The sequence below is a fragment of the Emys orbicularis genome, chromosome 3 (genome assembly GCF_028017835.1).
Source record: "Emys orbicularis isolate rEmyOrb1 chromosome 3, rEmyOrb1.hap1, whole genome shotgun sequence".
NCBI lineage: Eukaryota > Metazoa > Chordata > Testudines > Emydidae > Emys > Emys orbicularis.
In genome coordinates this window covers 41,583,879-41,705,268 of record NC_088685.1, presented here as the reverse complement: position 1 = coordinate 41,705,268, position 121,390 = coordinate 41,583,879, and the positions used below count along the sequence as shown (strand labels likewise).

The following is a 121,390-nucleotide window of genomic DNA, read 5'->3' as shown; positions in this document are numbered from 1 at the left end:
AAGATGCAAAGTCACGTCGACTAGGTTTATTGCGACCTTGGACACAATTGCAGTTCCCCGTAGATTACTTAGTCTACCGGGCATACTACTAATAAATGCCTCTTGGCAATGGACCCGGCTCAGTCAGTGGCGGGACTTTCCACTGCCCCCTCGGCCGGACAAAGATATCCACTCAGGGATGCATTCTTATACACAGATACAAACAAGTTACACATCACTCCTGACGTATTGAGGTGCAACCCCTCTACGCACCGAGGTACAACCCCTCTACGTAGTAAGGTGCCGCCTCTCACCTTGTACATGTTGGTTCGAACAAAACAACACTATCCATCATATTCCCCTTTTTGCCTTGTCATTGGGATGGGTCAGCCTGTTCCTTGTTGTGTGTGGAATGTACAAGTATGCGAATGTTCTGATATCTGGTGTCCAGTACCTTTTAGGTATGTCTCTTTTTGCAGCATCAGCCCTTTCCTTGCCAGCTTCTGTGAGCAGGGCCTGCCTCTGGCTCACAGCTTAACTTTGCTTTATGTTAGCAAAGTCTTGACCATTACTTTAGTTCAGGCCTTAGGCCTCATACCAGGCCTCTGATACCAAGGTTTATATCTCAGGGCCTCCTCTTACTACACTGGGAAAGTTACACAGCACCCCTGGGCACCTCTGAGAGACAATACTTCCCGAGTCACAAGCACAGAATCTGAGAGTAGAAAAGAAACTTTTAATGAAAGGAGAGAAGTCACCTGACATTAATTAGGGAAAATGCTACAAGCAGGATTCATAATCATAAATCTGTGATAGGACACCCACCCCAGAGTGCATGGGGCAGTGCGTTCTGCCTCATATTCTTGAGTTCTACAACCAAAAGTTCCTTTTCTGTGCCCTTCTGCTCCCTCACCATATCCGCTCACAGTGGTTATCCTTGGTCACCGAGGACCCAGGGTTCAGAGGCACATCTGTGTGAGTTCACCTCCCACCCAGGGAAGAAAGCACCTTGCTTGCTCTGAGCACTTATTCTGGCTGGCCACCCTGTCAGTCACTCGTTCTGCTCTGCTGGCTCCCTGCCAGCCGCTCACTCTGCTTGCCGCCTCCCTATCCCACTCACTGGTCACCTTCTGCCTCCTGCCTCTCTGCTGTGACCTCTGCAAGTCAGCTCTTAGGCTGGGCAGAAACACTGTCCCAGCACAAGTGATTGTCAGATCTTTGGAGCACCTAAAATAACAAAAGGCTCCTAAAGGAGCTTATTTAGCTCTATCTTTGAAAAGTGGGGAGGAACAGGTTAAACCAAACCGGGGACACTTGGAGAGAACCCACTTCTCCTGGCTCGCTGTCCCCACCCCTCTTACTTTCACAGGGGTCTAGTATTTGAGCCCCTGGCTCAATCACCCTTTCAGCTGAGGACAACCCCCTCATTTGGGACAGGTTAAAGCTCCCCTTTATTTATATATTACAGACAATAACACTGATAAAATTTCACTACCCCTGCATTCAGTACTAAAGTGATTTGTAACCCAACACTAGCCAAACTTGATCACTTGGAGCCACACAGCTCCTGTCTGCTGGACACCTATGCAAAGTAGGTGTGTTCATGTAAATACAGTTTGCTCCTGAAGTCTCTCCTCCTCCCAGATAGCTGTCAGGGGAGAACTAATTTAGAGCTAGCTTACATCTGTTTGCTGCCAAAGTTTTAAAGCAAGCCAAACTAATGAACAGGCTAAGCACATGAAATCTGTTTTTTGTGTGTGTGTGCTGTGTGTTTGTTTGCTTTTAAGTGCTAAACCAGCTTTTGATAACAATATCTTCATTTCACTTATTTAAGTAGTTCAGTTCATTTAAAGTTAAGAAACTGATTGGAAGTTGAAAAAGCAGGAAAGCTTGTTTTCCTCTTCCAGTCTATAAATAAAAGCTAGTTGTGAGGGGATGAGATTTACAAGTTCTAAAGTCTTGAAGGACATGATGACCAGAAATAATCAGCTAGATTCACTACCTACAGGTAATACTTCTTTTGTTTAATAAATAAGTTCGCTTTAAATGCAAACCATTCTTTTGTATCCAGCACATTTAAGATAGTTTAACTAATAAAAGTTTTAAATGCTATTTTTATACATTTTTAATTGAACTCCAATTTCTATCCAAACAGAGCTTGACATAAATCACAAATAAAAAATTAATCTAATAAATAAGAAATGCATCATTTACCATATTTGCAACATAATACAAAATCGTAAAAATTAAGACTCTCAATAAATGTATGTTAAGCTATATAATAGCTTAAATAAATTTGTATACATGGTATGTCCTCCTGGTTAGCAGAAAGTACCAAGTTTAGTGTAAAGTGTGTATGTGTGTGTGTGTGTGTGTGTATATGTATATGTATGTGTATGTGTATATGTATATGTATATGTATGTGGATATGTATATATATATAGTTTCAAATCAACACATTTTGATGGTTACCAACCAACAAGAATCAACCCTTCTTTAGGAAAATTATTCAAATACACATGCAAAAAAAGATTTAAATTATTTACGTAAGAACAACCATATTGGGTCAAACCAATGGTCCATCTAGCCCAGTATCCTGTGTTCCTACAGTGGCCAATGCCAGGTGCTTTGGAGGGAATGAACAGAACAGGTAATCATCAAGTAATCCATCCCCTGTTGCCCATTCACCTCTTCTGGCAAACAGACGCTAGGGACAATTCAGAACATGGTTTTGCATCCCTGCTCATCCTGGCTAATAGCCATTGATGGACTTATCCTGCATGAACTTATCTAGTTCTTTTTTGAACCTTGTTTTAGTCTTGGCCTTCACAACATCCTCGGGCAAAGAGTTCCACAGGTTGTCTTTGCGCTGTGTGAAGAAATACTTCCTTGTGTTTTTTTTAAACCTGCTGCCTATTAATTTCATTTGGTGATCCCTAGTTCTTGTGTTATGAGAAGGAGTAAATAACACTTCCTTATTTACTTTCTCCACACCAGTCATGATTTTATAGACCTTTTCTAAACTGAAAAGTCCCAGTCTTCTTATTAATATATCCTCATAAATCAAAGATTTCCTGCTTGCTGATTTTAAATCAGGATTTAAATCACTTTGATTTAAATCAACCCATTCTGTCTGAGAGTAAAGCATACAGATGAAAATTAACTATTGTAATTTGAATGTGGTTCTGACGGCTTTGTTGGCTTCCTTTAATGGAGGTCTCAGATTTCTCCAATTCTAAGGATACAAACATTCAACATGGTCCACTGCTCTCATTCTGAAAGCATGACTACTGAAGGGTTCCAATGGCACTGTAGCAGTTCCCCACATTGGCTTACCAACAGAGCCGGTACCCAGCTCCTTGGACACAGGCTCAGCAATAGCAGGATCAACTGGGTTTGTCATAAGTATCAGAGGGGTAGCCGTGTTAGTCTGTATCCACAAAAACAATGAGGAGTCTGGTGGCACCTTAAAGACTAACAGATTTATTTGGGCGTAAGCTTTCTTGGGTTGAGGCCATAAACTTAAGTGGGTTTTTTACCCACGAAAGCTTATGCCCAAATAAATGTTAGTCTTTAAGGTGCCACTAGACTCCTCGTTGTTTTTGTGGGTTGGTCATAGTGGAGCTTATGCCTCAGTATTCGCTTTCAGAGTGGTCCTGTTCAATTCGGGAGGACTCCATCATCTTGCCCCCACAACCTTTGTCTGGTAGACATTCAGAAATGGGGTTAGATGATTAGCCCAACTCTGATGGTACCAGCGAATCCAGAGAGACTCCCTTCATTGTCTCCAGATGCTGCCGTGTCACCGACACCTTCCTCTCCACCAGACGACTACTCACAGTTTCAAGAGCTGCTATGGATGATAGCCAGTGCTCCTGAGATCCACTAGAAGAGATGCAAGACAGTCCGCATCAGTCACTAGACATTCTGCATGCATCAGTACTGGCAAGGGTGACTCTGCCAATCAATGAGGCCATTCTTCAATCAGTGCACACTGTGTGGCATACCCCAGCCATGTGCGCGCCAACCTCAAAGGGGGTCAAGAAAGATACTATGTCCCCCCATAAGGGGTCAGAATTTCTATTTTCACATCCTCCACCTAACTCCTTGGTGATACAGGCTGTGTCAGAGCAATCCAAACGCCACCCACACTTTACCTCGGCAGACAGGTAGGATAAGAGACTGCACCTCATGGGTTGAAAGGTCTTCTCCTTGGCAGGACTACAGTTCCAGATCTCTAACTACTTGGCACTGATGGCCAAGTATGACTTTATAAACTATGGCTTGATGGAGGAATTTGCAGATAAGCTATCTCTGCCAGATCGTACTCGATTCCAAACAATTTTACAAGAGGGCAAGTTGGTTGCCAGGTCTATACTTGAGGCTGCAGTTGATTCAGAAGACATGTCCTCGCGTGTATTGGTGAATGGAATTGTCATGAGGAGGGAATCCTGGTTACACTCCTCAGGTTTCCCTAGAGATGTGCAGAACACAACTGAGGACCTTTCCTTTGATGAATCACACCTCTTTGACCAGAAAACTGATGGTTCCTTTCACTCTCTAAAAGACTCCAGAGCCACCTTAGGCATATATATACCAGCACCAAGGAGAAAACTTTATCACCCACCACCAGTCCAATGCTATAGAACTCCTCACTTCTACCACCAATGGGCCTATGAACCTCCTCAGAAGCACCCTCAGGTACACAGAGCCTGTCCGCCTGTTCCGGCAATGCAGACCTCTGCAGAACACACTTAGTCATTGCAAAAATGATGCCTAGAGAGCTGTCAACCACTTTGTACACCAGTGCTTCTACCTGCCACACCTTTTGGGGGTCATCTCAAACTTTCTACCGGCTTGGAGAGCTATAACAATGGACAAGGGGGTCTTGGACGTTGTTCGATGTGGCTACACTAGAGGTTTATGACTAATCCTCCTCCACATATCCCATTCCAACCCTCCTCAGAGATCCCTCTCACAACAGTATTCTTAACCTAGAGGTAGACTCCCTTCTATAGAGAGGAGCAGTAGAGCCAGTCCCTGAAGCCTTTCGGGGCATAGGGTTCTATTCCAACTTTTTCCTGGTACCCAAAAAGAAAGGGGGATGCAGACCAATCTTGGATCTCTGACACCTCAACTGCTCAATTAGCCAGCCGAAATTCTGTATGGTCATGCTTGCAGCCATCGTTCCCTCACTAGAAAAGGGCATGTGGTTTACAGCTCTCAACATGCAAGATGCCTACTTCCATACTGACACACATTCGACCCACAAAAAGTTCCTGAGGTTCAAAGTGGGGCATTGACACCTCCAATACAAGGTTCTCCCATTCGGCCTTACCACTGTCCCACAAGTTTTTACAAAGGTTTTCGCTGTGGTAGCGATGCATCTATGACATCAGGGAATCCTCGTCTTCCCATACCTGGATGACTGGCTGCTGGCAGTCTGGCCCAAATAGGAAGCTCGAGCATCAATCTCCCAGCTTCTTCTACTCCTCTCCTCCATAGGAGTGAGCATCAATGTTGAAAAATCAACTTTGCACCTTACTCAGTCCCTGGAATTCAACCTCCCCCACAAGCTTATCTGTCAAAGAACAGACTACTGGACCAAATAGGCCTGATAACCTCCAACCCTTTTGTCTCAGCCAGGACCTGACTCTCCATCCTAGGTCACGTGGCAGTGTGCACATTCGTCATGCCCTTCGCCCGCATATACCTTTGCTGTCTACAGCTATGATTGCAAAGAGTCTATTCCCTTATGTACCAGTCACTGGACATCATACTCAATATTCACCAGAGGTCATCTCTTCTCTTTGATGGTAGATCAAGTCTGCTCATGTCCTTCCTCTCATCCTTGCTGATCATGACAGTCATCATGAATGTGTCACTCTCAGGCTGGGGTGCTCACATTGGAGATCACATGACACAAGGCACCTGGACTACGCGAGAGGCCAGGATGCACATAAACATTCTTGAACTTTGGGCAGTACGCAAAGCATGCCACGTGTTCTTACCAACTACCCTCTATCACCACGTCCTCGTCATGTCAGCTACCACCACCACAGTATACTACATAAACATACAAGGGGGAATGAGGCCCCCAGTGCTGTAATGGAGATGATTCACCTTTGGGAATGGTGCATCAAACAACATATCCTTTGCCAGCAGCCTACCTGTCAGGCACCAAGAATGTGATTGCAGATTCTTTCAGCAGGAACTTTGCAAGCGACCACAAATGGGAGTTGTACAACACTATAATCATGGACATCTTTGGTCACTGGGGTACACCAATCAGAGATCTCTTTGCATCTCACAGCAACACCAAGTGTACCCAGTATTGCTCCAGGGAAGGACTCGGTGCCCACTCATTGGGTGACGCTCTGGTTGTCGATTTAGTCAGACAGGACAAACTGCACCTTCTCCGCTAGCACCACTCCTACCCCATGCCCTCTACGAACTCCAGCAGGAGAAAATGACAGTCATTCTCATTCTGGTTTTCCCAAATTTGGTTCCCTCTTCTTCTTCACATGTTGAAACAACCTCCGCTCCTGCTGTAGCCATTTCCAGAGTTGCTGACACAACACAACGGCAGACTGTCATCCAGATCCATGGATGCTACACCGGACAGCATGATTTTTGAATGGACACGAGAATGCTCATTGGTGGTGCAAGACATCCTCTCCAGTAGCTGAAAGGACTCCACGAAGTGATCGTATCAGGCCAAATGAACATGGTTCACCTCCTGGGCATCCCCATGCTCTTAGACTATTTCCTCCATCTGAAAACTCTGGGACTTGCTCTCAGCTCTATCAGCACTTTCCATCCGCCAGTGGAAGGGCATTCAATTTTTACCCACCCCTTGACCACTTGGTTCTGGAAGGACCTTTTACATAAATATCCACCCATTCAGCCAAATGGGATCTCAACCTAGTCCTTACCTGTTTAATGAACTCTCCCTTTGAACCCTGGCCTCCTGCCCTCTCTCTCGTCTCCATGAAGGTCCCTTTCTTATTGCCATTACCTCAGCGAGGAAGATTGGTGAGCTGGGAGCCATGGTGACAACCCTCCCCCCCCCCATCCTTTCACCGCGTTCCATATGGACAAGGTCTTTATGACTGAATCCCAAGTTTCTGGTAAAGATGGTTTCCCAATTCCATCTGAACCAACCCATACATCTGCCAACCTTCTTTCCAAAACCACATGCCTTGAATGAGGAATGGTGGCTTCATTCCCTCGATGTGCGTAGGGCCCTGGCCTTTTACCTACAAAGTACAAAGCCATTCTAGAAGTTTCCCAGGCTATTTATCACCATAGTGGAGAGAATTAAAGGACACGCCCTTTGCACCCAGAGAATCTCTAAGTGGGTCTTAGGGTGCATTACACGCTGCTATCAATTGTCAGGGCATTCCCCACCAGATGGGATATGAGCCCATTCCACAAGAGCACAAGCATCAACCATAGCCGTGCTCCACAACATGTCACTTGCGGACATACGCAAGGTGGCCACATGGAGTTTGGCAAAGACCTTTCCCTCTCACTATGCTCTAGTATGTGATTCCCCGACAGATGCCTCGTTCAGCACAATGGTCCTCTGTTCTAAGGTTCCATCATTTTCCTCGCATCCTTCTTGTATCTAGGTACTGCTTGTCAATCACCCTGAGTGGAATTGCAATAAGGACCATCACTTGAAGAAGAAAAAGAAGAAGGAGAAGTTACTTACCTGTAACTGGAGATTCTTCGAGATGTGTGGTCCCTATGTGTATTCGGATCCCATTTTCCTTCCCCTCTGCTGCGGATCTGATAGGTCTGTGATGGAGAAGGAACTGGAGATGCTGGTGGTTTGCCCTGCCCTTTATCGCCTCGAGAAACCATGAAGAAATATAAAAGGCGCATGCATGGACCACCGAATGATACTACTTTCAAAAGCTCTGGCTCTGGGCGCATGGCACATGCGCATAACTCTCAGTGGAATACAGAGAAAGATCACACATCTAGAAGAACCTTTAGTTACAGATAAGTAACCTACCCTTTCTTCAGATGGGCTTACATTCGGGTTGACTCCTGTAAACTGTTTATCTTTTAAACATTCAGACAATAACTTGCATTCCAGCATATGAGAGAGGCAAACAAAGGGAAACAAATCAAGTATCACTTCCCATTAGGAAGTAAACTGTTGTTTCATAGGATGAGGACCTTCATTTCCCTAAATTCTTAAAAGGATTATAAAATTCATACTACAGATCTAGTAAAACTTTACTGCAAAATAAATAGGATTTTTATATAAAACTGCAACATGTATCAAAATAGATGTAATTTGCTTGAAATTTAAGTATAAATTCCTGACTGAGGAGATATGAGCCATTAGCAATTATCTTTGAAATGTCATAGAAGACAGGAGAGGTTATAGAGGACTGGAAAAGGGCAAATATAGTGCTAATCTATAAAAAGGGAAATAAGACAATCTTGAGAATTACAGACCACTCAGTTTCAATTCAGTACCTGGAAAGATAATGGAGCAAATAATTAAGCAATCAGTTTGCAAACACCTAAATATAATAAGGTGATAAGTAACAGTAAACATGGATTTGTCAAGAACAAATCATGTCAAATCAGCCTAATAGGTTTGTTTGACAGAGTAACAAACCTTGTGGATACAGGGGCAGTGATAGATGTGGTATATCTTTTGACTTTTGATACTGTCTCGCATGACTTTCTCATACACAAAGTGGGGAAATACAGTCTGGATTGAGCTACTCTAAGGTGGGTGCATAACTGGTTAGAAAACCATTTCCAGAGAGTAGTTATTAGTGATTCACAGTCAAGCTGGAAGAGCATATCTAGTGGGTTCCTACAGGGATCAGTTCTGGGTCTGGTTCTGTTCAATATCTTCATTAGTGATTTAGATAGTGGCATAAAGAGTACACTTATAAAGTTTGTGGACAATACCAAGAGAGAGGGGTTGGAAGTGCTTTGGAAGATGGGATTAAAATTCAAAATGATCTGGACAAACTGGAGAAATGATATGAAGAAAATAGGATGAAATTCAATAAGGAAAAATGCAAAGTTCTCAACTTAGGAAGAAACAATCAGTTGCACACATACAAAATGAGAAATAACTGCCTAGGATGGAGTACTGTGGAAAGGGATCTGGGAATCACAGTGGATCACAAGCTAAATATGAGTCAACAGTGTAACACTGTTGCAAAAAAAGCGAACATAATTCTGGGATGTATTAGCAGGAGTGTTGTAAGCAATACATGAGAAGTAATTCTTCCACTCTACTCTGTGCTGATTAGGCCTCAACTGGAGTATCATGTACAGTTCTGGGCGCCACATTTCAGGAAAGATGTGGACAAATTGGAGGGAGTCCAGAGAAGAGCAACAAAAATGATTAAAGGTCTAGAAAACATGACCTATGAAGGAAGATTTAGAAAGTTGGATTTGTTTAGTCTGGAGAAGAGAAGATTGAGGGGGGACATAACAGTTTTGAATATGTAAAAGGTTGTTACAGCGAGGAGGGAGGTAAATTGTTCTTGATCATCTCTGAGGATAGGACAAGAAGCAATGGGTTTAAATTGAAAAGGGCAGTTTAGGTTGGACATTAGGAAAAGCTTCCAATCTGTCAAGGTAATCAAGCACTGGAATAAATTGCCCAGGGAGGTTGTGGAATCTCTGTTATTGGAGATTGTTAAGAACATGTTAGACAAATACCTGTCATGCATAGACACTGGCTTCTAATTTTCCCTGGGGTGCTCAACCCCTGCTCAGCCCCAGGCTCCACCTCCACCCCTTCCCCCAAGGCCCCGCCCCACCCCCACCCCGCCTCTTCCCTGCCTCTTTTTCCCCCCTCCCCCAAGCGTGCCTCATCCCTGCTCCTCCCCTTCCCCCCAAGCGCCTCCTGCATACTGTGGAACAGCTGTTCCATGGCGTGCAGGAGGCACTGGGAGGGAGGGGGAGGAGTTGATCGGCAGGGGCCACGGGTGGGAGTGGGGGGAGAAGAGGGGGAGCTTGGCTGCCGGTGGGCACCTGTGATGTCAGGGATGGTCTAGATTAGGGGTTCTTAAACTGGGGGGTCGCAACCCCTCAGGGGGTCATGAGATTATTGCATGGGGGTTGCGAATACATGCACGAAACAGAGCAACTGCTAGCAAGTCTGCTGCGAAGTCTGCACTAGTAAATCTGTTGTGAAAAGTGATATTGACAACGTGTTTGTGGCCCTTGTAGTATTAAACACTAAGTAGTTAAAACTTTTCTGCTTATAACAATAATTGGATAGCAGTGTGTTTTAGTCTTAATTTAATAGTGGTGAGAGAAGGTAAACTCATTTTAAACTATAGGGTTATAAATTTAGTATTTATAATAGCAATAAAAATGTTTTTAATTTATAAGGGGGGTTGCACCCTGCGGCTTGCCATGTGAAAGGAGTCACCAATACAAAAAGTTTGAGAACCACTGGTCTAGATAATACGTAGTCCTGCCTTGAGTGCAGGGGACTGGACTAGAAGACCTTTCAAGGTCCCTTCCAGTCCTACGATTCTATGAAATTGTTAAATCTAACTTACTAGAAGTGCTAACTGAAATGTGCATCTGCAGGATGTAAAAATATTGTTGCTATAACCTGAGAATCTTCCCTCCAATGTTGCACTGTGGGGATGGAGAAGGGAAGAGAGGGGAATGTTGGCGGAGGGAGAGGGATCAGTTCTTTGCTTTAAAACAAACTAAAAACAAAAAAGCAAACCCCACCATTCCTACTGAGCCATCGTTCTTTGCTCGTCTCCTCAGCTCTGATAGTGTTCTCATGTAGGATGTGTTGCCATACTGCACCCAGCACGAATGGCACATTACATAGATTGTGGTGAATAAGGCCCATAGAAAGTGGGTGGCCTGATTTGACAGCTGATTTCAAATATTTGAGACTGAGGTGGAGGCCCTGAACTCATCACCCGTGTAGCACTGTGGGAGCTAGGTGTGGAGGAAAAAAGGAATGTTAAGGACAAGTGATGGAGCAGATGTGCTGGCATAAGGAACGAATGAAGATATGGTGAGGAGTAAGGAAATGGGAGCAAGAGAGAATGTAAAATTGGAGATTGCTCTTTTTATGTTCTATTGATACAATGTCATCTTATATTAATTGTACTCCATTTCTCCATATTTCAGAAAGAGCTGCAATACAGGCTGAAACGCATATCCAAACAGGCTCTCTTACACGCCAAGTGAAATCATTTAACAGGGTAGTTTACCACCTTCTTTGAGTGTTTGCATGTCCATTCCACTGCAGGTGTGTGTGCACCTCATGCACAGTTGTAAGAGATTTTTCCTTCAGCAGTGTGAGCGCCTTCTGATTTCCTCACCCCACTGCACACAGGTATAAAGGGTCATGCTTCCCAGGCCTCCCTCACTTCTTTCCTACCGCCAGTGATGTTTGTTGGACCCATAGTCTTTGCATTTGCAAGTTTTCCCTCCCTTCTTGTGTCTATATAGTACCTGTCATGTTAGTTTAGCCTAGAGTAGTGTTTTTTGTACATGTTTAGTGACTAGAGTAAGTTTAGTTCATTTCTTAACTAAGCTCGGTCTCCAGTGCCTGTTTGGGTACTGGGTCTGGTTCCAGACTAATGCTGCTTTCTCCTGGCTTCCAGGCCTGTCACTCCTGTGGCAAACCTATGCCAGTGAGTGACCCTTACCCCAGCTGCCTTAAATGTCTGGGGGAGGCACATATAGGTGACAAATATCACATTGGTAGAGGGTTGAAACGTTGTTCCAAAAAGGCTAAGGCTGCTAGGCTCAACTACTTCCTCCTGGAGCCTGTGCGCTGCCCTCCATCAGAACATTCCTGCTCAGAACATCTGACTCTGTCAGGCTAGTCTAGCTGAGTCTATAAGCAGGTCACCCTTACTGGTACTGAAGAAAATATTTGGTAAGTCTTCGAAGGACTCCAGGCTGGGGCCTTTGAAATCTTCAGGCAAGGCACCGAGTTGCGGCAAGGATGCTGAAGAGCACTCGAAGAAGAGGCACCCCTAGGTACAGCCTGTTGACTCTGGAGCCCAGGAAGGGTCTGTTGAGTCTGATCCCAGGACTGGCACAGCCCTGGTTACACCAGTCAGTATTGGTAGCTGCTACTGTTAGTGTCTCGGTGGCTTCCATCAAGGGGAAAGCCTGCGATGGTCTCCCTGGCAGGGAGAGAAGATCAGTCCTAATACCATACATTTAACATAGGAAAAACAGCCAAGGTACAAAATGAGAGATATACCTAAACAGCAGCAAGCATCGTATTAAAACAAATTTGTTTTTCTTCTCTTTCCATGCTACTGCCACGATATTACTTTTTCATCTAGCCCACAACGTATTATATTGTTGCAGGGCAGATGTGTAATCCACTTTAGGAAGGGGAGTGTATACAAAAGAGTCTGTGGTGTTAGTGGATCCCAGGAGGAAAAAGTCTGAGAATCACAGCCACTGCCCCATGCTTGTCAGGATAAAGGGTATTAAAGCAAAGTAGAAAAAATGCTTTGTGAATGAGGAATTTTGATCCACAATCTGATCATTGTATGGGAACAGAGAAGTATGACTTTGGCAAATTAATTACATTTCCTCCATTATTACTTAGTTTTAAATAATGTAGAAAAAGTGACCATTCAAGTGGAAAGAGACTATATAAAGCTTAAATACGTCCAACTTTAAGTAAGCTCAGAATTAAGCAGTAACAGTTTGTGCATGCCTCAGGGATTTTTACACAGCTTTAGAGCTGAAAGTTAAAATTACCCATAAAGTGCAATAATCCCTTAGAAATGGATGCCTGAGCAAGTTTTAATCATATTTTAAACAGAACTTATACAGAAACAAAATTGGGGAAAACATTCAAAGCCATTTGTTAGCTAAGTGTTATTAGCAGAATGACTGAAAGACAATTAGACAAGTATATGTGCTTCACAAGAGAAAGGACATGTAGGAGATACAGCATGGCCCAAGAGTTGGACTGCGAGCTGGGAGTTCTAGTTTACTGCCCCACCTCAACTACTAACTGGCTCAGTTTACCCATCTTTAAAATAGGTATCATACCTCCCCCTATGGCTACGCCTACACAGGCACGCATGCTTGGATACTTGATCGTATGCATGCTCACACATGTTCCCTTCCTCCTGCAGTTTGTCCACATATGTTGTGCTAGAAATGGGTATAACACTACATATATATGTATACCTGCGTCCATGCTGTCACTATTATTATGTGACATCAGCACTACCATTTCAGGGATGGTATCCCAGGGTTTAGTGCATCACAGGGAGACACTCTAGGAACTTCTTTGCTTTGTGGTGTTGATACTGTCTCCCCCTCCCTCCCTCGACCTTCACACACTTGCTTATGAGAGTTCCTGCTCATATGTCCCTCCTGCCAAACTGGGTGGAAGACATAGCAATTGGATAATGATCTGGTTTTGCTCCTGCTTCCTGTTGCGAGACAAATGTTTATGCAGCGGAGTAGGTGATCGGCAACATGCTGGCTGGAATTATTGACACATCCAAGGAGGCTGACTTTGAGGGTGAATGACAATTCATCTGGTTCCCAAGGTAGATATGGTGAATGCTGGTATTGCCCAGGGTGGACCGTTGCTTCTGGTGCAGGAGAACCAGCACGGTGTAGTGGGATCACATCATTTTGGAACCCTGCTGTTACAGAGTGGGAATTTTTTTGTAAATATTTTGTATGAATTTTGTGTACCTCAGTTTCCCCTATAATCCTGCATTTTCCACCTGAAGGGGTGGGAAAAGGCTGTTTACTCTCAGGCAGGCGTAACTGATATCTGGGTGTCTTGAGTTTGAGGCCCATGTCATTGGAGAGTCCATGAAGACAGTGGCAAAGCCAACCTCCAGGACATTTGCTACCTAGCAACTAAAGACTATGGGTGGTCCACCCCTCTGCAGGAAGCCTGCCGTGTTTGACCAGCTGGGAACAAAGGACTGAGGCGGGGACTGGCCTGGGAATTTGAATAAAGAGGACAGAGGGGGAGCCAAGGATGGACACCGCTTGGGTGAGACCCTCGGTAACCAGAATGGACCATGCTGTAACTTTTTTCTCTATGCTAACCAAGGACTTTCTAGGCTGTGTTCCAGACATCTAATAAACCCTACTGCTTTTACAACACTGGCTGGGAGTCACTGCAGATGCTGAAGGCTGGGGGCATTGCTGCCTTTGAGTGTAGAAGTATCTCTCAGGTGCCCATCTGAGGTGGACTCACTGACAGGAGCTCACTGTGTGAAGCAGGGGTGATGAAGGTGTGGAGGTTCGGTCCAAGGAGGCGATGAAGCCAAGTGGCTTACCCTAGTGAAAGAGTGAGATCCTAAGAGGGTCTGTCACACTGAAGGAATCCTCCCAGGGACTGTTCCAGAGCTGTTCCAGAGCACCGTCCCTGACCCCTGGAATGACCAGCAGTGGCATCAGAACTTCTGAATGAGGAACCAGACCTTCATGGAGCTGTGTGAGGGGCTTGCACCACGACTCTAGTGCAAACCACTTCAGGGTTGGAAATTTTGTCATCAGGGTCAGGATTGTGCAGGTTTGCAAGACAATTAACACTGATCTACCCATGGGTGGTTGCCATAAGCAGAGTTCCAGAACTAATAGCTCAATTACAGAGGAGCAGGTTTCCAAACTCTGCCATCGATAGTGCCCACATCCCAATACTGTGCCCACCAAAAGGGGCGAGTATGTGAACCTAAATGGTTACCATTCACTCGCTCTGCAAGGGTTAGTGGACCACAGAGGCAGTTTCATCAGTTCCATCGTGGGAAACACTGGAAAGTTTCATGATGCCAGGGTGCTGAGGAGATCGGGATTGTACTTGAAGAAGGAACTTAACGTCTCACAAATGATATTGTTCTCTACAGCATGTCTGTGCCAACTGTTATTTTGGGGGAATCCTGCATACCTGCTCCTAACTTGGCTTGTGAAACCCCAACATAACTGAATCTGGAAAAAGGGAATTTAGTTACAAACTCAATAGCTGCAGAATGATTGTGGAATATGAGTTTTGTAGGCTGAAATCTCAGTGGTGCTGTCCACACACGTCTGGATGCCAGCGTGGCCAATGACATTCATATAACTGTTGCCCCCTGCACTCTTCATAATGTTTGTGAAGGTAAAAGGAAGTACTTGCCTCTTGTGTGGGCACAGGACAAGTTGGGTTTACAAACTCTGTACAGGAAGCTAGATCTCACCCACATGCATGCTGGTCCTGGGTCCCAGAAGTCAAGGGAAATCAGAGATGCCATATGTGCACATATCTTGGCACAGCAGGGAGGCAGAGGATGACCTGTGCTGAGGAACAGTGTCACCCACTACGCAGCTGCTGGAAAAACACATGATGGAACATTGGCACATACTTGTGGGGCTACGTGGTTTTGTTCACTTGTAGCTGGAGATCATTAGCCCTTCGTTCCTGTGATAGTTCACAAATCACAGACTATAACAGGGCATCTCTACTGTGTTATCATCTTAGCGTTGTGTTAGTGCTGTGCAGGGTGGTGGGTGAGTTGTACTGCAGTTATTGTGGAGAGTTTTCATCTTAACTTTTCACACTTGTTTCCAAACCTCTGGTATCGGGAGCACTCAATCTCTCCTAATGACCTTATCAACATTTGCTTTATGGGGATAGTGTGGTGTGGGCACCCAACCCTTTTTTAAACTATTCTTTACAGCAGTGCTACCTGCACTTAGTGGCTGTTATGGAGCACTAATCCCAGAACTGAAACAGCTCAGAGTTTGGAAGGCGGGGGAGAGAAGGGCTGTTTATCACAGGGTAATGGCAGAGGCCTGTATTGTTACTTGGACTGTGCTTTGTTTTCCTGCATGTGAAGCAAGCCATAAAGATATTTCTCTACCTATTTTTAGTACTGTGAGTTCTGTTGATTTAAAACTAGCAGTGCTCTCTGTAAGCACATCACACTAACCACACTTTTCCCATTCCTCCCCTGTATCCTTCAGACTGTGGCTATTTCCTAACCTAGGGGAGGAGCGGGCGGGAGTTGTCGTTGTGGGATGGACAAAATTGTGTTGCACTGTGATGGCACCAGACAGTTACACTATTCCAATTCACGTGCTGTGATTCAAGTGACCCAATCCAGAACCTGAAAACATCTTACATTCATCACAGTGAAGAAGGAGTTAACACAAGTTAAGAAAAGTATAACATCTATTAAAAGTACTATATGGAATGGGTAATTGAAATAGTTTTAAAAGGCAACGTAAACCAGCAAAACATAACAGGACTGACTCCATGAACAACAGCCAAATTTTAATGTCTCTGTACCTGTCTCTTTGCCCTTGCCCGACAAGGGGGGAATGACTGGGATCAAACAGAGACATCTCCTGTCTGGGGTTTGGGGGTTGGGCATTTGGTGGGGTTCAGGAAGTCCTTCTGGCTTATTGTTCTCCTCCTGGTTTAGGGTGCCAGTGGGGGGTGTGGTCCTGGAAATCCTGGAGGCTCCTCCTGGTTGCTCAGGGGTGGACTGGGAGGAGGTGGTGATTCATGGAGAGACGCAGTGGCCGTGGCAGCAAGTGGACCTCAAACGCATTAGGTCCCCAGGTCTATCAGTCTCTCCATTATGGCATGCTCCTGTTTCCTATGGTGTGCAACCTGATCTACGAACTGATGCATCAGTGTGTCTTCCTGCTGAAAAGCCTGAGCCTGGTTTCTCCTGTCCATGCCAATGAACAGGTCCTCCAAGCTTCTCCTCCCTCTGCGGTGCTCCTCCTGCCCACCTGGTGGAATGGTTTCCCTCTTGGGAGCCAGACATCCTGCCAGTCCAAAGACAAGGGTAGTATTATTTTTTGTCCTTTGGAAGAAGCCAAGAAATTCCCCCACGTAAGTTTGCTGTGGAAGGCCACAATCTTGATACTTTTCAGCATTCCAGAGCTGCGGGTGTTAGACTACCCTGGATTTTCAGACTTTTGCAGCCCATGAGGAAGGAGCAGTGGCTATGAAGGGTAAGATACATGTACTAATGTTTTATGAAATTTCCATAGTGTCTCAAGGGGTGGGGTGGGGGTGACAGTTCCCTCCAAGTTACCAGTTTGCGATTTCTTTTTTTAAAGGCTGGGCAACCTTTGGGGAACGTAGCATGTTTTCAAGGTACCCAGGCTGAAAAGAGATGTGGCTTTTCACTTCTGTGGAGGAAACCTATGCCAGAGAGATGTTTCTGCTAAGGGGCAATGTTAGAGGGCTTTCCCTTCACACTCTCCCCTGGTTCTTGTCATGCGGGCAGAAGGCCGAAGTGTAGACAATGCAGTGTTTATTGGGGTTAGTTTCCAGCAAACGTGTTCCATAATTCTGACGCTGCAGAGCCTTGTTTCCCAGTGACTCATCCCTCCTCCTCAGGAGGCATAATTATACCGGAAATGCACGCCCACAGTCCCAGCCCTTACAACTTAGGGTCATGTTCCATTTGGGTCTGGGGTCTTCATCCCACCTCTTTTGTACCCCATGGCAGGGGTAAGGAGGGAGGTTGTGCTCAGGGACAGGCATTTCTTTGGTCTTTTAGTGTTTTATACCTCCCCCCAAGTCCCTTTGCCCCTCCCGACTGGTTTCTTGATTTTGCTTTGAGATAGGGGTTGAGGCAATCTTAAAGTGTGCTCTGAGTAACACTTTAACTGCTCTTATCTATTCCCATTGTACTAACAAATCCATCTAACTAGGCATAAGCAACATTGCTGTGTCTTTGTCCTTTGTTTACACATATTAGTATCGGAGTATCAAAATTCTATTCCAGGCTATATACTAACAGGCAACCCTCTACATATTGCTGAATGGAGGGGTTTGGTCACCTACAAACAATGGACCAAAACGATTTGCACTTCCATTGAAGCTCAAGATGCAGCTGGAGTTTCTGCTACACCAAAAGTTTGCTGGAATATGCTTCTAGAACTTGGAGGCAAGTCAATTGGAAATAGACTATATTCTCAGCTAGCATACAGAGCTTTGATGGAAAGGGTAATATGAACCATGAACAATGCCCACCCCCTCTCATCTACCCTGGCATCACCACAAAATCTTGCCCCTGTGCCTGCCTACCAACGCTGAATTAAACAGAAAAAGACACAGTACAACTTTATTTTTGTTCCCTGACCTTTCAGGTCAGCACCAGGTCACTCTTGCCTCTTCACTGCAAAGGGACACCCTCTTGTGTTTATGCAACTGCCAGTTAGGATCCTGCTCTCAGCCCCATTTCGTGCAGCATGTCTCAGTGTGGGGTAATGACAGAAGACAACAGAATTTTTACCATTCCTGAGTCTAAGTGAGAGGACTATTATGACTAACTTTTCCTCAGACAACCGAAAAGTGTTCCCTTCTCCTTCCTGGGCCTACCTACCATCCATCACCTCAACCTCTGCCTCCATTCTTGTGTGGTTTCTGTTTGTAAGGGGACAGCATGATCGGGTGTGGCTGGGAGAAGAAATGAAACTGTATAATCTTCCAAGGGAAAAAAGACAGCTGTTGCTAACTTTAGACAAACCACTATAAGTTTTCTATAATGACCCATCCCCAACTGGGATTCTTCTAAACCCACTCCCTCTTCCTCTGAATCACACAGAACCAGGACCATCACTGCCTGCATGTTGGCTGAAAAATGAACAGAGATTGTTGATCTGCTTTATTGCTTTTGCAAAATGCATAATAAGGGCTAACTGGCAACCAGTAAAATCATTAATTTATTGCTGGGTTTTGCTCAGGGACTCTGTAAAGATGGAAGTGGAGTGGGGAGTTGGACTTAAAATCAGGACTGTAGCACCAGAGCAAGAGGGGATATTGGCAGGGAGGGTGAGGGAGTCCATTCTAACTCACCAGCCTTAGGTCCTGCTGTGGTTCAGGTTTGTCGGGGGCGGGATGTGTGTGGATTTCGTCAACCAGCTTCTCTGGGTAGAGGGGGCAGAATCACATGCTCAGCGTCCTGTAAGTCTTCAAGGACCTCCTCCACGGTCCCTGTTGCCACCTCATCCTGGTCTCCATTGGCATCCCAGCAATGAGGCTGGCAGGGTTGGGCAGCGGCGGGGGTGGAGGGTTGTGAGCAACTTCAGGCTCTGCACTGGCAGCCCTGGACGGCACCTGGTCCAGCTCATCGTAGAAGGGGTATGAACGAGGAGCCTTCCCAGCGTGACTGTTGGAGTCTTTACTCTCCTGTACAAGAGCCTCACATGCTTGATGTGTTCCCAGCACTGGGCCAGAGTCCGCTGTTTGCCCACATCCACCAGCCTTGCTCCAGGAGAAGTTGTGGAGGATGCTGTACCCCAACCACACTGATTGGGGGCCAGCTGGCTGCTCTCAGAACAGGCTCCATGTTCATGTGTACTGGTAAAAAGAGTGCAGTGGAGAACTGTTCTAGTGGGGTCAGCACAGCTTGCTCCTACTGGTGAAAATGGGGCAACAGGGATCTTTATGGATGGGGTAAGGGACAGACAGAAAAGAGTTCAGTGCATTGTGGGTATTGGAGGACTACTGAAATGCAGAACCAGGTCCATGCCCATTGCCTCTATCCACCCAGCCCACGATGGGTCCTTACATACACCCCTCAGGCATGGTAACTTACTCACGCGTACTTACGTGCAGTTACGTGTTTCCAGGATTTAGCGGTGGAAAGTAGTGGGCTTCTGGCACAACCACATGCATGAACATGTGTACAGGCACTAGTGATGATGTAACCTATGAGTGTGAGATTTATTCAATGTTTGTAACGCATGGGGCACCTCAGCTGACAGCACTAGACAAAGTAACCACCTAGCACGAGCTCAGACAATCTGTGCAGTACTGTAGTAGGTCAAGTACAGTGAAGCATTTAATAAATATTTACTGTGCAATGCTCCAGAGGCCAGAGCACACATTTGTTATAATTTATGCTAATGTGCAAATCCAGGGGTTCCCAAACTTGGTTCGCAGCTTGATCAGGGTAAGCCCCTGGCGGGCCCCGAGACACTTTGTTTACCTGAGCGTCCACAGGTACGGCCGCTCACAGCTCCCAGTGGCCACGGTTCGCCATTCCCGGCCAATGGGAGCTGCGGGAAGTGGCACGGGTGCAGTGGAGTAATCGGAGCCCAAAGGTTATGTATGTATGGTGGTCTGTCCTGTAGAGGAGGTGGCAGCTGCATTTGGCACCAACTGGCGTCTCCGCCCAGTGTCACATTCAGCCCCACGTACAGCAAGTTACAACAATCCATTCTGGAAGCATTGAATGGATTGAGAATTTTAGGCAGATACTGTCCTAGAGGGTGGAAGAAAACATTTATCACCATGCTCCTTGATCCTTAAGCTTTAACAATGAGTCAAGCAGGTCAGAGTTTGCAGCACTCTGGCAAATCGGAGCAGATGTCTTTGATGGAAGGAGAGAGAAGTGAACCTGAGTTCGATGTGTTTCCCTCTGCCAACCAGCATCACTTCAAGGTTGGCAGATGGAGTCTGAGCCAGTTACTGATCTCCTGTAGGTATTGAGGTATTTGTTGAAGAGCACTGGTTATACCACTACAAAATTAAATATGAAAAAGGGTATGATCGGCAGCAGAGGCAGCCATGCCATCATCTGTCCAAGGGGGGACTGTAGATGTTGAAGTGAAGGTAGCTAGACCAACCCCTGATGAAAGAATCATTGGTTAATGGGTATAGCTGGGAGCAAGAGCTAATGCTTTATTACGGACATGTTGTATGTCCTTGGACAAGTCACTTAACCTCTCTCTGCCTACAGTTGACCCAATTGTAAAATGTGGGATAAGCTAACAACTACATCCCCAGGCCTGTGAAGCTTCAATAATGTGAGTAAAGAGCTTTGAGAGCCACTAACTACACTGACAACCCCAAGTGCTCACAAATCATGAGTGAGCCCCTGCCCTCCCCCCCCACTCATGAGACTGGCTTACAAATCATGAGATTTCTTTTTAAAATCTATTTGAGGACTCTTATTTGACCTCTGATGTTGGAACCTTTTTGGTCCCATTTTCAAGCTTTTCTCCACAACTCTAAGGATAGAAACATAATTTTAATGAAAGCTGAGGTTCTAACACAAGTCACCTGACTCCAGAAGCTGGGGCTTAGGAAAACATCACATGTCACAAGACTTGCAATAAAATCAGTTAGCAATCCAGTAAATGCAAAAATAGTAAACCTTGCTTCTTTACCATCAGATTCAGTTTCTTTAACGTTTTACTTGGGATGCTTGGAATGTAGACTCAAAACAAACACCAACACAACCCCAAAACCAACTGCATCAAGGAGGGAGTCTTATGAGCTCAACATCTGATTTTTATTTATTTAAGCTTTAGGGCAAAAAGGTTTGTGACCTTTCACATCTGCATTGATAAGGACATGTCATCGGTATTAAATCCAGGGACCAATAGTTCACTTACTGTGAAGAGCTAACTTTTCTTTTCAAGCACTTAAATATTCTCTCTTTCCTGCACAATCCACTAGTGCTAAAGTTCTGGCTCTGTTAAAATAAATTAAAAATGATATGGGAACAGTAGATATATACATTTTTCTTGTTCAGTTAGCAAATGCTAACCTGTATTGGTGATGGACACAGAAGCCAGTGCTATAAATTCAGACGGACTCATTTCTAAATGCAAAAGAAATTGCTAAAGAATAATAGGTAAAACATGATTTATTACATTGTGTACAAAACTAGATTGAAAACAAGCAGTGATATATATAATATGTTTTGTATTTTGTCTTTACATTACACAGTTGGTAAATGATCTCTCCAAAAAACTTTGTGAACAACTTAATTATTTTTTCCTAACTCTGGACAGCGCCCCCTCCCCTCCTCTGTAATTTACAAGGTATAAGAAGGTAGCTTCTTGTAGAATTCATGTCACTATGGGGTTAGTCAGCAGAAGGTGCTCCAGATCAACAAGCTGCCTTTTAATGCAAAGAATTTCCAACTCAGAGCCTCCGTTACTAGAACAATGTAATACCACCACTGTACTAGAGGCCTAGCAACACACTGTATTCATTTTCTGCATTAAAGCTCAGTAATGTGTCCTTTCTCGAGGATGTCTAAAAGTCCTTCTGCAATAGTTTAACACCTAACTTAAAATAAAAATTAAATAAAAATAAAAGACTGTGGCTACCACTGGAAAAACCCATCATTCTTCAGCAACCACTGAACAGCCTCCCATACTATTTAGGATGTCTTTAAAAACAGGTTTGATGTGGTTAATAAAATACCTTTTAAGAAAAATAAATATTCTGCATAATGTATGTACAGAGGTTGGTTTCCTTCATAACAGGTTCAACAACAGATAATCACAACTCTATATTTTATTCACACACAAACTCACAATGATTAACGCCACCTTGGTAATTGACTTGATATTTATGAAGGAGTCCAAAAAGGAATCAGATGAATATTTATAAATGTGCAAACTGTATGTAAGTACTTGGAAAATGGTGGCATAAAAAGAGTGAAGGATTAAGACAAATTGCTTTTGGTCACTCCAAGAATAGCCCTTCCAACAACTCTCTCCCCCCAAGTCTCAATAGCCTTAATGAAATGTTAAATCAGTACAAAATGGACTTAAAGGCAGGACTAAAAATGTACTCTTTCTTGGATTCAAAAGAGCCTTTCGTAGACATCTCTACAGAATGTGTCTTCTTTGGAGATATTTATCCCTCTTCAGTTCATTTCTGCACACAAATAGCATTTGTAATACACCTCTCCAATTGCCCCCCTCTCTCCTAGACATCCCTTTTTACTATGAAGTACATTTAAAAAGATATTGCACACAAAGCATAATACATACTGCATGATTCTTCACAAAGATGACCAAAAACAAAAACAAGGCTATTGCACCTCTTAAAATTTGAAGAGATCAATGAAGTGCTGCGGAGAAACTGGCATGAAACAGGTGTCTGGATCATTGGCTGTGCAGGGATGCCCTGTATCCTAGTGAAATTAAGAGGAGGGGAAAAGGTTATTTTCTCCTTTAAAAAAAATACCCACAAAAACAAAAAGCTGCTGAGCATTGATTTTAAAAGAAAAGAACTGCAAGAATTCACACCTCAATTTTACATTTTAAAAAGACAAATTAAGTAGCTGGGCAACTGACTACACCAGTTTTTAAGTCACTGGCCTTTTGGGACTCTGGTTCAAAGCCTACAAGGCCCTCACAGAGAAAAAATTGCCAAGAACATACAGTTACTTAGATTGTAAGCTCTTTGGGACAATGACCGTCTCTTGTTATGTGTACACAGTACCTATATAGCAACAAAATGGGGCTCCAAGCCCTGATTGGGGTTCCTAGGCACTACTACGATACAAACAAGAAATCATAGCAGAACAAGCTTTTCCACATTCCCTCTCCCTTTGTCCCAAGGGCTTTTGGCCCTGTATAAAACAGACAGAGACAGGGCCGGCTCTAGGCACCAGCAAAACAAGCTGGTGCTTGGGGCGGCACATTTTTAGGGGCGGCATGGCCGGCGCCAGAATGCCGCCCCTAAAAATGTGCCCCGGCCGCCCTAGCTCACCTCCGCTGCTGCTGCTGCTCGCGCACCGCTACTCACCCTCCTTGAGAGCCTGGGAGGGAGGGGGAGAAGTGGCGCCCGCGCCGTGGCCACTCGGAGTCTCCCCCTCCCTCCCAGGCTCTCAAACAGTTGTTTCGCGCGCCGCTGCTCTCCCTCCCAGGCTTGAGAGCCTGGGGGGAGGAGGCAGGGCTGGGGATTTGGGGAGGGGGCGGAGTTGAGGCGGGGCTGGGGGTGGGGGTAATTAAAAAATGGGGGGGGGGGGCCAAAATTGTTTTTGCTTTGGGCGGCAAAAATCCTAGAGCCGGCCCTGGACAGAGACAGCCTGTACTCCAGCAAGCTTACAACCTAGAAAGCAGAGAAGATGCACTGGGTGGTGCAGAGGAAATAGTTACCTTAGATCTTTACTCTAATCTAATTTTGCCTGGCTTTAGGCCTTAAGGAAAATGTGGGCCTTTATGATGGATATGAATGGGGAAGGTGTGATTGCACACTGGAATAGGGATGACCCACCATGAACAGGTGCAGCATGGAAAGTAGGGGTTTGCAAGGCTGGTGGCACTGGAAGAGAGAATGGGGAATACAGTAAGTGATTAGATCTCTAGGCAGACAGTTGTGCGGGACTCTGAAGGCAAGGTTGAGAGGTTTAATCTTGATATGGGGGCCAAGGCAAAGCCAGTGGTGTGATTCAAAAAGGGAAATGATATGGTCTGATCAACCACCAAGTAACATAATTTTGGCAATGACACTCTGAATGGCTTAGAAGGGAAAGAGAGAAGTGCTAAGGCAGTGGTGGTGATGGTGGGAGTCGCATTAAAGGTCAGAGATGGCATGGGTATGAATTAGTATTTTAGTGATATGCCTTAACTCACTTTTGGGCAGATCATTTATAGAGAGGAGAGAGTACACAAGTAAATGGGAGAAGAATTGTAATTAGAGCTTCAGTTTTGGATACCATACATTACAATATTGGCTTTATACACACACACACACACACACACACACACACACACACACACACAAAAGCATAAACCCACATGCGGTACGGTTAACACTCTTAAGGCAAAGTGACTGGGGAAAGGAAATGGAGAGAAAACTGTAGAGACAGCTAAATAAAAGTAGCAGCATTTACATTTTATCAATCCGAATGACCAATTGTTTATCAAACACGGCTGGTGGATCAATACGTTTTGGAGCAATATCATTCTTGGAGAATTGTACAGTAGCACAACTTGTGTTTCTTTTTTCTTCTTCCTCCCTATATAATTATTTTTCCTGTCTTCTCTCACTTTAGTGCTAGCTATGTGCTCAGCAAGACAATCCCTACAACAAACGTGGTTACACGTGAAGAAACAGAAATACTGGAGACATCTGTTTGTTTTCTTTTTTTTCCAAGCTGTTCCCCTCCTCCTCCACTTTCCCCTTCTAGTATTAACTATGGGGGGGGGGGGGCAGGGTGTAACATTTTTTTTTAAAAGAGTAAGCACAGGAGCAATGTGGAACTTTACAAGTGGAAAATGCTGCAGAATCAGATTCTCCTTCTGCAGTGGGCTCAAGTTCTAAAGAGCTTCAGTGCTACTTCCTTTCCTCTTCTGCAAGGGAGGAAGTGGTCAAGTCATTGAAAGCTACTTCAAATTGTTCCTCAGATCTGTTGGGAATCTACGGCAGGAAACTCAGGGCTCTTCCCCTCTACAAATACCATGGACTGGAAGGAACCAGTAACAACATAGTTCTTGTGTTGGAGCTAGCTGTATTTGTAGTGGGGAAAAGGCCCTTTCTTGTGGATGCCAAGAGGCTTAAAAGGCAGTGGGGATTGCCACATACATCCATTTGGGAGAAACTCTCAAGGAGTACGTATTGTTTGTCATTTATAATTTCAATAGCATTACTTTTTAGTTTTAAAGATTTAACACTCTTAATGCTTAAGTGGTAAACTGTGGACAAAGAGCCTTGTGTGACAGCATAAATTGTAACAGGAGACAGAGGTGAAAGCAGCTACTTTTATTGCTGATCCCCATGCTGCTTCTAAATCATAGCCAACAAGCTATGCTCTGTTAGTTTTTCCATTTCAACATTTCCTTTATCTTCTGAAAAATTACTTTCAGGAGAAGGATGACAGAAAACTGAAAACAAAAATTGTCAAAATGTATTAGTTATATAAACTGGGCCACATCCTAATTTCCATGCTTTGAGCTGTAAGGAGACCAACATGCACACTTCTATGTAGTTTTTAAGAACTCCTTCCCTGCTATGGTTATTTTACTATTTTCTTATATTTCACTGTACCAACATAAAATGCAACAGCAGGGATCGGCAACCTTTGGCACACGGCCCTGGTGGGCTGGGCTGGTTTGTTTGCCTGCCGCGTCCACAGGTTCGGCCGATTGCGGCTCCCACTGGCGGCGGTTCACTGCTCCAGGCCAATGGGGGCGGCGGGAAGTAGCGGCCAGCACATCCCTCGGCCCGCGCCGCTTCCCGCAGTCCCCATTGGCCTGGAGCAGCAAACCGCAGCCAGTGGGAGCCGCGATCGGCCGAACCTGCGGATGCGGCAGGTAAACAACTGGCTCGGCCTGCCAGGGTGCTTACCCTGGCGGGCCGCATGCCAAAGGTTGCCGATCCCTGTGCAACAGCATTCAGAAGGAACGTGAGACAGGGTGTGTTTTAAAGTTATGTGCATTTTGGTTAATATATCTTGCAAATACTCAACCATATACTAAGCATGCCTAAAATGCCAGTCATACCTTCAGTATTTTACCATGCATAATTCTTTTCAGTGATTAAATTCAACAAATCTAAAATATCCTATCAAAGGCTTGCCTAAATTTGGCACTTTAAAATGCAAGCTTTCATAACAGTGGAAAAATCAGAAATTGGATCACTCCCCCTCACCCCCGCCACACACACATTTACTGTACTGTATTTAGTTATTGGGGAAGATACAAGGTTGATGTCTCATTTCCCCCCATGCCCTCCCCCCCCCAAACAAAAAACAAAACAAAACACCCCCCCCCCCCCCCACACACACATATACACAAAAGAAGGACAGCAGCAGAGCAAGCTTCCTTGTTCTAGGTGAGGAGAGTGTAATTCACACCCAATTCTCAGCAGATACAGTCAATTGTGACACTGGAGGAATGGCTGACAGAGCACCAGTTTGTTTTGCATATGGCATTTTCAGTCACTGACTTTTGATCAATACTGGATTGGTCAGGGTTTAAATTGGTGACTTCAAGTTGAAAGGCTCCGTCAATGCTATCCCACTGAGCCATCTGGTCCTGCTTTAAAACTGTTATTGAGAGCCTAGCCTCAGCATGAGGCTCTTGTATTGCTGAAAACTCAGGATTTGAGTTAATGTTATGATTAAATGCTAACATCTCTTTTGTAACCTATAATAACAATTACCAGAAGGAAATGCTATAGCTGCAGTAAGCACAAAGTCCTGAACAAGTCTGGATAGTGAGGTTAGTAAATATCTTAAAAGACAACGTTCATAAAGCTCATAAACACCTGCTTTTTAGTGTACTTGCTATGTATAACCATAAATCCAGTGTGTTCAGCAGGAAAGCTCAAAGAAGGTAAAAACACGTTAAAGAAATCATACAGCCTCTACCATTAATGTTACACACTACTGCTGTCGATGGAAGTATTCCACTGACATGTCAATGAGGAAAAAAAGGAACTGTATTTCATAGAAAGCAAGAACTTAAAATGGGAGCTCTGAATTCAATTCCTTAAAACCTAGGTATGGAAGCACACGTATGTAGGCACAATAGTACAAGCGAAGGATGAAGCCTCCATTTTAAATGGGGGTCTAGATGCCATGGAACTTTTGAAAGTTATAAATAAATACCCTAGTCTGGGTTTAAAGAAAAAAAGTGTTAAATGAGATTTTAAAATTAAGATCTATTTATGTTCCTTCTTTTGCTTACTGCATAAGGACAGAGTCTGAGAGCAGGGTGCTCTTTTAATGACATGGGAAGCAGGGAGAAAGACCGTTAAAAAAGCAAACATCTAACAATAAGGTCCCTAACTGAACTGCCTTCAGAGACAGGGAGAAGAGGAGATGCTGCAGTCAGCAGAGAAAGATGCCAAGGGCTTGGATCAGATGAAAACTGAACTTCACTTATTCTCTTGAGAAGGGCTCTTCTACAAACTGCAATGGCAGAGGAGTCTTTCTCCCTGAAAATCAGATACTGTAACTAGCCAACTAGCACCCGCCTTCTCCCCATTGCCACCAGAACTCATTTCCCACCTTCTCCCCATTGCCACCAGAATTAGATTCTTGGAGAAGAGTTAGTTTTGTTTCCCTCGACAGTCTTTCTAAATGTAATTCTAAGGCATAGCGTGTCAGGTGTTGTCTGTTTTGCTCTTCACAACAGCATGAAAAACACCCTCCCAAGTTCCTCCTTTCATTCAGGAAGAGAAGCTGAAGAACAATCTCAACTAAAATCCATTTTTGTTTTTTAAACCCAGATAGCAATTTTACTATGGAAGAGCCTATGGATTTGAAGAGCTATGTGCATGTTTTTTATCAGAGGTAAGGCATTGCATATCCACTGATGATTCTGAATGCTTTTGCTTCTGAGAGTTATTTTAATTTAAAATCTTGCTCATGCATAATGATTCACTTCCAATCAAATTTCAATAAATCTATCTAACTAGATCAAAATAAATGTAAGTTGTATGAAAATGTGCACTGTCTACAAGGAGCACCAAATGACAAATATAATTGTTTTCTTCCCCAAATTTCAGCTTAATTGCAAATTATGAAGTTCCCATGACAACGATAGGCCTACAGTGCTTTGTGTAATTCTTTTCTGTAAATTTCTCATTCAGAAAGCAATGTCATAATTTCCTTTTCCTCCAATCACAAGAGGTCTTCTTTAAAAAACTACTATTTGTAGAAGGCCTTCGAGTAAAACAGGTTAAAGTGTAATTAAATTATTCAGTGGGGTAAAAGCAATTTCAGTACCTTTGTTTCATACTGCAGAGACAGAATTCTGTGATGTTGCCTTTACTGTTCTTAGATTTCAGTGCGGAACTAAATCCATTAGAATGTGGAAACAGCCATTAATGCCTACTTTGTGCGAAATTCATCCTTAGTGTAAAAGGGCATAACTGTCTGAATTCAGTGACAGCTGCACCTGCTTACATCAGAGGCTGAATTTAGTCCCTTGAGTTGAAACAGTACAGTGAGGAACACTGCAATAAAAATAGCAACAACAACAACAAAAAGTGCAAAACTGAGGTTGGAAGATGACAGTATCTAACATAGTGTCAACAGCTGCAGGAATAGCTTGTTCTTAGCCAGTCATGACAAACCGAAACATAAATTACAACTGAACATCTTGTTCACTTCAACATTACAGAACCAGCACAGATAAAAGCAGGGATGAAACACACATGAAATACCTTGAGTAACAAAGCAAGGTGGTAGTCCTTGGGGATCATGAAGGAAAAGCAGGAAGGAGCGCAATAAAGTAAAAGAGAGGAAACATTAAGATTTATTGGACTGGCTGTCATTTAGAATAAGAAGCTTAGTACATGATTTTGATTATTATTCACCACAGGAATATTCTGCACTAGATTATTTTAATCTGTTGGAAAACAAAGCCCACATACAAACTACCGCTAAAACTCTGAGAGGAGTAAGAACAGGTGTTAGATTGCATCATCTGCTTGAAATAACTTTTAGTCACTGCGTAGTGCTTCAATGATCTGACTACCGTTGAAAAAATTACCATTAAAGAAGGACAAATACTCCATCATTCTTGTCCATCTCTAGACCTGCTGAAATGTATCATCCAGTTAGCAATGGAAGAAATTTACCCACATTGGTGACACCACATAATAACGTGGAAGAGTTATGACAAACAAAAAGCGCTCACAAAAATGCATCACTTAATAGTACTAGATGCCAGCATTTTTACTCCACTGAGTAATTACATATTTAGTCTATATTAAAAATGAACATCAGTCTTTTTTTGAAAAAATCACTTTTCAAAGTGTCATTTGAGGCGATGAGTGTGCGCTATATTCATTTTCCCTTTTAATATTAAAGAGTACAAGATATTCTTTTATCTATTACCACACCTCCTATGAAGTAGGTAGTAATGGTTTCACTGCTGTATTTAAAGTTTCCTATGATCATTTGTTTTAAAGGAATGCCATCAATAAAAAAACCCTATACATTGCTGTCTGAAGGTTTTTTTAAACTATTATTGTTACAAATAACAGCTAAGATTACTAGAATTACTAGAATTGAATGACTGAAAAACTGAAAAGTGAGAGGTCATTGCTTCCATGTATAGTCAGACAGACATTCTCCTTTTTGTGTGTGTTTTTCACATAACAGGAGATAAAACAACTTTTTTTTTTTTTAAGATAGGAAAGCAACTGTAAAACAAAAACAAAAAAAGAGCAAAGTCTCCAAAATTACTTTGAACTTTTTAAAAATTGACCAGCTTTTGAATTATAGGCATTCAATTAAGAAAATATCTTCCTTTGTTTTCTTCATAGTATGTACTGATAATATATAATTTAACAAAGTGTAAATGTCTTATCAGTTCCTCCCCACACACACAAAATGTAAAGTAACTAGCTAGCGTTTTTCCTTTACAAAAAAAAAAAAAAACAAAAAAAACCATGGAAATTTTAAAGTTACAGAATAAATCAAACATTTAGAAAGTGTCCAAAGTATTGTAAAGGATCAAGTTTCAGTTTGGAAAAAATAGGTGTTAATTACAGATACTATAATGATATTAGTCAACCACTGTACTGTGTGCATTTTATTGACACGAAGTTAAAACCATGTACCACACTAAACCCTAACAGAGGGTTTGTCACAACTAGGTTTACTACCATTAATATATTTAAACTGGTATACCTCTTTTTCCAGTTAAGATAGCTGTTTCCAAAGAGCACAAAGGCTCATCAGAGATGACAGGAGCAGAAGTTTCATTTCCCTTGGTTGATTTCTCTTTTTTTGGTTAAACAGCTTGTGAAAGGGTCAGAGCAAGGAGGCAATTCAGGCTCTATGCTGATCAAGCCTTTGGGATCTCTGCCAACAAGGGTGCCAGTTATAGTGTACAAGTATCAGAGGGGTAGCCGTGTTAGTCTGAATCTGTAAAAAGCAACAGGACCCTCTGTTGCTAGTTATAGTGTAGAAATCATCCATTTAGAAATGAAGTAACACCACTAATTATTTCAGCAGTGTCAAACATTTGTTAGATGGTATTGATGTGGTTCACATTCCAATGCTGTAGAGGAGTTAAACCTCCATATCTCATCACTAATTCCAAAACACATCCATGCTTATTCTACACCAGAAGTCATAATCCTATCTGATACCACGATCAGTTGCTATGGCGGTGATTATGGTGTCACAAAGATTACTAAATTTGCATTTGGAGTAATGTATCAGAGGGGTAGCCGTGTTAGTCTGAATCTGCAAAAAGCAACAGAGGGTCCTGTGGCACCTTTAAGACTAACAGAAGTATTGGGAGCATAAGCTTTCGTGGGTAAGAACCTCACTTCTTCAGATGCAAGTAATGGAAATCTCCAGAGGCAGGTATAAATCAGTGTGGAGATAACGAGGTTAGTTCAATCAGGGAGGGTGAGGTGCTCTGCTAGCAGTAGAGGTGTGAACACCAAGGGAGGAGAAACTGCTTCTGTAGTTGGATAGCCATTCACAGTCTTTGTTTAATCCTGATCTGATGGTGTCAAATTTGCAAATGAACTGGAGCTCAGCAGTTTCTCTTTGGAGTCTGGTCCTGAAGTTTTTTTGCTGTAAGATGGCTACCTTAACATCTGCTATTGTGTGGCCAGGGAGGTTAAAGTGTTCTCCTACAGGTTTTTGTATATTGCCATTCCTGATATCTGACTTGTGTCCATTTATCCTCTTGCGTAGTGACTGTCCAGTTTGGCCAATGTACATAGCAGAGGGGCATTGCTGGCACATGATGGCATATATAACATTGGTGGACGTGCAGGTGAATGAGCCGGTGATGTTGTAGCTGATCTGGTTAGGTCCTGTGATAGTGCTGCTGGTGTAGATATGTGGGCAGAGTTGGCATCGAGGTTTGTTGCATGGGTTGGTTCCTGAGTTAGAGTTGTTATGGTGCGGTGCGTGGTTGCTGGTGAGAATATGCTTAAGGTTGGCAGGTTGTCTGTGGGCGAGGACAGGCCTGCCTCCCAAGGTCTGTGAAAGTGAGGGGTCATTGTCCAGGATGGGTTGTAGATCACTGATGATGCGTTGGAGAGGTTTAAGCTGAGGGCTGTAGGTGATGGCCAGTGGAGTTCTGTTGGTTTCTTTTTTGGGCCTGTCTTGTAGCAGGAGGCTTCTGGGTACACGTCTGGCTCTGTTGATTTGTTCCTTTATTTCCTTGTGTGGGTATCGTAGTTTTGAGAATGCTTGGTGAAGATCTTGTAGGTGTTGGTCTCTGTCTGAGGGGTTGGAGCAGATGCGGTTGTACCTCAGTGCTTGGCTGTAGACGATGGATCGTGTGGTGTGTCCGGGGTGGAAGCTGGAGGCATGAAGGTAGGCATAGCGGTCGGTGGGTTTTCGGTATAGGGTGGTGTTAACGTGGCCATTGCTTATTTGTACTGTGGTGTCCAGGAAGTGGACCTCCCGTGTAGATTGGTCCAGGCTGAGGTTGATGGTGGGGTGGAAGCTGTTGAAATCATGGTGGAATTCTTCCAGGGTCTCCTTCCCATGGGTCCAGATGATGAAGATGTCATCAATGTAGCGTAGGTAGAGAAGGGGCGTGAGTGGACGAGAGCTGAGGAAGCGTTGTTCCAGGTCAGCCATAAAGATGTTGGCATATTGTGGGGCCATGCAACTACAAGATCTTCACCAAGCATTCTCAAAACTACGATACCCACACAAGGAAATAAAGGAACAAATCAACAGAGCCAGACGTGTACCCAGAAGCCTCCTGCTACAAGACAATGGTGGCCCGGTGCTCTGCCTCCTGCTCTTGCTCCCCTTGGATTCAAGGTTTTCATCCTCCTCTTCAAATGTCTTGATGTGACTGTCACAAGTTACCAACAGGACCTCTCCATCCTGCTCCATCCTGCACGTGTACCCAGAAGCCTCCTGCTACAAGACAATGGTGGCCCGGTGCTCTGCCTCCTGCTCTTGCTCCCCTTGGATTCAAGGTTTTCATCCTCCTCTTCAAATGTCTTGATGTGACTGTCACAAGTTACCAACAGGACCTCTCCATCCTGCATGATCATGACCTCCCATGAAACTGGAAACATCAAAGTGAAACATGCAGAAGATGCAGGTTTTTTGCCCATAGGCCCATGAATTTTGAACCTGTTCCCTCATGAGATCAGGGTGCCAATGAACTTCGGTACCTTCAGAACCAAATGCACACCTTCTTTGACCTAGCCACCTTAAGCTAACACAACAATAAAAAGTCCCACCAAAACAGAATTAGTAGCACTAAGCTGAGCTGTTAGACCACTTTGCATAGAGAAAGAATGAAGTTCCCCACTAGTGGCAAACTTTAACAATTATTTTAAAAGTTGAAGTTTTTTGTCACATTCCCATATCCGCTTTTTCTGAGAGACTGAAAACTAAAGCCACTCCTTAATTTGAGAACAGTTTAAAAACTGTCTGAAAGAAGTTATGAAAATCCACAGTCAGCCCAATCAAACAACTCACTTCTGTATATGAAGTCTTGTAACAGCAATCACTAGTGCTAGTGCCACCAAGAAATTATTGTTACTCCTACCTGGGAATTGATCTGTAGAGCAGCACTCATAACTCCTATCATAGGAGGAAGGAATCAATAAGTACACTTGCATGGAATACTCCACAATTCCTAGTACACCTCTACCCCCATATAATGCTGTCGTCGGGAGCCAAAAAATCTTACCGCGTTATAGGTGAAACTGCGTTATATTGAACTTGCTTTGATACGCCCGAGCGCACAGCCCCGCCCCCTCGGAGCACTGCTTTACCACGTTATATCCGAATTCGTGTTATATCGGGTCGTGTTATATCGGGGTAGAGGTGTATCTAGCCATTCTATCCATGTACGTGGCATTTCTGCTTCCTCCTATACTCCCCCATGATCCTTCAATTTAAGTTCTAGACTCCTAAGAATACCACGAAACTGGTCATTCCCAGCATTAAATGCATGAAATACACTCTGAAGCACAACAGTTAGCAAACATTTGAATGGAGGCAAAATATCAAATAGTATATGGTTATCCCCTTATACAGGAATACCCCAACAACAAAAGCCTTTAGAAATTAGAAGGGGAACTAGAATACACAAGAACTAAAAAAAACCAACTCTCTCATAACTGCATCGTTATGTCACCAGCGACATTTTATCAAGGGAAAACTGTCTTCTACTGACTAGACAGCAAGTTACAGGACAGAGTCTACTGCAAAGGAAAGCTTTTATTCCCTAGCAAACCTTTATCAGAAGTGCAAGAACTATACATCAATAGGTTGTCTAGACTTTTTTTTAAAGCAGAAGCCTATACTGACTGTATGTTTTTGTACTGCTGATTTAATTATTAGTGTCTGCAGGTACAGACAAGATAACAAGGATATTCAAATTCAGAATGACATGATTCATACATTGCTATTGGCATACATGCTGTTACTCCTCATTGGACAAATTATAAAAAGTCACACAGGACCCATAGTCACACAAGAAGAATTATCTTCTTTGGGAGGAGAGGGAGGAAAGAGCAGAAAAGGAATCTTACACAGTCTTGCTTCCATGTAAATGTCTTTAGAATTTCTGAATAATGGAAAAAGAACAAAATATAATGTATAAAAGCAAAATGATTTCTCAGGAAAAGATTTTTCAAGGTTTCCAAGCAACTCTTGCGTCTTAATTTCCATTTGAAATCATAATCTACTGTAGTCTTTGGGTTGCAAATTGAAGTCAGTCAGAAAAAGGTATCTAATCCACTTTTCCAGCCATCAAATGTTAAAGCAAAATAGGATTATTATGACTTCAGGTGAGAGTTAAGAAGCAGATTACCCTCGAGAAACAAAATCTTCCTTCAAGGCCAAATATACTTACTACCAAAGAGCAAGATAAGGGAAACAAAATGCATGTTTAGAAAGATCATTTCTAACATGTTCTTCAGTGCTTTTCACAAGACACAGCTGGTTACTAAATCATGTAAAATATTACATCACTGCTATGGAAATACTGTGGAAAAATGTTTTTACTATTGATCTTTTTTATTGGCTGCCATAATGTTGAAGTTAGTCCTCTGCCTGCTTCCTCCTCATCCCTGAGCATTTGTGCATTACAGCTGTCTAACGAAAAGGCTGCTGGAAGGTAGGGAGTAACACTCTTCCCTTCTTTCTTTATAAAAGCACAGAATATCAATTTCTGGTACAGATTTTAAAACTAAATGTAGCACAGAATTGAACTTTTGATTTTTCATTTTGTCTGGAATCCTCTTTTGGAACAACACACCAAGCTCTGTAGGTGTGACCACTTTACTTAGTTTGATTTAAGGCCCAATTACTTTCCACCTGAGATGGCACACAATTATGCGACACTATCATTTTCCCTGTCAACTATATTTTTTTCAGTAGCTAACTATCAAAGTATTTTCTAATGTTAATTTATACATTGCCAGTTCTTACCTTCCAAAACAGAATACTACAATGTCGACAAAAATGTAATGTGTCCCCATATTGTTCCTTTATTGGATAACACTTCTGAAGTGCAAAATACATCAGCTTCCAGTCAATGTGACCTTTTTCCGACAGGATCAAATGCCTACAGAACTGGACATAAAATTAATATTTTTCTTTGAATTGTTAGCAGAAAGTAATCAAGTCAATCAAAGGCTGAAGTATAAAAGAATAGTTCAACATAAATTATTTTATAATGGGGGCTCTCTCAGGCTAATATTCTGACTCATATACACAACTTCATGGAGTGTCAACTTGAAACTCTGAAGCACAGTTTTAGAGACCCATCCATATAAAGGTGATTTATGCCATATTCTAGTCCATACCCCTCTAAATATTTGAGATCTTCCCAATGAAACTAAATTAGGTAGAACAATACAAAACAGAAAATACAGATTTGTTAAACTACATTGGGCCATACTCCGAATTGGGGCAACTCCACTGACTTGAAAGGGCCAAGTTAATAATTCTCTTGTTGCATACGAGTACGATTTTAAGAGTTATATAGAAAAAATATTGCACTGAATATTTTTTTCACTTCTAAACTGATGAAAGATGATCATGTATTACAACTGGTGGCTTATTGTGAGGACCGTAGCTGTAAAATACTCCCCTGTAAAGTACAGACAAAGCAACCAAGGCTTTAGACTTTATAAATGTAGCCTTAGTCTACATATTTTTCACAATTAAGGTATTTTACACAACTATTATTAGAAACTTAAATAATGTTTTTCTTTTAATTTTAAATAAATGCATGCTAGTCTTACTTGCACATACTTTGTATATCCTTTTTGGAAGCATGGGACATTGAAGCACATGGACAGATGTACTGCCTAATTTTTCCAAGCAACAGTGCAAGAATCCTTCAAATCAATGTGGTTTCTACTAGCGTATTGAGAAGACAGCAGAAAACATTGGAACATGGTGAAGGTTACGGTCATATTGCTGCTTGTAAAGTGACACATTTTTAACCTGAGGCAAATTACAGTTTAATAGCCCCCCCAAAACCCTATAGATTCAGTTATGTTATTAGTCCACTTACAAGCTGCTTGGAAACTCCATGTTAGAGTTCAGAAAGACTTTTTTTTTTTTTTTTTTTTTTTTTAAAGTATTTTTACACTAGTATGTAGAGATCCTGTATCTGACATGTTACACTGATGTGCTGGAGTGATTTTTATTTCTTATATTATCTTAAGAAAACAGCTTCCTCTCTAGCCATTGTGATCTTTGTTCAGAATCCTTCTCCTCTTCCCCTCTTCAAAATTCCCTGACTTTGTACATCAAATTAAAAATGCTCAACCCCACCCTGCCTACTTCTTAGCTATTGTTCTTCCTACGCCTGCTCCCATAGCCTACATTTACCACAAATCACCCTCCTAAGCTCTCCTTTGGCATACTACTTCTATTCCCCTGCCTTTGCATCTTTTGCCAAGATGCCATGTCAGTTTGGGACTCCTTCCATCCCTCTCCTTGTGAAACAATCACCATTTACTTATTAGTTAAGATCCATTTTGAGCTCAGTGCTATATAGTCAATAAAATAAAACCATTTTGCCCCAAAGAGTTTACAGTCTTAAAGACAGAGGAGACAGGATGGGATATGCTGGGCAACTCAGACGATGAAGTGACATTTAAAATCAACGTTTCATGTGAGCATGTGGAATTAGCAAGTCTTTAGAACCACTGTCTCTATTCAAGCCCCAACTTAGAATGCTTCTATGAAGATATTCACATTAATATCACCTTGCTGGATTACAAACAATCTCAAAACAGTACAGATTTTTTTATCATCAGAGATAATTTGTTGTGGCCAGTTTGTATAATTCACTGAATTTAGTATTTTTTGAGGTGGCATTGATGCCTTCTTTGATGCTTTGAATGGCAGAGAGCACACTGATGGCATTCAAGGAATACAGGAATAATAATGTGGGACTTTATCCTGAAAGAATAAAACATTGGTACAATTGGATTAGCTCAGCCCAATGATTAGAGAACAATTTCTGGTTAGCTCTTCTCCATGATATTTGCAAGAGTGACACCTGGAAAACACCCCTCTCAAATCTTCACAAAACAGTGGCCATGCCTACCTCAGGCTTGCAACTTCTTGAGAATCCCAGAATTTCCTGTAGTGGAATATTTACTATTCATCTGATGAGGCCTTCGTTCTTGCCCTCTGTATCTCTTTATATCTATTTTCAAACAGTGTGCACTGTATTTTGTACATATATTCAACATTAAGTAGTAATTTAGTTTATTACAACATTAAGTAGTAATTTAGCTCAGTGTTTGTATAAAGCCATGAATGGTCAGACATGAAGTTCTACACTATTCTCCTCTTTGACTATTAGGAGTGGAAGGAGGGTTAATTTTTCTAAGTTTGGTCTAAGGCCTTAGAGTTCACCCAATGTAGCAGGAAGAGGCTATTCTGACTCACTTCCAGCCAGTACTGGAATTTCTTTGACAGTTGTTTGGAAAGCAGTTCTTAAACTCTTAGCCTTGTGTGTTAAAGGGCAAGGGTGTGTGTGTAGACACACAAACACACACCACTAGTGGGGGTTTAAAGAATGGGTAGGTTAACATAACAACGGCCATACTGCGTTAGACCAAAGGTCCATCCAGCCCAGTATCCTGTCTGCCGACAGTAGCCAATGCCAGGTGCCCCAGAGGGAGTGAACCTAACAGGTAATGATCAAGTGATCTCTCTCCTGCCGTCCATCACCACCCTTTGACAAACACAGGCTAGGGACACCATTCCTTACCCATCCTGGCTAATAGCCATTAATAGACTTTACCTCCATGAATTTATCTAGTTCTCTTTTAAACCCTGTTATAGTCCTAGCCTTCACAAACTCCTCAGACAAGGAGTTCCACAGGTTGACTGTGTGCTGTGTGAAGAGCTTGCTTTTATTTGTTTTAAACCTGCTGCCCATTAATTTCATTTGGTGGCCCCTAGTTCTTATGGGAACAAGTAAATAACTTTTCCTTATTCACTTTCTCCACACCACTCATGATTTTATATATCTCTATCATATGCCCCCATAGTCTCCTCTTTTCCAAGCTGAAAAGTTCTAGCCTCTTTAATCTCTCCTCATATGGGACCCGTTCCAAACCCCTAATCATTTTAGTTGCCCTTCTCTGAACCTTTTCTAATGCCAGTATATCTTTTTTGAGATGAGGAGACCACATCTGTACGCAGTATTCAAGATGTGGGCGTACCATCAATTTATATAAGGACAATAAGATATTCTCTATCTTATTCTCTATCCCCTTTTTAATGATTCCTAACATCCTGTTTGCTTTTTTGACTGCCGCTGCACACTGCGGGGACGTCTTCAGAGAACTATTCACGATGACTCCAAGATCTCTTTCCTGATTAGTTGTAGCTAAATTAGCCCCCATCAAATTGTATGTATAGTTGGGTTTATTTTTTCCAATGTGCATTACTTTACATTTATCCACATTAAATTTCATTTGCCATTTTGTTGCCCAATCACTTAGTTTTGAGAGATCTTTTTGAAGTTCTTCACAGTCTGCTTTGGTCTTAACTATCTTGAGCAGTTTAGTATCATCTGCAAACTTTGCCACCTCACTGTTTACCCCTTTCTCCAGCTCATTTATGAATAAGTTGAATAGGATTGGTCCTAGGACTGACCCTTGGGGAACTAGTTACCCCTCTCCATTCTGAAAATTTACCATTTATTCCTACTCTTTGTTCCCTGTCTTTTAACCAGTTCTCAATCCATGAAAGGATCTTCCCTCTTATCCCATGACAACTTAATTTACGTAAGAGCCTTTGGTGAGGGACCTTGTCAAAGGCTTTCTGGAAATCTAAGTACACTATATCCACTGGATCCTCCTCCAAATGTTTGCTGAGCCCTTCAAAGAACTCTAACAGATTAATAAGACATGATTTCTCTTTACAGAAACCATCTTGACTTTTGCCCAACAATTTATGTTCTTCTATGTGTCTGACAATTTTATTCTTTACTATTGTTTCAATTAATTTGCCCGGTACTGACGTTAGACTTACCGGTCTGTAATTGTCAGGATCACCTCTAGAGCCCTTTTTAAATATTGGCGTTATATTAGCTATCTTCCGGTCATTGGGTACAGAAGTGGATTTAAAGGACAGATTACAAACCATAGTTAATAGTTACACAATTTCACATTTGATATCTTTCAGAACTCTTAGGTCCCAGTGACTTGTTACTGTTAAGTTTATCAATTAATTCCAAAACCTCCTCTAATAACACTTCAATCTGTGACAATTCCTCAGGATTTGTCACCTACAAAGGACGGCTCAGGTTTGGGAATCTCCCTAACAACCTCAGCCGTGAAGACTGAAGCAAAGTTTATTTAGTTTCTCTGCAATGACTTTATCGTCTTTAAGTGCTCCTTTTGTATCTCAATCGTCCAGGGGCCCCACTGATTGTTTAACAGGCTTCCTGCTTCTGATGTACTTAAAAAACATTTTGTTATTACCTTTTGAGTTTTTGGCTAGCTGTTCTTCAAATTCCTTTTTGACTTTTCTTATTACATTTTTACATTTAATTTGGCAGTGTTTATGCTCCTTTCTATTTACCTCATTAGGATTTGACTTCCACTTTTTAAAAGATGCCTTTTTATCTCTCACTGCTTCTTTTACGTGGTTGTTAAGCCACGGTGGCTCTTTTTTAGTTCTTTTACTGTGTTTTTTAATTTGAGATATACATTTAAGTTGGGCCTCTATTATGGTGTCTTTGAAAAGTGTCCATACAGCTTGCAGGGATTTCACTCTAGTCACTGTAGCTTTTAATTTCTGTTTAAATAACCTCCTCATTTTTGCATAGTTCAACTTTCTGAAATTAAATGCCACGGTGTTGGGCTGCTGAGGTGTTCTTCCCACCACAGGAATGTTAAATGTTATTATATTATGGTCACTATTTCCAAACGGTCCTGTTATAGTTACCTCTTGGACCAGATCCTGTGTTCCACTCAGGACTAAATCGAGAATTGTCTCTCCCCTTGTGAGTTCCTGTACCAGCTGCTCCAAGAAGCAGTCATTTAAAGTATCGAGAAATTTTGTCTCTGCATTTCGTCCTGAGGTGACATGTACCCAGTCAATATGGGGGATAATTGAAATCCCCCACTATTGTTGAGTTCTTTATTTTGATAGCCTCTCTAATCTCTGTTAACATTTCATAGTCACTATCACTGTCCTGGTCAGGTGGTTGATAATAGATCCCTACTGTTATATTCTTACTAGAGCATGGAATTACTATCCATAGAGATTCTATGGAACATGTGGATTCATTTAAGATTTTTACTTCATTTGATTCTACATTTTCTTTCACATAGTGCCACCCCCCACCACACCCCGCACGACCTGTTCTGTCCTTCCGATATATTTTGTATCCTGGAATGATTGTGTCCCATTGATTGTCCTCACTCCACCAGGTTTCTGTGATGCCTATTATATCAATATCCTCCTTTAACACGAGGCACTCTAGTTCACCCATATTATTATTTAGACTTCTAGCATTTGTGTACAAGCATTTTAAAAAAAACTTGTCCCTGTTTATTTGTCTGCCCTTTTCTGATGTGTCAGATTCTTTTTTATGTGAATGTTTCTCATCTGATCTGGCCCTTACATTATCCTCCTCCATCCTCTGCTCCTGACTATAACCTGGAGATTCTCTATCAATAGACTCTCCTGTAAGAGAAGTCTCTGTCCGATCCACGTGCTCCTCTGCAGCAATTGGCTTTCCTCCATCTCTTAGTTTAAAAACTGCTCTGCAACCTTTTTAATGTTAAGATCCAGCAGTCTGCTTCCACTTTGGTTTAGGTGGAGCCCATCCTTCCTGGATAGGCTCCCCCTATCCCCAAAGTTTCCTCAGTTCCTGCTAAATCTAAACCCCTCCTCTCTACACCATCGTCTCATCCACGCATTGAGACTCTGAAGCTCTGCCTGCCTACCTGGCGTGGAACTGGAAGCATTTCTGAGAATGCCACTATAGAGGTCCTGGATTTCAGTCTCTTTCCTAGCAGCCTAAATTTGGCCTCCAGGACGTCTCTCCTACCCTTCCCTAGGTCATTAGTACCTACATGTAGCACTGGCTCCTCCCCAGTACTACACATAAGTCTATCTAGATGCCTCGAGGTTAAAGTCCAGATGGTCATGAATATCAATGTTATTAGGTGAACTCAGACTAATGCATGCATGGTAAAAGTTACTTGTATACAAGAAAATCTACTCATAATAGTCTAGGTAGAGAAATATAATCTAGAAGCTCATGGCTGACTGTTCAGATTTGTATAATTTATGAAAAATCTTAGCTTGAAGCACCTATTACCTTGGCATCTACAATGCATATACTAAAGCTTTAAGAGTCCAATCTGCCACAGTTGGCAGGAATGGTGGGGAAAATGGAGGGAAAAAAAGCTTAGTGTAGTCACTGCCTCCACTGTCCTCCCCACCACTGCACGGGGAACATCCGGATAAAGTCTCTTGGGTTGATGTAGAGAGCACATTTCTCACAGAAATCAATGGGAACTGAGGTTAGACACCACCTCTGAAAAAAACAGATCACTTTCCTGTTACCCACACTGCCATAGTTCAAGGTGAAAGCAAGGGCAAATTCACTGAGGAATTCATACTGAGATCATCTTCATCCAGTATGACAGAAAACAGTATCAGATTTAACACACACACATAACTCTCTCTCTTGTTACCTGTTTTTCTGCAAAATGGTACTGGCAAAGTTTTTTCCACAACTGCCTGTCTTCGCTGAGCATGTACAGTGTTGGGGTCACTTGACCTAGCGTAATAATGTCCCAGCCATCTGAGAACCTGTATAAAATGTTATTCAGCATGTGCAGAGGGAGATCGCTGAGCGTGAGACCATTGTTGACTTGCTGGGGAAAAAAAAAAAAAAAAAAAAAGAGTTAAAAGTTAACTGCATGGAGTTGTTAGTATAACATAAGTAGGGTTTTCAATTTTAGGTTTAAACCAATAAAGCTACCTCCGTTTTTTTTATTTCACCTTTTAAAATTTAATATTTTTTATAATTATATATATATATATATATATATGTATGTGTGTTTCCCTGAAAAAATATGGACCAGGGTGTTTTTTTTTTTTTATATGGACCAGGTTTTTTTTTTTTGATATTTTGATCATTTGGTTTTCAACATTTGTTAGATTATTCTGCAAGTTTGTTATTGAAAATTAAATACCTCAAGGAACAGAAGTTGAAAATGTGGTTTTGCAGTTCTTAGTTTTTCTGGTTTTAAGTGAATGAGAATTCTTAGAACCTAAAGTTTTGCTTTGGATGAAAAAGCTTTTGGAAAGCAGTCTGAAAATTAGTTAAAAGTTGCATACAACACCAACTTTCAGAAAAATGCACACGTTAAAAACGTACCCATAGTTTCCCTGCACTATAGTCAATCCTGAACCTTATTATAGTTAATTGGACAATCAGAAATAAGAGAAACCATTATTAAAAAGCACTGACGTTTATGTCAATTACTCAACAGGATATGCAATAGATATGGAATGTAGGAGTCGGAGGGAAGAGGGTAGGACAAATCCCACCTCTGCAGAGAGCCCCCAACAGATGAAATAGTGATTCTGCCACACTTATAGGAGAGCGAATATAGAGTGGGCGACCCAAAGGAGTATGTATCACTGACCAGAGTCCTCTTCTATGGGGTCTCTGTGTAGCAGCACCTAGGGTGGGTACTAGAGAGGTTCTCTTCCTTGCAGCAGGGGCATGGGAGATGTAAAAAGTGCCTCGTCCTTTTCTCTATTTGAACCTACTGGAAGGGGCTGGGCACAATAAGAGACACTGTTAGGGACTATATAGAGCTAGCACTGCTGTCACTGTTTTGTGCAAGGGATGACAGTGGCCCCACCTAGTGGAACTGACCAGATGCAAAGGGAAGCATATGCATCATTCTCTTCAATCGTATTACAGCAGTTGCACTCCCTAGGGTGGCTGGGTCCAATAGACAGCTCTAGCTTAATGTCACAATTTAGTTCTTTACACTTATTAGTCTTGCTTATAGAATATACTTTCTGTAGTGACATCTTGTGTATAGTTTTTCAGAGATCATCATGCTCAGGCATCTGTGAACATAATGACTCCAATCTTGCATTTGTAATACATAACTAAAGCAAAAGCACTCAGTGGAAGTTACTGATATAAAATAAAGGAAATAACAAGTCAATCAACTATCTGTCAAGCAAGGATGGTGTTTTGGTTTGTTGGCCACATGACAAATATCTTCAAGGCTGAATTTCCCGTTTTTTTTAGTGTGATCTATCTTCTATTTAAAAATTTGTTGTGATTTATTCAGGGCAGAATGATAAAGTAACAAGTCAGAGTAAATTCCTGATTCCATCCCCGCTACCCACCAAATAAGCAAAGCTGCATATTAGATAAGCAGTTATATTAGTTTATTGCTGCCAAGATCTTGTAACTTTGCTTCAGGGTGGATTGATTTAAATAATCTATTTTAATCATGTTTTGCACTGATACCTCTTTCTTTAGGAAAATAACTAAAGTCTATTCTCATTGGTTGGTGTCCATTAACACATGTTGATTTGCAGCTAAATATAGCTTTTACACTAAATTTGCTACTTCTTTTTGCTAACCAGGAGACACAATGTATCTATCCTCATTTATTTAAGCAATTAGATAGCTTAACATACATTTATTCATTCTTAATTTTTATATTTTTTATTATGTTAGAAAATGGTGAATGATACACTTCTCATTTACTAGAGGACTGTTTACTCATGATTTGTGTCAAGCTCTATTTGGAAATTGGAATTGAATTAAAAATACACAAACAGAATTTTAAAAGTGTTTTTGTTCATTAAATTAAACTACATTAATTGTACTGGATACATATAAAAAAGTTATCAAAACATGCTTTGCATTTAAAACTGACTGATTAAACAAAAGAAATATTATCTGTAGTTAGTGAATTGAACTCCTTGTTTCTAGTCACTATGTCCTTCAAGACTTTAGAACCAGCAGGTCTCATCCTCTCACACCTAGTTTCTCTTCCTAGACTGGAAGAGGAAAACAAGTTTTCCTGCTTTTTCAACTCCCAATTGGTTTCTTAACTTTGAATGAACTAGTCATTGAACTGAAACTCAAATAAACTGAAATGAAGAAAATATTCCCTTTCCACCTCCAGAAGAGGCTAGTGCTGTCAAAAGCATCAACACACTCTGGTTCTAGGTGCTTCACCAGTGACTTCTACCAGTTTGGTGGTTTCACTTTCTTTAAAACTTCACTAGCAAATGTGTGCTGTTCAATATGATTTTAAGAGATTATAATAAATGTAGGCCTTAACATATGTAGTCCGTTTCAAATTTAGTTCTAAACGGGTTTATTTTTAAAAAGAAAAATGCATTTAATTTAAATCCGATTTAAACCAAAACAATGTGATTTAAATTGAAAATATTTTTTTTTGAAATAAATGTGTATCCCCCATGATTATCACACAGACCCTTAGAAACTTCAGACATCTTATCTTATTTTCAAAAATTGCCATTGTAAGTGCTTAAAGTGATAGACACAGCATTGGGGTGGGTAGTGGAACTGGGGGAGATGGGGGGCTAGTATTCCACCCCTAGGTAAACTTGCGCAAACCACAGGGAGGAGGGGGCTGGAGGAGGCAAGAGCCCAGAAGCAGAGAGAAATACCTGGGACTCTCCTTCCCAGCCTGCAGCTGACTGCCCTTCCTCCTACTCCCCCCACCGAGTCTCAGTACCTCCCTTTGCTGCCTCTCCTAACCCTCTGTCGCCCCCTACAGTATGCTTAAAAAGAAAAAAAAAAAGCTGTGACCCAGATCCAAACTTTGCTTCCAGAAGTGTTACCTAGTTTCATAGAACCCCCCCGCGCCCCCGTTGGCTTGCATAGCTTTGGAATCGCTACTTCAATGCTTTATTCATGTTTTCTTGGTCCTTCTCTAATCTTGGATTTCAGGTCTGTGTCTCCTTAGTAAGGTAGAGTTATTGTATCTGTCTGACCAGTGAATAATTATCTCTAAATAGTCAGATTAAGGTCGACAGAGAGCTATCAGTTTTGAAATTTATGGTTGGGCTATCAGAAAATTAAGTCTGTGAACATCTGCCAGGAGTCATTTAATGCATGTTGCTAAAGTTTAAAGTTACTGTTTTCCTTTTCACAAAAAAAAAAAGGATATTAAAATACTTAGTGAGTGTAAAATAATTGAACTTTAATTTTATATCTTTATATCATCATTTGTGCAGAATAACTAATGAAGTCAAGTAAAAATGGCTTTAGACATATTTAAAACTTTGCTTGTACACAGATCAATAGCCAGTATTCAAAAGCACTTTCTCCCTTTTTACCTCATATTTCTGATTTAACAAATTCAATATACCTTGTTCATCTGAAGATTTTTTAGCTGTTGTTGCCATGTAAGGATAGTTTCTAATCGGCAAATCCAAATATTGATGTTCCCCACCAACACAGATTTCCCTACTCCCCTAATTAGTATACAGAGAGTAGAACTCAGATCCTGAAGAAGATCTTTGATTAAGCGTGGATTGTGTTGGTCTTCCAAAACTGGAAAAGAAGAATAAGAGTTACTCTTTTGATTTGTTACATTTAACCCAAGTTATTGACATTTCCCTATCTAAAGTAACTCAAACTGTACTTGAGCAGTGGTTTCACTTCCAAACTAAATGCCCTGATCCCACAATGGAATTTGCTCTGGCAGATCCCACAGGTGCAGGATTGATGCTTAAGACAATACTGCTATCAAGGCATCAGTGCAACATTTCATGCCATGTGTTAATAAAATTAATGCTGTATCTTAGTTATTCAAGTGGATTTCCTATTTTCAATAGATAGTATTAAATGTCTTCCATATACAGTGGTCACCTTTAAAAAAACCCAACATTTTCCAACATTAATACGCAAGAGTACAGTTTTCTTATTATACACACCGGGAATAATTGCAGTTTCTTGCATACCTCTGTTGGGTAACTTGGCAAATTTGGACTAAAATGTTTTAGTTCATCATGCAAAGGAATTTTTAAAAAAAAGACATACACATGTATTCACGTTAATAAAAACAGGAATAGTTTTGTTCAAAACTAAGAAATTTTAGATTTGATAAAGAGTACAGAATAGTAAAAGAGAAACCATGAACTTCTGACCGTGAAGGATAATCTCTGATTTCACTTTATACATTTGTTTTGAATGATATTCTTCAATGTAAAGAAACTGGTTAAAAAGTATATTAGATTTCCACTAATTAAATATGCCATTACCTTTGTTTTGTGACATAAGCAGTACATATAAAAATAATGAAACTAATTGAAAGGTCAGAAAAGCAACTCAGTCAATGCTAATGAACCCTGAACATACCCTTTCGTACAATTTTGTCCAAAATATTAAAGTAGTTCTTCTGTGCTGCACCACTCAGTGAGGTTAGCTGAGATTTTGCAATTAACTGCAACAACTAAAACAGAAAAAAATTAACATTAGAATGAAGGACTACAAAATCAAGCATGCTTTAAATAGATATTCTTCTATGAAAGACTGTAGCATCACAGTTATGGCTTATGAAAAAACTTTAGTAGCTACAGTACTAGGGAGAGAAAAAAATAGGATATAAATTAAAGAAAACTGAAAGTATACAGAAGGTTCCACTAACTATTTAAATAACCTCTCATTAGTAACTCATATTGCGACATACATTTTCACTGTACTGTACAAATATTAATTATATTTCTGAGGTTCCTACCAAATAGACTTCAGAAAAAAATCCACATAGTCTAAGATTAGTAAAATATAGTTACATTTCTTGCAGCTCATGGGGTAATTCCTCTCTTCACCTTAGTTCTTAGAAAAGCTACCATGTACAAGAAAAGCTACCATGTACAACTGCAAAGGACACATAATTCAAAACTTGCTTTAAGTGTTATGTTTTCTGACAGAGCATGTACACTGATGGTCATAATTTTTTCCCTTTTAAATCTTAACATTCTGATTTTATTTTAAATTGCTATGCCATATTCAAAATTCCACAGCAATCAAATTGAAGGACTGACTCTAAACAATGTTAACAGAAGCCATATAGCTGTCTGAAAGGCGCTACTGCTGAGAATTCTCAGAAAGGGTAGCTGTGCATCTAAGGGCTTTCTGCAACTCCATCATCGCAGTATTCAATTGCTCATGAGATAAATTAAATTTGCCTACTGAGGTCCACTGAACATCATGGAGTTGCATTACTTTAGATAGAATACACAGGCCAAAGGCATTAGCATAACTCAGTCACTATCCAACATTCAAATTGTGTACCAAACTCTGAACCTTGTTTAAAACTGAGACCTCAGCCTGCATAGTACCCTAGTAAAAAAAAATTAAATATACTTTAAACTTTTTACTGAAGTTACAGAAAAGAAGGAAAAACAGTTAAAGCATTTGAAATGTAGAGTATTACATAAGGCTTTCATTTTAACAACTTCCCTTTCTCTTTAGCTACAAAAAGTTTTCAGAAGAAAAATATACCCTGTGTTCGACTGTCTTTTAGATGGTATCAAAGATGGCAATAACAATCCTTTCTGGTAGAGCCCTGTGCGGATATGAAATTTATATCCGCATCCGATCTGTGGATATCCACATCCCCGGATGTGGAGATCTGTGAATATAAGTGGATATCTGCAGATTTGCAAAGCTGTACTTTTTGGGAAAAGAAGTTAGTTGAGATGGGCTGAAGCTGTCATTGTTGCTCTTGTTAAAGTCTAGAGAAAGGACCACCAAGGAAAGAAAATGCAGCTTCTGTCTCTGAGATGACGCTCATTTGCAACCTCACTGCTGGAGAAACACATGCAGATCTCACAGTCTTATCACCATTCCGAGACATGCAAAACATATACCAGCATTAGACTCTTTAGGGCATTGCTCTTAGCTGCTCATTCCTGGTCACAGGCTTACAGCAATATTGCACAACAGAATCATGGAATCACAGAATATCACGGTTGGGAGGGACCTCAGGAGGTCATCTAGTCCAACCCCTGCTCAAAGCAGGACCAATTCCCAACTAAATCATCCCAGCCAGGGCTTCGTCAAGCCTGACCTTAAAAACCTCCAAGGAAGGAGATTCCACCACCTCCCTAGGTAACCCATTCCAGTGCTTCACCACCCTCCTAGTGAAAATGTTTTTCTTAATATCCAACCTAAACCTCCCGCACTGCAACTTGAGACCATTACTCCTTGTTCTGTCATCTGGCAACACTGAGAAAAGTCTATATCCATACTCTTTGGAACCCCCTTTCAAGTACAGGGAAACCCCGCTATAACGCGCCCCGCGATAATGCGAATTCGGATATAGCGCGATCATAAGGTGGCTCCCGCCGCCCCAAGAGCGCAAAAAAAAAGCAACGTGCCTTCCCCACTGCCTCTTCCCAGTTCCCTCAGCCTCTCCTCATAAGTCATGTGCTCCAGCCCCTCTCAATGATAGGTGGGTGGTGAGAAGAAGGTAGGGTGACCAGATGTCCCGATTTTATAGGGAAAGTCCCAATATTTGGGGCTTTTTCTTATATAGGTTCCTATTACCCCCCACCCTCTGTCCCGATTTTTCACACTTGCCATCTGGTCAGCCTAGAAGAAGGGTTGGGACTGGCCTGAAAGGGGAAGCAGCCAGAGACGATCAAAGTCCTTCTGCACATGAATGTCCAGCTTTTAAAAAGTCAGGAGTGATTTTTCCCCTCTGTGTTTTTTTCCCCCTCTCTCTTTCTTTCTTTCAAGTTGTACTTGTTGGCTTCCCTTGTTTTGAAGCTGAAGGGGGGCTCTCTCCTGGACAAATAGGCTGCTCTGAGCCCTTAAGTGGTGTAAAGGAGCTTCAATTTAAATGCATGCAAGGGAAATCCTGGTGCAAGAGACACCACTAAAACCCATTTCCACTGAGCTCTTTAGACACTTCTGTTACAAAGAACAGAAGGCATGTCTAAGGGGAAAAAATTGCTTTTTGTCACAATTAACATAAAATCACATTAAACATAAGGTAGAAAATAAGAGAAGTTACATGTTGGGGCCTACATTAATGATAAATCAGAAGTTGGAGATGGAAATGAGACTATAGAATTTTGATATTGGCACAAATAATTTGTTTGCATAGTGAGACATCAGAACAAAAACAAAAACCTTATTCACAGCTGCAATCACTATATTAAAATGCTTTTACATGTCAGCTTTCTAGATGTGTTGATTGAATGCACACTCATCTCCTACCATACCACAATGGGAAAACTGGATAGTTTGCTACTCACACTACTGATTCTCTTAATTTCTCATAAGTTTTCTGTATTCATAATAAAAGAGTTATATGCATATAAAGAGCTTGTTTAGATAGACTTTTTCCTAAAGGAAAAAGGCAAAAAGTTACAATTTCCAGCATTCACAAACTGACGTTTAACTAATGTGCACTAAGTGTGCTCAGCCTTTTTAATTTCATTACTTTAAAAAGGAGATCCAAGGTCAATTCTTTTTGACTACACTGTAGTTAAGTCACATTATGAGAGAGAACTTTTTGAACTTGGGACTGGACAATTTCAGCAAAGCTCAATTAATTAATCATTTTACAGGATCTAACACTTCAAAGGTGGTATTCCCGATCCCTTGAAAAGCCGTACGGACAGTTTTATTCTATACAATAGTACCTTTCTAATTGGTGCTAATAAGTGGGAAGCCCATTGCCATTTTGAAGGTGAACAAATAAATGCATTAAAGCTTTTAAAGTACAATTAAAAATACATTTTATTGTTCTGGTCTATGGTGGTTTTCTTACTGTATAATGTATTAAAGCATATTTTACAAATATAAGTGATGTCATAAGACTTTATTATAAACCCTCACTACAAAACTCTACTAAATACTTGCTTGAGAAGTAGGGGAAACAGACTGCTAGGTTTGCTAGGGATTTTTAGTACAGATTAGGACTGTAGTTTTTGTATGGGGCTTTCATTTATGTTCCTGAAATATTAATTTCTAGCTTCCTCTCAGAGAAGATAAATTCCTACCAAAGGGGAGATGCATTAGGTCATTAAGTAGGAATAAAAAAATAACAGAGATAGAGAATACCCTTCTGGCACCTAAGGGGAAGAAAAAGGAGATCTAATGCCACTTCATGAAACACTAACTCAATTTAGATAAAATTGGAACTGTGAGCAACTGATAATTGGGAACTATTTTATTTCAAGCAAATCCACATGAAGCATTTGGACCTTGATGCAGCACAGGAATCGGCAACCTTTGGCACATGGCTCACCAGGCTAAGCCCCCTGGCGGGCTGGGCCGGTTTGTTTACCTGCCGCCTCCGCAGGTTCGGCCGATCGTGGATCCCATTGGCCGCGGTTTGCCGCTCATCCCTTGTCAGCACATCCCTCGGCCCGCGCTGCTTCCCGCAGCCCCCATTGGCCTGGAGCGGCGAACCGCGGCCAGCGGGAGCCGCGTTCGGCTGAACCTGCGGAGGCAGCAGGTAAACAAACCGGCTCGGCCTGCCAGGGTGCTTACCCTGGCGGGCCGCATGCCAAAGGTTGCCGATCCCTGCTGCAGCAAATGTGCAGGCAATTTGTAGTGACCAGCTATGGAGATAAGAGAGTCAGCAAATCCTAGACCAAAACAACCACTATCTGCTGAGCTAACGGCTGACTGCTTCTCCCCTCTCTTCGACACCACTGAATGCAAATGCACAAAATGTGGCAGTTTTTTAGGAATCCAAAAGCACAGAGCACAAGAGCTTAAAAGATGTATTTAGGATGAGATTTTAAAACATTTTCTAGACACTCCTATAAACTCCACTGCAGAATGATGCAGATAAGTGGAGGAAAATGAAACTAAGCTTTCCTACACAGTATGAGCTTCGTAATTGGTTGACCCTTTTCCAAATATTGCAGAGATTTGCCGACATCACTGACTGTTGGGGGATTCCAATATTGTTACAATAGACCTAAGAAAGGAATGAAGTAGAAACTTGAAGTGTGATTGTGTTTTTACTGAGAGCCCTGAGACATCCAGAAAGGGGCTTTTACAATTTTTCAACAAAACAAGTGTCATTCCCCACACCATAAATAGGTTTGCCAACTGTCTAATCACACAAACCCAAACACTCTTGCCTGCCCCACCCCTTCCTTGAGGCCCCACTCCTCCCCTGCCCCTTCTCCGAGGCCCCGCTCTGCTCATTCCATCCCCCTTCCCTCTGTCGCTTGCTTTCCCACACCCTCACTCACTTTCAATGGGCTCAGGCAGGCGATTGGGGTACGGGCTCTGGGCTGGGGCTGAGGGGTTCGGAGTATGGAAGGGGGCTTGGGGCTGAGCCTGAGGCAGGGGGTGCGGGATGCAAGGAGGGGGTGCAAGCTCTGAGCGTGAGTTTGGGTGCAGGAGGGGGCTCCGGGCTGGGGCAGGGGGTTGGAGTGTGGAAGGGGATGAGAGGTGCAGGCTCCAGCCAGGTGGCCCTTACCTCATGCTGCTCCCGGTCGGTGGTACAGCCTGCCCTGGCTCCATGCCGCTCCTGGAAGCGGCCGGCACATCCGGCAGCGGCTCCTAGGGGGCGGTGCGGCCAGGGGGGGTCTCTGTGTACTGCCCCTGCCCTGAGCACTGACTCTGCAGCTCCCCTTGGCTGGGAACAGTGGCCAACGGGAGCTGTGGCGGCGGCACTTGCGGGCACGCGCAGTGTGTGGAGCTCCCTGCCACCACCCCAAGGGCCGCAGGGATGTGCCAGCTGCTTCCGGGAGCGTCGTGGAGCCAGGGGACCTGCCTTAGCCCCGCTGCACTGCCAGACTTTTGGCGGCCTAAAATCTCCCGGTTTGGTTTCATTAGCCTCCGGGAGATAGAGCCCGATTCCGGGAGACTCCTGGTGAAACCGGGAAGGTTGGTAACCCTAACCATAAAGAATGGTGTCTTCCCCTTCCGGCCAAACATTTTCATTGTACTGCACATTCTGCTCACCATCCCCATGTCAGGACAAGAACTTTCCCCATATTAATTATTTTGGAAATAAAGTCTTAATTGAGAGAGCGGCAGCTCTGGTTGGAAAATGCTGTTTCTCACAAAGTCAGCTTTTCTGATTTTCTTACTGATTTGACAACAAAAAAGCCAGATGACTGTTCTGTGTTTGTTTACACTTTGCCATAATACAGGCACCTACATAGAGCTGGACTGGGGCCTCAGAAGAGTTACTTCGTTCCACATGACAATGGAAGAAATTCTTTAATTACATCATACCGCTTTAACTTGACACAGCAAACAGAAGTATGTTACAAACACACTGTATAAACATAGTCAGCATTAGGTCCATTGACAACTAAAGGTTACTCTTGGACACCCGAAGAAGACTGCAACATAGGAACTGTCATACTGAATCAGAACTGAGGATCATCTAGTCCACTATTCTATCTCCAAGAGAGGCCAATACCAGAAGCTTCAGCAGAAGATGCAAGAACTCTGCAACAGGAAAGATGTGGGGTAACCTGCCCCCCTGCATTAGGTCTTTTTCTGATTTCCAATAGTTAAAAAAAAGACAGGCTTAAACACTGAAGCATGAGGTATAATACCACTTCCAAAATTTATCATAAAATATCACTACTTTGGATATTCTTGATATCCATATAAATATCCAATCCCATTTGAACCTTGATAAGTTCTTGGCCTCAACAACTTCCTGTGGCTAAGAGTTCCACAGCTTAATTACAGGTTATGTGAAAAAAGTATTTCTTTTTATTGGTTTTTTACTTCCCCAACTCTTACCTTAATTCAATGTTCCTTTGTTCTTATGTTATGACACAGCAAAAGCCTAGGTTCCTAATTACTTTCTCTCTATTATTTATTTTATATACTTTTACCCTGGGTCACAAAAGGACAGGATACCTCTGTGTTCACCTGCTACACACTACTGCAATGATATTTGTACAAAATATGCATTGTGAGGTATCATTTGAAAAATAGTATCACAGTAGTCAATATCATCATATGTAAAGTTATGAATTCTCTCTGTGTGATGTTACTAGAACGTGTTTAAAACCAGGCGGTTTAGCCTGGGCAGAGGTAATAAACAGGTTTGTCCTAGACAAAGAAATGTGGGTTTACCTCAATTTACATATTAGCAGTAAACAAAGCCATCAAGCTAAACCAGCAGGGAATACCTTGAGACTGAACTCGAGAGATGGAGAATTAGCATGGCTCCTGCACCACCGAGAGACATAGGAGACTGAATCTCTAGGAGACCTTCCTGACTTTCAAAACAAAAAACAATACCTTTGGGAATGTAAGGGACAGATAGAGACTCCATCTTTATCTTACCTCGCAGGGAAAAAGAAACCAAGCAGTTTGTGTTCCATGTGTTGGGTCCTGGCCAAAGAATGACTGGGTGAGAAAACTACCTTGAGCAAAGTCTGTAGCTTTTTAAGGTAGGTCTTAGCTATTAGAAAGCGTGTTTTAACTTTGGTTTGTTTGTAACCTGTCCTACCTCCAATATCTTCTACTTTGTATCACTTAACCCATGTCCTTTTGTTAATGAACTTGTTTTACTTTTAAGCTAAACCAACCTAGTGCTGTATTTGAATTTAAGTGATTCTTAACTCCAGTTAAAGTGATAAGCTGTACTTTGGTCTCTTTAAAAGAGCATCGAACCTTATTATTTCTCTGCGTGTGCCAGAAGAGGGCTGGACACTTCAGGGCAGATGGTTGTGGGGAAATTTGGGACTGGGGGTGCACTGGAATCACCCTGCAAGTAGTAATGAAGACTGGTGAAGACCATGGGCTGCTGGGGTTGCACCAGGGCTGTACAGCATACAGACTCAGGGAACTATCTACATGCTTCTCTGCTGGCTATTGGTATCCAGGCTGTGAGCCATAGCAGAAGACCATGGCAAGCAGTGACATAACCTCTCAATGGTCTGGGCTGAACCCCCAGATGTTACACCCCTCTTACTCATCTCCTTTCTAGAGTAAACAAACACAATCTTTCCACTCACTCTTGCTATGAAAGTTTTTCCATGCCCTTGATTGTTCTTAACATCTTTCTCTGAACCCTCTCTAGTTGTGCAATATCCTTTCTGAGATGGGGTGACTAGTACTGCACACAGTGTTTCAGAGGAAGCCACACCTGTTCTATATAGAGACATTTTAATATTTTTCATATTATTCACCACTGCAATCCTTATAAATCCAAGCTTTGAGATCTCTACAACGACACCCATGTCCCTTTCTTGATTTGATACTGCTAATTTAGAACCTTTTAAAGTGTACACATTTAAATTTTCCCCTCCAACGTGCATTAGTTTGCATTCATCAACATTTAATTGTATATGCCATCATATTGCCATTCCTGCCTAACCTAAGTAACTAGGGCTGTTGATTAATTGAAGTTAACTCATGCGATTAAGTTTTTTAATCACGATTAATCACAGTTTTGATCACATTGTTAAACAATAGAATACCAATTGAAATTTATTAAATATTTTTGGATGTTTTTCTACATTTTCAAATATATTGATTTCAGTTACAACACAGAATACAAAGTGTACAGTGCTCACTTTATATTATTATTTTTGATTACAAATATTTGCACTGTGAAAATGATAAACAAAAGAAATAGTATTTTTCAATTCACCTCATACAAGTACTGTAGTGCAACCTCTTTATCGTGAAAGTGCAACTTACAAATGTAGATTTTTTTGGTTATATAACTGCTCTCAAAAGCAAAAAACTTTAGAGCCTACAAGTCCATTCAGTCCTACTTCTCATTCAGCCAATCACTAAGACAAACAAGTTTGTTTACATTTACAGGAGATAATGCTACCCACTTCTTATTTACAGTGTCACCAGAAAGTGAGAACAGGCGTTCGCATGGCACTTTTGTAGCTGGCATTGCAAAGTATTTATGTGTCAGATATGCTAAACATTCGTATGCCCCTTCATCCTTCGGCCACCATTCCAGAGGACATGCTTCCATGCTGATGACGCTTGTTAAAATAATGTGTTAATTAAATTTGTGACTGAACTCCTTGGGGGAGAATTGTACGTCTCTGGCTCTATTTTACCTGCATTCTACCATAGATTTCATATTATAGTAGTGTCGGATGATGAGTCAGCACATGTTGTTCATTTTAAGAACACTTTTGCTGCAGATTTGACAAAAAGCAAAGAAGGTACCGATGTGAGATTTCTAAAGATAGTTACAGCACTCGACCCAGTGTTTAAGAATCTGAAGTGCCTTCCAAAATCAGAGGGATGAGGTGTGGAGCATGCTTTCAGAAGTCTTAAAAGAGCAACACTCCGATGCAGAAACTGAACCACCAAAAGAGAAAATTAACCTTTTGCTGGTGGCATCTGACTCAGATGATGAAAATGAACATGCGTCAGTCCGCACTGTTTTGGATTGTTATCAAGCAGAACTCATCATCAGCATGCATGACTGTCCTCTGGAATGGTGGTCGAAGCATGAAGGGTCATATGACTCTTTAGTGCATCTGGCATGTAAATATCTTGCGACGCTGGCTACAACAGTGCCATGCGAACACCTATTCTCACTTTCAGGTGACATTGTGAACAAGAAGCGGGGAGCATTATCTCCTCCAAATGTAAACAAACGTGTTTGAGTGATTGGCTGAACAAGAAATAGGACTGAGTGGATTTGTAGGCTCTAAAGTTTTACATTCTTTTATTTTTTGAATGCAGTTTTTTTGTACATAAGTCTACATTTGTAAGTTCAACTTTCATGATAAAGAGATTGCACTACAGTACTTGTATGAGGTGAATTGAAAAATACTCTCTCTTTTGTTTTTTACAGTGCAAATATTTGTAATCAAAAACAAATATAAAGTGAGCACTGTACACTTTGTATTATGTGTTATAATTGAAATGAATATACTCGAAAATGTAGAAAACATCCATAAATATTAAATAAATGGTATTCTATTACTGTTTAACAATGCAATTAATCGCGCAATTACTTTTTTTAATTGCGCGATTAATCGCTTGACAGCCCTATTAGTAACATTTGCAAATGCTACTATCTCATTACTTGCTGCCATTTCCAGATAATTAATAAATGCATTAATCACAGAACCTAGAATGGAACCTTGAGATACCCTGCTGGGAACCTTTTGCCATGATGAAAATTAACCATTTAATTTTACTCTTTTAGCTTTCTGTCTCCCAGCTAGTTTTCAATCCATGGCAATATGTTGCCTGTCACCCTGTGACTACTTCACTTCTTTAGTAGCCTCTTGTTTGGGACCTTGTCAACTGCTTTTTGGAAATCTGAAGAAATGGTTATATACAAAAACTACATCAGAAATATTAAGGTTACAATCCAAGCATTCAGATTAAGAAACGCTGCAATTAAGGTTGACTATGCCAACTTTTAATGTAATATTTTTGTATATAGTTTCCTAGATTTTTAACAAAGAAAACTGAAAAAACAAATTATATCACATTGCATCATACTGATTCCAGCATGGGTCAGTAGCAGGGTTGGAACCTTCAGATTCACAGCACAGACCTCTAACACTTGAGCTAATGGAGTAAATCGATAGTAGTAGGATGTCCTCCTCTGTAGTTGTGGCAGGGTGGACTAGGTCCAGAGGCCCCCTGCTGGAGGACTCGCGGCCCTGCATCACCCTGTCCCAGAATAGAGCAGCAAGAAGTCCTCCAGGCAGCCTAGAATTGTGTTTGTAGGAACTATCGGCCAAAAAAAAAAAAAAAAAAAAAAAAAAAAAAAAAAAAAAAGCGGGGGGGACGGGACACACAAGAGGCAGGTGCTGACTCCATTACATTATGGTACCAGAAGTGGGATCTTCAGACCGACCTTGTCTAAAGAGGGTCAGATCAGAATTAACTGTTTTACTGGGGCAAGCTTTTAACTGTTTTACTGCAAGTTTTTAACTGTTTTATTGTGTGAGGCCAGAGGCAGAGGTCAAAGGACGACCAGAGGCAGCCATGGAAAACAGGCAAGATTTTAATTATTTATGGGGTAGAGCCAGAAGCAGAGGCTGAAGGGAGGCAGAGGTAGCCCAAGCCGAGTACAACCTGACTAACGGGGCATGAGAAAAGACTGAGTGGAAGAACCACTACCCCAAGTCTGCCTCGTGGCCTGCATCACCCTGTCCCAGAATAGACCAGTGAGAAGTCCTCCAGGCAGTCTAGAGTGGCTGCAGAAGAGCGGCCAATCACAGGGGCTGCTGGAGCAACCAATAAAGGGCCAGAAGAGACAGATAAAAGGCAAGCAGCAGAGCAAAGCCTTCAGTTGCTGTGTGGAGCTTGATGAGGGAGGACTGGGTGCCTGGCTGGTTAGACAAGGGCAGCTCACTGCAGAGAGCTCACCAGGCAGAACTGAGCCAGGATTGGCTGCCAAAGACCAGGTGCCTTGCTGGATGGATAGAGTAGCAGCAGGACCATAAAAAGGTCAGTGTGGGCAGGCTGAGCCCAGGACCTAGCCAGATCAAGCGAGGGTACTGAGATGGGCCCTGCTGGTTTGGTTGCAGACTGAGCCCAGAGAAGACTGCTGAAAAGGACACCAGCTGAGGATACCGATATGGGCCCCAGCTGGGTGGTTGAAGGAGGCAGTGCCTCTGAGAAGAAGCCTTAGATCTATGACCCTATACCAGGGCCGAGAAAGAACTTGGACTGTATACACCGGAAGGGGGGACAGCGTGTGTGGCTCAGCCGGAGGGCTGAGCTGCCGAAGACCAGCCGAGAGAACTAGCAGCTGGGGTCGGTGCTCGTGAGAGGCAGGTGCCAGCTCATACCTAACCGAGAGAAAGGGGGCCATCCACAAGAGGTGGGTCCCCCCGCCCCATGAAAAGAATAGTGTTTGCAGGTACTATCAGCCAGACAAAAAAGGGGCCATGCACGAGAGGCGAGTGCTGACCCCGCTACAGTAGTCCAGTACTGGAGGAAAAACTGGGACGCACACTTTGCCAGGGGCTTTCACAGAGATTTGTTGACAGAGGAATGGTAATGCTAAGGAATCTTGGGTTCCATTCCAGGTTCTGGAGGGGAATGGGCGTAGATGACACTGTTCCACCCACCAAACCTGAACCCTCCTGAATCAGTCCCAGGTTTGTCTCTCTCCTTCAGCATACAGTTAAATTTTGGAAAAGCTATAAGCCACTGAAAACAGGTTCTATAAATAGGAAGAATTATGTAACCTTAACTAAGGCAGATCTGGTTGCACTGCTTATAATGCCAACTAGTTCTCCTTTATTTACTACTTTTGACATGTTCGATTAGTTGTTTGCAGAGACCCAGCTGTCTAGACTATTATATCACGATCTGCCATGTGCTTTGTTAATCTTTTGCTAAATTATTGTTTCAACCAATCTGAGAGGTACATATGTAAGGCTTACTGGACTGTAAATTCACTGGATCAACCTCTAGAGGTTTTTTTTTTTTTAAAAAAAAAAGCTTGTTACCCTCCAATCCTCTGAACAGTGGCTGTTTTTAATTATTGCATGTTTTTGTTAACAGCTCAGCTACTTCTGCTTAGACTTCTTCAGAACTCTTGATTTACCATTTGGGTCTGGTAACTTACTGCTTTTTAAATTAAAAATTTGCTCCAGCACCTATTCTGACACCTCTGAATATATCACCTTTATTACAAGAAAAGAGCAGGTCCTGGCTAAGAAGCTCTTCAGCATTCTTGGTGGTGAAGATTGATGTAAAGAAATGTCCTTATCATCCTTAATTGCCCCCTTCAACTATTGATGATTTAGTGGACACATTGATTCTTCTGTAGGCTTCCTGCTTTTGATACACTTAAAAAAAAACAACCAAAACCCTCTTACCTTTAGCTGTTTGCTCTTTTAAATCCATTTTGGTCCTTCTAGTTCCATCTCTTATTGGCTGCTGTAATTTATGCACCTGTTTATTGGTTTTACTATGGTCAGATTTCCAAGTTTTGAAGTATTTCTGTTTGCTCAAGTAGCCTCTTGAGCACTGTCATTTAGCCATATTCGTTTAAACACTCTTCACTTTCTCGCAGTAAACATTTTCTGAGACTGTTACTGTTTAAGTACCATCCCTGCATTCACCAAGGATTTAAATTCCTTTATTTTTAACTTCAGGGCCTTTTTGACTAACCTTCTCATTTGACTAAAACCTCATTTTCTCAAGTTTAATGTCACTGTCACTTTATAGCACACTACCTGCCCCTTGGCTTTTGAATCTAGATTCAGTGTGTTGCTTAAAACTAAGTTAAGGCTAGCCTCTCTTGTTGGATGCTCTAGGACAAATTGTTCCAAGAAGCAATCACTAAAGGTGTTGAGAAATTGTTTCTCTTAAAAACTTTGCCTTGTTGTGTCATTTGTGAAATAGATGAAGACAAACATGGCAAGAACAGCTTCTCATTAAAGTCATTTTTGGAAGATGGACAGGCTAGAAGATTTTTTTAAAATCTGGGTGCTGTTCCCAAAGTTTTAGAGGAAATAATAATAGTAGAAAGGGAATACCAGTTCTCACTAAGTAACTGCCACTTATAAAGCATGTGGAGCAGCAAAGATTGACAGAGTGGTGTAATGACACCCATAGCTAGGGTTGCCAACTTTCTAAGTACAGAAAACTAAACACCCTTGCCCCACCCCATCCTGCTTCTTCTCTTGAGGCCATGCTCACTCCTCATCCTCCTCCCTCAGTCGCTCGCTCTCCACCCCCCCCCACTTTGCTCACTTCCCCCCTCTCACGGGACTCACCTGCTGCCTGCAGTCAGGCTGGGAGGAGCTGACATGGAACCTGCCCACCTGCAAAATCAGGGCACAGCAGAGGTCGATACCAGGAGCAAGAAGCTGGGGCGGGGTCAGTCCCCATAGCGAGGGGTTAGGGTTGGGGCAATCAGGGAATGATGGGGCAGAAAGGGGGATGGACAGGATCCCTCCCTCCCCCCGGGTGGCGGGACCTACCTCTTGGAACTTGGTCCGGAAACAAGCCAACACTCTGTCAGGCATCAGCAGCTGAGCAGAGAGCAAGCTCCTCTATCTAGGGCAGGCCTGCACAACTCGTAAAGCGGCGAGGGCCATATTACTCCAAAGAAAACAGCTGAGGGCCGAAACCCCCTGGCCCCGCGGAAACACCCCCCCCCCCCCCAGCACCGCCCAGCCCCGCGGAAACAAACCCTCCTTCCCCAGCACCGCCCCGCCGAAACAGCTAAGGTTTGGGGGGGGGGGGGAGGGTGTGTGATACTTTATTAAGAATTTTTCAATGAAATCAAACAATTTTTTAAATTTTATTTTTTTTTATTAATCATGGAAAAATTAAAAACATCTGTTCAGTTGAAAGAAAACATTTGTACTTTTCATAATTACCTTGCAAATTTAATGAGAAATATTACATCTCTTTTCGGCAACAAGCTTGTCACATTTGGGGGTCATATTTGAAGTGGATATTTTCATAATGTCTTCCAAATGGTCGTCAGTCAGAGAAGAACGTTGCTTGTTTTTATTCATGTTCATGATGGAAAATGTTTGTTCACATATGTAAGTGCATCCAAAAATGCTGAACATTTTCAGTGCAACTTCATTGTCCAGACTTTTGTAGAAGTCCCGCAAGCAGCTTTCTCTGTGCTTATTTCAGTAAACTGCTGAACACTGAAGTTCAATAACCTCCAACTGCAAATCTAGTGGCACTTCCTCTGGATCCAAAGAAAAGGGATCTTCAATCAGCTTCAACTGGACGTCTTCTTCTTTAGACAAAGTAAGTCTTCTGTCAAATTCTTCAATCAAAAGAATGATGTGCTTTGCGTATTTTTCTCCTAACTCGGCGTGTTTGTGCTGAGGGATACGCTGTGCACAAGTGGGAAAGTGACACATTTCACCTTTTGACAGCTGACTTCTGAAAAGTTTCAATTTCATTTTGAAAGCTTTCACTGCTGCACACATTTTAAATAAGTTGATTTTTTCCCTGAAGTTGAATGTTGAGATCATTCAGGTGTGCTGTAATATCACAAAAGAAAAAGAGATCTTGATTCCAGGACTCATTTTCAAGCTCTGGGAATTTTATTGGCCCATTTTCTAGGAATTTTGCTACCTCCTCTTCCAAAGCAACAAAACGCTGGAGCACTCTTCCTCGACTCAACCACCTCACTTCTGTATGGTAGATTAAGTCATTGCACTCGGTGTCTACCCCTTCAAGAAAGGCTCGAAATGTCCTATGTTTTAGTCCTCTAGAATGGATGTAGTTTACAATGGAAACTACCACTGACATTACATGCTCAAATTTTAAGACTTTGCTACACAAAACCTGCTGATGCATAATGCAGTGATGTTTGGTTATTTCTCTCCCGATAAATTCTTCAAGAAGAATAACTGCTCCAACTTTTTTTGGCACATAGCTGGAGCACCATCAGTACAAATGGCCACCAAGTTTGTGAAATCTAATCCCGACTTATCATTCGTGCACTTTATCACTTCACTGGAGATTTCTTTTCCGGTTGTGCGACCCGTCATGGAGCACATGCCAGCAAGTTCTTCAGTAATTTCAAAGTTTTTATCAATACCTCTAATAAAAATAAGAAGTTGGGCGGTGTCTTTTAAATCGGTGCTTTCATCCATAGCTAGGGAGTAAAAGCAGAATTCACTGACTCTCTGCTTTAACTGATCACTTAAATTGGTAGAAATGTCAGCTATTCTTCTCCGTACAGTCATGCGTGATAGACTGACATTCTCAAATATTCCCCTCTTTTCTGGACATAACTCAGATACAGCAATCAACATACACTTTTTTAATAACTCGCCTTCTGTCAAGCATTTCCCAGCAGCAGCAATTTCCTTAGAAATTTTAAAGCTTACTTTAGTAACTGTATCGTTCTCAGTGCTCACTTTCTTGAAAATTTGCTGTTCTCTATTAAGGTTTTTCGCTAAACTGGCTGCTTTAATTATTTTTTCATTTGGGCTCAATTTGGCGAGATTGGGATGCTTAGTTTCAAAGTGCCACCGAAGGTTGTATTCTTTCGGAACGGCTAACGTTTTGCGACACACGAGGCACAGTATTTTGTCTTTGGAAATAGTATATAAGTATTTATTCGTCCATTCAGGGTTGAAAACTCTGTGCTCTGATTCTATTTTTCTCTTTTTCTTTTCACTCATGGTATCCATTATGAAGCTCAAGATTTTGTTGAATAAATTCACACACAAGGGAAACACTCACAGTCACACACAAAGAGAAGAGATATCTCACGGCGCATGGCACACTAGCAAGGCACTGATGGTGTGTGGAAGCCTGTAGGTCCAGGGGTCACTATATTACTGCACACAGCAGTCAATCAATGCAGTTGTAGATAAATCTCTGCATTATGCATTTTTGTATAACTTTTATATGACTTTGTATTGAACCTTGGTACTATGTTATAGCGGGCTCCTAAGATAGTATAATTAAGATAAAAGAAAAATTTCTTCTGTGCAAATTTTTGAAGCAGAGTTCAAATTTGTGTGCCATGAGGCAAATGCGCCCAAGTGAGTAAAATGCTTATACATTTAAAAAGTTTTAATTTGCAATTTGTGTCAATTTATATGGGTTTTCAGATAGACATCATAAGTAAAAAAAGAAAAACAAAAGTTTGTGTTTTAAATTGAAAATTTTCCTAAAAAATATCAATAAATGATTATCAGCCAAGAATAAGATATGTAATTACACATGCATTTTAATTTCCTTATTGGTCGAAATGTCAAAGACGGCTAAACTAACCTTACTGTTTTTCCCTGCGATCTTTTTCATTTGCCCATTCAATATAAACTCTGTCCAGATCTATCAGTCCTCAATCCAGCTGGTAACTCTTAATACACATCAGCACCCCACATAGAACCCCCCACTCGCTAGTTTCCCAATACACACAGATTTCTCCTCCCTCCCTCCCAGTGCCCTTCCCCACAGCCCCACCACCACAACTAAACAATGCCCCACATGGACCCCCAGTGCCCTGACACACACAAACCTCCCCCACTGCCCAGCGCCCTCCACACCCTCACAGCCCAGCACCCCCCGCACATCTCCCAGACACTCACTCCACCACACCCTTCCCCCTTCCCTGGCCGCACTTACCAGCCCTGCTGGGAGGTCTCTGGCTCCTAGGGTGAGAGCGGCAAGGGGAGTCTCCAGTGGTGAGCGGGAGCCGGTTCGCACCGGTTCGCTGGAACCAGTTGTTAAATTTAGAAGCCCTTTTAGAACCAGTTGTCCTGCGTGGGACAACTGGTTCTAAAAGGGCTTCTAAATTTAACAACCGGTAAGTTGAAGTGACCAGGACCGTAGCTGGGGGCGGGGGTGCTCCAGCTCTCCGCCTCGCTCCCCGGCCCCAGCTCACCTCCGCTCCGCCTCCGCCTCTGAACACTCTGCCCCGCTTCTCCCTGTCCCCCCCCCGCTTCCCGCGAATCAGCTGTTCGCGCGGGAAGCCTGGGAGGGCAGACAAGCGGTAGCTTCGCGCTCAAGCCCAGGGAGGCGGAGACGGAGCGGAGGTGAGCTGGGGTGCGGGGAGCCGCCCGCGCCACAGCAGGTAACCCGGGGGGAGGGGCGTGGAGGGGAACCGCTCCCCGCCCCAGCTCACCTCTGCTCCGCCTCCCTGGGCCTGAGCGCGAAGCCGCCGCTTGCTTCTCAGCCCTCCCAGGCTTCCTGCGCGAACAGCTGATTCGCGGGAAGCGGGGGGGCTGCAAGCTCTGACTGACCCGGTGCTCCAGGCATTGCACGGTGGCGGCATGGCCTGGCTCCAGCCGAGCGGCGCGGCTGTAGCGCCTCCAGCCACCTCCAGGCAGCGCGGTAAGGGAGCAGGGAGGGGGTGTTGGATAGAGGGCAGGGGAGTTCAGGAGGGTGGTGGGGGGGTGGATAGGGGTCGGGGCGGTCAGATGGCAGGGAACAGGGGGATTGAATGGGGGCAAGGGTCCCGGGGGGCAGTCAGGAAGGAGCAGGGGTTGGATGGGGCGGTGGGAGGCAGTCAGGGGCAGGGGTTCCAAGGGTGGTCAGGGGACAGGGAGAAGGGGTGGTTGGATAGGGAATCAGAAGAGGAGTTGGATGGGGCGGCGGAGGGCAGTCGGGACAGGGAAGGGGTTGGATGGGGCAGGAGTCCCGGGCGGGGGGGGGGGAGGGTGGGCCAAAAAGCGCTCAGGACAGGGGCGGTGGCTGAGCCCCGTGTCCCGCTGGGAGGTGGGGGGGCGGCGAGGGCTCCGTGCCCGTGTCCCGCTTGGGGCAGTGGGGAGGGACAGCGGCGCGCAAGGGCTCCGTGTCCTGCTTGAGGCCTGGGGGGTGCGGCGCCGCGTGCGGGCTCCGTATCCCGCTTGGGGCGGGGGGGGGGGTGGAGGCGCGGCAGTGCGCGAGGGCTCCATCCCCGTGTCCCGCTTGGGGCGGGGGGGGGGGGGCGGCAGCGCGCGAGGGCTCCCTGCCCGTGTCCCGCTTGGGGCGGGGGGGCCGGTTTCGCGCGCCGCGGCCGCTCGGGATCTCCCCCTCCCTCCCAGATTTGAGAGCCTGAGAGGGAGGGGGAGACCCCGAGCGGCCGCGGCGCGCGAAACAGCTGATTCGCGCGCCGCTGTTCCCCCTCCCTCCCAGGCTTGAGAGCCTGGGAGGGAGGGCGAGTAGCGGCGCGCGAGCGGCAGCGGAGGTGAGCTAGGGCGGCCGGGGCACATTTTTAGGGGCGGCATTCTGGCGCCGGCCATGCCGCCCCTAAAAATGTGCGGCCCCAAGCACCAGCTTGTTTTGCTGGTGCCTAGAGCTGGCCCTGCCCCCGCGGGCCGCACAGTGAGCCCCCGCAGGCCGCATGCGGCCCGCGGGCCGTATGTTGTGCAGGCCTGATCTAGGGTGATCAGATAGGGACAGTCCTGATATTTGGGGCTTTTTCCTTCTATAGGCGCCTATTACCCCCCACCCCCTGTCCCGATTCTTCACACTTGCTGTCTGGTCACCCTAAGCTCCTCCATGTGGCTCCAGCCAGAGCAGCTCCTCTTCCTCTCCCCCCCCAGTGGCAGAGACCAGTTACTGCGGTCAAGTGGACTTTTAGCGTCTGGTCAGCACTGGACATTCCTGTCAACAACCAGACACCTGGCAACCCTACTCATAGCACTACCACTTCATTGTTTTCAGAAAAAAATATGCTACAGAAAATGTACTAATTCATAATGCATTATTAAAATTGCAATTGTGAAAATAAGTTAAACAAACATGATGTATTATAGTTTATTTTGCAGAATATTAATAGTGGGATCTTAATTTGCTGTTTTATGAAAAAAAAATTTATAATGCAAAAAAGTAACTACTGAAGTTACCACCAATGTTTCTCTGAAAAGTCATCAGAAAAGAGTTATTGGCCTATTTTCTTCCTTCTGCAGTCTGAGGAGTTTCACAGTATAATAAATCAGTTTTCAACACACACAAAATCAAAGTTTACTCCAGAACTTGGATTTTTATATATATATTTTTAAATGCATATTTTTATGCAAACAGCTTATTTATGTAGTTGCAAACTGCCAGTGTATAATTATACCAGACAAACCAGCAAAACATTTATGAAATATATAATATAAACAGCTTACTTTGACCACATAATTGAACCTTCTGATGTCCTGAATTGCACTTGAAAAATCTAAGCGATTAAAAGCTTCTCCCAACGTGCAATAGCCATGTCTCTTGAAAAAGAAGAAAACATACTTTTAGAGCAAACAAAGAAAAAACTGGTTCAGTTAATCATCACTAATGTTCTGATTCAAGAACGCACTTAAGCATGTACTTAAAGGTAAACATAAACCTAAGCACCCTTATGGAACAGGGATACTTTCCTGAATCTAGGCCAAGCATTCATTTGATTTCTTAGAGAGATGAGGAAACTACAACTGCTCCATTTTGAACTAAAAGGTATCTAAGTGATGCCACACATTAGTAAGGCCTTATCTTCATTACAGGTGAATACTCCTGGGACAATTCTGCACCAAAAATAAAAAATTCTGTGCACAATATTTTAAAATTCTGCAAAATTCTGCATATTTTATTTGTCAAAATAACAATTTAATCACACCAGTTTCAAATTATTTTGGTAATTTATTTCAAAAGACCTGTTAGCAAGTATGTCTGTAACAACAGAGACGACAAAAAAGATTCAGGAAATATTTTTTGACAAATGGATTCCTTACTAGGCATATTATTACAGAACTTGATGTATCTTTGTTGGCTGTTATCTATTTCAGTGAAATTAAATATTTCATTTAAACAAAGTCATTATACAAACGTACTGTAACGACCTGGCATAAGAGGGTGCTAGCATCCTTAAGGACTGTTTTGTGTCTGTCTGTCATGTCCTGTCCAAGTTCGAACTTGTGTGTGTATTGTAAGGTTTTATGGTTATGCCACTGTAGCAGGAGGGGGGTTGGTGAGTTAGTGGTAGTTTAGTTGTAGGATAATGGTGGTTAGCATGGGGAAATGGAGAACCCGGGTAGAGTGTATGTTGGGGTGAGTGCGCACGTGTGTGTGTTTGTATGGGCTGGGTCATGTACATGGTTCACCAGCCAACACCCTTTCGTCTCTGAAGGTGGTATGCGTGCCCTGTGCCAGGCGTGGGCAGGACTGCTGGAGAGGTACAGTGATAAGTGGGAGTGGAGGCGGCAGGTTCAGGCTCATGTGCGTGCAAAGACGTTACGTTTATACATAACTAGTACAACTGAAACACGCAAAACTGGAAAATGGAAACAATTTGGTGGAAATCACAAATTCTGCATGAAAAATAAAATTCCACAAGGAACATTAATTCTGCACAAATTCTGCATTTGCAGTGGCGCACAATTTCATCAGGAACCATGGGGTAAGTAAACATGTGCTTGTAAGTGCCTGGTCGCCTACCCCACTACTACACAATTGTTGTAGATATCAGTACACTGCTGTCACATCCTATGTCTGTACTGGCATTGTATGTGGCAGTGACAAGCAATACAGTTATCTTGACTTGTACCTTAAGATTAATTGTGTCACTCTGTGCTTACATTTGCAGGGTGCTGTAGGACAACTTGTCTGTTCGCTCTTGGGATTGTGGGAGGAAATAGTCTAGGCCCACAAAATTCACTTACTGGCAGTAACCAAGCTGATGTAGTAGTGTGCCGTTTGGCTCCCTAATCACCAGGGCCAAGAACTACTCCTTTTTATTGATGTGATGCTTTGTTTTTGTGTCTCTGCACTAGCTGTTAGGAGATGTGGGCAGGGACTTCAGAGGCTGTTTTGGGGCTAGAGGAGATTGAGGTAGCAGCTTGCAGCCAGAAGTAGCATCAAAGCAATTGAACAGGGCTAAGTGGACATGGACGCATGGACTGAGACTATGCTGTTTTTAAATGGCAGATAACCCCTACTTCCGGGTAGGAGCACAGGCACATGCTGGTGGGAACACATGATGATGGAAACATGGGATGACTAGTCATGAGTAAGCTGTGAGGCTGTCATGGAGGTCATGGATTCCATGACTTTCTGTAACTTCTGCAGCAGCCAGCAGCAGCAGTTTGGGTGTGTGGGAGGGGGTTCAGGCTTAGGGGCAGAGGGTGGGGGTGGGTTCGGGGCTCCCCAGCTCCCACTGGCATGGCCCTGCAGCTCCTAGGCGGAGAGATCAGGGGGCTCCGCGTGCTGCCCGCACCCACAGGACCTGCCCCCGCAGCTCCCATTGGCTGCGAGCTGCGCAGCCAGTGCTTGTGGTGGGAGCAGTGCGCTGATCCCCGTGTCCCCTCCACTGCCTAGGAGCTGCACGGACACGTGGAGCCGGGTAGGGAGCCTGCCAGCCCCACTAACCTTCCCCTCCCAGCATCGCGTGGCCTGGCCCCCTCCCTCCCAGCATCGCATGGCCTGGCCCCCTCCCTCCCAACACCATGACTTCTCTAGTGCTGGACTACTGTAACAGGGTCAGCACCGTCCATGACTTACTAAAAATACCCATGACGAAAATGTAGCCTTAGCCATGAGGCTAGAACTTTCACAGACCACTGCTTCTGGGTAGGAACACAAGCACATTATGACGGAAACATGGGATGACTAGCCATGACCCCAGAACTTTCACATGAAGAAACACACATTCATGGAACTGAGTAAGGTGCTTCCCTGGCGCTTAAGAGACAGAGCACCCAGATGTGAGAACGAATAATGGTTTAGAAGTGCGTTTCTATTGCCCCGTGTAAACTGCCAACTTCAGACTGCTGCAGATCTGTTGGCAATCAGATAAGATGCCGACTGCTCCCCTACTTCTTCAGTGTGGATACCCTCTAACACACTGTGCTCTTCCTGGGATGTTTAAGGGAACAGCTCTTGTGAATCGGAGACAAACTTGTGGACCAGGCTAGAGCCATCCTCCTCTGCCTCGCCCTCTCCTTGCTGGCTGGGCTAGGTCACATCTCCATGGACATCTAAATTCTGAACCCACATGCCTCCTAGCTCCACAAATGAGTCCAGGCTGAAATGGGTCTACGTGCTCCTCACAGGGCTGCTCAGAACACAGTCCATTTCATTGCAAAATGAACATGTTGCTGGGGCACTACAACACTTCTTATTCTTTTTCCTGGTCTTCCAATAGCTCACCTCGAGCCCCTTTATTCTCTCTCTGCACTGCTGTTTGGTCTGCTCAATCCTGTGATCAGCCTGCAGCTCCTCAGATACACTTTTTGTACAGTTTAAAATTGCTCTTTGTACAGTTAAAGATGTGGGTTTACTTCAGTCCAAAGCTGCACCAAGATTTTGGTGCGTTTGTAAGGCCAGGAGGCTGCATACCAATACACATGCTTCTTAGGGGCCACTGTTCTGCTGTTTCAAACACTGGGGATAGGATAGCTGGGGAAACTGCAAGCAGGGTGGGACTATGCACTTTCTTGAGTAGAGGGAAGTGAAGGTAGACCATTTCTGGTCAGGGCTCAGGGAGATGGCAAGATAGAACACATGAATATGTACCCAATGGGCTTATGGGAATTAATTGAAGGACCATGGTATCTCAATTGTTGAGCAGCTACAGATACCCTTGTTTTAACTATGTTTACCTTGTGGTAGCAACGTGTTAAAAGCCATCTTGTGGTCTGCCCTATTGTTCAGAGTGTGATGGCTGCCCCACTGTAAGACTGTCTGAACGAATATGGTGTTGGGAGGGCCAGGGGGGGGGACGATGACCCAGGGTTGATCATGAGGTTAACATGCAGTGAAGATAAGGCTTAAGATGTGTACTTAAACACCACATGTAATCAGGCAGTAAATAAGGACTGCAAGACAGCTAGGGCACTTACTTCTCTGGTGCTTTCTTTGTGAACATAGATCCATTTTTCACGATAAAAACCTAAAAACAAATAAATTAATGTAACAATTTTAACTTTCAGCACATTGGGTAATATTTATTACATAAGTTACACAAATGTATCATTCTTGATAAAACTCTGCAAATGAGAGGTTTTTTTAAGATATTAAGATGAAGGCTACTTACAAAAGTTTGAAACAGCTGATGGATAAACAGTTCCAAAAGTACCTAAGTGACTTAGGCACTTACAAAAAGTTTATACCATGCAGTAAATTACACATACAAAAAAACTAAACAAAAAAAATTATTTAGGTTGCAAAGCCAAGCATTCAAAAGTAAGGAAACTCCAGATTTTAGGCTGCACCAGCAACCTATATTCTGCCCTCTTGTGAGTATATATTAGGATACAGTTTTAATTACATGATCTCATATTTTACACAGGGCCCCACCCTCATTCTGTGCACATACTCTGCTGTCTCCCCAGGAATGGTCTTTGCCCCAGGGTTCCCCTGTGTTGTCCCCTCAACCCCAAACAATTTGTGCCCCCTCTCCAGTGTTCTGTATGCCCCTTTCTGTCCCTCCATGCTCTGTGTCTTCAAGGATTGTGGATCACTGTATCCCCCAGTTTTTCTTTTTTAAATCATCAAGTACCCTAGATGCTGTGATTAAAAGTAAAGGGGGGGGGAAAAAATCAATAAAAATTCATTTTTCCAAGAGCTATTTCACTACTGACAAGTTGAATTAAAATTACATATAAGATTAGCACATGCTTATAAAGGCAGTAACTAAAAAGTAAGCTTACATATTCAGAAGAACCTCAGTTTAAAGTAAAATTCCCCCAGAAAAAGAAAATAAAAGCAGCATCAGTAGACTGATTATTAAAGTGATTTCACAATTCACAAATATAATTTCATAGGATCATCAAGATCTTATGCTCACTGATTAATGATAGAGTAGTTTAGAAAAGCTGTATCATTTATGTATGCATTATTAATACTGAATTTTTGTAAAAGCAGTACTAATAAGGATTAGTGAATTATGCCCTTATGAGTAAGCTTAAGAGAAATATTTAAATACTTCAAAGTTATGAAACATCGTCCAAACTAGAACTAAAAGCAATCTAGTCTTACATTGTGATTTTGTGTTATTCCGAAAATGGTCTTTTTTCCTTTTCTTGGCTGCAAATTCACAATCTTCAGTTCTGTATATTTCTTCATCATCATCAGTTAAGATGCTGAAATAAACACACATTTAACTAAAGAACCGGCTAATGATAAGTATTTAACTATAGAGGGCTTGCACCTCACTCTGCCAATTGGAAATTCACAATTTAAAGAGAATATTATGTCAGGGACCTTAGCAGAGAAATTGTCATGTTCAGCACCTCCTCTCTCATTTTCATAATTGTGTAGTATCCTTGTTTCAAATATATAATAGCTTCCATAGGAAATTCATATTACGGACATATTTAAAACCTTAAAAAGTGTAATTTAGGAGGAGGAACTAATGAGGAGCCAGCACTATATGATCAAACACCTTTCTTCAAACTGCTATTGTGTGTGCATAGATCACCACTGGCTGATGGAAAACAGTCTGGAAACCACTGCAGTATATCAAGGTTCTCAGATTCCAAGGCCAGAAAGGACCACTGTGATCATCTAGTTTGCCCTCCTGTGTAACACAGCCCATAGAAATTCCCAAAGTAATTCATAGAGCATCCAATCTTGATTTCAAAATTGTTTGTGATGGAGAACACCTCATGACTCTTGGGAAATTGCTTCAATGATTACTCACTCTCACTGTTAAAAATGTATAGCTTATATCCAGTCTGAATTTGTCTAGTTTCAACTTCCGGCCATTAGAATGAGGTCATACCTTTCTCTGTTAGACTGAAGAGCCCATTATTAAATATTTGTTCCCCATGTAGGTACTTATAAACTGTAATCAAGTCACCCCTTCTCGTTCTCTTTGTTAAGCTACATAGATTGAGCTTCTTCGGTCTATTGCTATAAAGTATGTTTTCTAATCCTTTAATCTTTCTTGTGGCTTTTCTTTGAAATCTCTCCAATTTATCAACATCTTTCTTGAATTGTGGATATCGGAACTGGAAACAGTATTCCAGCAGTGGTTGTACCAATGCTAAATAGAGAGGTAAAATAACTTCTCTACTCCTATTTGAGATACCCATTTATGGATCCAATGATTGCATTAGCCATTGCACTGGGAGTTCATGTTCAGCTGATTATCCACCATGACCCAAAATCTTTTTCAGAGTCGCTCCCTTCCCAGGATAGAGTCCCCTGTCCTGAATGCATGGCCTACATTCTTTGTTCCTAGATGTAGGCATTTACTTATAGCCATATTAAAACACATTGTTTTATTGCACCCAGCTTACCAAGTGATCCAGATTGCTCTATGTAGGGTACCTGTCATCTTCATTATTTGCCACTCCCACAATTTGAGTCATCTGCAAACTTCATCAATGATGATTTAATGTTTTCTTCCAGGTCATTAATAAAAATGTTAAGCAGCATAGAGTAAAGAACCAATCTCAACATCCTTAACACCACACCATTTAAAGATGATTCTCCATTTAAAACTACATTGTGACACCAATGAGTTAGTCAGTTTTTAATCCATTTAATGTGTGCCAAGTTAATTTTATATCGTTCTAGCTTTTTTAATCACAATATCATGCGGTACCAAATCAAATGACTTACAGAACTTGAAGTATATTACAATTAACACACTATTTCCTTTATCAACCAAGCTTGTAAGATCATCAAAAAAAAGGTAACAAGTTAGTTTGACAGAATCTGTTTTTTCATAAACCCATGCTGATTGGCATGAATTATATTATTCTCCTTTATTTCCTTAACTGAGTCTCATATCAGCCACCTCATTATCTTGACTGGGATCAATGTCATACTGACAGGCTTATAATTACCCGGGTCATCCTATTTTAAACATTAGCACAACATTAGCTTCCTTCCTGTCTTCTGGAACTTCCCTGGTGTTCCAAGACTTAGTGAAAGCAACTTTAAGGTCCAGTAAGCTCCTCAGCCTGCTCTTTTAAAACTCTTGGGACAAGTTACCAGACTTGCTGATTTAAAAATGTCTAACTTTGGTAGCTGCTGTTTAACATCCTGCTGAGATACTAGTGGAATGGAAAGAGAGTGATCTCATATATGATTACATAATCTGTTTCCCCCCCCAAATACAGAAGAGATATTTATTGACTCTTTCAGCCTTTTCTGCATTATTATTGATAATTCTATGATTTCCATATAGTAATAGACCAAGATAGAAAGCTGGCTAGATTGTCGCGCTCAATGGGTAGTGATCAACGGCTCAGTGTCTAGTTGGCAGCCGGTATCAAGCGGAGTTTCCCAGGGGTCGGGCCTGGGGCCGGTTTTGTTAAACATCTTTATTAATGATCTGGATGATGGGATGAATTGCACCCTCAGCAAGTTCGCAGGCGACACTAAACTGGGGGGAGGGGAGGGGAGGATAGGGATAGGCTCCAGAGTGACCTAGACAAATTGGAGGATTAGGCCAAAAAAAAATCTGATGAGGTTCAACAAGGACAAGTGCAGAGTCCTGCACTTAAGAAGGAAGAATCCCATGCACCGCTACAGGCTGGGGACCAACTGGCTAAGCAGCAGTTCTGCATAAAAGGACCTGGGGATTACAGTGGATGAGAAGCTGGATATGAGACAGCAGTGTGCTCTTGTTGCCAGGAAGGCCAACAGCATATTGGGCTGCATTAGTAGCAGCATTGCCAGCAGATCGAGGAAAGTGATTATTCCCCTCTATTCGGCACTGGTGAGGCCACACCTGGAGTATTGCGTCCAGTTTTGGGCCCCCCACTACAGAAGGGATGTGGACAAACTGGAGAGAGTCCAGCAGAAAGCAACAAAAATGATTAGGGGGCTGAGGCACATGACTTATGAGGAAAGGCTGAGGGAACTGGGCTTGTTTAGTCTGCAGAAGAGAAGAGTGAGGGGAGATTTGATAGCAGCCTTCAATTACCTGAAGGGGGATTCCAAAGAGGATGGAGGTAGGCTGTTCTCAGTGGTGGCAGATGACAGAACAAGGAGCAATGGTCTCAAGTTGCTGTGGGGGAGGTCTAGGTTGGATATTAGGAAACACTATTTCACTAGGAGGGTGGTGAAGCACTGGAATGGGTTACCGAGGGAGGTGGTGGAATCTCCACCCTTAGGGGTTTTTAAAGGCCTGGCTTGACAAAGCCCTGGCTGGGATGATTTAGTTGGTGTTGGTCCTGCTTTGAGCAGGGGAGTGGGCTAGATGACCTCCTGAGGTCTCTTCCAACCGTAATATTCTATGAATACCATTGTTAAGATTCTTTTTATTTCTAATCCTTCTTATTGTTTTTAACTCTACCGGCCACAGATATCGCTGTGTCCATTTGCTTCCTTTATCAATGTTTTACAATTCCTAGTTTCTCATTACTATCAACTTCCCTTTTCTTCCACTCATATATATTATTTTGAGGAAGGCCAGTAACAAGCTTTTGCACTCTAAGGGAACATGATCTCTTGCAGCAAAAACCGATGAGAATATGTTTTTTCCATTTACTACGTGCCACAGAAATACAGTATACGACTGACCATTGCTACAGTTAAGCAAAGCTTTCAATGAGGTGTTCATTGTAGCAGAGATTATCTGAGTAGGATCACAACATTAGTTGTTTTAGGCTATCACTACAATATTGAGGAAAGTGCTATTGTACTGGAGATTTTCAGGGGTGGGGTTGGATGGGGTTGGAGCAATCTAATTACAAAGTGTCATCATTATCCTCAACAATGTATGTCTGCATGATATGCCCCTATGAAGTAAACAAAAAAGGAGAATCATTTTTTCTAAACACCATGCTTGTGTTGAGGTGGGAAATTAATTTTAGTGAAGTATTTTGACTTTCACATAGTAACTTTGTGTGTGTATGTGTATACATATATTATATATAAATAAACAGTAAGATAACAGTAATATGGAAACACATACCATAATGGACCTTAAAGTCTATTCTTGAATAGTAATTCACTACACAGTTAAGCTTCCCTGCCAAAAAAATTGCTGAAGTGTTTGGTAACAACTAAAGCAAGTTTTATATCCCCCAAAATCCTGGATTACTTTTATCTTCTCTACAATTAATGAAAGAACTGTCAATAGGGTGGTTGGGAGAAAAAACACTGTAGACCCTAGAGCTGAATTTTTCCAAATTTTGATTTTTCAATTAAATTTTTACAAAAAAAAGTTGTACTGTACATTACTCTTAAGTCTGGGCACTTCTAAGCTCCTGATCAGTAGGCGCAAATAACCTCATCCAAAGCCAACTGATGCTCAAGATACTCTAACACTTAAACACAGTAGACCAGAGATAGTCAATAGGCGGACCGCAGGCCAAATCTGGACCACCAGATGCTTTTGCATGGACCTCAAAATGTTTTTTTTTTATTTACTTATTATTATCATCATCATTATTGTTGTTAATTTTTTTTATTATTTTCTCTGGAGTCTGGCCCTTGACTATACCTTGACCAAGAAATTTGGACCTTGACAAAAAAAATTGACTACCCCTGCACAGGAGAGCCTTACGCAGAATGATCACACTAGTAGATACTTCTGCATATTATGCTATGGTGACATAAGACAGACTTTCACCAAATACAATATCAGAGACCATAAACTAGGAGTGGAAAGTGGAAGATACAAGGCATAACTCAAGACAATAATGACTGCAAACAAAGTGAGATAAGAAAAACTGAGGCACACACACACATCTGCTACTCTAATACCCAGTGCAAGAAAGATGTTTCAAACTGTCAGGAAATTTAAAAGGCTCTTAAATTAAAAGCCATGAGGAATAAGTGAAGAAACAGAGAGAGACAGCATTACACTATGTAGCAAACTGAATCAGGTATGGGCAATAATGACACGAAGTCACACGGAAATCCAAATACACTGAAGCCTCATCTTGGCAGATGCTTGAGATACTGTATCTACCTCTAACAGAGCTCTCAGAGGGTTGGCTCTTACATATTTGTCACATTCATCATAGGTATCATGACAAAAAGTATTATTGAATTGGAATTTACTGAAGGAGATAAGCTAGAGGTTGCAGCCTCTCCTGGACTAGGCTACCTCCTGACTGTGCAGAAGGGGAGCACAAAGAAAGGGAATTAGGAGGGCAGATTCTCCTAGTCCAGGCCCTACCCCAAAAGAGAAAAGTTAAATAGATAGGAAGATTAGGCCAAGAGAACCTCCCCCATCCCACTCTGAATAATAGATTGGGGAGGGAAGGCCTGTTTAGAGCAGACTCTGGCTTCCCACTGCTGAAGGAAACAGAACTTCTCTTGAGGCAAGTCCATGAATATCAGACTGAACTCAGCACAAGTGCCAGGAAAACATCCTTTGTCTGTCTCATGTGTGAAAGAAGAAAGGATAAAAAACAAAGCATGAATGTGGCTTAATGTAGGTTGGATGGATTCCTTTATTTATGTTGATGGAAGAACATCAGTATAGGAAGGGCTGCCCAGTCATAACAATAACTCTGTCTTGGCTCTGCTCTGCAACAGCAAACCTGTGGCATTTGAGCTTCCACTTTCCTTACTCCAAATTGTGACATCCTAATGCAGTGCAATCTGGGACACCATACAACAGAGCTGGAATCCCTTGTGTGATGGCTGCCCCACTGCCTTGATGCTGCTGATGCAGGCTAGCTCTTCTAATCCTCAAGACATCATGCAACAAGTCACTAGCCAGAAGCTTTATCCCATTCAATACCAGTGCATGCAGGGTTTTGGAGTGAAGCTCCTGCCATCCTGAGGCTAAGTTCCAATGTAGAGGTGTTGGAGAAACAGCTATGGAACCATATTTTGTCAGAATGCGCAGTTCCTTGAATCTAAATGCTTTGTCCAATTTACCCAATTTCACCAGAATTTATTTTTGGACGGAAACCGAGTTCCAGCAATGTCAGAGTGTCCCGTTTTGACATTTTCTGAATGAAACATTTTGATATTTTTTGTTTTGAAACAACTTTTTGATTTTGAATTTTTTTACTTTATATACTATAATACAACAAAGCATTTTAAAAGTCAAAACCAAAACTTTTCAATCTTGTCCAAACAAAACATTCTGATCAACCCAAAATGATTTCTTTCTGAGTTTTCCTTCAGGGAGAATTTCTAAGTTTTGGGTTTTCATTCTGATGGAGAATAAAGCCATATTTCAAAATCTTGAAATCCTCCACGAAACCGAATTTCTGTCCTCCATACAGTTCTACTCCTATGGTATTTACAAACATTGTTCTGCCATAGTGCTCAAGTGGAGGCAAGTGGATTTCTTCAGGGTTGGCTTCTTTTAAAAAGGATTTGCAGTCAATATTGTCAGCTGCCATCACTGGGGACTAATAACCACCAGCACTAGGAACAAGTTGTTGATAGTTTATTGTCTATAGCTGGTTTATGACCTACAGCTGATTTTAATGATATTGTGTTATCTGTATTGTATAAACATTAAACATCATAAACCCTCCAACGTGGACTTGGCTATATGTTAGTTTAATTCCCTTCCAACATTGAACAAACAGTTCAAAGTTCACCTGACGTATAAGGAAGTAATGGCCTATCTTTCAGGGAGCACATTCCTGAGCAAAGGAGTCAAGCAGCAGAATCAGAGGGCAAGATTTCTTGGGCTTGAATTTGCCCTGTGGAACATGCTCTTAGAGGTTAATAGTGCTCTACCTGAGAGTCCAACTTCTCTCTGGAATCCAGCCCTGTCACTCACAAGCACAGCAGAGTACTTGGCATTGGTTCTTTGGCTCCATTATATCCTCATTGACAAACACTCCTCAAGAGAGAAGAAAATCCACCTTAATTGTATGACTCTAACACAGCTCAATTCCTACCACGTATGTTTGTCTTTTTTTACTCTAGATTTAGCTTTCTCTTCAGATGATTGGGCCGAAGTTTGATTCTCATGTAAGGGTAGGGTCACCAGACAGCAAGTGTGAAAAATCGGGACAGGGATGAGGGGGGTAATAGGAGCCTATATAAGAAAGAGACCCAAAAATTGGGACTGTCCCTATAAAAATCGGGACATCTGGTCACCCTATGTAAGAGCAGGACAAACAATGCTCCCTAAAGCCAGGCAAAAATGGTGCAGACCTTTCTACAACACAGCTCTGTCAAAGCACCTTATTCCTGACCTGCAGCTCCATCTGCTGCCCCAGTCCTCAGCCCCACACAACTTTGCCAGTGCACCTCAAACGGCTTGTCTGCAGTTCCTATAATGATGATACAACATAACATTAGTGTCTTCGATACAAAAGTACACCTCTACCCCGATATAACACGAATTCGGATATAACACGGTAAAGCAGTGCTCCGGGGGGACGGGGCTGCGCACTCTGGCGGATCAAAGCAAGTTCGATATAACGCGGTTTCACCTATAACGTGGTAAGATTTTTTGGCTCCCGAGGACAGCGTTGTATCAGGGTAGAGGTGTATTTCAAAATGCTTTACCAAAGTTAAATAACAGCCAAGGGAGAGAAAAATGCAGGGGCAAAGGTAAGGGAGAAAACAATGGTTTGTAGATGAGATTGAAATTCAGATTATTCTGTTATTTTTAAAGTGACTAAACTCCGAACAGAGACAAAAAGGACAAGGGAACCTGCCCCACCACATTTACAGTCTGCATTTAGCAGTGATGCAATGGGTAATAAACTGCAAGGAGGGTTTGGAGTGAGGTGGAGTATGGCAAGGATAATAGATCACCTTGTGATTACATTACTATCTACTCTATTGCAGTTCTATTCAAATTCTTCTAACATGTCAGCAAAATAGTAATTAAAGGGAGAACAAGTCAATATAGGTTATCTGGACTTTCAAAAAGCCTTTGGCAAAGTCCCCCACATGACTATTAAGGAAACTAAATCATGGAGTGGAAGGTAAAGCACTGTGATGGATTAAAGATGAGTTAAGAAAGAGAAGACAAAGAATAGAAATAAATGGCCAATTTGTAGCATGGCAAAAGATAAACAGTGGGGCAACATAAGATTTTATTATTAATGATCCTGAAGAGGAGGTGTGCATTCAAGTAGCAAAATTTGCAAATGACATAAAATTATTTAGGTTAGTCAAGGCCAGAAAAGACATGGACAACATCAGAGGGACCTCGGAAAGCTAGAAAAATGGGCCACATGATGGCAGATAAAATTCAGTCATATAATCACAGCAATGTAGGGATGGGAGGAAACTCAAGAGGTCATCTAGTCCACCCCCCTGCACTGAGGCAGGACCAAGTATACATAGACCATCCCTGACAGATGCTTGTCTAATCTCTTCTTTAAAACGTCTAATGATGGGGATTCCACAACCTCCCTAAGTAGCCTGTTCCAGTGCTTAAGCTTAACTATCCTTATACTTAGAAAGTTTTTCCTAATATACAGCCTAAATCCTAATATACAGCTTAAGTCTCCCTTGCTGCAAACAAAGCCAATTCTTGTTCTATCATTGGTGGACATGGAGAACAATTGATCACTGTCCTCTTTACAACCTTTTACATATGTGAAGACTTATCTCACCCCCAGCCTTCTTTCCTTTAGACTAAACATGCCCAGTTCTTTCAATCTTTCCTCATAAGTCATGTTTTCCAACCTCCTACTTTTGTTACTCTATTCTGGACTCTCTCAAATTTGTCCACATCTTTCTTAAAGTGTGGTGCCCAGAATTGGACATAATACTCCATGAGGCCTTACCAGTGCACAGTAAAGTGGGACAATTACCTCCCATGTCTTACATATGACTGTCCTGATAATACATCCCCAGAATTACATTTCCCTTTTTCACAACAGCATTGCATTGTTGACTCATATTCAATTTGTGATTCACTATAATCCCCAGATCCTTTTCTGCAGTGCTGCTTGCCCAGCCAGTTATTCCCAATCTGGTTTTGTGCATTTGATTTTCCTATCTAAGTGTAGTATTTTGCACTTGCCTTTATTGAATTTTATCCTACTGATTTTAGGCCAATTCTCCAGTTTATCAAGGTAATTTTGACTTTTAATTCTGTCCTCCAAAGTGCTTGCAACCCCTCCCAGAGTGGTGTGATCCACAAATATTATAAGTGTACTTCCACTCCATCACCCAGGACAGACCTCTGCAGGATCTGACTTCATGTGTCTTCCCAGTTTGACAGCAAACCATTGATAACTACTCTGAGTATTGTTTTACAATCAGTTGTGCACCCACCTTATAGTAATTTCATCTGGACCATATTTCCTTAGTTTGCTTATGAGAATGTCATGTGAGACTATGTCAAAAGCCATACTAAAGTCAAGATATATCATGTCTACTGCTTCTCTCACCCTTCCTCCCCCCATCTTCTAGTCTTGTTACCCTGTCAAAGAAGAAATTAGTTTGGTTTGGCATGATTTGTTCTTGACAAATCCATATTGGCTATTACTTATCATCTTGTTATACTCTAGGTGCTCACAAACAAATTATTAAACAATTTGTTCCAGTATCTTTCCAGGTATCAAAATGAGGCTGACAGGTCTATCCTCTTTGTTCCCCTTTTTAAAGATAGGTACTATGTTTGCCCTTCTCCAGTTCTCTGGAACCTAACCCATCCTCCGTGAATTCTGGAAGATAATTGGTTCAGAGATTACTTTGGATTTTTTTAAAGTACTGTAGGGAAAATTTTATCAGGCCTTTTCAACTGGGTACATCTAAATATTATTTAACTTGTACCTTCCCGATTCTGCCCTCTGTTCTTTCCCCCTTGTTAATATTAATTGTGTGAAGCATCTGGCCACAATTAACCTTTTTAGCGATGAATGAAGCAAAAGTGGCATTAAATACTTTACTTATTTTGTCAGTGTTCACAAATACAAGGTACTGTACAATAAGAAATAATTTGATGTATTCATAGACGTTGAGTTCTAAATTAACTGTAACAACTAAAAAAAAAAAAAAAAAAAGACCAGGGCAAGAGTATCTCAAGCACTTTGGTAAGAGTCAACTAGAAGGCTAAGCATGGGGGGGATGGGCAGAAGGGAAGCATGTCAGGGAAGGGATAGACCGTGGCAGATTTGAGAGAGTTACACAAGTTACTAGAGGCAAAGACGCATGCCCACCTCATGCAGTAGGTGGTGAGAACAGGGAGCAAAGGGCAGGGAAAATGGGGTCAAGCCATAGGAAAGGAAGTCAAGAGAAGAAGTTGTTTTCTTAAGGGGTGGATGTCAGAAATGCCCAGGGGTGACAAGAGAATTAGAATTAAATGGAGAGGGAGGCATCTGGCTCTGAGGCAAGTGTGAGCAGAGTAGGTAGAAATGAGAGTGGAAGTTTCCAGCATCTTTGGAAATGTGGGGGGAGAAGGAAGTACACTTTGGAAAGCAGGACTTTGGAGCTGTGCTCCGGCTCCGCTCCAGCTCCAGGCAAAAACCTGCGCTCCACTGCTCCGGAGCTGCTCCGCGCTCCGCTCCAAAGCCTTGTTGGAAAGAACCCTCTGTTGTTACAGTCGGGTCATACACTGCTCTGTCAGTGCCCTTCAGTCCTCCCCTGAAACACTCCCTTCTATTCCAGTCCTGGGCAGGGGCCACTCTATAGGCAAACAAAGCAGCTGCCTAGGCTGTAAGGGTAAGGCCTTTGTCTGCAGCCATATTGTAAGGCCTAAAGCCGAAGGCCTTCATCTGCAGCCAGATTAAAAGAGCAGCCAAGCAGCAGCCATTAGCTAAGAAGCAGGAAGTCACATCCCATCTAAATTATATTAAAACAATGTAATATCAGGCTGTTTAGAAGGAGACCCTGTCCTAATGGTACCCACTATCGCCAGATAAAGAAACAGATCTTAAGATGGTTAAAGAAAACTTAGTTTGATAGCATTCTATCTCTCAAGAAATCACTTATCAATAGCTGTAGTTGTGAAATCCTCATTTCTTTATTGTTTTGTCATTATGGTCCCCACTTTCCTATTTTTTATCTGTCTGGTTCTTTAATTGTTTCTCTCTGTTACATAATTAATTTTGCTAGGTGTAAATTAATTAAGGTGGTGGGGTAGGATTGGTTAAAGAATTTTGTTACACTATGTTGGGATTGGTTAATAAAATTTTAGTATAATGATTGGTTAAAGTATAGCTAAAAAGGACTCAAATTTCACTATATAAACTGGGGTCCAAAAGGAAGTTCTTTGGAACCAACTCCAGAACACAACCCCAAAGATCAGAGCTGCCAGACCTCAGCACTCTGCCAATGACGCTGTGCAGAAACTGGAGTCCCCCAGATGGACCTGATCCTGACTGGCCATCAAGAAAAGTTCATCTGTCTTATTGGGAGTGGTGAGCACTGTATGTATAGCATGGGCATTCTGTTTTTTGGTGATTGTTAATAGAGGTTAAGGATATTAGTGTGTAAGGCTCTTTCACTGGTAAAAGGTCCTGCACACCTGCAGAAGCAGTATACAACCAGAGCCCTAGGTATTGGGAAAGGTTGTGAGTAAATTGTCCAGGTTAGTTACACCCTGAGCCCTACGAATTGGGTATGGGTGGCCCTGAGCCCTACGAATTGGGTAAGAGTAGATGCTTTTCGCCTGGAGCCCTACGAATTGGGAAAAGGTGGGGGTGCCTAAATTAACCGGGTTAGGCCTGAAGCCCTACGGTCTGGGAAAAGGTGGGGTGCCCTAATGTGTGCAGGTAACAAAGCAGCAGATTCTGCCTAGGGCAGCAGGGCCAAACCTGAGTGGTCCTATGACCACATGCACCAGGTTGCAATGCCACCCACTCAAATTTCACCCAGCCGTCCTCCCATCGTGACAGGGTGGCCAGGCCAAACCTGAGTGAGTGGCACTGCGACCTGGTGCTTGGGCCCTCCACTTCTGCCATAACCATTGAACCATCAGAAGGCTCACCGCACCCCCATAGAAAGTCCATGTCCGCTTGGCTGAGAACCATCCAAGGTGTAGGATGCAGGGTGGCACACTGAAGTTTTGCCTAGGGTGGTACATTGTCTTGAGTGGCCTCTGGTCCTGGGTCCTCAATCACTCTGCTAAAGCCCCTCTCTCCTACCCATAACCAACCAAGATCCAATAATCAAACCCGTGTATCTTCAGTTAATGAGCTCCTTGCTCACACTAATCTAATAAAGCACCCAGAGCACCAACCTCTCCATGGGAACACAAATGACAAGCACCCTCACAAAGTGACCCCCCAAATCAAGTACATGCCCATTAATATGCTTAAAATATTGCAAATATAGGTAGATATGAGTGGCCAATGGAAACCCAGTGACTTGTCAGTCAAAAAAACATTCAGGAGACGGGAAAAACAACTCTGGATCCACAAGGGCCAGTGAGAATGTTCTCAAAGTGGGCCTGATCTGATCTGAAATAAATGGAAAGATTTCCATCCACTCTAACAGACACTGAAATGGTGCAGCAGTGTTTTTCATGTGCACTGGCCCCTACTTTCTAGCATTTCCCTTCTCTAACCTTCCCAGTCTCCCATTAGATTTGTTTCAGACTCTGTGTACAATGTGTGACATCCACTTTCATCATCTATCACTCTGAATCATTTCTAAAGATAAAACTCTGCCTTTTTCCATTTCCTCCTTTTGGGTCAGGGCTGTCTCCATGCCTGTTGCCACAGCCTCCTCACACTAGCTGCTCTCATGGCCCTTCTTACTTCCTGCATCACCAGTGAGACTGTCCTTGAATTTCCCTGCAAGTCACAATCACAGCATCTCTAATCAGCCCAAGAATTTCTCTCAGGTTTAGTAACAAAACCACCATTGACTGATTACACAGCAGAGTTGTGCCGTTAATCCAGCATTAAAGCCAGCGGGAAACGGGGTTTTCTCTCTTATACGTAGCCTGACCCAGCTACTAAATGGCTACAAAATTCTGTAGGCAACAGTGCTGTCAAACGATATGGGTCATAAACCAGGGCCCTAGCTACTGAGACAGACATCTCAATAAAGGATCAACTAATCAATCAGTCTCTTGAATTTCCCTAAAGGCCTCAAGAAATACCAGCTTCTGACCCTCCTGGGATATGCTCTAACCAGGGGGATGTCTCAGTCCAGAGAGAGTAGTGATCATTAACTGCAGGTAATTAACAATTCTTAAAACAAAGGCTGAAGAATATGCCTGCCTCGAAAACTGGCCCACAACCAAAGGGTCTGGGTGGGGATGGGAAGTGGGGGAAAAACAACAATAAAAACTGAAGAAAGAGTCAGCTAAATCCAAATCTCATCCACAGTCTTGATCCACGTCAAAATCTAGATCAGAGTCCTAGATTAATCCCAAACACCCTGATATCTAAGTGTGCAAGTCTGTTGATTTTAAACATATAGTTTGCTTACACACAATTGCACTGGCAGGAACGTCAGCTGTGTGGACTAGGAATTGTTATCGGTCCCCCGTCTCTCTGGCAGGTAACTGTTATTAAAATAACAAAGTTGAGAAGCTTAAAAAACCCGAAGTCAGTTAACACAGATTCTCACAGTCACCTTTAAACTGTGGTCAGAAAAGTGACTATGTAAAAACAGGCTCTTCTTACTCACCATCTCCACTCCCTATATGTCACTGAGTCATATTGGCTGACTACAATGACACAAACAAATTTTTACTCCTATCAGGCCTGAAGCTGTTAATAATAACAGAGTGCCAGAAACGTGCCCAACACTTTATTAAACAAATACTAAGACAATATCCCTCCCTGGAGAGCCTGAATTGAAGCACAAAAACAGTCGTGGATCAAAAGTTGGGCACAAGAGCATATGGAACCATCGTTATTGAGATGGGTGAAGGAAGAAAAGGGGTCTAAGCAGAGTGAGGAGGATTGGTGACTGGTGGTGGGCAGAAGGTGCCTTAGATTTTGTCTCACACAGCATTGACAGAATCAACAGCTATATTCTTGTTTGAGAGGCAGTAAAAGCCCAGCTGGAGTCTCAGCTCTCAGATGGAGTTTGCAGAATCAGCAGAGAGAGAAACTGTCTTCTGACATGTAACTTGAGTACACTGGATCCAGAAGGAATAAATATGCAACTGCTTTCCCCTCCCCAACCAACTCTCCCCACCCAAACCAAACCAAACCCCCTAACATTCATATATGCAAATCAACAGAGGAAGTATACAAATCAGTCCAAAGTCAGCCCCACCCAAGGAAAACACACCTGACAAAAAGTATCAATGTATCAAATTGTTTGGGTTAATTTTTCTCCTTCTCTACCCAGAAATGAAATGACCAGAAATAATAACTTACACTGTGGGATAATTTAAGTTTAAAGTAAGAACTAAAAGACCAACAAAAGGGAGGAGAAAGAGAAAAAAGGTTGTGAACAGCTAAGCGGAAGGGTCGCTACAAACCCCTAGAAAATTTCCTGTGGGGGCCAAACCTGTGCTAGCCCTGGTAGATGGACCAGAGGGGACTTGACAGGCCTTCTCCTATCTATGTTACAAGTTGTTTCATTACATGATCATGCAACAACTGTGTACAGTTGTACAACATTCCACAGTCTGTACATGCATCTATGGCCAGAGTAAGAGATGCAGCTTATTAATTATTACTTGTTAAGCACTGACCATAGGCTCAGCTCTGTAAATACACAGAAGATATGGTCTCTGCTCTGAGGCACTCAGACCTTCGCTACTTGGGAAAGTTTTATCAGCATATCCCACCACTGTGTAAACACCCTTATACTAGAATAAGAACGTCCACAATGGAGGGGTGTGTGCGTGTGATACTGGGAGAACTTTATCTGTTTAAAATCACACCTTAGTTCATACCGAAAAACAACTTTCCTGGGTAGACCAGGACTGAGGCCTGGTCTCTAAACAGGTTATGCACGAGTAAAACTAGGTCAATCAGGGGTGTGATTTTTTACAAAACAATTACATCTATACCTTTATTGGTTTCAATTAATACTGTAAGTTAGACCAGTGCAACTCTCTCATGGGGACAAACCCCTAGCCCCAAAGTTGTACAGTTACAGTGGTACAACCCCTCCAGTGTGGACACAGATACATCAATATTAAGATGCCTTACCCCACTATTGCTTATTTCCCTTTTCTTGTGGGAATAAACTTTTCTGGTATAAACACCTTTATACCTGCGTAACTGCGTCCACACTAGAGAAGTTGTACCCCTTCAGCTATACCAGCCTTGCCAGTGTTTGATCCATGACAATACTGTATCTGCTCTGCTAAATGCAAAGAATAAAATGCTAATGCAAAGTAAAGAGGTTTGTAACACAATGCACATTTTTATGCCTTGATCTAAGTGCTTCATCCACTACTTGAATACATTTTAACACAAATTACAACATATATCTATTGTGCTAAATTGTGATTTATTTTAAAGCAAAGGTGTTACAATTATGTCTAAGGGTATGTCTACACGGCTGGGAATCGAAGTTCTGGGTTCGACTTATCGCGTCTTGTGTGGACGCGATAAGTCGAACCAGGAAGCGATCGCCGTCGACTGCGGTACTCCAGCTAGACGAGAGGAGTACCGCAGCGTCGACGGGGGAGCCTGCCTGCCGCGTGTGGACCGAGGTAAGTTCGAACTAAGGTACTTCGAACTTCAGCTACGTTATTCACGTAGCTGAAGTTGCGTACCTTAGTTCGAATTGGGGGGTAAGTGTAGACCAAGCCTTAAATACAGAAAACTTAGCAAGACAGTGATACAATTCTCCCAAAACAAAAGATTTAGAGAGTTATTTTGCAGAAGGGAAATTTCTGACTGAAGGGTAGTTTTTACACAACTACTGCTTAAGAAAAAACAGTAGTTGTTTTTACCTTTTAAGGTAGTAAATCCTTCTTGGAGAGTGATCAAATGAGAGACGTGATACATATCAGATAACTTTCAACTTTAAAAGCAGCAATTCTGACCAAGGGCAGAATTTATTGCCTGATTTATTTAATTACCCACTGATTTTACAGCCAATAATGTTGAACAGTAAATCACATGAGACTGTTTCAGCCAGTCATTCAAGACAAGAAACTGGAAATGTAATATTATACATTAATGTCAAAACACAAATAAAAAACCCCTTAGTTTAAGTTACACAAGTAAGGGAGTAAAGGCATTTACAAATAAACAGATTTAATAAAATATCTACCTTATTGATAACATTTTAATACCTGTCACTGATTTGGCTGAGCTCCTCCAGCTGGACACTTGCCAGACTGCTGTGAGGAGATCCAATCCTGAATCCCATTTGCCCCTAGCTTGATGGTGTTAGGCAGAGCTTAGGCACTGTCCCAGGCTTTGCGCCTCTAGGCACGCACTCCAGGTGCAGACCTCATGTCTGACACCACTTTTTGTAGTGGAAATCCTGCAGTCCAATTGCGTAAGGCCCTGCAACTAGTGATGTCTTCCCATTGCCTCGCGCAGCAGTTTCTGAGTGTTCCTCAGAATCTCACTAAAGGTGGGAACCTTCTGTTTGCAGTTCACCTCTTAGGGGTACAAAATATTGAAAGCAAACAGAGAGACAGACTTTGTACAAGATTATCAAATATCATCACTCTTCACTTATGTAGCACAAGAAATATACAGATCTATATAAAAAAAAAAAACAATGAACACACCTGTGTGCTTTTCCCTACTTCAGGTTCCTTGCCACTCTGAAGATTTCTTTGGGCTTGGCCAGAGCTTTCTGCAGTGTCTGGGATCCTTTTCCTGCAGCTCATGGGTCTCTTCAAAATCATGGTGCATTCCTAGGTTGGCTAGCTTTCTCTGCCTTGACTGGTTCCACAAACACACACAACCCTCCCACAAAAGCATGCCAATTTCTTCCCATCTCCTGCCCAAAGTTTCCTGTCTCAGTTAATCTCTTGAGTTTATATGTCCCACCACCAGCACCTGGTTCCTTTGTTGTAATTGCTGGGAATTTTCTTCTTTCCACTTCTCCAACCCCCTGCAGAGAGACACAGTTGAACTGGTTCTCCTGGGCTTCGGCCAACCCATTGTGCCAAAGTGCTTCCACCTGAATAGGTGACCATTACAAGACTAACAATCCATCACTGTATGTAGTCTGGGAGAGACATGCTACAGCTGTCACCAAATGGTGTATTTCACATCTGCATAGAGGCATTTAATAGTACAACATCTTCATAACTACCACCACAATTCACAAGTTCTACATAAAAAGATTCCCCAAATTCTCACAACTTTAAATGACGTGTATATATAGTCCAGTGATAAGAGGAGTACCCAAGATTATCTGAAGAACTATATTAGACGCTGTGATCATGCTGTTTTGCAATGGTTTTATATACTTAATATATTCTTGAGAAGCAAAAATTAGAGTCCCTCCTGCTCCCATTCCTCTTTTTATCACATTTATTTAAAACAAACAAACAAACTACTCACCTGTACATTAAAAACGCTTTTTTTTTTAAAGCTTGGAAAAAACTCCATAGCACAGCATAAAGTCAAAGCAGTTTCTTAAAGTAAGACTTTGCTTTCCAGGTCAGCAGATAACTAGAGGAAACTGCAATGCTAACCATACAAAGACATAAAGATAAGCATGAGTGCTTACTTTTCAAAACACTGATAACTAAGATTGTCTTCACTGTGAAGGCAGCCAACCTTGTGTAGATAAGCAGAATCCCTAAAGCTATAGGACACTGAAGCTCAACAATAAGTAAAATTGCTTTTATTTCCCCAGCATCATTCTTTGATAGAAAAAGTGTATACAAGCCTTATACCACTCATGAGTATTCACTTTTATTAAAACAGCTGAGTTTGCCATATGAATCTATTTTTCATTGTCAGTTTAGATTTAAGAAGCATCAGCAATAGCCTAGATGTTGTAAATCACCAGGGCAAGTAAAAGTGCATTTGAAAACAACCCACGTCTAGGCATTAAATGGCAAACATTAAATTACATCAATCCATGGCTATTTGTTGATACTAGTTAAATCCAGGATTGAGTGTTAAACTATTTTTTATCAAAGTGACATAACTCAGGGTACCGGAAGCTTTTAGATGAAGATCTTTTTAACACCAGAAATATTGTCCTATTCAGCAAAAACTATGTTTAGCTTTTGCCCTGCAGAAATTCAAGTCACAGAAACAGACTCTTCTAGACTTTCAGAGCTGAACTAAGAGTCCAATTTAAACAGAAAGCGAGATTTTGGGCTCTAATCCTGCAATGTGCTCTGGCAGACAAACCCCTGTGCTTCTGAAAATTCTACTTCAAATTCTAAGTACAAATGAATTTCTTGGTAAAGTGGAGAGCCCATAAACCTACAAATAGTGTAGCATATCAAAATGCCGATGATGGGCTTCCTTCACAGAGTCATAATATAGTAACAGTGCTCTCATAAGGACTTTGCGTAAAGCCGTGTTAAGAAGTAATTTAAACTTTAGAAATACTTGACAGGACCATCCAAAACCACATAAATCACTCCACTAGTGCAGCATGCTTCTTTCAGCACACAGTGACAACCAGCGAATGTTCTGTAAGCGAGTGAACCAAAACCCACTAAGATCTTGTTAGCTGCAACTGAACACAGTATGAGAGAATGGTATGTTAACTGCAACACACAGACTCTAGAGACAGCAAATTTATTTCATGCCCCTGTAGTATTAACTGAGACCAGGACCAAATCTACAGATGCCTCTCTAATGCCACAACCCTTCTTTTGTTGACAAAACACCTAACTAATGGCAAACTATTTCCTGCAGAGCAAAAACCAATGCTTTTTTTTTTTTTAAATGGCCTAACCGGTAAGATGCTTTGTCAAGACTGATTCCCCACTCTAACACTTTGAGTGCAGAAGGTGGGGGCCCACAAGGATTCTAAAAATTAATATTGGCCACTCCAGGCTGGTATTAAACTCCCAAGGTCACAGCTTCTCTCTGACCTTGGATGGGTAGATGCTGCCACCACCCAAGAGCAAAAAAAAAAACCCTTTGGACCCAGGAAGGTGCACTTGGGAATTCCTCCCTGTGGGGTACCCTCAAGCCCTTTCACCCCCAATCCAGGGAAGGGTTGAGAAAGAAAACAAAGGAAATCAGCTGTTGCCACCAGCTAATTAAACAACATATGCACAAACCTCTTAGGATACAAAAAAACCCAATCTTGTTCTTAAAAAAGGTAAATGTTATTAAAAACAAAAAGAAAGAAAATACATCTGGAACTTAGGCTATTACTAGATTTTAAAAGAGCAAATATAATAATCAACTATCAAGAATGGTTTTCTTGAGGTCCAGCTTAATGGTTACAAGCAAAACAAAAGCATTTGGGGGTTAGCACAGAGAAGTCCATAAGCCTTACAGAAATAAAAGAGAAAAACCTAATCGCGTCTTTCTAGACATTTCCTGATCTACTTACATATCTGGGGGTTCAAATTGAGTAGTTCTAGGTATGATCTGGTGATTTTCATACCTGGTTTACAGCTTTTTACAGCATAGATTCAGCCCTGTTTCTGCTCTGTCCCCTCTCTCCAAAGAACAACAAACAAACAGACAGACAAAGGGAAAGTTCTTTCCCAATTTTAAAAAGTTCAAGCCCTCCCATTAGCTTGTTTGGTCAGGTGCCCACTCTCTTCCTTTTACCTATGTTTTTTTTTAACCCTTTACAAGTAAAGCAAGTAGAGAATAGCTACTAACAGGTTTTTGTAGCTAACTGGCTGGCTAGGTGTCCATAAAAGGGAGCTATCCCCTCCACTCCCCCTTCATTTATCACAGGCTTTAAGTGACAAAGGAGGAAACCCTTTCTTTATTAGCCCATCTCTACTGACTTAAAACATACCAGCCCTTTTATTTTTACCTCTAAGACATATGTAAGAGTTGCACTCAATGTAGTGGTAAAGTTCTTCTATCTGGGAGATATTCACACACAGCTCCCACTTTTCAGCCATTCTGCACTGTCCACAGGACTGCATGGTTTTCTCCAAAATTCCTCTTCCAGGAAAAAAAAAATATTCTCAAGGCAATGATATGCCTTTAGGAGGAATTTGCAGAGACAAACTGCAAGAGATATGTCAATGTTCAACCAACAGCTAGTTTTATATCTAATGTTTAAATGCATTTTATAAGCTCAAGGTGCCTCATTCTGGCTGCTAAGCAAAACATGCGCCTAGTCGTTTCTTTCTCAGAATGAAGTCTTTCCAACCTACAATAGTGTTTTCTGAGGAAAGGTAGCAAAGCACAATCTGAAAGACTATCCCCATGAAAGACAGTCACCTGCATCAACTGTAGAAGAAGTGCTTGAATGGTTCCCTGCAATTTCTTCACTGCTAGAAAATTAATCTCTGCACTGTATGGCTCTGGGCTCCAAGATTAATAGGGCTTTAGGATAGAATAGGTGAGCATTTCTTTCTGTGGATATTCCAGTCATGTGGCAGGGACATTTCACTCCTGGCTGTATGAAGAGAAACTTCCCTAGAAAGTTGAAACTTTGGCCGAGAAGACCATCTAAACTGGAACTTCAGACTTTTCACAGTATGGACCAGATTTTAGTAAAGAGTGCCTGCATTTGGTCTTATGTAAACCCTGTGGCAACTATAGCAGTCAGAAGAGTATTTCTGCGATTTTCACTATTATTTCACAGAAAAAAGTTTTGTCACTAATTTCCATCCTTAACAGTAGTACCCTGTTCATCAAACTAAAGTGGTATTGTCTCCATCAGCACACTCGTTTCTAAATACTTCAGTGTCTTGGACATGATGGGCACAATTTTACACCCCTTACTCACACCAATCAGCAAAAGGGCTGCAAAATTGGAGCCTCTATTTTTCCATCCCAGTTTCCATAAATGTATTTAAATTATATCCAACAATTTAAGGGTTTAGGAATAATCCTCAAATTGTTTCTGCATAATGCTGTTTATTTACAGTTAAATGGCTGTTTGCGCCAGACTATAGTTTTCATTAGGTATTGTTTTTTAGCCAGTTTACAACTGAATTACCTGAGGCAAGAGATGTTTAACCGAGTCACTGACCAGTCCCTCAGTTTCCAAGAGAACCCCGTGCCCTAACCATTAGATAATTATTCTCCTTTAATTGAAGATTATGAATAAGTGCCAAAAGTGTCCCAAATTATTTACAGAGACAGGATCAAATAAAAGACAAAACTGAATATTTTCCCCAAATTAAGAACATAAGAATGGTCTCTTGGATCAGAACAATGGTCCATCTAGCCCAGTATCCTGTCTTCTGACAGTGGCTGGTGCCAGATGCTTCAGAGGGAATGAACAGAACAGGGTAATTATTGAGTGATCCATCCTTTATCGTCAAGCCCTAGCTTCTGGCAGTCAGAAGTAAAGAAACTTATTCGTTCATAAATTTTTATACTAAAAAAGCATTGTGTTTAACTTCCTCGGGGGCATTAAAAATCTCTGAATCAAAAGTATCAATGCCTACATCTACCCCTTACCTCAAATATAACAAGAATACTAGCAACAGTAAACAGTACAACAATTTTCAGTCAGTTAAATTCAAGCTCTCTCTATATAACAAACAAAACTGAACTGAACGTGAAAAATGAATAAACCTAATTCACTTTCTCAAACTTCACAAAGCAAGTTAAGCAACATCACTCACCCCCATTCCTCTCCCAATGATGGATTTTAGAGAGAGGGAAATAGCATCACAATTACCTTTTACTGCAATTTAAGCCTAAGGAAATAATCCATTACCATTACATAGCAACTGTCCTTGAAAGACTGTTTGAATTTTATATATAAAACCCAACAAAAGTTCTCTTTTGAAATTGATGTTCCCCAAAGCCAGCAAACATCCAAGTACTATCATTAGCGTTACTGCAAAAAAAATTTTTTTTCTGGTAAATCCACTTTTGGAGAATAGACTTGTTTTTATAGGCTTGTTAGAAACCTGTCTAAAATGAGTTTAGCTCTTGTCTACCCACTTTCACAGACTGCAAGGGAACAGTCAGACCACTAAGCACAGTAGTCCCTTTATAAAGAAAGCACACAACACATTCATGGATGCAGTAAAATATACTACTACTCAAGGACCACTTACAACATACTACTTCTATTAGCTGGAATTAATTGTCCCACATTTAATCAATCTTTATTCTTCCTCATTTAGTGCTACATTCCATTTTCAAAAGTAAAAAGGGGTTGATGGGATTAGTTGTCCTTCAATTTCTGTATTTGTTTTTTTTGTTTCAAAGGAGCTTAAAGTGCTATTGTAGAATCAGTAAGCAAAATTGGATGTATTGTTTCATGTTGCATAAATAACTACATATATGGTGTTTAACAGTGAAAATGGAATTCTATAGATGGACATTCAAGTTTAAAGGGAATTCAACAAATTATTACAGGACAGATGCAAAGTCCACAGTAACTCTAAGTATTTCATATGCAATCACTTGGAAGGGTACGAGTGCTCCACTGCATCTGTCTAGAACTTTAAAAACTTACAATCATCCTTCTACAAATATATCTAGTTTCATGTTAAGATTAACAGATACTTAAGAAAAAAATGTTTTAAATAGCAGCAGATTAGTTCCTTTGAAAAGAAAGCTATAGGATTTCAAGATCAATAGACTTTTAAGAGATCAAGCTGGACCATTTCCTAACTGTGAAGAGGAAACGTAAGTACAAAAACAGAAATTAAGGATTTTTTTTCAGTCAACACTGGAAACAAATATGAGATATGAAGATACAAGCAGAACAAAGTCCTTGACAATTTAAATGTTTGCTTACAAGAACACAAAGATATAATTCATATCATACGTACAGTACCAGGAAACTTCCATTAAGTTAACACAAAGATATTCTCTACAAGTATTACATAACGTCATATATAGTGTCTTTCACAAAATGCTTGAGTTTAGCCTCCTGTTTCCATTTTTCAACTGCAACTATTATTTAAGGGATACAGGCAAAGGAGAAAGGATCTGTTTCAGAAGATATCTGAAGGCAAGAGTCGATAAGATGAAAGGATAACTGAATACTGTTCCAGACAACAAGAGCAACTACAGAAAAGGAGCCTTTCACACTCATGTTAACAAACTGTCTGAAAAACCAGAAAGGTCTGTGGTAGATAAGCACAGAGAGAAGGATGGCATGTAGAAAGCAGCAAGGTCTGAGATGTAAGCAAGTCTCAAGACAGGTTTAAAAGAGACGGGCACATCACTCACTCTTTGGTCACTCAACAATTTAGGATTGCATTTGGCACATGACCAGTTGAGGCATTTTTAGAGCACAGGGTGCAAATCTACGCAAGGTTTTCCATGTTTGCTAATAAATTCTCTTTTCAGTTAATTTTTTCTACACCCAAATCAATTAACATACTGTGCTCATTTGTACATTAATTGCAGTTCTCAATGAACTAACAACTTGAACACTGTATGCTCTTTTTCCTCAGGATGGTAAACTGGTTACACTGGAGGTCCTAACCAAGAGCACTGTCCTCTGGCTAATTTTTGGGGAAAGGAACCAATATAAATTCAGCAAGAACAGAACTACAGAAAGATCATTTATTCCATAAAAGTTTACTAAAATTTGCAATATATACTATTCCACTCTCAAATTAGCTAACATATTAAACAGGTTTATTTCTCAATAGATCCGAAGAGTCAAATGCACTCTTGACTCATTGCAGAGAATTTTCAGTAATATCAATGAAGTTTGCATATGGGTTAAAGGCACTATGTGGCAGCTTTAAATTAGGGTCTGATCAAATGCCAATTAAAGTTAACAAAGTCTTCCAGCTCCCATTGAAGTTGGTGGACCAGGGTTTTAGTGCCTAACATTTGAATCCTGAAAATCCTATCAATGCTGTCTGAGGATGACTTTGGCAAGTAAGTCAGATATAAACAATGGTGGCTAAAATCAGGCTTAATGTGGGCAAGAGTTCTGAAAGCTTCATACTGCACTATTAAAGCATCTTAATCTGTAGTGCTCCTAGTTAGAATAAATTTCAATAACTGTCCTAAGAGAAGACTGTAGTTGTAGCCATGTCAGTCCCAGGATATTAGAGAGACAAGCTGGGTGAGGTAATATCTTTTATTGGACCAATTTCTGTTGGTGAGAGAGAGACAAGCTTCAGGTCTGAAGAAGAGCTCTCTGTAGCTCAAAAGCTTGTCTCTCTCACCAACAGAAGTTGGTTCAATAAAAGATATTATCTCAACCACGTAGTCTCTCTAAGAGAAGACTGCCATTCATGACATATTGCATGGTAGTTGTGATCTGGGCAACATTCCAATAAGGACTAATATGAGGCCATCAACTTTCACTTGTAACAGTGACTAAATTTGACCCCAGTTTTCCAGAGACTAACACACTATTCCACCTTGTCCTGACACATGAAAATACTAGAAGTACTGCAAAAGTTGTATACCTTTTACTTGTAATATACTATTAAGTATGTACATTATCCAAGTTTACTAAGATATCTAGAGCAGCCATTTGGCAAATGGACATCATCCCATGGTGGACAGATGTTATTTAAAAGTAAATAAATAAATAAATAAATAAATAAATGTTACCAACTACCTTGTATTATTGCTACACTCTAAACAATCACATGATCTTCATTAAAATATTGATTAAAAGTTATTGTAATGTTTTCCCATTATTCAAGGAGACTATAAGTTTTGAATATATAAATTAATCACATATCAAGTGAGCTGCTTCCCTGCCTCTGCAAAGTTGGAGTTTCAAATAATTTCCTTTCATCAAAATGCTGATTGACATTCCCTGTCCAAGGTGCTTATGATTACAGCTCTGTATTGCTAATGAGTGCAGATGAGAAGAATGTGCGGAACACAAAAAACATCTGATTTTGAATAAGACACGCCCTGTTATAGCAAACTTTAAATTATGAGCACAATCCCTCCTACTTCCTGGTTGAATTCTATTAATCTTTGTTCTGAAACTTACACAGCGTGACTGATGTTGTTATTGAGCTGGCTGTTCTCATCCTCAAGTTCTGGACTGAAGGACTCACATCTTTTCCAACCATCTTCTGTTTTAATCCATCTCCATCCTGGAGATCTCCAGTCTTGGCCCAAAAATGGCATGGTTTCCCTATAAGCAATAAGTAGTTTATTCACGACAGGTATGATATTTAATTTAAATATTCCTGAAAATGTTTCAGAACCTCCCTCACACTTCCTAATTCATTACTTCACCTTCCCTCATTTTAAACGGAGCAATCAAGTTTCAGAAAAATTAGGTTTCTACAGTTAATGGTGTCTGGCAAAGAAAAAACTGTTCCCTTTTCTCCTTCGTGATACATAAAAGGATGACCTGAAATTTTATAAAACAAACTTTATACTGCATTAGAAATTCAGGAGTCATGTACCTTTCTCCCCCCTAGAATTCTGAAAGAGATGGAGAACTAGTAAGTTAGACAAAGATACAACAGAACTGAACGCTGATTAAATTGAGAAAGGAAGTGATTTTTATTCAGATAATTTAAGAGCTGTTTTGTTAACATGTATTTAACGCAAACAAGTCAAAAAGATGAAAGAAAAACCTGTTAAAGATTCAAAAGCTCCTTCCATTAAGGAGTTAGTGAATTTCCAATCCACAATTCTTGATTTTCCAAGTTCTCTCTCCAGAAAACAGGCAAGATTAAACATGGCATTCATGATATTTCTAAGGCACAAATGCAGCACATATGTTTGAAAATTGTGGGGGACTTTTAAAACTCAGTTATCTAATAAATCAGCAAAAGGGCACACACACACCTCTCACACATGAGGCTAATAATGGGTTATATTCATTTTATATTTTTGAAATTCTACGATCTGTTGTAGAGATCTGGTAAAAAAATGAAAAATAATTTTGAGATATGTTAAAAATTTCCCCATTTCATAGGATTTCAAATGGAATAATTTCTTTTTTCCAAAAATTTTAAACAAAATACTTTTGGAAAAAAAATGAATTTTCTAAATATTGGACTTGTTTCTCTTTCTTTGACAGAGTGTCAAATTTACTCTGTTTCATTTTTCCTTTTGCCACTAACTTCTCCAACTTTGGAAAAGGTTTGAAAATTTACAGAATGTCAAAAGGAAAAAGTCTAGATTTCATTTTATTGTTTGGAGTAGCAAAGAAAACAAAAAGAAAAGTGAGAAATGGAAAAGACAAAGTCCAAAACTCTTTAAAAAATTTTTTTAAAAAAATCTGATTTTCAAAACCTGAAAACCAAACAAAAAATTTCAATTTGAAGTGAAAAATTTCCATTTTGATGATTCCTGATTTTTGCAGGGGAACATACACCTCAAATTTGTTTGATAAAACCCCCTTCATTTTTCTAATGGGAAAATGTTTGGTTGAAAATATTAAACAGTTCTAGTGAGGGAGGTGTTACCCATATTTTCCTCCATGAGTTTTAAATAGTGTGCTGAACAACTACATAGTATAGGTTGTGCCAATGGCATAAGCTGCAGTTGTATTTTCCTGGATTCCTTAATGGCAATATTCTGTAGGGGTTTTTTTGTTTTTTTCTTTTTAGCAGAGAGAGAGAAAGTCAATTAGGGCTGCCAATTTTGGTTGGAGGTTCCTGAAGGTTTCATCACATGACATAATCTTTAATTAAAGATTAATCTTTAATTCTTGGAGACTCCGGGACAATCCTGGAGGGCTGGCAACCCTAAAATCAATAGCATTAAATAGGAGCATGGGAAGCCTTAATCAGGACGCTTCTCATGTTCAAACCATCTCGTACTAACGTCAATGTTCCTACTTTTAGTTCTGCCTTTAATTTCTCCTGTTTCTTCACTTGCAGCTTCTTTTAGGTGAATTTCCATTTTAAATCTGTCCGCATGAGTGCATGTCTCTCCAAGGCAGAGTTTTTCAATAATTTCTTTAAACTGCATACATTGTGCTGCACTGAAGGCAATGTTGTTCCTATAAAAGGCTGTTTTACCTTTCTTATCAAATATCTGGCATTCAGGTGTTTGTGACAGTCACCATCTGAGCTATGCCATTAGAGTGTAAAAGAAAAAAAATAGATCCTGCTACATTAAGTCAATGTATTAAGTGCTGCAGAAAGAACTGGAACATAGACAAAGTAATCACCAATTAATGTTTGTTTTTGGACATCTCCTTCCAGGTTGTCAGTATCTTTCTGGTAATGAATTCAGAGCATCCTAAGTCATTAGAGACTGGATGGAATGCATGTGAATAGTGCCACTAAAGTTATTAAGAACATGAATGGGAACATTAAGGCAGCGAAGAAATTCAATACAGAGAGGTTCAGGTATTGCTTTGTGATCTTGTGTAGGGCTTGATTATAGTTACTACTAGCATCACATTGTTTTAAAAAAGAAGAAATCGAACTTTCTTTTTAATGTCTTCAACCTAGAATACTTATTTACTTCACTGGTAGCAGAAGTACTGATATTTAAGATTCTAAAGATGACAAAGAGCTACATTGGCTTCTGGGATTACCATAGTTTTCTCCACAAATAAATGTAAAGCCCATATCAAGCAATGGGCTTCCTCACATCCATAAAGGTAAGCAGGTGTGCAAGTATGGGTAAGACTGGAACCTAAAACTGTGTCATTCAAATTTTACATCAAACAGGAAAGATATAAAGTGGAACAACTGATTATCAGTGAAACAGTGAATAAATTCAATTCTTTTTAAAAAAAGTTAAATTTGCTTTTTTTAAGCTCTCGAACTTTGAGAACTTCCAGCAGTCAAACTGAGTCAGTACAATTATGCATAAACGCTCCTATAAAAGTCGTGTCTGCTTCAAAACAACATGCCTTAGTATACATGGTCAATAAACTCTTGATTACTTTATAGCCTTAAAGATGACCTGCAAACCAATGGGACTGAAATGAAAGTCTTCATTAGGAAATAGAAATTCAGTAAATGTTTTCTCTACCCCTACAAAACTGATAACTGGATTAAAGGTTTTAAAAATACTAACGGAAGTGGCAGCCACATGCACACGTCAACAGACAATACTTGTGCTGCTCCTACATAAACTTTAGAAACTTGTATCTAGAATCTGGATCACGTAGGGCTTTCTTTCTTGCCCTAAACATGGGAGGTCATAAAAGTGTAAGTAAGCACATTTATACTTCAGGGGTGGAAAAACAAAAACAAAAATCACTAGGAAACCACCCATTTAATTAGCAATAAAACCCTTGTGGAGAAAGCCATAGTGAGAGACAGCCACAGAAAGTCAATAACTCCATGTGAGATCAGCACATGATGACCTGAATTTTCTATTAAAAAAAAAAGAACAAAAATACTTCCATCTTGTGCAATATTAGAACTATCTGTCTAGTTCTAGCTAAAAATTCTGCAACATGCTTCTCACCCATCTTTAGTTGAGATACATAGACCATGGAGACTACAACCTGCTATGCAGTGATCTGCTTTTGTGGGACTTGGCTTCTCTCCTGGAGCATCTCAGGCTCAAAACTCTTACAGACATTCCAGAAAACAAGAGAAGCTGCATTTAAGGAAATCAGAGCCAATGGTGCCCTACATTAAAAAGTGGTACAGTTGCAGAATTGGGGCTTAGCTTTGATCCTCATCATCTCCTGGAAAATTACTAACATAGCCCTCAAGTGAACAAAGTTTGGCCATTCCTGAACTCACCAGTTTAAAGAGCTGCCAGCCCACATGAACTTTATGCGATTATACATACCTCTTACATATAGAATGAGATTTTCATTATCTCATTACCTCATGCAGAGAAAACACCTTTGCACTACCACAGCAAGAATAGAGTTCTCTAGACTTCTGAATGTTGGATCCATTATGTTTTTGTTTTCCTCACATCTCTTTCACTAAAAAACTTACCCTCCAACTTCACATAACAGATAATTTACAATAAACTTGGTTATTTGATTTGCAGCGATTGGCACTACAAAACAGATATTGTTTAGCTTCTTGGTTTCCAACTACTGGAAGCACAAATGAGAATTGATTTATTGGTTTTTTGGGTCTCCCACCCTTTCCTCAAAAGAAATGGAAAATCTTGACAGGCTAAAGAATTTGAAGGCATTTCTGAGATTGTTCTGCTTTTGGTGGGGTGGATAAAGCATCAAACATGACAGCACTTGAAGTCCCATTCAGAACAGAAAATCCCTCATCAGACAAAGTTAGGAAAATGTGATCCTACGCTACTCCATCCCTCCCTGTTCAGCACTCTGGACTCTGCACCATGAGGAGTTCCCTGCTGAAAAGCCATCTCCTCTTTTAACCTTCAACAGCCCTGCTCACTCCCCAGCTCCTTCTCAGCAACCAAGGAATATGGCATCCTCCCTTGAATCCTCCCATCCCAAGTCTCCCATACGTCCTCATCACAGACAGCTGCCTTGCTCAAACCCAGAAACCCATCTGCCACTCTCTACCCTGGACCACTAGGCCTATGCCTCTAATTCACCACTTCCCCATCTACTCCATTTCCCTAATCTGCAGGCTCCTAAATGTACCGTTTCTAACTCCAGCAACTCCTGCTCCCAACAACCTGGGGTAAAAATCTGTTCCCCCAACTGCCTTCACTCCCCACATTGCCCAACCATACAGCCCACTGCTATCCTATTCCTTGCTCCTCTAGACATCCCCACCCTAGTGCAGCCCCAGCCCCTTGGTCCCAGGAACCCCCTCCCCATGTTCAGCTCCATCCCAACAACACCGTTGCCCCCTCCTGTCACAGTCCAGCCCTCCCAATCCTTGCCCCACCCCCAAATCCCTGTCCCAGCCCTCCCGATCCCTGCCCCTCCCATCACACCCCCCCAAATCCCTGTCCCAGCCCCTACCCCCTCCTGCCCCAACCCCTGCTCCCTTCCCTCTATCCCTGTCCTCTCCTATTCCAGCCGCCCTCCCCCCCCCACAGCCCAGCCCAGCCCCCTGCCTCCTCTTGCCCCAGCTCCCCAACCCCCTCCTGCTCCGGTTCCAACCCGCCCAGGCCCCCACCCCATTCAGCGCCAGCCCCGCCCTCAGCAGCCCTACCCCGCAAACCCCAGCCTGGTTCCCGCTGCCCCTCTCGGCTCCTCCAGCTGCCCTGGCCCTGCGGCAGGCCCGCGGAAGCGCAGCGCTCACCTGACGGAACCCAGACGGCTACAGGGCTGTTGACGGAACTAACATTGGGACTGAAATCCCCACCCTCCCGCTCCCGCTGATTGGCCGCTTACCGCGGCGCTTGTTGCTACCCAGCAGCATGATTTTCGATTGGTTACGGCGTTTGTGTCGTCACGGGCTTTCTAAGCCGCCCGCGTCACGTGACTGAGGAGAGCCAGAAGCACATGTCAATGTTTTGGTTGGCGGGGGAGAGGCCCGGCCCCGCTGTGAGCGGGCTGGGCGGGGCAGGGGGCGTGTCCCAGGTTCTGAGGCTGTTGGAACCTGGTCACCGCTCGCGCACAGCTGGAAGAGTCTGTGCTCCAGGGGTCCATTGTGATGTCACCAGATCTGCCCCCCTGCCCTAGGGTCGCGAGCTGGAGCTCGACCCTGCCCCTGGGTGACTTGGGTGAGGCAGCGGCTCCCACTGAGCCCCCTAGGAGAGTGGCTGGGACGGGAACAGGGCACCCCGGGTGCGAGAGCCTTTCTGCTCGGGCTCGTTTCTGCCCCGCACGTGACTTGGTGCCTGAGCGGCATGGGACCTGTGTGGCGCCTCGCTCCTGCGGGGGCAGCTGGGCGCGCAGAGGAGTGGTTTCTTTTGGTAGGGGCGGTTTGTTGGGTTTGGACTATCCACGTTGCTGTGTACTTATGGTAGAGAAGGTCAGGGCAAAGCAATATGCTTGGAGCAAGAGGTGGTGAGGTTCCTGAATGGGCTTAGTTCCTGGGGTGGTTAGTTCCACGGTCTCAAACCTGCCCTAAAAGGTGTGTCTGCACTGCAATCGAAAACCCACCGCTGGCCCATGGCAGCTGACTAGACCTCCAGGCACTAGGCACCATTTCAGATTGGGGGAGGGGAGCAACTTTAACTGGGATTCCAAAGGCTGCTTGGGCACCTGAAAATTTTCTTGTTTTTTGCAGATAACAACTTAGATACAGTGCGCCTATTAGATAATAATTTCTAATTCTTATATAAAGAAAGAAAATTAAATAAATATTAGACCGACTCTGCTCTAATACTAACATGTTTTGACATCTTGTGTCAGTTCACTTAAGTGACCCTGGTTAGGTTTAAAAAATTAATATATTCTTACTTTGTTACAACAATTTAAACAATTGTAGAAAAACCTAGATTACTTTCTATCACTTTTTTGCAGTTCATCAAGCTTGGAATAGATCATTTAACTTTTGGAGACATCCTATTAGGGCAAGGCCCTGTGAGTTTATATTGCACTTGCCTGGGGCTCTAGGGGTGTTACCCCACTACAAATAATAGACTAGAAAATGACTTTAAAAAGGAGTGAAACTGACATTTTCAAGTAACTTTCATAGTATTGCCAACCCCAAACGTTCAAAAATCAAGAATCAGGCTCACCAAAAACCACGAAATTGGCTTTAAAATAATGAGATTATGTAAAATTAATAGATTTGGTGTTCTTTTCATTTACATTCTGCTTTTTGAGCATTTAAGGTACACTGGGGTCGCATTTTGAAGCTTTCTCCACAGCCGCAAGGGCTAGAAACTTCATTTTTCTTTAAGAATGAAGGCTGAAATCATCACATATCACTTGACTCCAGCAGCTGGGGCTTTAAGGAAAACAATAATTATGAGACTCATGACAAAATCATGAGAGCTAGCAACACTGCTTTCTTTTTAAAGGCTAGTTACTTTCCAGAAGGCTCTTAAACACAACACTACAGTGATTGAGTTGCAGTTTTCACAGGAGAATATTTTAAATCAAACACCAAGAAAATTCAACATTTTAAAGTTGCGGAAAAAATTGAGACGTCTGAGGTATATCAGGGCCACTGCAGGCAGGAAAGGAAAATAAACAGGCACAAGAGCTCTGGGCAGCTCTTCCTCTTAAAAGAAAGTTGGAGGGTCAAATCTTCTAGTCCTTAATCAAGTAAAACTTATATTGCCATCAGTGCCTCCACTCATAGATATAAACATCACAATGACCATGTGATAACATGTGTGGTCAATAACTATACACTTCATACTTAAATATCGGAGCCATCTTATCCAGAGTTACACATCTTGTATGCATTGGCTCAGGGACTACATTTTCTGGCGTATTCTGAACTGTGCTGAGCACACAGATTGTGCCCAGTGAATAACACAAATCATGACAATAATGGTCGACTTTGTAGACTCTGTGGATGCCATTTCTGTTCTTTGGCCTGGGTACAGCTGAAACCCTAAGAATTTGATGTATAATCACATCTGATACTCATGACACTTTCTCGTTCCTTCCTTTTCTCAAACTCAGAACAAAAAAAGACAAAACAAAATGGTTTTCAGTTAAAATCTAAAATTGCACAGCAGGCATTGCTGTACAACTCAGCCTGGGGCAGAACCTGCCACCCACTGGCAGTTAAGTGCGCTCCTCTCATCTGACTCTCATTCTCTTTCTTTCTTCATCCTTCCTGACCTCTGTGCTGCTTTTGATACTGTCAACCATGACATCGTTCCGAATCATCTGGGACCATGTGCTGGAGTCTCAGAGAACTGGCCTTCTAGGTTTTGCTCCCATCCATCAGAGGCCTCTTTTTTGCAGTATGCAGCAGAGAGAAAGGCTGGTCCAATGGATAGGGAGCTAGCCCTGAGAGACCTGGGTTCTACTTTCCCTTCCACCCCCCATGGACTTCCTTTATGACCTCAGGTCAGTGCCTTAGGGACAGGGCCTTCTAGGTGCTTTTCAAAATCCCACTAGGTGCCTAAATACCTTTGAAAATCTGGCTGTTAGTCTCTCTGTGCCTCAGTGCCCCACTTGTACAGTGGGGATAACAGCACTGCTACCTCACCGAGGGGCTGTGATGTGAGGCGCTCAGATACTATGGTGATGGGGCCACAGAAGTACCAGAGTGGGAACTTCTCTATACCACTGCTATCCCTTCCCTGGGTTTTGGCCCCTTCTTTTCACCTACGCCCCTCACATCTTCCTCTTTTCTGAATGTAACGTTGACTCAGAAAGCTTGGCTGTATTTCTTCTGAGTCCCCTGCGTTCCCTCTTCAACTCCCCCCCACTCCACCCTCAGAGGGATTCCTGTTTTACAGGTTCATCTAAGGACTTACAGATCCTTAATTTAATTATAGTACCAGCCTTTTCTTATTTTAATCACCCTGCCTCTGTTTGTAAACAAAACACTGACTCCCTGCTCCAGGGACACAAGCTGGGAGAAGTGTCTCTCTGCAGAACTCACATTCCACACTAATGCTGAGCAGTTAAGAGCTCTGCCTGGGAGCACACTTCCAGTATGAAACAGCCCCCCTCTGGCCTACCTACATGGCACCCTTGCCAGCGCTTGGACTGTGGGTAGGGTTACCAGCTGGCCAGTATTTGACTGGCCTGGCTGTTTTTTTATGGAGTTGCCAGAAAAATAATTTAAGCTGCCTTTTCTTTTCCCATGTGTCTAAAGATTTGCATTATCATTACAATACACTGAGTTTTAGCTAATGTCAAAAGTTTAGGTGTCCAACTAAAGATGCTGCAGTGCTCCCACTTCTGTAGTTTAAGACAGTGATAGATCAAAACAGTTAAAAACACAGCAGCTGTTTGCCCACCAACACGCAAGCGCACTGAGTGTGCGTGTGAGAGGATTTGAGTCATGGGAGAGTGAGGATATGTGCGACGTTCACCTGGATCACCTTGATCGATTGGTCTTCAGCTGTCATTAAGACTGTGCCTATCACAACACATCCGCCATTCTTCTCGCATTCTTGCCTTTCTTCTCCATGTTCGTCCGAAATGTTTAACAATGTCATCTTCCCATCTTCTTGGAGGCCGACCAGGTGGTCTTTTCTGTTCTCGCGGGTACCACTCACTAATGATTGCGGTCCATCTATTGTCCGTGAACCGTGCTATGTGGCCCGCCCATCGTATCTTATTATATCTGCTTTCCATGACAATATCTTTCACACCACTGTGTTCTCTAATCATTTCATTTGGGATATGATCCAGAAGGGAAATTCCCAACATAGCTCGTTCCATTGCCCTTTCAGCTACCGACAGCCGCTGTTCTTCTCCCTTCGTCAGTGCCCAGGTTTCACTTACATACAGCATGGCTGGCAGCACTGTTGAATTGAAGATATTTGTACGTGTGGTCTTGTTGATTTTTCCTTTGAGGATGTCCTTGATGGAATTAAACGCACACCATCCTGCCCGAATCCTTCGCGAGAGTTCTCTGTTCATGTCTTGGCGCATATTAACTTCTTGGCCCAAATATACGTACTGTTCCACTTCTTCAATTTCTTCTCCTGTTACCGTTATTCGGGCTTTTCTTAAGACGTCTGATCGCATGTATTTCGTTTTGCAATGGTTCATTTTCAGACCGACTTGACTGCTTGTCTTGTCGAGTCTTTGTAGCATGCTCTGCAATTGGTTGGTGCTTTCGGCAATTAGTACGATGTCGTCTGCGAATCTGAGACGAGATAATCGTTCTCCATTTATATTAACACCACTCCTCCAATTGATCTTGTTCATAACCATTTCAAGGCAGGTGGTAAATAGTTTTGGTGAAATCGTATCTCCTTGCTTTACGTCTTTCTTGATTGGGATGCAGAGGGGAGTTTCGAGGAGAGTAATGTCTGTTGTACATCCAGTATTCGCTTCCTTCAACAAACTGATGTACTGCGTATTAATGCCCTGCTCTGCGAGCACCTTTAATATTGCGTTGAACTCGACGCTATTGAAGGCCTTTTCATAGTCAACGAAAGCAATGCACAGTGGGAGTTTGTATTCCCTCGCTCTTTCTAGAAGCTGGCTAAGGGTAAATATATGGTCCATCGTGCTGAATTTTCTTCAAAATCCTGCCTGCTCTCTCGACTGTTGTTCATCCATACTTTGCGAGAGTCGGTTCGTTATCACCTTTGTAAAGAGTTTATAGATATGAGAGAGCAGGCATATAGGGCGATAGTTCTTAAGATTTTCTCGATTCCCCCTTCTTGTACAGCAAGATGGTATTAGACTCCTTCCAGCTTGATGGTATTTTTCCTTCTTCGAGATATCGACTGTGCGATGTTATCAGTCTTTATCTATACGTTTTGTCTCTAGATCAGGGGCAGGAAAACTTTTTGGCCCGAGGGCCACATCGGGTTCGGAAATTCTATGGAGGGCCGGTTAGGGGAGCCTGTGCTTCCCCAAACATCCAGGCATGGCCTGACCTCACCCCCTATCCAACCCCCCCGCTTCTCGCCCCCTGACACACACCCCCGGACTCCTGCCCCATCCATCCCCCCCTGTTCCCTGACTCCCCCCCAGGACCCCTGCCCCATCCAACCACCCCTTCTCCCTGTCCCCTGATCACTCCTGGAACCCCTGCCCCTGACTGCCCCCTGCCCCTCCTTCCTTCCTGACTGCCCCCCCCCGGGACCCCTGCCCCCATTCAACCCGTTCCCTGCCCTCTGATTGCCCCGACCCTTATCCACACCCCCGCCCCATGACCACCACCCTGAACTCCCCTATCCAACCCCCCCTGCTCCCTGCCCCCTTACTGCGCTGCCTGGAGCACCGGTGGGTGGAGGTGCTACAGCCGCGCCGCCCGGCGGGAGTCAGCCACACCACCTCGCAGCACAGAGCACCGGGTCAAGCCGGGCTCTGCAGCTGCGCAGCCCCGCTGCCCAGAGCATTGCGCCGGCGGCGGGGTGAGCTGAGGCTGCGGGGAAGGGGGAACAGTGGGGGAGGGGCTGGGGGCTAGCCTCCCGGGCCAGGAGCTCAGGGGCCGGGCAGGAGGGTCCCCCAGGCCGGATGTGGCCCGTGGGCCGTAGTTTGCCCACCTCTGCTCTAGATACTATAAGTGGCTTGTGAAGGGGGGGTTTGTGGAGTTGGCTTGGGATTGGGGTTGTGGTGGACTTGCCTTATGGGGGGGGGCGTGCCATTTTTTTTGCATTTCAAAGGTGGTAATTCTAGCTGTGGGGCTGTTTAACTGTGGTGTAGAAATTCAAGCTCGGGCTGGAGACCAGACTGTAGGACCTTGTGAGGGTCTGAGAGCTCAGGCTGGAGCCTGAGCCCGAATGTCTACACTGCAATTAACTTGCATCATAGCCCAAGCCCTGTGAGCCTGAGTCAGCTGGTAAGGGCCAGCTGCACATTCTTAGCTGCAGTGTAGACATACCCTAAGACAGACTACTGTACCCCTTTCCAGACTACTGTACCCCTTTCAGGAGTCTGATTTGGCTTGTGTACCCCCAAGTTTCACCTCACTTAAAAACTACTTTCTTACAAAATCACACATACAAATACAAAAGCGTCACAGCACATTATTATTGAAAAATTGCTTACTTTCTCATTTTTACCATATAATTATAAAATAAATCAATTGGAATATAAATATTGTACTTACATTTCAGTGTATAGCATATAGAGCAGTATAAACAAGATGTATGAAATTTTAGTTTGTATTGATTTCTCTAGTGCTTTTTATGTAGTGTGTTGTAAAACTAGGCAAATATCTAGATGAGTTGATATACCCCCTCTAAGATCTCTGCTTACCCCCAAGAGTACACGTACCCCTAGTTGAGAACCAATGCTCTGAGAAAGTTCTGTTTACCACACAAACAAACTTTACCCATCTTGTGGAGAGTGCCATTGCACCAGAGGAGCATATTTGTCAACCACAGTCTTCATCCCAGAGCTTTAGGCACTTTGATATGTGCTGTTCTTTCACTGTGGTACCCATCCCCAGCTCTGCACATCAGAACACTGACTGTGTATAGTGAATGCTTGACAAGCGTGTGTGTAATCCAAAACAAGGACGAAAGGGATGTGTAACTGAAGCTATGTAAGCAAACTAGTGGAGACACCCAAGCAAGAAAGGGATATATAAATGGAATACTTGCAGTTAAAATTTAGCATTCTACTACCGAGCCCCGTTTGGGTATTCTCTGTTACCATTTCCATGCCTAGCCATGTTTGGATTCATTGAATAAATCAAATATACAAATATAAAAATATATCCAGTGTTGCCAGTCACTCAATTTTGTTGTGATTTTCTGAATGCCCCAGCTCTTGCAGTCGTGATTATGTGAGAATCTCAATTTTCATTTCAAAAATGAGTTTTTAGCCCTTATGGTGTGGAGAAATATTTGAAAAGATGAAGCCCAAAGACTCAAAAACCAGAAGGTAATTAAAAAGAATGCAAAATGTATATATTTTTAAATCTCATTGTTAAGCCAGTCTTATATTTTCTATGGGGCCTGCCTCATATACTTGGGGATGCCAATACAGCTTTACTCCATCTACCAGTATAGTAGGCCCCAATCCTGCCACTAGCTCCCAAAGGAAGTATCCCTGAATTTTCATGAAGCCCCATTGAAATACAGAGCTGTAGCCAGAGGTGAAAGTAAGCCGGTATGGTCCGGTACGGCATACCGGCAAGAGCCAGTACACCGTGCCAGACTGCACCAGCTTCCGCAGCGGGGATTTAAAGGGCTCTGGGCTCCCCGCAGTGGCAGAAGCTCCGGGCCCTTTAAATCCCGGCCCCAGCCCAGCAGCCGGGCTCGGGCGGGGATTCAAAAGGCCCGGAGTTCCCGCAGCAGCAGGGAGCCCCAAGCCCTTTAAATCCCGGCCCCAGCCCAGCAAGGCTCGGGGCTCCCCACAGCCGCAGGAGCTCTGGGCCCTTTAAATCCACGCTCAAGCCTGGCTGCCGGGCTGGAACCGGGATTTAAAGGGCCCGGAGCTCCGCGGCGGATGGAGCCCCGGGCCCCTTAATTTGCCCCTGAGCCCCGGGGGCTCCCAGCCACCTCTGCAGCTGGGTGCCCGGGTCGATTTAAAGGCCCTGGGGCTCCCAGCCACAGCCGGTGCCCCAGGGCCTTTAAATCTTGAGAGGCCCCGCCTCTTCCGGTTGAGGCCCCGCCTCTTCCGGATAAGGCCATGCCCCCCGCAGGACTCCGGCAGTACCAGTAAGTCCTGTAAGTTACTTTCACCCCGGCTGTAGCTCACAATCTTGCAATGAGCTCCACAGGGGTATAGAAGTCTGCCTGCGCAGAGCTCATTGCAGGATCAGGACTTTAGTGTATGGCTATACTTGAAGCTGGGGTGTTATTCCTAGCTTGACATATTTGTGTTAGTTCTGATTAAGCTAACATGCTAAAAATAGAATGTAGCCTTGGCAGCACAGAAGGGGCTAGCCACCCTGACTATGTACCTCGTTTCTTTGACAGGCACTCATTTAGAGCGGTTAGGCCCTCCCAGGGCTGGCTCTAACTTTTTTGGCGCCCCAGGCAAAAAAGAAGAGCGCCGCCCCACCGTAACACCCCTCCCCCAGCGCCGTGCCGCCGAACCCTTTCCCCCCCCCCCCAGCGCCGCGCCGGGCCACCCAAACCCCCGGAGTGCTGGGCCGCTCAAACCCCCGCCCCCGAGCGCCGCGCCGGGCCGCCTAATCCCCCCCCCCGAGCGCCGCACCACGCCGCCCAACACCCCCCCCCCCGGAGCGCCGCCCAAACCCCCGCCCCCCCTGAGCGCCTCGCTGGGCCGCCCAAACCCCCGCCCCCCCCCCCTGAGCGCCTCGCCAGGCCGCCCAAACCCCCCGAGCGCCGCGCTGGGCCGCCCAAACCCCCGAGCGCCGCGCCTCGCCGGGCCGGCCAAACCCCTGGAGCGCCTCGCTGGGCCGGCCAAACCCCCAGAGCGCTGAGCCACTCAAACCCCCGAGCACCGCGCCACCCAAACCCCCGCGCCGCGCTGCCCAAACCCCCGGAGCGCCGGGCCGCGCCGCCGAATCCCCTGCCCCCCCCCCAGCGCCGCGCCGCCGAAACACCCCCCGCTCTGCCTGGCTGAAACAAAAATAAAAAACAAAAAAACCCCTCAAGCGCCACCCCACTGAACAACAAACAAAAAAACACACCGCGCGCGCCCCCCGCCACCCCAACATTGGCCGCCCCTTCTAAGGTGCCGCCCCAAGCACGTGCTTGGTCAGCTGGTGCCTGAAGCCAGCCCTGGGCCCTCCTGCTGGTTGGGCTGCTGCAGCTACATTATGTTTTTAGCATGCTATCTCAATCAAAGCTAGTGTGAGTACCGGTATGTCTCCTTGAGCTGGGTATCACAGCCTTAACGTATAAGGTCCGTCTCACTGTGTTCAGACCTGATCTTGCAATCTCTTGTGTAAATAGGTCTCTGTAAGCCAGGATTTGCAGGATCTGTTCCTCATCATGGCAGTTTTATTACGTACTTGAATGTTTGATGGGATACTTCAATTATCTGTGAAAATACTGTTCAACTGAGTAAAGTAGTAAAAGTTACAAAGATAGCCCAACACCCCCCCGCCACCCGATCCTTTAATATTTTTAAAGGATCGATGTTAATGCTGTTTTGCTGTGGCTTTTTCCACAGGGTGGATTATGCATAACATAGCGGAGGAATTCTTTAATTTGTATGTATTTGTTCATTTTTGTCTGATCATAAATTCATGGATTTTAAGGCCAGAAGAGACTGTAATGATAATCTAGTGACCAGTGGTTCTCAACCTATTTACCATTGTGGGCCGCATCCAGTACTACCTGTATGGTCCTGAGGATGTCATGAGGGCTGCAGATGTGTGCTGATTGGGCCCAGGGCCGGCTCCAGGTTTTTTGCCACCCCAAGCAAAAAAAAAAAAAAAGCCGGAGTGCTGCCACCGAAGCAAAAAAAAAAAGTCGGAGTGCCGCCCCAAAGAGCCGGAATGCCGCCCCTTGAAAAGTGCTGCCCCAAGCACGTGCTTGGAACGCTGGTGCCTAGAGCCGGCCCTGATTGGGCCACAGGTTGAGCACCACTGATTCTAGTCTGACCTCCTGCATCACACGGGCCACAGTACCTCCCCCAGTAATGGCTGCAGTGGAAGGAATTATTCTGTCCTGCTCTGTAAATGTTATGTAAGTTGTAATTATTGTATTAAATTGTTTATAAATTCAATGAAATATTTTGTAAAAATTGTAAATCCTATGATTTTTAAGAGTAATAATTTTCTAAATCCAGTCCAGGGGTGATCCATGTCAAAAGTGATAGAAAGCTGTTGCTCTTTGGTGGCTGATGTGAAACAGTTTGATGATTTCACTCTTAGTTCCTGGTGGACTAGCATCAAAACCACCCTCATATTTGATGTAATGGTGGATGCCTCAACAGAGAAGCCAGTGATTAAATGGCCATTATTAATATTTAGTCTTCAGAACTATAATTCCCTTGGATATTATGGGCGATGAAGGGGAAGAGATGGGATCCAGAGGATAGAAACTGTCTTATTACAGAGGGTATTGTTATTACAGAAAGTAAAGGAACTGATTGTGTTCTCACTTATCTTGGTGTAATTCAGAGGTGACTCCACTGACTTACACACTGGTGTAAGTGAAATTAGCACCAGTCCCATTTCAGAGATTCATAGATTTTTAAGGCTGGAAGGGACAATTATGATCATCTAGTCTGATCTCCTGTATATCACAGTCCATAGAACTTCCCCAAAATGATTCTTAGAGCATAGCTTTTAGAAAAACATCCTATTTTGATTTAAAAATTGTCAGTGAGTAACCATTGTTAATTATTCTCACCATTAAAAACTTACTCCTTATTTCCAGTCTGAATTGGTCCACCTTCAACTTCCAGCTATTGGATTCTATTATACCTTTCTCTGCTAGATTGATGAGCCCATTATTAAATATTTGTTCCCCATGTAGGTACTTATAGACTGTAATCAAGTCACCCATTAATCTTCTCTTTGTTAAGTGAAATAGAGTGAGCTCCTTGAGTCTATCACTACAGTAATTGCAATCCTTCAGTCATTCTTGTGACTCTTTTCTGAACCCTTTCCAATTTATCAACATCATTCTTGAATTGTGGACACCAGAACTGGACCCAGTAGTCTAGCACTGGTTGGACCAGTGCCACATACAGAGGCGAAATAATCTCTCTACTCCTACTTGAAATTGCCCTGTTTATGCATCCCAGGATCGCATTAGCTCTTTTGGCCATACTATCACACTGAGAGCTGATGTTCAGCTGATTATGCACCACGACCCCCAAATCTTTTTCAGAGTCACTGCTTCTCAGAATAGAGTCCCCATCCTGTATGTATGGGCTACATTCTTTGTTCCTAGATGTATACATTTACATTAGCTGTATTGAAATGCATGTTGTTTGCTTGCATCCAGTTTACCAAGCGATCCAAATCGCTCTGTATCAGTCATCTGTCCTCTCCATTATTTCACCACTCCCCCAATTTTTGTGTCATCTGCAAACTTTATCACTGATGATTTTTATGTTTTTGTCCAAAAATGTTAAATGGCATAGGACCAAGAACCAATCCCTGTGGTATCTCACTGGAAACATATCTGCTCAATGACAATTCCTTGTTTACAGTTATAGTTTGAGACCTAATAGTTAGCCAGTTTTTAATCCATGTAAAATGTGGCATGTTAATTTTATATCATTTTAGTTTTTTAATCAAAATGCGGTTTGGTACCAAGTCAAATGCCTTAGAGAAGTCTAAACATAGTATGTCAACACTGTAACCTTTATCAACCAATCTTATAATCTCATCAAAAAATATATCAAGTTAGTTTGACAGGATCTGTTTTCCATAAACAATGTAAATTAACATTGAATTACATTACCCTCATTTAGTTCTTTATTAATTGAGTCTCATATCAGTCACTCCATTATCTTGCTCAGGATGAATGTCAGGCTGAGAGGACTATAATTACCCGGGTCAGCTCGTTTACCCTTTTAAAAAAGTTTGCACAACTTTAGCTTTCTTCCAGTCTTCTGGAACTTCCCATTGCTCCAGTTCTTATTAAAAAGCAATATTAATGGTGAAGTGAGCTCCTCAGCCATCTCTTTTAAGACTCTTGAATGCAAGTTATCTGGACCTGGTGATTTAAAAATGTCTAACTTCAGTAACTTCTGTTTAAGATCCTCCAGAGATACTAGTGGAATGGAAAGAGTATTATCACCATATGATGAGACTATATCATCTGTTTTTCCCCAAATGCAGAACAGAAATTTATTGAACACTTCTGCCGTTCCTGCATTATTATTGATAATTCTACTATTTCCATTTAGTAAGGGATGAATACCATTGTCAGGATTCTTTTTGATCCTAATATATTAAAAAACCTCCTTATTTTCCTTAATGCTTCTGGCCATTGATTTCTCCTGGTGTTCCTTGGCTTCCTTTATCAATTTACTATAATTAATAACTTCTGATTTAATTACTATCAGCTTCTCCTTTCTTCCATTTGTTATATATATGTTTTTTGTTTTTTACACCTGCCTTCTCCTTCCCTCTAAACCAGGTCAGTTTTTTAACCAGCACAACCTTCTTCCTTGATTCTGGGATTGTGGATTTTTGGGCTTCTAGTAAAGTGTTCTTAAACATTTCCCAATTATCATTCAAATTTTTCTGATTAAATTCTTCTTCCCAGCTGATTTGGCTCATAATTGTTTTCAGCTTTGTTCAGTTGGCCCTATTAAAGCCAATTATATATATATATATATAAATATATCTATTACTGGTCTGGATTTTATTCTGCTTGCACATTTTAAATGTGTTCGAGTCATGATCTCTTGTACGTAAGTGTGACATCCCCGAGGGTACAATCTGCACTGTTGAACTGCTGTGACCCTTTAACACTCCAGCCCAGGGTGCCTTTTACATTGCTTTGCTAGTGAAAAGCAGACCTCTCTCCAGGCTCTGATCACTCACAGCCATCATGTAAAGTCAGTCCCAGCTAAGTTACACGAATGCTGTCCCAGCCACTCATGAACTACATATAGAGTGACCCCTGCAAATTCTTATGCCCAGCCATTCAGCCCAAAAATGTACATCTTGTACTGTCCAGCATACCACTGAACAATGCAAGCTCATTAATAGTCCATCATTTCATCAAAGGAAATGATTATGCACCAGCCTTTTAACCTGAGTAGTTATTCCTCAAACACTTCAATCAAACACACTAGTTTAGATAAAACAGTAGAACAAGTTTATTAATTAGAGAGAGAGAGAAATTAAGTGATTAAAGTGTTAAGGCATAGAAGTTAGAGTTGGTTACAAAGGAACTAAAAAGATAAAACCGTAATTTAATTCCTAAACTTTACCAAGCTAAATAAGATTTGAAAGCAAAAAGGTTTCTCTCACCCAAAAATCTTCAGCTGTCCATACTAACTGGAAAGCCTTTCAGCTAAGACCACTCCCCCCGGTTCAAAGATGCTCCTATTGTCTTTCAAGCGATCTTGCTGCTATGAGTAGAGATGGGGGAGGAGAGGTGGCCAGAGGCCTTTTTTTCTCCCTTCTTCTATTCTGACCCTTTGTACTGGAAAAGTCTTTGCTGGGTCATGGAGTCAGTAGTTCCATTGCGTATGTGCACTACCAGCCGTCCTTCAGGTGAATTGTAAATACTTCTTTTATAATGCCCTGATTAAACTGTTAATGGCCTTTTATCACCTAGCTGATGTGCCAGTGTGCCTTTGTCTTTGAGAAAATGGTCTGAGGGCATTACCCAGAACTACAGCATATTTCAGTAACAATCATAAGTAAAACCTCATAGCTCCACATAGTGTTAATGCACACTTTTTAACGGGACAATGATGTTCAGTAGATTATGCATTTTAAATGATACCTCACAAGGCATAGTTTTGCACAAAATATATCAAAATCATTTAACAGGGGTAAACATGGGGTGCAGGGTGTCACAGTAAGCTACCATTGATTTTAGTAGAAATTTTGTGTCCAGAAGAATCTTTTGACTAGATATAATGCAAATGAAAACTTTGAGAAACTGCTAAAATCAAACCTTTTCTAGTCAAACTTCCCAGTCATAACCAAATAAACAAATACCCCAAATAACTGGTAAGGTGAAAGGTAGATGTTTGCACCTTTTATAGCAGGGATTGGCAACCTTTGGCACGCGGCCCATCAGGGAAAGCCGCTGGCGGGCTGGGACAGTTTGTTTACCTACAGCGTCCACAGGTTCGTCCGATCGCAGCTCCCACTGGCCACGGTTCACCGTTCCAGGGCAATGGGAGCTGCGGGAAGTGGCATGGACCAAGGGATGTGCTGGCCACTGCTTCCTGCAGCCCCATTGGCCTGGAACGGTGAACCGCGGCCAGTGGGAGCTGCGATCGGCCGAACCCGCGGATGCTGCAGGTAAACAAACTGGCCCGCCAGCGGATTTCCCTGATGGACCGTGTGCCAAAGGTTGCCGATCCCTGCTTTATAGTTTTATGCTTCATCCAATAACTGTGATGAAAGCAGGAATATAATATTCTTGCACACATTGTATGCTACCTTTTAAATTATCTGGAACAGGCTATTACTTAATTGTATCTTTGTTATAATCTTGGCAGAACTGTGAGGGACCCAAGTGAATAATATGTTTGACATTTGAATATAAGCAGGCAAATTGGTATTGTTTATAGGATAATATGCTTTATGCTTTCCTTTTTTTCCTTTGACAGTTGTTGAATGAATACGTTTGTGGCTGCTACTAATTGTTGACTTGCTGGAGTGACACATATGTGCCAACTCCCTTCCTCCTTGATTGTAGACAATAATTAAGAGGTTTGACTTGGTGCCAACTATTACAGTATTTTTCTCTTGTCTTCAGCCTTTTTACCCTAGTTATACATTTGTGGGAATTATAACAACATGCCTCTTTTGGTAATTATATTTGTTCTAGCACAAGAATGTTAGTTGTTTGGGACAGTAACTTTAACCTTTTGTGTGTCCAGCATATTAATCCAAATGGATCAAAAACTTTTACCGAATAAATGTACTTATTATAGAATGACTGTTGCCAACACCATAGTTAGTGTTGAGACATCCTTTCCATTTTCAGGATAATTTTGGCAGTCTTTGTACCCCAATAAAAGTCCTTTCGGCTTCAAATTTGGCATGTTTGTTCTATGACCATCTGACAATATTTTGACTAAATTTGACATTCTTCAGAAAAGTCATTTTTGAGAGATAGGACATAGAAAAAATAAGTGATAATCATGTTCATGTTTGAAATTCTAATACTTTTTTGCCAACTCCTAGCTACAAAACAATTTGTCTGAGAGTCTTCAAATAAAATGTATTTGAAAGATCTTGGCAAGATGTAGAACAATGCCTGAGATGTAGAAAAGCAAATTTAATAAGTCATTCATTTTCAGTTTGGGAGCATAAGAATAGTCTATTTAATTTGAGAAATTATTAAGAGGGCTCCAATCAGCGTTAGGAAATTTGCCTGATTCCTTATAATATTTGCCAATCCTTTGTCTTAGATATAGTGTCCCTCCTAAAATCCATATGAGAACTAGGTTGGGGCAGGTGAGCAGGGATACTGGATAGCCCTAAGGAGTCAGATAATACAGAAATTTCGGTCATGCTGGAGGAAGGAATCATCCTGGAGCTCCTCCCTCCAAAGGAGCAAGTGCTCTGAGACTTAGTGACTATTCTTCCATTGGGGTTCAGTTGCATGTATTCTCCTTCTGTGAGCCATTTAAAGTCCGCAGGTGTGGGTCTAACCTCCAGGAGTCCCCTGCTCCATGGAAGGAAGACTTTGCTTCTGCAAATCTCCTAAAGTTCTCAGAAATGGGATGGCCTCCAGTGGACTTTCTGTTGTCTGCAGGAGTGTAGCAATCCTACTATAGACTTACAAAAGTTTTCAGGAATGCAGGGCTTTGGAGCTGTGCACTGGCTCCGCTCCAGCTCCAGGCAAAAACCTGCAGCTCCACTGCTCCGGAGCTGCTCCGCGCTCCAGCTCTGGGCTCCGCTCCAAAGCCCTGCAGGAATGGGGATCCCTCTGAAGGCTTTCTGCTCACTTTAGGAGCTCCACAGTATGCTGGAACTGGGGAATAGCCTTTGGCCCCTGTCCTCACTTTGATCAGTTTCCTGACTTCAGTGACTGCTGCTCCAGCTTCTTCTTGGCTCTCCTCCTCCTCCTCTTTCCCCTTCTTACCTTTGATCCAGTACCATAGCAGTGAGCATGTGTAGGCTTACTGGAGCCCTAGGCATAACTAACAGTGTGAAGCAAAGGCTGTGAACCAGAGTAGACCTGGTTTTGGCAAAATAACAACACCCTAGGTATTGGCTAACCAAATAAGCACATTCCTGACCAGAGAGGATGGTACAAGAACACCCAGAGTTCCCAAGTAACTAAGTAAACACATTCTTAAGACATGGTACAGGAGCACAGCGACCTCTTGTAAGATAAGGATGGAATGACAGGATAATGGATAAGGATGTTTTATTTGAACTAGCAGATGCAAGGTGTAGGATTGGTAACTAATCACATAAGGAGCGTAACTTGTTTGTATCAATGTATAAAAGGAGACGTCTTACAAAGGACACTGTTGGCCAGCATAGGGGACAGCATCCTGGTGTGCTGACTGAGCTGGTACTGTTGTCGCAGGCATACATGTGTTAGTGTACCTGTAGCTCGTATAGGGCACGAATACTGTGCTTTGTCGACAATAAACCTGGCCGAGTGCCTTTGCCATTGAACTGATCCCGTGGCCTTTCTTCTGAATAACATTGAGGTCTGCTGAATTACCATGCTGCACTGTCTGCTGGTGCAGCTGACATCAGTGCTCCAAGAACAGTAACAGTGCTGCAGCAGCAACAACATTCCTCAGCACTTAACAACAGCATGAAGCTCCTAAGGTATGCTGAAGGAATTTAGGAATTTGACAGTATTGGAGAAGGTATGGAAAGACTTTGACCCTCTTTCAACCACTACTTCCCAAGTCCCTGGATGGCCATCACATTTGTGCGAACCTCCACTGTTCAGCCCCCCACTCTTGCGGTTTCTCCTGGTACCCATCACATTTGATCAAATCCTAAAGCATTTTGGGACTACAGTTTCCCTGAGTGCTCATTGCTTATAGAGGGGAATGCTGAGTCAATAGATCTGTTAGTGCAGGGATCGGCAACCTTTGGCATGCGGCCCACTAGGGTAAGCACCCTGGTGGGCCGGGCCGGTTTGTTTACCTGCTGCGTCCACAGGTTCGGCCGATCGCGTCTCCCACTGGCCGCAGTTCGCCACTCCAGGCCAATGGGGGCTGCAGGAAGCAGTGGCCAGCACATCCCTTGTCCCGTGCCGCTTCCCGCAGCCCCCATTGGCCTGGAGCGGCAAACCGCGGCCAGTGGGAGCCGCGATCAGCTGAACCTGCGGATGCGGCAGGTCAACAAACCGGCCCGGCCCGCCAGGGTCCTTACCCTAGTGGGCCACGTGCCAAAGGTTGCCGATCCCTGTGTTAGTGCAAGAGCCTTTGGTTTTGCTGGGTCAGAGAAGACTGTAGGATTACATTAAAATCAGGCTGACTGCTGATTTATTGGGATGGATAGTCACCCTGATTTTCTGACCAGCCTTCTGAGAATGAGGTCTATGGTGAATGCCCCTGGGACATTTCTAACTGAGCCTCACTGCTTTTGAGACAGTCACCTCTGATATTATAAGAATTCTGTTGATTCACCTATGTTTATATTTAAATAAGGCGAGAAATTGCAGAAAATAACATGAGCTGATTTGGTTACTTAGCAACTGGACTAAATCCAGACTCCAGGGGATTGATGAAGACATCACAAAGACATGTGATGCTTATAGTTGGTGAGAAACAAGGAAGTGATGGAGCAGCAAGAAAACAGGAAACAGCAGCAGAGAGTCCATGGCAGTTATAAAGACAGATATCCAACTTTCCTAGGAAAGTTGGAAAAGGATTGCTAATCCAGGAAGTTTTCACTATTCCAAGGAATTGGAGATTTGCTGGCATAGGTGATTATTTTTTTCAGGAAAAATATCAAACTAGTACAAGAACAAAACTTGGACAAAAGCCTTACTTGTCCTGAAGGTAATTTATTGTATTTTTTCCAACCTATCACACCAGCTCCTCAGAACTTTTCTTCACTGCTGGCATCAACTTTTCCAAACACTTCCCATCAGCACCATCTACCCAGGGTCATCTTGCCACTGTTTCTTCATTGTCAGAACATGCTATATTACCAATCTGCCAAAATTACGATAGCATAATATTTCTGGGTCACACAGATTAAGAAAACAATAAGGGTGACAATGGCCCTTTAAGAGAGAAGAGGCTAGTGCACCTGTGACTGGTCAGCTGACTGCCAACTGAGCTTCAAAGAGGACATATGGGCCTTAGAGGGGAGAGATTGGAACTGCCAGAGATCAGGAGTCATAGAGTTTAAGACCAAAAGGGACCACTAGATTATCCAGTCTGACCTCCTCTAACAGGCCACCAACACCACCCAGCACCCGCACACTAAATCTGACACCAAAATGAGACCAAAATATTACAACCCACAGGAGACTAAACTGTTACATGCCACAGGCAGAGAATAGGAGGTGCCTGCATCCTTGATAATGGCAAGGAAATGATTAAGTGAGATGTATACAGATAATCCTGGTAAGTAACATGCATTCACACATTTCAGAGGAAGGTGAAAAGCTCACAAGGTCACTGCCAATCTGACCTTGGGGAAAAATCCTTCCCAATCTCACATACAGTGATCAGCTAAACCCTGAGCATGTGAGCAAGAACCAGCCAGCCAAGCACCTGAGAGAAGAAATGCTCAGTGCCACCTCAGAGCCCTGGCCCACCCTGCCCAGTGTCCCATTTCCAGCCATGGCCATCCTGATGCTTCAGAGAAAGGAGATAAAAAAACCTGCCCAGAATATATGGGGTGAGGGGAGAGAATCCCTTCCTGATCCCAGTAGTTGGCTGGCTGAAACCCTGAAGCATGAGCTTTAGGAACATAAGACATAAACTGGAAGTGAGCCCAGGGCTGTTGAGCCCTGCCCCCTACCTTCACAAGCAAACCTTCATACAATTGCACCCATCAATTTGTCCAGCTCTGTCTTAAAATTAATTAGATTGTTTTCCCTCACAACTCCTATTGGGAGGCTGTTCCAGAACCTCATCCCTCTGATGGTTAGAAACCTTCTAATTTCCCACCTGAATTTGTTCATGGCCAGTTTATATCCATTTGCTCTTGTGCCAACATTGTCCTTTATCTTAAATAGCTTAAATTGGTCTTCACCCTCCCTGATATTTACCCTTCTAATGTATTTATAGAGAGGAGTCATATCCCCTCTCATTCTTTTTCTTAGACCAAACAAGCCAAGTCTTACAGTCTCCTCTCATAAGATAGTATCAGAGGGGTAGCCGTGTAAGTCTGGATCTGTAAAAGCAGCAAAGAGTCCTGTGGCACCTTATAGACTAAGGGTATTCATCCAACGAAGTGGGTATTCACCCACGAAAGCTCATGCTCCAATACGTCTGTTAGTCTATAAGGTGCCACAGGACTCTTTGCTGCTCTCATAAGATAGGCTCTCTATTCCTCATGTCATTCTAGTAGCTCTTTTCTGTACCTGTTCTAGTTTAAATTCATCATTCTTGAATATGGGTGACCAGAATTGTACACAGTATTCCAAATGAGGTCTTACCAGTGCCTTGTACAATGGCATTAATACTACTCTATTGAAAATGCCTTGCCTAATACATCGTAGAATCACATATGCCTTTTTCACAGACATCACATTGGTGGCTTATAGACATCCTATGATCAACCCACACACATAGGTCTCTCTCCTCCTCTGTTGCTTTCTATTGATGAGCCCCTAGCTTGTTGCAGAAATTCTTCTTATTAGACCCTAAGTGCATGACCTTGCACTTTGTACTATTGAATTTCAGCCATTTCTGTCACTCCTGTCTTCAAGGTCATCCAAATCTTTCTGTATAATATTCTGATCCTCCTCAGTCTTGATGATGCCTCCCAATTTTGTATCATCAGCAAATTTAATTAGCACACTCCTACTTTTTGTACCAAGGTCATTAATAAAAATATTGAATTTGATTGGTACCAAGACGGATTCTTGAGGCACTCCACTAGTAACCTCCCTCCAGTCCGATAATTCACCTTTCAGCACAACCCATTGCTTTTTCCCCTTTATCCAAATCCTTACCTATTTTACAGTGCTTGTACTAATCCCCATCTCCCCTAATTTAACTAATAATTCTCCAGGTGGTACTGTGTCAAATGCTTACCTGAAGTCCAAATATATTAGATCTGCTGCACCTGCCTTATCTAAAAAATCCGTTTTTTTCTCAAAGAAGGAGATCAGGTCAGTCTGGCGTGATCTACATTTGGTAAACCCATATTGCATTACATTCTCTTTACTAATTACTTCTATGCATTTAATTATTCTTTCTGATGCAATTTGTTCTAAAACCTTGCATTACTACTGCAAAACCTTGCAAGACTAACAGGTCTGTCACTGCGTGGATCACTCTTTTTTCCTGTTTCTTATATGTAGGTACAACATTAGCCATTCTCCATTCATATCATATCACCCCCAAAAGATAGATTCATTAAAAATCCTTGTTATTGGACTAGCAATCTCATGTGCCAGTTCATTCAGTAGTCTGCATTGGAAATTATCCAGTCCCCCCAATTTGAGTGCTTTAAGCTCTTTAAGATTTTCTTCTACCACAGATATGATAATTTCCATTTCTAGACACTCATTTCCATCAGCTGGACTGCCTTCATGCACATGTTCCATATCATCTTCATTATTGAAAACTGAGACAAAATATTCATTTCTTTTTTGGGCCATACCTAGATTATCTTTAATCTCCTTTCCATCTTCACTGCAGTAGCAGCCCAGCCTCATCCTTCTGTCTTTTCTTTTTATTTATATAACTAAAAAAACTATTATTTATTTTAATTTCCTTGGCAAGAGCTAATTCTCCTTGACTTTTAGCAATTCTCACTTTATTCCTATATTTCCTAATCTCCACAATGCAGCTTTCTTTGCTGACTGACCCCTTTTCCCCATTCCAAACAGGCTCTCTGCCTACTAATAACCTCTTGGGGGTGCTTATTCATCCAGCTGGGTCTGGAGCCTTTCCCTACAAGTTTTTTCCCCCTTGCTTGAGAAGCAAATTTCATATAGTTTTTGTATAGCTGATTTGAAGAAATTCAAAACTTCCTGCACATTTAAGTCCT

At 42.5% G+C, this 121,390-nt stretch overlaps 1 protein-coding gene across 2 annotated transcripts; it reads right to left on the bottom strand.

The window, feature by feature from the left end:
* Positions 1–21,595: 21,595 nt before the first annotated feature.
* Positions 21,596–95,417, bottom strand: FBXO25 (F-box protein 25). Of its 2 annotated transcripts, XM_065400978.1 has the most exons (10): positions 95,275–95,417; positions 70,519–70,622; positions 69,381–69,430; positions 65,682–65,774; positions 46,546–46,639; positions 45,554–45,738; positions 41,864–42,046; positions 35,103–35,246; positions 28,883–28,909; positions 21,596–22,895 (listed from the first exon to the last, which is right to left on the bottom strand). In XM_065400978.1, exons 1-10 carry the CDS (start codon positions 95,412–95,414, stop codon positions 22,806–22,808), a joined length of 1,110 nt encoding a protein of 369 aa, XP_065257050.1. In that variant the 5' UTR covers positions 95,415–95,417; the 3' UTR covers positions 21,596–22,805. The 2 variants fall into 2 exon arrangements, with proteins under 2 accessions (XP_065257050.1, XP_065257051.1); XM_065400979.1 differs by lacking the exons at positions 28,883–28,909; positions 69,381–69,430; positions 95,275–95,417 and having other exon boundaries at positions 70,519–70,605.
* Positions 95,418–121,390: the final 25,973 nt, after the last annotated feature.

Coding starts and splice junctions, on each gene's coding strand:
- FBXO25 (XM_065400978.1), bottom strand. CDS start 95,414: ATGCCATTTTTGGGCCAAGACTGGAGATCTCCAGGATGGAGATGGATT. Junction 65,775..69,380: donor ACAAAGAAAGCACCAGAGAA/GTAAGTGCCCTA, acceptor TTCTTTTTCAAG/AGACATGGCTATTGCACGTT. Junction 45,739..46,545: donor GGACAAAATTGTACGAAAGG/GTATGTTCAGGG, acceptor CTTCTTTTCCAG/TTTTGGAAGACCAACACAAT.